Source organism: Cololabis saira, chromosome 4, assembly GCF_033807715.1.
Source record: "Cololabis saira isolate AMF1-May2022 chromosome 4, fColSai1.1, whole genome shotgun sequence".
Classification (NCBI taxonomy): Eukaryota; Metazoa; Chordata; class Actinopteri; order Beloniformes; family Belonidae; genus Cololabis; species Cololabis saira.
This window is the reverse complement of record NC_084590.1, coordinates 7,432,792-7,576,970: the sequence shown is the minus strand read 5'-3', so window position 1 is coordinate 7,576,970 and position 144,179 is coordinate 7,432,792. Positions and strand designations below refer to the sequence as shown.

Below are 144,179 nucleotides of genomic sequence, written 5' to 3'. Positions count from 1 at the left end.
AACGACCAAACATAACGTTCCTCAGTAAACAAACAAACACGCACACAGACGGGCGTCGGATCAAAACACAGGTTTATTAAACCACAAACAAACACTCACAGACCGGGGTCGGGTCATTCAAACGGGTTTTATTCCCCACTTCTCCAGCTAAACGCAGTTGCTTGCCAGCTCTCTGCGGTGCGATTAATTTTGTTGAGGAAAAAATATTAACTTTTTGATTTGTAGCTGCAGAGGAAAAAAATAATCTCACGAGGAAAACAAAAATATTGCTCACGCCTCGGAGCCTCTTCAGCATAGCAGTCAAAAAAAAGAAAAGAGAAGTAAGAGTGATACAAAACATGTACTGTATGTTGTACTATTATACAAATTTATTGAAACACATGGCGAGTCAAACATTTACCAAATCAGGTGCCAAACACTCCTAAACACTCTAGCCAGAGACGGTGGTTCTGCAGAACTGCGGCAGTAAATCCTCATCGGAGCTCCACTCTTTGATAGGGATTTCATATGGACCCAACCCGTTAATAATCATTATTTTCTCCATATACCGCTCCCTGGCTTCCTTGTTTAAGGTATCCCGCTAAATTCCAGTTCCTTTCCAGCAGTTTAACATCTTTTTTTTTTGCGTGCCGTCTGTTCACTTGGTGAAACAGAAAAGTAGTTTTGATAGTCCGTCCCGTCTTCTCTCATCAAAACAAATGCAGCGACGGGACAGGAGTTTTCCGGCAGTACGCGCTGGTGCTCATGGGAAATGTAGTTCTTTCTGGTAAAGCACTACCGCTTTTGTCCAAAGGAGCCACCAAACTCAACAAAAGCTGAAAGTTACATTGTGCTGCTTTAAACATATTAGTGTTAGCATTACTTGCAACTGGCTGCCGTAAGGACGGGCCGCGCCTTTGCAAGAAAAGACACTTAGAAAGACCACGACAGTAGAAGCGGCAGAGGGAGACTAGACTGGTCATGATTCCACCAGGTCGTCTGATGATGGTGAAGCCAGCGAGGTCAACCAACCGCGGTGCAGGAACCAGCGTCACTGCGGTGGGACCTACAGGAGGAGAAGAGAGAGACTGTGGGAGTTAGATAGGGCTGGGTGTTGTTAAGAACCTCACCATTCCATTCGATTTCGATTCGATATTGATTAAAATGCTTCGATATCGATTCAGTAAGACGTAGAAATACACAAATACCTGTTGGCCATTTTTTCATTTTTTTTATTTTCATGCCTATAACACGTGGGATGTTACTTCACATAGAAATTAACTTAGCAATTAAACTTTTGTACTATAATACTGACTCGGCGCAGAGCCTTCACCACCTACTCTCCTATTGGACGAGCCGAGATGTCGTCACAGCGCAGCATGTGGAATTTAAAAATGTTCAATTTGGGCAGCATTGCGTTAGCACCCACCTGAATGTTCCATCAGACTGACAGAACGTCTGCTGATACTGGACCTGCAACCGGCTGCAGACCTAGTGGAGGGGATAAGGGGGTACTTAGTTAGTTAGTTTAAATTTATTGGCCTTTCGGAAATTTTATTTGCATCTGTGGCAGTCTGTGGTCAAAAACAAAAAAAAAAAACAATATACAAGACAATTCGACATAGAACGATTAAGTGCAGTATAGTACAACACTAAACAATGTACTAAACTGTACATTGTATAGTGTACAATGTATGTATATTTCATAATCCACCATACCTAGTGGATTATGAAAATAATAATAATAAATAACTCGAGATTGCCCACCTGATTTTCTTTTTAATTTATTTTTTAGATAAGTAATCATGGTGGAAATCGCGATGGCTGCATGCAAAAGCAATGATTTCAGTAAACATTTGGAGAGTCCAGTGGACGCCAGAGCTAAACAAACCATCAGATAAAACAATCAGTTGTTAGTTTTAGTGTTCAGACTCTGGATATTTGGACCTCTCTTGAAACTGGGTCAGTGCCAGGCTGCTTCTCAGCCCGTTGGCATTCAAAGCTGTCTGGAGCTGCCGAGTCTGTGAAGAGCTCCGAGACTCAGACGCTGCTCTGCCTCCTGCTGTGCAGCGGAGCGACAAACAAGCAGCAGGGGGGACGGAAGAAGTTACGGAATAGAGCTGGGGATCGACTCAAATGTCAAGATTCGATTCCGATTCTTAACATTCAGAATTGATTATCAAGATTTGATTCAATCCGATTCGATTCCGATATCAATTTGGGTTAGTGTTATTAAAACTGTTTTCTGAGCTGTTGCATGAATGATATGACTGTAGTTCTGCAACATATTAATACTAGTATTATATTGAGATTCAACAGCAAGTATTGCAGCTAATGATGCTGTAAGGACCAATCAGCTCCCAGAATGCTGATAGAACTGCTTTCAGAAACATCGTGTGGGTCAGAATTATCAGACAGATCCAGGGAGGAAACAGAGACGGAGGAAATTGGTTTTATTTTTTCCCACATTCCGTTTTTTATTTTTTCCATTTTCTGTCTTTTTCGGTTTTTAATTTTGGAGAATTTGGTTTTTTGCATTTTATGCAAATTAACCTCAAAACGGTATATAAAGTAATGAAATATAGACAATTTGTGCAATTATACTGTAACTGAAAACTTTAATGTTTTCATACCTTTAAACATATTTAAAGGCTAAAACATGGCACCAGTTATTCTCGTGTCCAACAAAACATTCCTTTTTTGGGCATAAAAAAAATAAATACCAAAAGTGGTAATGTAATGATGAAAAAAAATAATTTAAAAAAATCGATGTTTAGATATATGAATTGATTTTTAGGAATTAATATGACAATCGATTTAGAATCGGAAAATCGATTTTTTTTTAACACAGGCCTAATGTGGAAAACCTTCCATGTCCCCCGGGCCCGTTTCAGCAGCCGGGCCCCAGACCTACACGACCCCTTCTGGCCCTAACGGGTCCTCAGGGGTCCTCACGGGGTGGACATTTGTGCTCATTTCTTTCTTTCTCATTCACAAACAGGAAAATAGACGTTATGTTTGGTCTCAAAGAGACAAGCTTGTGAAACTATTTATTTTTTTGTGATCAAATGTTTTTATTTATATTTCATTTTTTTGAATTATAAACTGTGGCATTTATGTCAAACAGACATTATACACATATTTTCACCCCCTTCCAAACCCAGCCCTCGGACCTCAGCAGTCGATGAAAATAATTAATAAGGAAAACAGAAAAAAAGATAAACAAAAAAAATAAAACAAAGGCAAAACATAATATCAAAAAACTGGACTGTAGCTGCAACAAGGTAGTCTATATCAATTTTAAATACATCTTTCAAGTTTGGCTTTAATTTGATCTGCTGCCATATGCCAAAATAAAATATTTAGTTGTTTTGCATCATGGATTGGGGCTGTAGATAATTCCAGGTAGATAATATCAAGAAAAGTCAAACACCAATGGGAGATGTTAAGCGTGTGGTGGTTTCCATCTGACTGCAATTATCTTTTTTTCTGCTGTTAGGCCAGCAAGCAAAATTCGTTTCTGACATAGTGAGGCATTAATTGTGGACAAATTATTTAAAATAAGTGTTTGAGGGTTTACTGGAATATTCTGTACTGTTATCGAGGATAATGCAGTTGCAACCTGTTGCCAGAAGTTTGCAACATTTTGGCATTCCCAGACCATATGAAACTATTTAAATGGAAGAGTGAGCTGTTTGTTTGGGAGAGGAGCGCTTGCCTTTGCTGCTGCGTTACTATGGCCACATGTTTCCACGTTTCAGACGTGCTCTGTGGTGTAAAAACCTACAGAGCCAGTGAAGTACGGTTGACATCCAAGCATGGTTGTGTAGTAGACGATGGAGATTGGAAGCAGATAAAAGCTCTGAAAAAGCCCCCCGGTCTGGTTAGCGGAGCAGCTGGGATGCTTGTGTGTGAGGACAGAAAAGCCATGACTCTGATAACGGCTTGTGTGGCTCTGGCAGGACGGCGAGGCGCTGGAAGCGGGAACTAAGAGGTTCGAGGACCAGGAGTTCCAGCAGCTGGAGAGAGAGAGCAGCCTGGAGGAGGAGAGGGAGACCATGAGCCAGCAGCTGCTGCAGGAGCGAGCAGAGTACCAGAGCAGCGTCGCCCGGAGAAAGGTGAGGCCCCACACCTGGCCACTACACTAAGCCCTCGCTGCACTGCTAAAACTCAAAATCTTTACAAGAATATTTGTCTTATTTCTAGTTAAAATGTCTCATTTTTAGTCAAAGAAAATCTCATTACACTTAAAACAAGACTCATCACTGGAAAAAACAACAATTTTCACCTACCGTATTTCACTTCAAAATCTGCCAGTGGAACAAGATTTTTTTGCTTGTAATGAGAAGATAAATCTTTTTCCACTTGCAGATTTTTCTACTTATTTCAATTGAAAATTTACTTGAAACAGGTGAAAATTGTCAATAATAAGTTATTTTTCTGGTGATCACTCTTGTGTAATGAGATTTTTTGACTAAAAATAAGACATTTCAACTAGAAATAAGACAAATATTCCTGGTAAGATTTTGAGTTTTTGCACTGTGTAACGTAGTTCACCTTTCACGTCTCGCTGCTTCACGGATTTGCATTGTGCATCGTGTTCTGCATTCTGATTGGCTAAACAGTCTCCCGGCTTCTTCACTTCCTGTGTCAATAACGTTAGTTGCTTAGCAACAATGCTGAGAACGGCCAATGAGCTTCAGCAGCAGCTCAAGAACGGGAGCCTTTGATGAATCGTTCATTACAGTCTCAGATATAATCCATGGTGGCATGTCGGTTTAGAAGAACCTTTTTTCCCAGAAGAAAAAAAAGTGACAACAACGATCCATAACTATGTTCTTCTCTGGAAAAAACACACCTGCACCGCGGCTTTAGAAGAAAAAGATGCTACAGAGTCAGGATGCAGCAGCATCAGAAGAGCAGTGAAATACACACCAGTCACAATTTTTTCCTACTGTACTTATTAGTGGTGGGGAAAAAAATCGATATTTCAATATATTGTTGCGCTCTCTGTCGCAATAAATAATCGATAAACTGGCGGCAAATATTGATATTTTATTAACACACATAATGGATTTACGCGGTTGTCAAAGCACTATTGTTCATGCACTTTAATTAGTCCAGCTGTACAGTGTTTACATTTACACGCCTAGCAGGCAGTGAGGCTCTACACAAATGCACTTTCTTTGTACATTGTGTGAAGTTTTGGCATTGAATAAATGCATAACTACAGACCTTTTCCTTTTTATGGATATTTTTTTCTTTTTCAGTCACATATATCGTGATACAGGACTGTCTCAGAAAATTAGAATATTGTGATAAAGTTCTTTATTTCTTGTAATGCAATAAAAAAACAAAAATGTCATACATTCTGGATTCATTACAAATCAACTGAAATATTGCAAGCCTTTTATTATTTTAATATTGCTGATTATGGCTTACACTTACAGTTTAAGATTCCCAGAATATTAAAATTTTTTGAGATAGGATATTTGAGTTTTCTTAAGCTGTAAGCAATGATCAGCAATATTAAAATAATAAAAGGCTTGCAATATTTCAGTTGATTTTTAATGAATCCAGAATGTATGACATTTTAGTTTTTGTAATTGCATTACAGAAAATCACAATATTCAAATTTTCTGAGACAGTCCTGTATATCGTTGATGAAATTTCTTACAATATATTGAATATCGTGATATTATGGTTATCGTGGGCCACATATCGCCACAGTATTGAATCGTGAGTTACCCGTATAGTCCCACCCCTAGTACTTATTGTATTTTTTTTCATAATCATTTTTCATTTTCTCCTGTTCAAATCCAGTTACTCGGTGGGGCGGGGCTGATCTCCGCAATTTGAAACCTTGTATAATAATTGTAAAAAAAAAAAAGGTTGCTACCTCGCAGATTTCACCTATCACGGGTTCTTTCTGGAAAGTAACCCCAGAAAAATGAGGGATTAGTGTTCAGGTGTTGCTGCTCATTAGACGTGAGGAGGAAGTGCTCAGGCCTGTGGTGACCGTTGGACTCGTATGTGTTTCAGGAGAAGGTCTCTGCTCTGGAGAACCAGGCCAACCAGCTGGGCCAGCAGGCGGCTCAGGAGTGCGAACGGCTGGCCAAAGACCGGACGCTCACGCTGCAGACGCTGCAAAAGGTCTGCAGGACTCCCGTCCAGCAAACACTGTGGAGAATGTGTAAGCCAACCTGGGAGAAGTCCAGCTCCAGAACCCTGCTCAGACCGGTTTCTGTTTCTGCTCTCCAGGAGAAGGAGAGACTGACGGCCCTGGAGAAGAGATACCACAGCCTGACTGGAGGGAAGAGCTTCCCCAAGTCTTCTACTGCCATGAGGGAGGTGAGTTCCTGAAACTGAGGCCACGTTTACACATAGCCGGTATTTATAAAAACTGATATTTCCCCCTCTACGTTTTGAAAAATACCATCATTTACACGAACCTGCTTAAATAGCTGTTAAGGTGCTATGAGTAGCCAAACCTACAGGGGGCAGTGTAACGAGAAGATAAAGTCATGCTAGCCAATCAGAATCCTGGAAAAAAACATCAACAAATGACACGAGTAACTTCCAGTTACTTCCAAGATGAACGAGAGTCTTTCGTTTGGAGTGACAGAGAAGTGGAGTTACTTTTAAGTGTGACTTTAGAATATAAAACAAGTAAAATACAAGAAAATATTGACGGGGACCAAACTAATTGTAAACACAGGTCGCACTGCAAAAACTCAAAATTTTACCAGGAATATTTGTCTTATTTCTAGTTAAAATGTCTCATTTTTAGTGTAATGAGATTTTTTTTGACTAAAAATGAAACATTTTAACTAGAAATAAGACAAATATTCTTGTTAAGATTTTGAGTTTTTGCAGTGTGGTGACGTTTCTGTGGCATAATGTGACGTTCTGAAGCCTAAATGTCCGTTTCTCTGTTTACAAGCAAACGTGAAGACGGAGTTTTTGCAAATCTCCACTTTGGCCGGAGTTTTCAGAAATGATCGTTTTTGGAGACTTTGAGCTTCGTTTTCCTCCCAACAGCAGGAAGTGCCGTGTGGCTCTGAGTAGTACGTCCGAATTAATGCATACTACTGATATTTACTCAAAAGTGTGCCGAATTTAAGTATACTTTTTGAGTATATACTGTTTAGTTTGTCCTTTCGGACGCACCGACTCATGTCCCAGAGAGTGAAGGGGGGAAAGAGCCCAGTGCATCATGGGAGGTCCCCAAGCAGTCTGGGCCCGTAGGAGCACGACCTAAGGAAGGGTTCAGGACACCTGATCCAGCTATAACCTTTAAGATTTTACAAGAAGTGAAGTTAATCCTCATCAAAACTCTGGCTGCAGCGTCTTTGGACCAGCTGAAGGCCGGTTGGTCATTTAAGGACATCCTTAGTAGCAGGCCTGGGGATCGTTCAAATGTCCAGAATCGATTTGATTCTTAAGATTCAGAATCGATTATCAAGATTTGGTTAAATTTGATTCCGATATCGATTTAGGTTAGTGTTATTAAAACAGTTTTTTGAGCTGTTGCATGAATTATATGACTGTAGTTCTGCAACATATTAATACTAGTGTTATATTGAGATTCAACAGCAAGTATTGCAGCTAATGATGCTGTAAGGACCAATCAGCTCCCAGAATGCTGATAGAGCTGCTTTCAGAAACATCGTGTGGATCAAATTACCAAACAGATCCAGGGAGGAAACAGAGACGGATGAAATCAGTTTTATTTTTTCCCAAATTCCGTTTTAATTTTTTCCATTTTCGGTCTATTTCGGTTTTTAATTTTTGATCATTTGGTTTTTAGCATTTTATGCAAATGTAACCCCAAGACAGTATATAAAGTAATGGAATATAGACAATTATGCAATTATAACTGAACATTTTAATGTTTTCATACCTTTAAACATATTTAAAGGCAAAAAAATGGTGTCCAACAAAACATCCTTTTTTGGGCATAAACACAAAAATTAAAAAAGTTGTAATGTAATGATGAAAAAAAAATTGATCTTTAGAAAAATGAATTGATTTTTTTTCAACACATCTTGAAGTTTGCATCATAACTTCTCCTCAGCTGCTGGTTAACCTGCCGATCTTCCACCCACTGGCCTGGGGACTTAAGTTCAGCTTTAAAGATATCTGGCTCATCTAGTGTTGTGAATGGGTATAATTTCTAGACCCCGAATGGAAGACGACCCCCACTTTTTCAGTCTGATTTCAATGCAAAAAACACTGTCTTATATTCAGGCCAATACGGTAGTCCAAGTGTGTGTAGAGAGAAAAGTAGGAACTCGAGTCCAGAACCCTGTGGAGCACCAAGAACAACTCTGTTGTATGACTGAGACTCCTGGTGATAAACATCTGGATGCAACTAGCGACCCGTGGTGCTTTTAGGTTCAGTCTTTGCTCATTAGTGTCAGACGCCACTAACCTGTTACTGATGCTCAGAAGCTCCGTCAGAGGAGGACGGCTGACTGGAGACTTGTTCAGGACATTCATTTAACTCTGTTCTTCTGGAAGTCCCGAGCTCTTCTGTCCCAGCAGTTCTCTGTCGACACTAACACTCCTCCCCGAACTGTTGAAACAGGAAGTTCTCCACATGGGAGAGGCGGAGCTGTTGTTGGACGTTCGCTCCCCTCAGCGCTCCCTCTGTGGAGCCTCCCCTTCCTTCTCACACGCCTCCCCTCCCTGCCAGCTGTACCCTGACAGTCCTGCAGAGGTAACCGCACTAACGAAGCACTACTGACGCCTGCATGACGCCTGCATGACGCTTGCATGACGCCTGCATGACGCCTGCATGACGCCTGCATGACGCCTGCATGACGCCTGCATGACGCCTGCATGACGCCTGCATGACGCCTGCATGACGCCTGCATGACGCTCCCAGCTGCTCCTCTGCTCCTGCATGAACCTGTCATGTCATGTACTGCTGCAGAACCAGCGTTTCTCACCTAGGCTCATCACTGATCCTCAGCCAGAGGCCTCAGTTGATTTGTTTCACAACCTCCTCTTTGGTGGCAGGGCTGTGTGGTAGAGGGCTGCATTGGGATTGGGTCCCGCCGGGTCCCACAGGACCCAACACAAACCTCGCGGGAGTGGGCGGTTTGAACTTTGCTGCGGGCGGGAACGGGTGGCTAAAAAAAAAACACTGTGGGATTGGGAGTTTGATGCCAGCGCAAATGCCAGGTCAGGGTTACTCTGTCATCCTCCCAGGGACCGTTGGAAATGCAAAGGAATGAACTGCCTGCACTTGTCCTCTTTTAGGCTTCACACCGTGTTTGATTTGTTATGCTGTAGAGAAGGTAACAGCAGCTCGTTAGACGCTGCGTTAGCATCACCTCAGGAGTCCATCACTTCCTGTCTCCTCCTCCTGTGTCTGCTCATTCTTCTATCTGCTGCGTCCCTGCGATGTTCCTCCTGTTCCTCCTGTTCCCTGCTCTGTCTGTCCTGTGTTGGTGTCATCAAGCCTGGTTTATGCTTCAGTGCCAGAGCAGCGCCGTAGCAAGTAACCCTGCGCCGCAGGCTACACCGTACCCTGACAAATACTCCAAATGTTGCTACGCAGCAGGTCGACACGCATAGACATATATGCGTAGACACCACATCGAGTGTTCTTGCCAGCTGCTGCGATACGTCAACGTCGCCGCCATATTGGATGTTGCAATCCCCCCACTCCAATTAGCAGAAATCCTGCTATCATAAATCCAATTATGAAGGCATCTTCAACGTCCTCGACAGACAGGATCGCCGACATAACGGCCTCCAATGTTTCCAGGAGTCCATCATGTATCTGGCAAAAAATGTCCCATCGGGGCAAGAGGGCTCCCTTGTCCGCTGACGTCTCGTCGCAAAGATTTGGTCAATTCAGTGCTGAGAGACCAGTTAATCAATTCCATGATTGTAGAATTTTGGAGGAGTGAAAAAGAGAGGCTCTGAAAGACAAGACAGGACAAAAGCAGCAGCAGGGCAGATAGGGAGGGAGAGGAGCAGAAAAGCGTCCGCCTTCGCCGAGAGCCGGAAGAACATAAACATATTAAAAAAAATTCAAGCAACAAAATAACATATTTGAACCATTTTTCATTTTCATTTCATTTTTCATCGTTATTGTCTGAAAAATGGTTCAAATGTTATTCTATTGTCTGAAAAATGGTTCAGATATGTTATTGTGTTATTTGAAAAATGTAAAATATATTTTGTTGATGAGAAAATATGTTATATTTGGTGCCTAACTGTTTCCCAAGTATATTAGTGCGTGTGTGAATGAATACTACCAACACTCAGACTTTAACGTTGGGAGAGCAAAACCGCAAGCTGGATGCGATTCTTGTCGCCGCCGGTGAACAGAATCGCAGGCTAGCGGCGGTCTTTGAGCTCATTGGCAAGATGGATAAGACCTTGGAGAAGTTGGAAGTTCGGCTTGGCGGGAATTGATCACAAATTCGTCTGTTTGGAGTCGCCATTGGGGAACCAGAGACTTAAGGCAGATGTAAATTTACTGGAGTCTGCCTGTTTCTTTTCAATACAATTGTTGATTCTATAATCTGACCTTGACAGGGCAGCTTGGCCCACTGCTCCAGTCACAATCTCCCTGGTGGAATGAAAACAAGGGACTCTGCCCCGACTAGCCCTCCCCTCTCCCAGGAACATCTGTGGACCTGTTTTCAGAACTGTACCAACCGTCTGATAACATCAAGGACAATGTATACATCATATTTGGTGTCTAACTGTTTCCCAAGTATATAAGTGCGTGTGTGAATGAATAAATGAGGCGTAAAGCGTACATTTCTTTGTAGAAAGGCGCTTCATGAAAATAAATCCATTTACCTGCATTAGTTTACAGCGCAGTCTTGAACATCCAATATGGCGGCGACGTTGACATATCCCAGCAGCGCCCGATGGGGCATCTACGTATATATGTCTATGTCAACACGGACCTCAGCAAACGTGACTGGTCCACTCAATAGCATTGGCCTTCCTACTAGTTTTTGTTCTTCATCGTTTTCACGTCAGATGGAACAATAAACTTCTGCGTTATTCAGTAGGAATAAAGGAGATGAAGGAAGCTCGGCACTGCTGGCTGCAGCGCTGCAGGGCGACATGCCAGGGAAGCATAAATCAGGCTTTGGGGTTGGATCTACATGTTTGCACTGGAAGAAGAGAAGAAGCGATCACATTCGTCTGTATTCAGCCTGTCAGGGGGGTGATCTGTACTGGGTTTACTGGTTCCATGTATGGGTCTGTCCTTGGTGCCGGTTCCCCCCCGTCCTTTCTCTGACCTCTGTTTCTTCCTCTCCCCACCTCAAACCTCCACCTGGGTCTCCTGCAGGAGTACGTGACGGTGGGACAGGTAAACCTGATGTTCGGGATGCCGAAGGTGGAGTCCTCCCCGACCTCCCCGCTCCGCCAGCCCCTGCAGCCTGGAGCGGGAGACCCCGCCTTCTCCTACCCCTACTTTCTGCATAGCTCCTCCCCCTCTCTGTCTATGGAGGTGTGTTCTTCCTCTTCTCCTTCTCCAGTCCTTTTCTTTGCTTTCATTTAACAACTTTAAGTATTGAGAAAGAAAACCTTTTGTTACATCTGCTGTGGGAAAAAAAAAACAAAAAAAAAACAGATAAAAACCTCAAGCAGTAAAAATGGTATTGTACAAAATTGGAAATTTAAAGGTGGTGTGTCCCAGTCCGGTTTTAGACCTGCTTATTTTACCCATTTTCCTACTACCGGTATTTAAAAAAATATATATGTATCAGGGTTGGGTGGCATGAGTTCCTGCCAACATGGCACAGAAAAGAGAAAAACATCCAACTGGTCGTCATGGAAGCGTGGAAGCTCAGTCAACATTGACCAATGACGGTGCTGAGAGTCGTCATGTGAGCTGCGGTGCAGTGTTCAAAATACTAGATCAATCCTTGAAGGGAAATTGATTAAAGGACCGGCATGAAAACAAGGTCTGAATATGAAGAAAACTAACTAAACAAAACAAAACTAAATTCCCCTGAGGAGGGAAGACACGCCAACATACACGACTGTCTCAGAAAATTAGAATATTGTGAGAAAGTTCTTTATTTTCTGTAATGCAATTAAAAAAATGAAAATGTCATACATTCTGGATTCATTTCAAATCAACTGAAATATTGCAAGCCTTTTATTATTTTAATATTGCTGATTATGGTTTACAGTTTAAGATTAAGATTCCCAGATGTTCTAATTTTTGAGGTAGGATATTTGAGTTTTCTTAAGCTGTAAACCATGATCAGCAATATTAAAATAATAAAAGGCTTGCAATATGTCAGTTGATTTGTAATGAATCCAGAATGTATGACATTTTTGTAATTGCATTACAGAAAATCACAATATTCTATATTATTATATTATTATCACAATATTCTATAATATATAATTTTCTGAGACAGTCCTGTACATGACGCCAGCAGCAAAATCACAACTTCATAATAATAGCACTTTTCTCTCGTAAGAATTAATTCTCATGCTACAGATCTTTTTATGCAGACAAAAGCACTGCTTTTGATAGCACTGCTGCATTCTGGTGCCCAGTTACCACCCTGAAGCTTTAGATGAATCAGAAAACACCGGGGGGTCCTCCCCACAATTTGAGTTTAATTAGATCCAAGTGTATGAGAAGGTTCTGTCCCGTCTCTCTCTGGCAGGGCTTTCTAATCTCTTCTTTTCTCCTTCCCCTTATCCTTCTCTGCTGGTGTTCTGTCCAGCACCAGTCTGAGTCCAGTAAGCCCCGGCTCCCCAGGTTAGATTTAGAGCACTGGTACCAGGAGCTGATGGCCGGTTCTGGCCCGCTCGGCCCTCCAGCCAGGTGTGTGTCGGGCCGCAGGCCTGGTCTGCAGGTACAGCCTCCTCTTCTGTCTGTCTGCATGTTTCCTCCCGTGATGCTCTGAAAATCCATGACTCCACCCGGCTCCTCTGCATCTCCTGTGTGTGTGTGTGTGTGTGTGTGTTTGTTTTGTTCCAGACTCTATTACATGCCGGGGACGTTTTTCCCTCCACACCAAGTTCAGCTAGAACGTTACGAGTTTATCTGTGTACACCGCCTCCATAGATTCTGAGTAAAACACTAAATAAAATCAAAGACGTTCAGCTTCACTTTCGGAGGTTATTTACTATTTAGTGATCACGCAATAGCTCTAGTAGCTGTAGCTATTCCCAATATTTGGACAAAATGACATAATTGTAAATCATAAACGTTGATACTTTGATGAAAATCTTTTCTAATAACCGTCTCTTTATTTGATGAGATAAAGAATTGATTGATCCGTGCTTGATTAACAGCATCATCGTCAGAACATCAGTCTGTTTTCCTGCAGGATCTGCAGCTCATTCATGCTGGATCAGTTTCTCACATCGTCCCAACCTGCTCCATCTGTCATCACATGGGTTTGTCTTCGTCTGCATCATCACCTCCTGTTTTCTTCCTCAGGTGTTCCGCTCTAAACTGGACAGCGACGGCGGCACGGTTCCTCATCAGTTTAGGTCTGGATCCACCGCGACGCTGGGACGCAACAGCCGCTCCAAGGTGAGAGCTGGTGGTGTTTTGCAGCAGGTGTGGTCCTCTGCAGCCCATCAGCAGCCGTGTCCTCAGCTGTGTCCTCAGCTGTGTCCTCAGCTGTGTCCTCAGCTGTGTCCTCTCTGACTCCACAGAGCCCCCAGCTGTTTGCCGGCAGCACTGGAAGTCTGCCCAGGAACCTGGCTGCAACCCTGCAGGACATCGAGACCAAGAGACAGCTGGCTCTGCAGCAGAAAGGTAACACACCTGGATTCACTGCAGAGGACCAGGAGCCTGGGAGGTCCAGGTGTTGATGAACCACACTGTTGGTCTCCGCGGTAACGGGAGCTCCGCGCGGTAACGGGAGCTCCGCGCGGTAACGGGAGCTCCGCGCGGTAACGGGAGCTCCGCGCGGTAACGGGAGCTCCGCGCGGTAACGGGAGCTCCGCGCGGTAACGGGAGCTCCGCACGGTAACGGGAGCTCCGCGCGGTAACGGGTCCTGCAAGTATCAAGACCAAAACAAGACTGATCAAGTCAAGACCGAGACCAAAAGCAAACCTAGTAATGTCCTGATCCTGCGTGATTGTAGAACATCATCCTGGTTCAGCTAGTTTCCATATGAGCTTGTTTTCAACTGCAGCACAATAACACAGAAGTGGATGATGATGTTGAACTCACTATAAATGTTTTCATCCATCAGCTGAGATCAGATCTGTGTGGCGGCTGCACTACCGCTATTTCTACACTATTGGAGGATTGACTCCAGTGCTTTTAAGGATTGACACGACTACTAACTAGTCCCAAAGTCCTCTAGCAGAATAACCAGCTCCAACACTCCCCTCCACCTCAGAAAAGTCATGAATAGTAAATGTTACTGATTTAAATTGGACTGAATTTGGAGATGAAACCGGAATTTTAAATATTAAAGATTGAAATTACATTATTTACCATTATAGTAATCAGCAGAGGTGGAAAAAGTACAAAAATATTGTACTTAAGTAAAAGTACAAATTTTCTGCTTGAAAATTACTTAAGTAAAAGTAAAAAGTACCCATTAAGAACATTACTTAAGTAAAAGTATAAAAGTACCTCAACTTAAATATAATAAAGTACCAAAAGTACATGGTGTAAAATGTACTTAAGTACAAAAGTAAAAAGTACAAAGTACAAAGTACAAAATTCAAAGTACAAAATTATTTTCAAAAGGATTGCAAATAAATGAAGAATCAAAGAATTTCCTTACAACTCTAAATAATGGTGATATTATTCTGACCCCCTTAGCGTTTGTTTCCATTACCCCATTTTAATTTCTCCCTTTGCTCATCACTGCTGCTGTACCCCAGTGGCCCCGCTGACAGGTCCACCCCCAGCCTGTAGTATGCAGTGACAACATTAAGCAACCCCAGCTGATAAAGGATGAGACTTTTGAACTTTTAAATGCCAAAACCACCTTAGAAGGGGTGGAATCAAAGAATGGTGCGCATGGACACCATGGATCTATTATAAAACGGCATGGACACGCGTCGGCTGCCGCTCAAGGCTGATTTATGGTTCCGCGTTACACCAACGTACCCTACGGCGAGGCTCTGCGTGGATTTAACGCGGAACCATAATTCAGGCTTCAGTCCTCATCGGTACTCGACGCGACGGCGGTTCCTCCGGCCTTCCGGCCCGCCTCTGCGGCGCAACTCTCCCGGGAGCTGCGGCTCCTTCTTGGTATATTCACGCGCCCCCCTTCCTTCCCGTCCGCCTTATGTTTCCGCGTTAAATCGCCGCGTACCCTACGCCGTAGCTCTGTGCCGGTGTAACGCGGAACCATAAATCAGCCTCCGCTGTGCTGTTCTTTAATTTGTAGCGAGTAACGACGTGTCCAATTTTAAATATAGCGGATTAAAAGTACGATTTTTTTCCTTGAAAATGTAACGAAGTAAAAGTAAAAGTACAGAAAAATGAAAGTATCAATAAAAGTACAAATTCTCAAAAATCTTACTTAAGTACAATAACGAAGTACTTGTACTTCGTTACTTTACACCACTGGTAATCAGATTACACCGAATATCAGCATCACTGAAATGGACCTGATGCTAATTAATCACAACGATATGTAAATATTATTCATATATATTTATTCAAACAAGAGTGTTATAAATACAAAACTGTAATGAAATACAGACATGCATGTGTGTCTGTAATGAAATACAGACACACATGCAGATGCACCAAAACATGGCTGTTGGTTTCAGTCTGTCTAGCTGACGACACCCACCGCCGATCATCTCACTATCAAAATGATTGTCCAGGTGCATGTTCACAGTCTAAATGTGAAAGGTACGGTAGGTTTGGTCCTTGCCAGGAAGGTCCCGCAGCTCGGGGGACACATCTGGTCTCATGTCTCTGTCTCTTCCTGTGCCTGATCACCACAGAGTCCCTGAGCTCCAGACAGACGTCGGCAGAGGGAGGTTCAGCAGGTAGCTGCTCCAGCGGGAAACAGCCGGACTCTGAAATCACGCAGCTGTCCTGTCTCAGCCTCAGCTGCAGCCGCAGAGAACCAGGCTGCTGCTGATTTCAGAGTCTCTCTCTCTCCCCGCCTTTCTTCTCCTCCGCTTCTCCATCCATCATTGAACGTTGCTGCTACTGCCGCTGCTTTATCAATGTTGCATGAATCAGACATGAGCTGCAGTGGTTCTGAGCTGGTTCTGAGCTGGTTCTCTGGGGGTCCTGGTGGGTTTTAGCCGGGTCTGGGGTAGAGATGCACCGATCAGGATTCTGAGGGCCGATCACCGATCTCCAAAACCAGTATCTGCCCATCACGATTTTGCCGATCACAGCGAGTAATCCATAAATTCGTCAATAGTGTTGTCTCATGTACACAACACTGACATTGTATTGTTAGGTATAAAAATTAGGAGATGAGAAAGTATCATGCATTGTCTGTTTTATTGCAGGCTGAGGCAATGAGCAATATTTCACCCTCTAGAGACTCTTAGAGATGACTGGGCTTACAAAGAGTAAGTGTAGCTTAGTAGCTTCAGCTTTCCTGTGGTAATAATTATGTACAACATGTCAACAACACAGACAACAGTAGACATGTCACTCTCTGTTGATACAAGTTGTAAACTATAAACCTTAGTTTTCCTGTGGAAAGAGGAATGAAATCTTAAAATAAAAATGAATTATGAATTATTAAGCTTTGTTAAAGCTTTAGCGGTAGCATCCGCCTCGTTGGAGGAAACTCTTGTGAGTGAAGCAAAACTCTTCACACTAGAACTCCATGTGTCACTCGTGAAGGGACTGACACGACTGTCATCCTGCATGAGGCTTTGGATGTGACTGTATATATTCTGGTAAAACTCCGGCAGACATTCATCAGTGAAATATTTACGACGCGGCAGCGCGAACCACAGACCCAGGCTGCTAACGACGTGTTTAAACCCGTTGTCTGCTACAACAGAAAGCAGCTGATGAGCAAAGCTTATGAATCCATTACCTTACGATGTAGTTTATTTTTCTTGCTGTCGTTTATAAATCTCTGTTACAGGTGAGTTAGCGGCGTTGCTCCTTTTCTGTCTCTGCCTTAGCGGCAGTCAACTTTGGACATTGTAAAACTCCCATACCGGCCACGCCCCCTTAGGACCGCTCGGTCTGAGATGCGGGAACACCCGCACGGGCGCCGTTTGTTGTTGTAAACGTCATCAGATCGGCCGCTTTGAACTATTATTTTCCGATCTCCGATCAAAACCGATCAGTTGTCAATCAATCGGTGCATCTCTAGTCTGGTGGGTTTTAGCTGGGTCTGGGGGTCACGTGCTACTATCAGCTGCTCAGCTGGTTTCTGTGGGGACTTTAGCGCCTGGCGTGTTGGTGGTGATGCTTGCAGGGTGGTGGTTGTCTCACTGAGGTCTAGCCCAGGTCTGACCTCTGACCTCTGCCCCCCCCCAGGTCAGCAGGTGATCGAGGAGCAGCGCCGCCGTCTGGCCGAGCTCAAGCAGCGGGCGGCGGCCGAGGCCCAGTACCAGTGGGAGGCTCTGCACGGCTCCCAGCTCCTGGCCCCGTCCTCCTCCTCGCCCTCCTACTCCCCCCTGACGGCCTACGGCCACGCCGGCCCGTCTCCCATGGTGCACCACTCCATCCTGCACCACCAGCCCCTGTCGGCCGGGGAGCAGCCCTACGACACGCTGAGCCTGGAGAGCTCCGACAGCATGGACACCAGCATCTCCACGGGGAACAACTCGGCCTGCTCGCCCGACAACATGTCCAGGTGAGTGGGACCCGGACCGGGACCAGGACCGGGACCCGGACCAGGACCGGGACCGGGTCGGTCTCTGCTTCCATCTTGGAGGTTGTTGACGAAAAATATTGGAAAGATCATGTCGACTCTGTGGCCAAAAAGGTGTCAAAGTCGATAGGAATCATTAGGAACACTGCAAAAACTCAAAATCTTAACAAGAATATTTGTCTTATTTCTAGTTAAAATGTCTTATTTTTAGTCAAACAAATATCATTACACTTAAAACAAGTGTCATCACCAGAAAAATAACTTATTTGAATAATTTAAAATAAGTAGAAAAATCTGCCAGTGGAACAAGATTTTTTTGCTTGTAATGAGAAGATAAATCTTGTCCCACTGGCAGATTTTTTTCTACTTATTTCAAGTGAAAATGTACTTGAAACGGGTGAAAATGGTCAAATAACAAGTTATTTTTCTGGTAATGACTTGTTTTAAGTGTAATGAGATTTTTTGACTAAAAATGAGACATTTTAACTAGAAATAAGACAAATATTCTTTGTAAGATTTTGAGTTTTTGCAGTGCAGAAAGGTGTCGAAGTCTATAGGAATCATTAGGAAAATGGGCCCTGTTCTCAACAGATCCTGCCTGCTAACTTTATATTCCAGTCTTGTTTATCCGTATCACGTATTGTAATGTTGTCTGGGCCAGCACCTGTCACACATATCTCCACAAACTTTATTTACTTCAAAAAAGATTTGTTAGAACAGTCACAAGGTCAGATTTCCAGGCCCCGTCTGTTCCCCTTTTTTCTAAACTCAAGATTATAAATATTTTTGATATCAATAAAATGCAAATCTCTATTTTAGTTTACAAAATTCTGCATTTAAGCCAATCACTACCACTCCACTTCCAACAATACTTTAGTATAAAATCCAATATTCACAGTTATCCAACTAGATCAGCATCTCCTCTCCATCCACCCCGATGTCGCACCATTAGAGAGCAATATAATATTAAATACTGTGGAGTAACATCTCCAACCTGGTACCTAGCACTCTGTCCCTCCTGGTTTTCAAAAAGAGATTAAAAAACAAACTCCTAGCTGAGATGTAACAGCTGCTGACCCAGTACCACTAACGTCTGCTGTAGCTTCTGTCTCTACATGTACATACAAGTACACGGTACACTGTATATACTATATATCCAGATGCTCTTTGTCTTGGTTTATGCTACATTCCGGGCAGGAGAAAAAATATTTGAGAGGGTGATTTTTTTTTTATTCTGCACTTCGAGAAAAAAGTGGAAATGTTGAGAAAAAAGTCAAAATGTCGAGATTAATGTTGAAGTACAATTTCGGGAATAAAGTCGAAATTTTGTGAATAAAGTTGAAATTTCGTGAATAAAGTCGACATTTCGAGAATAAAATTGAAACACGTTTCAACGTTTTTCTCGAAATTGTACTTCAACATTAATCTCGACTTTTCAACTTTTTTTTTTGAGATTTCGACTTTTTTTTCAACATTTCGACTTTTTTCTCGAAGTGCATAATAAAAAAAAATCTTCCTCCTCTAAAATATTATTTTTATTTTTCTCCTGCCTGGCCCTAATACTCTTCCGTAATTTTATCTATTAATTAATCATCTTGTGTTTTTTACTGTCTCAAGTGTATCATAGAGGGGAGGTCACTCGATAAGCCTCTCAGGTTTCTGACCTCTCCAGCACATTTTCTTTTATGTTGTTTTGTTTTTATTTTTTTATTTTCTCTAAACGCATTCCATTTTATTTATTTCTTTTCTTCTTTCAAAAGTGTGCATATAAATACATCAAATCCAATCAGGTGTAGGTGACTGAAGACTTGTGCTCGCTTCCTCTGATCCCATCAGTTCAGTGAGAGAAAAGGTTCAGTGATGAGGTCACTGATGAGTGTTTCTGTGTTTGACATCAGCATTGGGGGAGTGGAGGCGCTGAAGATCGAGGAGATGGAGAAAATGCTGAAGGAGGCACAACTGGAGAAAGCCAGACTGATCGAGTCGCGGGTGAGATCACCACTTCCATCGGTTATCCTGAATCCGTCAGCGGTGAGCGATGAGCCGGCCGAGCTCATCAGTCATGGGAGTGGGCGCCATTATGACTAATGAGGCTCGGTGACGAGCCCCGCTCGGACTCGTTAAGGTGCTCCGGCCGTCTGCGCCGTTGCCGTGGCAGCGCTGTAACGCAGACGCTTCTGGACCGAAACCTCCACAGAGCTTTGACAGAGGGGCGTCGCTGCATCCTCGCAGACGGGGCTGCAGTACCCAATACGGACGCACATCGCACATCATTCCTCGGTCTTGAAACTTTTTTTTTAAACTGGCAGTTGATCCAGCGCAATGATATTAAAGATATCAGGCAATTTGACTGAACTTGTTTTCTAGGTGTAGGTTATCACTTTTAACCTACACCTGCCAGTCAATCAGAATCCAGTATTCACACAGACTGTGGTATAAATTGTTATAATCATTTGTTTCAGATGTACTGTAATTATTTTCTGTATAAAAAACTTTTTTTCAAACTTGAGTCTTGAAAAAGAGGGGGTCGTCTTATAATCAGGGTCGTCTTATATTCGGGACAATACGGTAAATGTTTTCCCCTCCTTCTCTGTGGGTCGTACATAAAAGCGTGGGGTGGGGGGGTGAGAAGAACACGAGCACATTGATCAGAAAAGTCTGTAATGAAGGGCGTTTTCCCTCAGGAACGAGAGAGCCTGGCTCGCCGGCAGATGCTGGAGGACGAGAGGAGGAGGAGAGAGGAGGCGGAGAAGAGGCTGCAGGACGAGACTTTCCACCGGCAGCAGCTCGTCGACAAGGAGGTCAAGATGAGGGCCAAGAACTTCTCTCAGGTCTGTGGGGCCGGCCCCCGGCTAGACGTACAGGACTGTCTCAGAAAACTAGAATATTGTGATTTTCTGTAATGCAATTACAAAAACAAAAATGTCATACATTCTGGATTCATTACAAATCAACTGAAATATTACAAGCCTTTTATTATTTTAATATTGCTGATCATGGTTTACAGCTTAAGAAAACTCAAATATCCTATCTCAAAAAATTAGAATATTCTGGGAATCTTAATCTTAAACTGTAAACCATAATCAGCAATATTAAAATAATAAAAGGCTTGCAATATTTCAGTTGATGTGTAATGAATCCAGAATGTAGGACATTTTTGTTTTTGTAATTGCATTACAGAAAATAAAGAACTTTATCACAATATTCTAATTTTCTGAGACAGTCCTGTAGTTCTGTTCTGTTGTATTGCGTTGATTCTTCCATCAAAGCAGTCTTGACATCTTTTTATTTGTACAAGTTTTCAGTATTATGCAAAAATGTTTTTTTAATGGTCGCGCCACATGATATTTCATAAAATGGACGTCATCAGTCAAACTTTGTTTGTATATTATGATGGAAATATAAATACAAATGTGGTACAATCTTACACAGGACTACAAGATACTTCGGAAATCATGCCAGCTAGGGCAGAAGATTGATTTAAATAGAGAGATTTCAAAAAAAGAGTCATGGTCGGACGGTCACACCACATGACATTTAGACGCTTAAAACAACAACAAAATCCCAAATAACTAGTATTTTTTGCAAAATTCAAGTGAGTCCATATGTGGGACAGGTAGTACATATACTGTATATGGTATTTTTTATCAATTTAAACCTATTTTGAATTGAAAAAAAATCAGTTTTTCAGAAAATATAGGCGTCACGTCATTGGCCCATACAGGACTGTCTCAGAAAATTAGAATATTGTGATTTTCTGTAATGCAATAACAAAAACAAAAATGTCATACATTCTGGATTCATTACAAATCAACTGAAATATTGCAAGCCTTTTATTATTTTAATATTCATGGCTTACAGCTTAAGAAAACTCAAATATCATATCTCAAAAAATGTTAATATTCTGGGAATCTTAATCATCTTAAGATGTAAGCCATAATCAGCAATATTAAAATAATAAAAGGCTTGCAATATTTCAGAAAATAAAGAACTTTATCACAATATTCAAATTTTCTGAGACAGTCCTGTATGCAATTTGAACTGCCAATTTATATGCCCAAATAGATGGACTGTTCTTACAATAAATATTTTATTAAGGAACAACACAGTGTATTTTGGTTGTATTTTATAATATGAAAAACATAATGGTTAATCGATAATTGATCTCACTAGTCCAGTCCTCAGACCCGTCTCACGACACCAAGCATTCAGAATCAGAATCAGAATCAGAAGAAGAAGAAAAGCGGTGGTGTTAGGATTGAAATAACTGTGATGGCTTCACCGTATCAGTCCCAGCCTGAACCCGGCCCGTGTCTGTTCCAGGCCCGGCCCATGACCCGCTACCTGCCCATCCGGAAGGAGGAGTTCGACCTGCGCTCCCACGTGGAGTCGTCGGGCCACAGCGTGGAGACGTGCTACCAGGTCATCCTCACAGAGAAGATGTGCAAGGGCTACCTGGTGAAGATGGGGGGGAAGATCAAGTCGTGGAAGAAGCGCTGGTTCGTGTTCGACCGCCTCAAACGGACCTTCTCCTACTACACAGGTAAGATCCCGGTCCGGCTGGGCGTCAGAGCTTTTTACATCTCCCCGTTCTGGGAGCAGCACCTCCCAAACCGGGGCGTGTGGACCAGCGAGAGCTTCCAGACCAGGGGCCTCGTACATAGTCCAGGGGCCAGAGCCCAACATTTCACTGGTCAGTACCACTCAAGGTGACCAAACTTAATTTTTGAAAAGATCCATGTCTGTAGATGATATTATTGTATCATAACCTTCCTGAGTGGCAGCTGGATCATAGTTATCAGCTCATGAAGTTAAAACCCCCTTCAGAAAATTACATTTTAGATGCTGGTGCATATCCTGGTTTAGACTCATGTACAGGAAATCTGTCAATGTTTCACAATATTGTCTTTGGTATCATTTTAAAGGGAACTTTAAAGCATTCATTCAGGCTAAGATGTGAATCTTTCTGACCAACATAGAGGTCACTGCAGCTCTTTAAACTATGAATAACACACATTTTTACACAATTATCGCCTAAATGATGTACTATCTTTTATCCCTGTGTCATCTAGGAACAACAGAGACACAAAATACAAAAACTGGAATACTCTCAGGACCATAAGGATTCAGGAAATGTATAATACACCCAATTTAGAATCATCAATGAACCTGAAGGGGGTGGTAACTTCATGAGCTGATAACTCTGATCCAGCTGCCACTCAGGAAGGTTATCATACCAAAATATCATCTATAGACATAGATCTTTTCAAACATCATAAGTAAGTTTGGTCACCTTGAGTGGTGCTGATATCTGGTCTGGCCCATGGACCAACACAGAGGGGGGGGGGGGGGGGGGAATTCTCGCGTGGAATTCTCGCATACGTGAACGAAAATTCAGATGTTCAAAACTGCGTACGCCCAAATCCACGCAGGTTTCTCTGAACATCATAATCCATGTGGACGCGGGAGAACGACACTCCTCCCTTCCCATCCCCCGACTCCTCCCCGACTCCTCCCATTGTGATTGACAGGTCCCATGGTTGTGATTGACAGGTTCCATGGTTGTGATTGACAGGTTCCATGGTTGTGATTGACAGGTTCCACGGTTGTGATTGACAGGTTCATGGTTGTGATTGACAGGTTCATGGTTGTGATTGACAGGTTCATGGTTGTGATTGACAGGTTCATGGTTGTGATTGACAGGTTCATGGTTGTGATTGACAGGTTCCATGGTTGTGATTGACAGGTTCCATGGTTGTGATTGACAGGTTCCATGGTTGTGATTGACAGGTTCCATGGTTGTGATTGACAGGTTCCACGGTTGTGATTGACAGGTTCATGGTTGTGATTGACAGGTTCATGGTTGTGATTGACAGGTTCCACGGTTGTGATTGACAGGTTCATGGTTGTGATTGACAGGTTCATGGTTGTGATTGACAGGTTCATGGTTGTGATTGACAGGTTCCATGGTTGTGATTGACAGGTTCACGGTTGTGATTGACAGGTTCCACGGTTGTGATTGACAGGTTCATGGTTGTGATTGACAGGTTCATGGTTGTGATTGACAGGTTCCATGGTTGTGATTGACAGGTTCATGGTTGTGTAACTTATCTGGTGATGTGGGGACTGTCGTGTCCTTCGTGGTCATGAACTTATTGTTGAAGTTATGTTTCGTCATATTCTGTACTTCACTGCATCACCAGTGAGTGTCGCCACGGACAAAACCTCAGAAAAGTGCGTACGCTAGACATGATGTGTGCGTGAAAGACCGCAACTTTCCACGTTCAAATCACTTTTCGATCATCCGACCGTGAGTGTACAAAGTGGCGTACGCAGGTTTATTGTGCACTGCACGTTTCGTGCATGAGGCCCCTGGAGGTGTTTCTCCTGAGTGAGGGGGTGGACCCAGATGGATCAGTGTCTGCCGTCAGGCTGAGACGGTTCACCGGGGAACCCACGTCCCTCCCCTCACCTGTGGAACTGTGGGTAGTGACCAGAGAACCAGGAGGACCATCCCAGTTCTGGTTCTGCCTCATGTCTGGGTTCTGGTCTGGTCTAAGCTCGGGTTCTGGGTATGAGCGTGTTTTGGTTTACGTTCTGGGTCTGGATCTGGTTGGACGTGTCCCCCTGGATCTGAGTCTAGTTCTGGGTCTGGTTTACGAGGCTGTGGTGGTTAAGAGCGTTGCAGGGTTGCAGGGTTGCAGCTGCAGCTGCAGCTGGCGGTGCCTCACACTGCAAAAACTCAACATCTTACCAGGAATATCTGTCTTATTTCTAGTTAAAATGTCTCATTTTTAGTCCAAAAATATCATTACACTTAAAACAAGAGTCATTACCAGAAAAATAACTTATTTGACCATTTTCACCTGTTTCAAGTAAATTTTCACTTGAAATAAGTAGAAAAATCTGCCAGTGGAACAAGATTTATCTTCTCATTACAAGCAAAGAAATCTTGTTCCACTGGCAGATTTTTCTATTTATTTTAAGTGAAAATCTACTTGAAACAGGTGAAAATTGTTGTTTTTTCCAGTGATGAGTCTTTTTTTAAGTGGAATGAGATTTTTGGACTAAAAATGAGACATTTTAACCCTTGTGCTGTCTTTGGGTCAAGGGAGGGTGAAAGGAGAAAGGATGGAAGGAAGGGGGAAAGGGAAAGAAGGGAGTGAGGAAGGAATGAAGGAAAGAAAGAAGGGAGGGAAGAAGGAAGGAATGGAGAAAATAAGGAAAGAAGGAAGGAAGTAGGAAAGGGAGTAAGGAAGGGAGAAAAGATGGAAGGAAGGGAGAAAGGAAGGAAAGAAGGGAGAAAAGGAAAGAATGGATAAAATAAGGAAAGAAGGAAGGAAAAGCAAAGAAGGTAATAAAGGAACGGATGACGGAAGGGAGGTAGGAAGAAAAAGGAGTAAAGGAGGGTAAAAAAGGATGAAAAGAGGAAAGGAAGAAGGAAGGAGAGAGCATGGCAGGAGAAAAGAAGGATAGAAGAATCGGGTCATTTTGACCCAAAGACAGCACAAGGGTTAAGTAGAAATAAGACAAATATTCTTAAGATTTCTAGTTTTTGCAGTGCAGTGAGAGGTTGATGTGAGGGTGGAGCAGGTGGAGCAGGTGGAGCAGGTGGAGCGGGTGGAGCAGGTGGAGCAGGTGGAGCAGGTGGAGCAGGTGGAGCAGGTGGAGCAGGTGGAGCAGGTGGAGCAGGTGGAGCAGGTGGAGCAGGTGGAGCTGTGTGAGGACCTGGTGCAGCACCGAGTCCTGAGAGCCGGTGGCCGACTGTCACCTGCCCCCGGCTCGCCGCCGGGCCTCTGAAGTCCTGCGGTGGAGATGATCAGACACGGGTGGAGAGGTGGAGGTGGTGGAGGTTCCCGCCGCAGCGCAGCGCTCCGGCTTTGAGGAGGCTGATTGAGATGCAGCTCAGACTGGTCTCCTGACCTTGACGGGGATGAGCGGGAGCAGCAGGAGGAGCAGGAGCGCTGCTCCTGCTCCTCTCGTCGGCGTCAGACTCCTCCGCTCCGCTTCCACCAAACGCCGGCTGTTTGGATGCTAAAGAGCTCATTAGCAGATAATAGCTGCGTGTTCACAGGAAAGTGTTGTTCCTGGAAATGAGGCGCCGACGCTCTGCCTCCCCGTCTGAAGTGTTTGTGCCCGGAGGAGGAGAGCTGTCGAGTTCCCTGTCGAGTTCCCCACCGGTTCCTGATGCAGCTCTGCAGAGGCTGATGAAATACGCTGCAACGCTGAGAGGAGAGGAGCAACACGCCGCCGCGCTGCGCTGCTGCACAGAAACTGCTGCGCTCGCTGTTTCCCCGTCACACACCTCTCACACCAGCTCTAACCAGCTCTGCCCGTCCTGCTGTGTCCCTCACTGTGTCCCCCTTCCAGCTGTGTCCTCTTTCCAGCTGTGTCCTCCCCTGAGTCCTCATTCCAGCTGAGTCCTCGTTCCAGCTGTGTCCTCCCCTGGCGTCCCTCACCTCTGACCACCTGTGTGTCCTTGTCCTCCTCAGACAAACACGAGACCAAGCTGAAGGGCGTCATCTACTTCCAGGCCATAGAGGAGGTTTACTACGACCACCTGCGCAGCGCCCACAAGGTACAGCCCCGTTACCGTGGTTACTGCTTCATAATGTGGCCAGTCTCAGGCATAGACGTATATACGTAGACGCCTCATGACCTGCTGGAACGTAATCCAGTGTGGCCGCCATATTGGATGGGTCTCCTCACTCCAGACTAAATTAACTACACTGGAGTTACAGAGTTACAGAGTTACAGTTACAGCCAGCACACGCAAGAAGCTGCAAAACAGTTCTTTTTCAAGGGTTTTAGCTCCCCAGCCCCAGTTCAAGCCTAACAGGGTAGTATAAGACCCTGGAATGACCTGGATTTATTTTTATAGATATATTTATTGAGGGCAATAAGAGAAAAAAAAAAGATTTACAATAACAATAGAAATATCAATATTTTGCCCTTTTTTAAACTTTTCAAAACAATAATTAAATAAAAAAAAATAATAATATTAATAAGAATGAAAGAAAAAATAAATAAATAAATATAAATAAATAAATACAACAACACACCCCTCTCCCTTTCAAATAAATTCAAATGAACAATCAAACTGGTTTCTTTATTAAAATATAAAATTAATTAATTAATATATTTATCAATATGCCATACCATATGTCTTTGTTAAAGATGATAATACAAAGTCTTTCAGCATAAAAGTACGTATTTTTAATGTGTGACAGCGTCCTGTATCATAACTAAATCTCTGCCGTTTGTAACAAACCAAACCGTGTGAAGATCGGGTAAGAATTCGGGGAGTTATGGATGATTGTAGTCGGGGATAAAACCTTCCTCAGTAGAAATAAATGCACTGGGGGCCGTTGGAGACTCATCCAAGATGGCGGCCACGCTGAACGTCAGCTCCAATAGGCAGCGTCAGTCTAGGAGGCGTCTACGTATATATGTCTATGGTTTCAGGTAACCCCACCCCCTCACAGGGCTTAAGGGGGGGGGGTTCCAGCAGCAGGAGCAGCTGCCTAGGAACAGCTAAGTGTGTTAGCACAGCGCCAAGAGGGCAAGACATCGGCACTGGCCTTAGAGAAAAGAGCACGTTAGAAAAGCATGAACAAACTAGGGAGTTCTGGGAGTTCATCTTTTACAGTGAGAAATATTATTCACAAGCGGAGAACATTGAAGACACTTGTCAGTGTTCCCTGGAGAGGACGTCCTGGTAGAATCACCCCCGATCAGACCATGTACTGCCCAGAGACATATAGGCCTGTTGAGAAAATCAATTTTATCATTCTAAATCGATTCTGATATTAATTCCTAAAAATCGATTCGTATGTCTAAAGATCGATTATATTTAAAAAAAATAAATAAATAAATTTCAACATTACAACTTTTGATATTCTTTTGTTTATGCACAAAAAATGATTTTTTTGTTGGACATAAGAATAACTGGTGCCTTTTTTGCCTTTAAATATGTTTAAAAGTATGAAAACATTAAAGTTTTCAGTTATAATGTCATAAATTGTCTATATTTTATTGCTTTATATACTGTCTTGGGCTTAAATTTGCATAAAATACTAAAAACCAAATTCTCAAAAATTTAAAACTGAAAAACTTTAAAACGGAATTTGGGAAAAAATAAAACCGTTCAATATTCAATCAACATTCAATAAAAATAAATAAAATGAGTAGAATAACTATTTTAAACAAAAAATAATCTTTCTGTGTAAATAAAAAGTCTCCACACTGGCACAACATCTCCCCCTAGAGTCACTAACCAGTAACTACAACAACAATGAAGTATCAGTGCGTGGTATCTGAGAATTTTTGCGAGTATATGAGAGCAGTATCGGCTGATACTGGTATCGGTATCGGGGCATCCCTAATAAAATCAGAATTTCTAGAAAAGTGTGGTTGGTTCAGAGAGAAGTTCTGTAGAACCAGAGGTGTCTTCAGTATTCACATTCATTACTCAGGTAGAAGTATAGATACTAGAGTTTAAAATACTCCTGTTGAAGTATCAATTCAAGTTTTTTACTCAAGTAAAAGTATAAAAGTACTGGTTTCAAAACTACTTAAAGTATAAAAGTAAAAGTAATGTAAGGGGGAAAAAAGCCATTGAAAATGAATGCATCTTAGTATAATGCAAATATATTAAAGAAGCATATATGTGTACTATTGAGCATTAACATGTGTTTCAGAGAGCAGCAGATATGATGACTAGTTTCCTATAAGTATTGTAATGGTGCAAAAAGTCAAACTTCAGAGGCATGTTATCATTTATCCTAACCTTTATTGGAATGTACATCCAAGTTTAGTTGCAGGAATCTGAGGGAACGGATGTAAGAACAAAACTGGACAAGAACATCTGAAACAACCACAACCAAATTCTGTTTTTAAAATGTAAGGAGTAAAAAGTACAGATAATTGTGTGAAAATGTAAGGAGTAAAAGTAAAAAGTCGTCTGAAAAATAATTACCGTATTGGCCCGAATATAAGACGGTGTTTTTTTGCATTGAAATAAGACTGAAAAAGTGGGGGTCGTCTTACATTCGGGGTCTAGACGTTATACCCATTCACACCGCTAGATGGCGCCAGATATCTTTAAAGCGAATGCCGAACTTAACTCCCCAGGCCAAATCCAACCCCTGTCACGAAGAAGAAAAATAAAAATAGCGGTAAGAAAGAAAAGAGAAGAAAATAAAAGAAGAGATAACAGAAAATTGAGAAATGTAGCGACAATCTGGAGAAAAGTGGGTCGAAGAAGTTATGATGCAAACTTCAAGATGATGATTTGAATGAGGCAAAATAACATGCTTTTTCTCTCAAATATATTGTTATAATCATTTGTTTCAGATGTACTGTAATTATTTTCTGTATAAAAATTTTATTTAGTGTTAAAAAAAAGTCTTTTTTCAAATTTGAGTCTTGAAAAAGAGGATCGTCTTATAATCAGGGTCGTCTTATATTCGGGTCAATACGGTACTCCAGTGAAGAATAGATAACCAAAATTTCTACTTAAGTAAGGTAACAAAGTATTTGTACTTCGTTACTTGACACCTCTGAGTAGAACCACGTTCTATGTTTCATGTCCAGAGCTGCAGGGGTCTGGCCCATGTGGTCCTCATGGACATCCAGCAGGTGGTTGTTGTGTCCCGGTTGTCCCGGGTGAGTCTCACTCTGTTGTCGTGTCTCCTGCAGAGCCCCAACCCCTCCCTGACCTTCTGCGTGAAGACTCACGACCGCCTGTACTTCGTGGTGGCTCCGTCGGCCGAGGCCATGCGCATCTGGATGGACGTGATCGTGACGGGGGCGGAGGGCTACACCCAGTTCATGAACTGACCCTCCACCGGCCGGGGGAGTCACCACCCACGTCTGTCCCTGGTCCGGACCCATGAGGGACACTCACACACACCTGTACATAGACCCGGCCCTCACGGACTCATCAACGCCTTTCTGTTGCCAAAAAGAGATCTGGGACGTACTGGGGACATTTTCTATGTTTGTTTCCTTCATTTCTTTTTTTTACTTGGAGAGAAAAATTGCCAAATGACATGAAGCCAATGTTTTTGTTGTCCATCACGTGTCCTGGGTTTGGACAGAAGTAATTGACACGTCTCGAGTCGAAGGCTGGAATTGTTTCAGGAATGTGTTTGAAGACAAACTGTCCTGGACACTAGAAGCTCTCGGAGCCTCGGAGCCATCCCATCATCCTCTGGACACGCCCCTCTATGACCAGGCCACGCCCCCCTGTGACATGGCCACACCTCTCTGCAATCAGGCCACGCCTCTAAGTGACCTGACCACGCCTCTCTGCTGCCAGGCCACCCCTCCAGTTTCACCGTGCAGGGTTGCACACTGCAAAATCTTACCAGGAATATTTTAACAAGACTCATTTTCATCTTTTTAGATTTTCACTTAAAATAAGTAGAAAAATCTGCCAGTGGAACAAGATTTTTTTTGCTTGTAATGAGAAGATAAATCTTGTTCCACTGGCAGATTTTTCTACTGATTTCAAGTGAAAATTTACTTGAAACAGGTGAAAATTGTCAAATAAGTTATTCTTCTGGTAATGGCTATTGTTTTAAGTGTAATAAGATTTTTTTGACTACAAATGAGACATTTTAACTAGAAATAAGACAAATATTCCTGGTAAGATTTAGAGTTTTTGCAGTGCAGTCAACATTTCCGGTAAAACTTCCAGAAACGTTCCAGAAGGTTCCAGTGTGGACCGTTTCCATGGGAACTGACAGGAAGCTTTATTAAAGAATAAGTTCCGTGACGTTGATTTGTTTGTGAGCAGAACTGAAATGAATTCTGTCAAAAGGTATAATCACACAAAATGAACATATCTCCCTTGAAAAAAGGTAAAAAAAAAAAAAGGTAGAAAAAAAGTTCATCACCTGGGCCCAGCTCTGGCTTTTTGCCGTGCGTTGTATCAACCAGATGTGGCCCAGACTTCCCACACTAATGTCCCACACAAGGGCCAGACGTGGCCCAGAGAACCAAAGAACATGGAGAAGTGGCCAACTTCTGGTGGGGATGTGGCCCGGTGCAGGCAGCCCAGCTCACCGGGAGTCCCTGCCGTTAATCAAAGCCTGACCCGGGCCAGAAACCCTGCTGTGGTGCCGAGGGTCTGGGCCAGAAACCCTGCTGTGGTGCCGAGGGTCTGGGCCAGAAACCCTGCTGTGGTGCCGAGGGTCTGGGCCAGAAACCCCCGCTGTGGGGCCGAGGGTCTGGGACCCAAATCAGTCCCTTTTAGCTTCAAACGGAGCCGCATCCTCAACCTTTGCCGTCGGCCCCCAGTGATGGTCACGTGATCAGATCAGAGAACGTCTGCAACCGCGTCATTAACTATCAATGACGGTTGATGGCGTGGGCCCAAAAGAACCCTCCTGGGATCAACCCTGCACCCTGCACCACCCACTCCTGTGCCTTCACCACGTTCAGTCACGGATGCCTCAACACGTCTCGTCATGAGCGTGCAGGTTCCTAGGAGGTTTTCTACAGTACGTCACCCTGGAGACATTTGTCCACAACAACATTACAACCCCGTGTCAGAAAATGTTGGGACCACATGGAACAAAAAACTTTCAGTTTGAACACAAGATATTTAATGTTTCTCTGAACTGTTTCATTAAATTTATTAAGATGCATCTTATTATGTAATTCAGACCATTATAGAAGTTAGTGAGTGCTCGTCAGGGGAAAGAAGGTGACGTCATTTCAACCAGGTGATTTGATGGTTTCATTAAAAAGAACTACCGTATTGGCCCGAATATAAGACGACCCTGATTATAAGACGACCCCCTTTTTCAAGACTCAAGTTTGAAAAAATACTTTTTAAACACCAAATTACATTTTTATACAGAAAATTATTACAGTACATCTGAAACAAATGATTATAACAATAGATTTGATAGAAAAAGCATGTTATTTTGCCTCCATTCAAATCATGATCTTGAAGTTTGCATCATAACTTCTTCGACCCACTTTTCTCCAGATTGTCGCTACGTTTCTCCATTTTCTGTTATCTCTTCTGTTATTTTCGTCTCTTTTCTTTCTTACCGCTATTTTTATTTTATTCTTGGTGACAGGGGTTGGCTTTGGCCTGGGGAGTTAAGTTCAGCATTGGCTTTAAAGATATCTGGCGCCATCTAGCATGGTGAATGGGTATAACGTCTAGACCCCAAATGTAAGACGACTCCCACTTTTTCAGTCTTATTTCAAAGCAAAAAACACAGTCTTATATTCGGGCCAATACGGTATTGGTAACTATCTGATACGATCACACAAATAAAGATTGGTGTGGAAACCTGTCAACACAGAGCTACATTCACTATTGATACTTCATCTCTGGACTTGGAGGCATCTAGGATGAGCCATCACCATGGAAACATGAATTTTACAAACTGAGTACCACAAGGCTCTGTATTGGGGCCTCTGCTTCTTTAATTCTACATAACACTGCCATGTGGTGTTAATACAAACAGCATTCTATATGCAGATGATACTGGGATTTATGCTCCCAGCTTCATATTAACCCAGGGGTTAACCTCATTCATAGGCAACATCTCTGGGCTCGGAGGCATCAAGAGACAGGAAGAAGAGCGTGAAATACATTTGGTTCATAACGTCTTCTATGAGTAAAAGTAAATGTCCAAGTTGCTGAGTCAGCATCAGTTCACATCTGGTCCCAACATCCTGTGATTGTGGGGTTGTACACCTGCAGCTCTGAGTATTTGGGGGTCATGAGGGCAGCGACCAGGCGGTACTGTCTTTTATAACACAGTTTTTACTACAGAGGGCGGGGCATCGCCGCGCCGTTGGCTCTCAACTGTTAAAACGGGTCGTATCTTCAGGAGACCCGAGGACGTGAACTGCAGGAATACTGACTATTACAGCAGGACGGGGGCCGGCAATAGGTGCCTTTCCTTCCCCTGAGATGGGAGGTGCTGATCAGCTATTGATCACCCTGCTGAACCTCCATGTTATTTTCCTGTGTGTTGGAGCGGAGGATGGATGTGAACGCTGACACACTGCAAAAACTAAATCTTACCAGGAATATTTGTCTTATTTCTAGTTCAAATGTCTCATTTTTAGTCAAAAAATCTCATTACACTTAAAACAAGAGTCATTACCAGAAAAATAACTTATTTGACAATTTTCACCTGTTTCAAGTAGATTTTCACTTGAAATAAGTAGAAAAATCTGCCAGTGGAACAAGATTTATCTTCTCATTACAAGCAAAAAAATCTTGTTCCACTGGCAGATTTTTCTACTTATTTTAAATGAAAATCTACTTGAAACAGGTGAAAATTGTTGTTTTTTTCCAGTGATGAGTCTTGTTTTAAGTGTAATGAGATTTTTTGACTAAAAATTAGAAATTTTAACTAGAAATAAGACAAATATTCTTGGTAAGATTTGGAGTTTTTGCAGTGCATCTACTGTGGCGGCGCCTCGGGTGGCAAGGCAGTGACAAAACCTTAATATATTGTGTTAAATGTGTTTAGCGCTGGTTTTTTGTACATTATCTGTGTTGAGAGGGATGTGAACGCAGTGCTGAAACCAGACGGTGTGGTATGAAACACGCTTTTTAACTGATTGTTGTTTTAGAGCTTTTATTGTCGGATTCAAAACAGTACCTACACTTCACGGTACAACAAATGTCTGCAGGTACATAACCCACCACCACCCACACAACTCGTCTTTTTTTCTTTTTTTCTTTGTCAGACGCAAAAACAGACTCACAATCGGCGCTCGGACCATCCTGTAACTGGAACCGTCTGTCTCGTGTGTCACTGTCATGTATGAACATGTGGATTTTTGTCCCATCTATTAAACGACTATCACAGAGTTTGGGCTGGTTTCTTTGAGTCGGCCGGATCCTTCCAACCTCTGACGTGAGCTGGGGGGGTCGCTGATCCGGAGAAGACCAGGGGGATCAGGGGCCGGGGCCCGGGGAGTCGCACTGCAAAAACTCAACATCTTACCAGGAATATTTGTCTTATTTCTAGTTAAAATGTCTCATTTTTAATCAAATCTCATTACACTTAAAACAAGAGTCATTACCAGAAAAAAACTTATTTGACAATTTTCACCAGTTTCAAGTAAATTTTCACTTGAAATAAGTAGAAAAATCTGCCAGTGGAACAAGATTTATCTTCTTATTACAAGCAAAAAAATCTTGTTCCACTGGCAGATTTTTCTATTTATTTTAAGTGAAAATCTACTTGAAAAAGGTGAAAATTGTTGTTTTTTCCAGTGATGAGTCTTGTTTTAAGTGTAATGAGATTTTTTTTGACTAAAAATTAGACATTTTAACTAGAAATAAGACAAATATTCTTGTTAAAATGTAGAGTTGTTGCAGTGTGTGTGGGGGTGTGATGAGAGCTTATGAACGCCTCGTCCCGATCAGCTTGGCCCCCCCTCGCCGCCGCAGCGGAGCTGACCGACGGGACCGAAGCGGTTCTGGTCCTGAAGTCCAGCAGGACTGTTCCCTTCACAGACCAGCAGAGACAACGACGACACGTGACAGGAACTGATCCCAACGAGCATAAATTCACAATAAAAAGAATATAAAAAGTCCCTAAAACTACCAGGTGAGGGTCCCACCCTCGGTACGCTGGCTCAGAAACATCAATCACCGCAGATAAAATAGGTTTGAACAGAGTGAATCTCAACGAGAACTAAACTGGGCCCGGGTCCAGATGCATGAAGGGTTCTGCAGTGAAACCAGGAACTCACTACCGGGGAGGTGACTGTTCTCCTGCACCAGCGCCGTGAGGACGGCCTTCAGGTTTGGCTGGGTTTTCTGGGTGGTGGGCAACGATGGAGGACTTGGCTGGAGCCTGAAGGTCGGCAGGAGGATCCAGAGGGGGCTCGTCAGTTCACGGACCGTTGCAGGTACCTCGAGCCCGTTGAACTAACCGCTGTTAGAAACGGACCATCTGTAAAACCACTGACGGTGTCCTCCGTACATGATTGATCCCACCCATTGTCCGTCTTTGATGACCCACGTCGGATTAACCGTCGGGCAGCCGGGTTGTTCAGCTGCTGCTCCTCGTTTCACACGTTTCATTTGAACTAGGGCTGTGCGATTAATCGATTTTAAATCTAAATCGGATTTATTAATCAAGACTATGTTAAAAAAAGGAAAATCGGAAAATGGATTTTCCTTTTTTGCAGCTGGCTGCATTACAGACAGAGCTCGTCTAGTCGTCTTTGTTTGGTCAAGAAAATTGTAAATGTCACTTTACTAAACTCAAGGAGGATTTACAGTATCTTTCAATTGCACTTAATTCCCAATAGGGAAATTTGTTTGCTATTTTTCTTTAAAAAATAAAGATAAAATATTTGAAACAATTTATTCCATTGTCCTTTGTAGTTTTACCAAAAAAATCGAAATCGAAAATCAGAGGGTTTTCAGAGAAAAAAAATCGGGATTTTATTTTTGTCCAAAATCACCCAGCCCTAATTTGAACATTTAAAAACCAGCAAATCTGTGCAACATTTATTTATAAAGAGTTTTATCTTATAGGGAGAAGAAAATAAACAAAGCCGACAACCCGGCCATGAATCAGCTTCCCTGATCAAATCATACGTCACAGAAACATCTGGATCAATAAATCTCCAATATTTTACTGTTTTAACTGAAATTAATGTTAATTTTTTTCCTCTGGGCAGTCAGCTGTTTATAATCACATCTGCTTCGTCTTCCCTGTTGAAAAAGTCCTGATTGTACGATTATTATTTAGTCCCGATGGTTGTTTAGTCCTGATGGGGGTAGAACCGTGTTTGGATGTAGAAAAGACAGCGTTGGTTCATCACTCCTTTGCGGTAACTGAACACGGTGAGTTGGATAATCAGGTTATGACTGGTTTTGGTGATGAAGCTGCAGAGTTCCATGCATCTGGCTCCTGGATGTCGGTTTCTCCAGCAGCTTGTTCTCGTCGGAGCGGCACAGGAAGTGGAATCACAGTTCGTTGGCGCTGTCACCTGCAGAGAAAAAGGCCATTATCTTCCACTCAACCCATTACAGACACTGTTAACTTGGATCATGTGACCAGTTTAAAGGAAAAAGCCATCTGTGAGGATACTTTTCACGAGTCTTCACAGAACGAACACGTCTTTAAATGTTTTAAAATGTTTGTTTCTCTGCAGACCGAATTAAATTAATTTCTGTAAAACTACGAAGACAACTGGAAGATGCTAATTTAAAGAGTGCAGATTGTGCTTCACTTCCTTTGCCTTTTATTTCTTTGCAGACGTGAAGACAGTGCATTTTCCTCATCGGCTTCCTTTCATTTAATAAACATCCCTTTTTACGTTTCAGACCTGCAACACATCTCAGTAAAGATTTTACCGCTTGTCTTGTCATAGCACTTGTTCAGACATCAAGGATACGAGCGATGATGAGTTTCAGGTGTGATTAGGTGGTTTTACATCATCCTGTTGAAATTAAAACCAGGTGATGCTGAGAGTTATGTAGAATCAAAGAAGGAGAGCTCCTCATACAGAGCCTTGTGGTACTCCTCAGTTAGAAAAATCCATGTTTCTAAGGTGATGATCAATCCCAGATGCCTCCGAGTCCGGAGATGTTGATGTAACACTGATCTAACCCTCTAACACTAACCCTCTCTGCAGTAAAGGTTAGGTGTTATTAGTGCCACGGCTGCGCCAAGAGGCATTCCTCCTCCATAGCTCTGCAATGGAGGAGGAGTGCCTCTGTGTTTATTATTATTATTATTATATGAACCAATTTAGAAAGTTGTAGGCCCTGAATTTAACTACAGTACTGTGGATTTTCAGAGCGATGGCACAAATAGTTTTTGCACGAAGTGCAAAAATATTTCCAAATTTCCAAACTAATGGGGAGATTTTCCCATGTAAGTGAATGGGGCAGAATGTCACACTCTGGCTGGAAGGAGGTTGGAAAAACTCCAAATTCACCTTTTTTCTGAGTCACGTATCTTTCTCATACTTGCACGTAGAACTGTCATTCAAACTTCAAAACGGAGGAAAACTTCTCTTCTCTCTCCAAACCTGAAACTGTTTTTTCCTAAGATGTACACTTTTCAAGATATGAGCACTCAAGCGAGGACTGGAAATCACTTTTTTGTCAAATCTAGAGTGAAGTTCTAATTTTTTAGAGTGAGAGAAACATTCAAAAATGACCATAATTTTTATCTGTAACTCGAGCTCACGGCCGAACCGTGAAAGCTGGACAAATAATTTTTTGTCAAAATGTAGACATAGGTGTTGGGATTCATATAATGTGACTTTGACAGGCGGGGTATGCACAAAATTTAAACGGGGGGGCTAACAGCCACGCGAATTCCTGCCTCGGTCTCCATTGACTGCAATGTAATAAAAAAAATAAAAAAGTTTTCTTCAAAAAAATCTCACTTTGTTTTCGAACTGCCGTTACTAACACATTTTAAGGAATATCTGAATAAAATTAAGATTGTCAGAATCTGCTGGGTTCTGTGTCTCTCAGGATGTCTTTGTTTTTCTGCTAGGAGCTATGGTTTTCTCACAAATCTGAGTTATTTGAGAACTTTCACAAGACAAAAGCTGGGGTTTTCTCACAGCGAACCTTCCTCCCTTCTTGTTGCCGGGGCAACCAGAGCACAGCTGCTGAGTGATTAGACTGAGCCAGAACTGGTCACATGACTCAATCAGTACAGGCTTCATATACTTTAAAGGCTGAATTATGCTTCTGCGTCAAAATGGCGCCGTGCCTACGGCGTGTGGTTTGGATCGACGCAGAAGACACGCCGTCACCTGCGCCGTTACTGACGTGCACCTCCCGAAAATTGTAACTACGCGTCGAGCGACGCAGACCACACGCAGACGGAGAGCGCTGTGATTGGTTCGCTTGGAAGCGAAGCATTTCCGGTTTCCGGTTTGAATCAGTAGTGAACTTCCAGGGCTCTTTTCTTCGTTTATATGTGATTTTTTTTGTTTTTGTTTTTTGCACAATAGTTGTCCTTATTTCTTTGATTTACTGTGACCAGGAAAAAGTCGGATAAACCAGTCAGAAAAAGATCGCTAACTAGCGGTCGCGGGGGGTACTGCACCGCGACCAAATGGAGAGACGGAGAAGTCCGAAGGGTTCACGACGGCATCACGGCTGCGGCGTGTGCTCTGCGTTGGTGTGACGCAGAACCTTAATTCAGCCTTAACCTGGAAAATGGAGAAATCTGAACCCTGACCTTTTGACCTTAGATGATCAACAGTCCTGCTGGGAACCGGTTCATAGGATATATATAAATATATATACTATATATATAAATATATACATTTGTATATTATATATACAAATTAGCCCCGCCCCTTCTTCTGATTGGCGGATATGTTATATTCCAATATCTTCTGAATGGTTTGACATACAGAGTCATGGGTGGTGTCATATGACTCAGTATCGAGTCCTTGACCTTCATTGGTGCAAATTAGCCCCGCCCCTTCTTCTGATTGGCCGGTATGTTATAGTCCAATATCTTTTGAATGGTTTGACATACAGAGTCATGGGTGGTGTCATTGGACTCAGTATTGAGTCCTTGACCTTGATTGGTGCAAATTAGCCCCGCCCCTTCTTCTGATTGGTTGTCCCTATTTTCTGCTATAACTTTTGAATGGTTTGACATAGAGAATCATGTGTGGTGTCATCAGACTTAGTTTTGAGTCCTTCACCTTTATTGCTTGCAAAATGTACACAAATGTGCAGCAGCCCGCCGTGGCACTCTCGAAATTTCTGCGAGGAAATTGTCTAGTTTATGATGTAACTGTATTCTTGAAGCAGAAATATTCAAATTTCCTTTTGAGGGATGTTGTTTTTAACATTTCAGTGAATCTTTTCACATTTGTTGACAAAAGTGGACAAATTCTGTCCTCAAACACACCAAATCATCAAAATAACCTGCTAACTTCCTCATCTTTACCTCTTTTCAAGCACGCGGTTCACCTTTCACGTCTCGCTGCTTCACGGATTTGCATTGTGCATCGTGTTCTGCATTCTGATTGGCTAAACAGTCTCCCCGCTTCTTCACTTCCTGTGTCAATAACGTTGGTTGTTTAGCAACAAGCTGAGAACGACCAATGAGCTTCAGCAGCAGCTCAAGAACGGGACCTTTAATGAATCTTTCATTACAGTGTCAGATATAATCCATGGTGGCATTTCGGTTTATAAGAATCTTTTTGCCCAGAAGAAAAAAGAGCGACAAAAACTACCCATAACTATGTTCTTCTCTGGAAAAAACACACCTGCACCGCGGGCTTTAGAAGAAAAAGATGCTACAGAGCGAGTGAGGATGCAGCAGCATCAGAAGAGCAGGGAAATACACGCCAGTCACTATTTGTCCTACTGTACTTGTGCTGTACTGTACTTTTTGTCAATCATTTTTAATTTTCTCCCGTTCAAATCCAATTAATCGGGTCGCTGTGGAGCGGTGCGGATCTCTGCAATTTGAAGCCTTGTATAATAATTGTAAAAAAAATAAAATAAAAAGGTTGCTACTTTGTGGATTTCACCTATCACAGGTTCTTTTTGGAACGTAACCCCCGCCAAAAACCAGGGATTACTGTGTGGCAGGGTGGAGGAGCAGCCACTCAGTTGATTGGGCACAGGTGTGCCCAATCAACCTCTCCACCATGCCTGGCTACATAAGAAGTGGCTGCACGGCAGCAAGAGGTCTCTGCTGAAGGTGTTGGTGTACGTGTGTCTGCAGTGAACGAGAATAAAAACGTTTCCTGCACGAAATCCTGTGTCCTCTGTCCTGTCAGTCGGCCCCTGTAGCAACTAGCCTTGGTACATACTGTATCTTAAATTAAAGCCGGCTTCAAATGTCTTGATGTCCCGCCTGAAGTCGGTGAAATGTTCAAGTTGTAGCTTTTTATTAACGTTTTCCACTTTGTTCAACCTCCTTCTGACGTGGCTTCGACAGTTGAACAAGACCAGAACAAAGGTTTTGAAACATTCCTGAGAAGCTGGAGGTTACGTACTTTCTGCGCAGGGGGAGTTGTACTCGGCCACGGCTTCATCGCCTGAAACGAGCAGAAACATCATGAGTTTGGGGAGGTCCGACGGAGGAGGATGGGCGGAGCTGGACGGCCGAGGACACTTACCCGTCTGGTAGTAGTCGTACACTTTGACCACGGCGGCTTTCAGGTTCCGGACCTTCTGGTCCTCCTCCAGGGTCACGCTGAAGGTCTTGGTCTCGTCCTTCTTCAGCTGCAACCACAAACATTCTGGTTACTAAAGTACAGAGGCGCGGCACATCCTCCCGCCAGAAGCCCCGGCGCCGGTTCCTACCCCGTCCAAGTAGATGTCCATGAGTCCTTCTCCCGCGTCCACGCGCTTCACTGAGAGCTCACGCTGCAGCTGTAACCATAGAAACGCCTGGGTATCAGTACACGCCTGGCTTGCTGGGAACTACAGTAGCAAAGTTCCAAGAACTTTCAGGCTTTGACACTTTTCACACAAATTAAACTGGAATCAATGAGAATAAAATGTATTTATCACTATTTTAGTTTGGTCCATCAGACTTGACGGACATTGCCGTGACTACTCCCGCCTCCCTGTTTGGCTCCGCCCACTCGGGAGGTGATTGACAGCTTATTGACTCAACTGACCAGGTCGAGGGACTTCTTGTCCAGGACGTATCCGGACAGCAGCTTGACGTTGATCAGGACCATGTTGGTCTCATCTCTCCTTCCCTGGTACCTGCAGGAGACCAGAGCACCGTCAGGTGGAACCGCATCATCACCCCCAACACCATCAGCTCCAACTCTCCCATCAGCTCCAATACCCCCAACTCTCCCATCACCTCCAACTCCCCCATCACCTCCAACACTCCCATCAGCTCCAACTCTCCCATCACCTCCAACTCCCCCATCACCTCCAACTCTCCCATCACCTCCAACACTCCCATCAGCTCCAACTCTCCCATCACCTCCAACACTCCCATCACCTCCAACTCTCCCATCACCTCCAACACTCCCATCACCTCCAACTCTCCCATCACCTCCAACTCTCCCATCACCTCCAATACCCCCAACTCTCCCATCACCTCCAACTCTCCCATCACCCCCATCATCTCCAACACCCCATCGTCTCCAACACCCCCATCATCTCCAACACCCCATCATCTCCAACACCCCTATCATCTCCAACACCCCATCGTCTCCAACACCCCCATCATCTCCAACACCCCATCATCTCCAACACCCCCATCATCTCCAACACCCCATCGTCTCCAACACCCCCATCATCTCCAACGCCCCCATCGTCTCCAACACCCCCATCGTCTCCAACACCCCATCATCTCCAACACCCCAATCATCTCCAACACCCCATCATCTCCAACACCCCCATCATCTCCAACACTCCCAATCATCTCCAACACTCCCAATCATCTCCAACACCCCCCATCATCTCCAACACCCCCATCATCTCCAACACTCCCATCATCTGCAACACCCCATCATCTCCAACACCCCCCATCATGTCCAACACCCTCATCATCTCCAACACTCCCATCATCTGCAACACCCCATCATCTCCAACACTCCCATCATCTGCAACACCCCATCATCTCCAACACCTCCAACACACAAAACTGAACGTGCAGGTGGATGACGTACTTGACAGTGATGGAGAGCCTGAGCACTGGACGGGTGGCGTTACACTTCGCCTCGACGCTGGTGGAGATCAGGAAGGCGGAGAAGTCGGCAGGAGGTGGGATGTTGTAATGCATGGAGATCTGCAGAGACATCAGCACAACGTGAGACAAGACGAGTAAACAAGCGGAGGCATTTGTACGTTGACCTGTTTCTCTGCAGACACAGAAGCAATGACATTTGAAGTTGTTGTCCCATCAGAGACGGGGGAGTCTCTGTGCTTCAGACCTCCAGCGGTCCATGTGTCCGTTCCCTCCCGTGAAATCCACGTTTCAGCCACAGATGTGGTCATTGCACGGCCCTCTGACCTCAGAGCACCGCGCTGTTGTTATCTGTTACATAGAATAAGGGAAGTAACCTGGCCACGGCGCCGGCCGGCCCGCGTAGTGATCCTGCTGAAAAAACAATGTGTGGTCTTATAAGCGACGGAGGCGGCGGACGTACCTGCGCCACCACGCAGCTCTGTCCCTCGGCTCTGATGACGTACTCTCCAGGGATCTCGCTCAGCTTTTCCTCCTGATACAGCAGCCTGTTGTCCTCCCGCACCTCGAACCCTAAGTTCAAGCCCCCTGCAGACGTCACCTTCACCGTAGTGAGGCCGTCCGGACTGTAGGTGGCAGCGCCGTACTTGGCCAGTGCCTGGAGGGCCACAACCGTGTCCTGCAGAGGAGGGAGGTGCTGTAAGCTTCACCTCAGAGACGGAGTCCTCCGACAACCGTGATGGCAGTGTGGTACCTGTGTGGAGGAGAAGCCGCCGTACGGGTTCTGCTGCTGCGTGAGCCAGCGGACGATGCTGGTGGTGTAATCCAAACCGAAGCCCGGCAGCACCGGGCCGGACAGCAGCGCCAGCAGCACGTAGGACGTCATCTCCACCTCCAGAGAGTCCAGGCCCTTCTTGGACGCACCGTCCCTCTGCCAGTAACGGGTTCCTCCTGCCGAAGACAAGAGACACGTGGTTCTTGACCTTGGAACATGTGGCGTTCCCCACAGATCAGCACTCGGCCCCTTCTTATTCACCATTCAAAGGGGTAAGAACATAATAAAATGTACCCGATGAGGCCGGTTCTGATCTTGGAGACCCCAGAACAACATACAAAAACTAGTGCCCCCTTATTGCCCGCCGTACCCTCTGTGGTGGACTTCTGGTGCAGGTAGGTGATGAGCTTGCTCCTCATTTCTTCATCTCCGGCAAGGGTGAAGGTGTAGGAGAACAGGGCGGTGGTGTACAGGTTGTCCATCTGTTCGGTGACCGCCGCCTTCAGACACCCCAGGCCCTTCTGCACCCCCTCCACCTGAAGGGCATTGGTTCAGATTACAAGTGAGACTGGACCACATGCAGCTGACAGGTGGTAACGCTTGAGAAGCATCCATCAAGTCTTTCATGGGGAAAGGAACCAGAACCAGACCACAATGTGGTCAGCCCGTCTCAAAGGCCCGGTGACTGAGATTAGCTTCTGAAAGCCATAGTAGCTCGTCTAATGTATTTGGATTTGAGACCAACTTTCTTGCTTTCATGTTGAAAGACCCTCCTCCCAACCCTAACCCCAACCCCAACCCCAACCCCAACCCTAGCCCTAACCTCAACCCCAACCCTAGCCCTAACCTCAACCCCAACCCTAGCCCTAACCCCAACCCCAACCTCAACCCTAGCCCTAACCTCAACCCCAACCCTAGCCCTAACCTCAACCCCAACCCTAGCCCTAACCTCAACCCCAACCTCAACCCTAGCCCTAACCCCAACCCTAACCATAGCCCTAACCTCAACCCCAACCCTAACCTCAACCCCAACCCCAACCATAGCCCTAACCTCAACCCCAACCCTAACCCTAGCCCAACTTCAACCTCAACCCCAACCCTAACCTCAACCCCTAGCCCACCGGAGGTTAGAAGACGTCTTCAACCTCAGTAAATGGTCCGTACTGGATCTCTGAGCCCTTCTTGTCCCCAAACATCTACAAAAACGGCCCCACCCTTTTCACACTTTACATACTTCCCCTGGGTCGTGTCATCAGCCGGCATGGGATATCACTCCATTGCTACACTGATGACACACAACTGTATTTCATGACAATCCCACTTCCCTCAGCCCCCCCATCTCTTCCATCATTATCCACCTTAACCACTGTCACCTTTTCTGGCCAGAACCTCCCACTCTCATCTGTAATCACCAACCTAGGTGTCAAAGTGGACCCCCACATCAAAAAACCTCAGCAAAACCTAATTCTTCCACCTCTGAAATATAGCCAGACTCCGTCCCACACTCTCCCTCCCTGATGCCGGAAAACTTGTCCGCGCTTTTGTCTCCTCAAGGCTGGACTACTGCAACACACTTCTCATGGGGACCCTAGCAGGAGCATCCAGAAGCTCCAGCACATTCAGAACTGTGCTGCTAGGATCCTGATGACAGATTACACCCAGACTCCACACTTTACACTGGCTCCCCGTCTCCTCCAGGACTGAATACAAGGTCTGCCTTCTAACTCATCAGTGCATCCACAGCAACGCTCCATCATACTCGCACTCCCTCCACTCTGGAAATCAAAACCTGCTCAAAACCAGAAAGACCAACCTTCGGACCCTGAGCTTTCTGCTCCCCCCCACCCCCACCCACCTGAGAGTAAAAGGGGACTCAAGACTGTTTTGTTCACCAAGGCATTTGCCTAACCTCAGTAGGAACTATGTATTTTTAATCTCTTAGCTGTGCATAGGGAAACATATTCTGACTTTCTTTTTTTTCTTTGCAATTTTAGTCTATCTTATTTTTGCTGCTTTTTTTTCCCCCAACTGGTTTTTATTGTAGCACTTTGAGATTTGATTCAAATATAAAGTGTGTTATAAATACAATTCATTATGATTATTATTATTTATTTTTATAAAAACGACTGAATGCAGGAAGACTCACGGTGGTGTTCCCGTCCAGCTCCAGCAGGCCAGCAGTGACGTAGGCTGTCAGGGACACGTCGTCACTGATTCCACCCTGGTGGAGACACGGCGACATTTACAGAGGCAAGAGAACGTAACTGGGCCGATCCAGGACCCTGATCCAGGACCCTGGTCCAGGACCCTGATCCAGGACCCTGATCCAGGACCCTGATCCAGGACCCTGATCCAGGACCCTGGTCCAGGTCCCTGGTCCAGGTCCCTGGTCCAGGACCCTGATCCAGGACCCTGATCCAGGACCCTGGTCCAGGTCCCTGGTCCAGGTCCCTGGTCCAGGACCCTGATCCAGGACCCTGATCCAGGACCCTGGTCCAGGTCCCTGGTCCAGGACCCTGGTCCAGGTCCCTGATCCAGGACCCTGGTCCAGGTCCCTGATCCAGGTCCCTGGTCCAGGTCCCTGATCCAGGACCCTGATCCAGGACCCTGATCCAGGACCCTGATCCAGAACCCTGGTCCAGGTCCCTGATCCAGGACCCTGATCCAGGACCCTGATCCAGGACCCTGATCCAGGACCCTGATCCAGGACCCTGGTCCAGGTCCCTGGTCCAGGACCCTGATCCAGGACCCTGATCCAGGACCCTGATCCAGGTCCCTGATCCAGGACCCTGATCCAGGACCCTGGTCCAGGTCCCTGATCCAGGACCCTGGTCCAGGACCTGATCCAGGACCATGGTCCAGGGTCCTGGATCAGGTCCTGGTCCAGGACCCTGATCCAGGACCTGATCCAGGACCCTGGTCCAGGACCTGGTCCAGGACCCTGATCCAGGACCCTGGTCCAGGACCCTGATCCAGGACCTGATCCAGGACCCTGGTCCAGGACCCTGATCCAGGACCTGATCCAGGACCCTGGTCCAGGACCCTGATCCAGGACCTGATCCAGGACCCTGGTCCAGGACCCTGATCCAGGACCTGATCCAGGACCATGGTCCAGGACCCTGATCCAGGACCCTGGTCCAGGACCCTGATCCAGGACCTGATCCAGGACCATGGTCCAGGACCTGATCCAGGACCATGAAACATTAATGCTTGTGTTTTGTGACTGAAACTGAGGTTAAAAACGGGGATTAACCGAAGCTCCAAACCTTCATGCCGTTGTGGAAGAGCTTCCCCACGGACGCGACGCAGCCATCCTTTTTCTGGAGTCCAGTCAGCCAGTCCCTGGCAACATTGATGTGCTTGTCGTCCACAAAGATGTACGGTCTCGCCCCACCGAACGACTTCATCACAAAAGCTGTCAGCCTGACGAAAACGAGACAACGTGTGAGCTCTGAGTTCATATGCCAGTCCGTAGTCTGGACTCAACCCTGCCCTGCTCCTGGAGCTTCAGGGAGCCCGGAAACATGGACAAGCTGCACAACCACATTATTGCTGCTGTCTACATCTGTTTATATAGTCATCCCTGTATTGCACAAGTTATCCATTGTGTCTGTGTCTCTCCTTTCTCTGTTCTTCATTCTCTCTGTCTGTTTTCTCTTTGCCTGCTCTGTCCAGCTGGTCTTCAGCAGGAGGATCCCCCTTATGATCCAGGTCCTGGTCCAGGTTTCTTCCTCCTAAAGGGGAGTTTTTCTTGCCACTGTTTGGTTTAAGGTTTTTCTCCCACTAGGGGAGTTTTTACCTGCCATTGTTTATGTAATAATTGCTCGGGGGTTTATGTTCTGGTCTCTGGAAAGATTCTAGAGACAACTTCTGTTGCAATAGACCCTATATAAATAAAATTGAATTGAATTGAATTGAATTGAAATTATTGTGGTGATTGGAACGGTCTGGCCGACGTGGACATGTTCTTGCTGTTGGTCTCCAACGATGATTACGGGTTCCAGAAGCAACCAGGGATGTTTTTAAATGACTTCTCACATTAATTCCATCTTTAGATCAGTCCTCTGAACTCCTGTCACTCTGCTGTGGCAAGGCGAGGAGCTGGTAGGTGTCTGACCAATAACAGCAGAGTGAGTGGAGAGCAGGGTAGGGTCGGGGTCATCAGAGTAGGAACTCTGCAGGGTGGGGTGGGATCTAGCCAGGTGAACATTGGCCAGTAGCGGAACATATCAGGGCCGGGGGCCGGGGGACGGCATATGACTGGAGCCTCTTGTCATTCATCCCCGGGGATGAATCTCTGCTAACAACGGTTCATCTCCCACTGGAGGAGGATTAGGGCCAACAAAATATGCGTCTTGCTCGGGCAATTTGTTTTTTTCTTGCTCCCTTTTTTCTTTTTCTTTGTGTTTTATCGCTCCACTTTTGTGTTTTTAACTCCTGCTCATGTTTAGGCTGTAGGATTACTGCTCTGTTGACAAGTGATCCATGATGACGTTGATAGACGGCTATTGATGACCAACGATTTTACCCAAAATACATTTGGAGATTATACTTGCAATTTTTGTTTTAATGTTGACTGTGAGTGTGAAAATCTCAGCACAACATATTATACAATGCTTTATGCCTAATATGAACCAAGTGGTGCCACAAAAAAACCAAACAAAAATCTCGCGGGGGGGCCTGCTGCCTCAGGAGCCCCGTTGGGCCCCGGGCCGGGGGAGTACCACTCCCCCCCAGCCCTCCTGAAGCCCCGCCCCTGACGTTGGCGTGAGTTACTCACCAGGTGTTTCCAGAGCCGTCGCTTTTCCCGAAGGCGCTGTAGGAGCCGTCGTCGTGCTTGTACTTGAGCTCCCGCTGATACCCTGCAGAGACATGGAGACCCCCCCAGCTTAGCCCCCCAGACCTCCAACAGCTCCGACATCCACCCACAACCCTCCTCACCGCTCTCCAGGAAGTTCTTAGCCCTCGTCAGGATGGCGTCGGTCAGCTGGCCGGTGCTCTTCAGGTAGTTGAGGATGAAGATGTTGGGGGCGAACAGCACCATGTTCTGCTCCCCGCAGCCGTACGGCATGGCCAGGAGCTTGTCCAGGTTCTTCATGGCCCGGCCCATCAGGTCACCTGCAATGGCAAAAGGGGAGGATGGGACCCACTTAGCACGGCCTAGAGGCAGAATCCACCGGAACCCGAGGGCAGACTGGTGAGGAGGGCCGAGTGGTACCCACCCAGCACGGAAACGGAGGCCCGGGCAGATCCAGCGATGAACTCCTCAGGCAGCTGGAGGGAGATGCTCTTCTGCACGGGTCCATCTGGAGACAGGAGGACGGACATCTGCTCATATGGGAATGTCTTTAATAATAATAATAATAATAATAATAATAATAATAATAATAATAATAATAATAATAATAATAATAATAATAATAATAATAATAATAATAATAATAATAATGACAATTGCTGCAGTGGAAGCTTGTATGACTTGCATGTAGATTCTTCAGGCCTGAACATTTAGCAGATGAAACCACCCACCACTCTCTATATCAAACCATTCAAAAGTTATGGCAGAAAATAGGAACTATCAGATATCGACCAATCAGAAGAAGGGGCGGGGCTAATTTGCACCAATTTTGTTCAAGGACTCAAAACCAAGTCCGATGACACCACCCACGAGTCTTTATGTCAAACCATTCAAATGTTATGGCAGAAAGTAGGAACTATCAAATATGGACCAATCAGATGAAGGGGGGACGCGCTTTTTGGCGTCTATTGTCGCCACGGTAACGCTATTGACTGAGAAAAGTAATGCGCATCGTCGCAGGATGGAGACGTACATTTTGATGTATAACACACCTGGGTGCACGTTACGGTTCGGGCGAAGAAACGGCTGAAGAAATGGCATAAATTGCGGCAAAATTACACAATTAATTCAAAATGACCGACTTCCTGTTTGGTTTGGGCCATGGCGCCAAGAGACTTTTCTTTAAGTTGTGACATGATACAGGTGTGTACCGATTTTCGTGCATGTACGTCAAACCGTATTGTGGGGCTTGAGGCACAAACTAGGGGGCGCTGTTGAGCCATTAGGCCACGCCCATTAATGCAAACCATGAAATATCAAATTGTTCACCAGGCCTGGCTTGGTGCAAAATTTGGTGACTTTTGGGGCACGTTTAGGGGGGCAAAAAGGGCCTAATTTCGTCGAAAAAATAAAAATAAAAACGAGGATAAAAATTCCTACAGATACAATAGGGCCTTCCCACTGTCAGTGCTTGGGCCCTAATTAGCCCATTTCCTGTATAAGAACAGCAAAGTCACAAGAAAATAAACATCAATTAATTGTCATCTAATCTTTGTTCATGAGAATTGGCAGATTGTCCATAAAATGTAAAAAGGGTGACCACATGTCTTTAAATCCTTAAACTTTACCTCTTAGAATGTATGTTAGTTTTTCTAATACTAGGTGTGAACACATCTCTTTGAACCACTGAGTGGAATTAGGACTCACATCCGTCCACTTCAAGGCTATTACTCTTGACTTGTAACAAACAAAAATCTAGCTTTCTTTTCTTTGCATTTGCACCAAAGTCTTCAGGGTATATATGTAATAGACATAATCTAGGTTCAACAGGAATTGTACACTCTGTACACAATACGGTTTGACGTCCATGCACGAAAATCGGTACACACCTGTATCATGTCGCAACTTAAAGAAAAGTTTCTTGGCGCCATGGCCGAAACGAACAGGAAGTCGTCCATTTTGAATTAATCGTGTAATTTTGGCGCAATTTATTCCATTTTCACGTGTCGTACTTTAACGAGCTCCTCCTAGCAGGATCGTCCGTTCGACATAAAACTTGCTCAGGAGACACAAAAGATGTTATCCATGAAAGGTTATCAAAATCGTGAGTTTTCGTGAAATGGCGTGGCCGTGGCGCCGCGTCAAACTTCAACGTTAAACAGGAAGTAATACTTTTTGGGTATTGGGCTTGTTCTTATGGATGTTTTGTATGTTAGTCCATTCATCCATTATCTATACCCGCTTTATCCTTTGAAGGGTCACAGGGGTATGTTGGTTATTTGAGAGAAAATCAATATTTGAAAAAAAAAGAAGAAAAGCAGACCCGGGACCGCCGAGCAGCTCCGGTGGTGTATCGGACAGGACTGGGACAACATCCGTCTCCTAACTGAGACACTTCATCTCCTTTCTGCAGCGTGTTGTGAATAAACTGAGGCTGTAAACTTGGTTAACCGTTGACATGGCAGCTTTCTGCTCTGTGAATGTTATTATCAATGAAAACATCTAGTTGGTGGAATGAAAATAATGGATTTGTGGCACTTTGTGGGCGGTACGGTAGAGCCCCAGCCGTCCACGGTGAACCAGCGCGGAGGTCTGGCAGCACTCACCTTTAGGGCACAGCAGAGCGTTGTGACTGACCATCTGTGGCGTCCCCTCAGCCTGGAAGACAAAGACACACGACGCCGACGTCACTGGATGACACCCAACACAGCTGTTAGTCAGACTCCTGCTGATCAGAACACTCATGGCTCCGTCAGTGGATCCATCCACGGCAGAAAGTAGTCCCACCCATCTGTCATTTAGACGTCCCAGATCAGAGCATCAGTGAACCTTTCAGTCTAGAAGTCAGCGGCTGGTTCGTCTGACTGAGACATTATTTCCCTTTAACAAGTCATATGTCCAGTTTAAATGATATTAAGAGGGTGATCATTCTTAGCCTGCCGTGTATAAGTATTAAACTACAAACTGTGTTTATAAAATGGCCAGAAAACAACGTTTCGTCACGTTCATTGTCGATCATTTATAGTTTAAGAGGTTAGCTACAATGGTGCTAGCTAGTTTCCTTTTACCACACAGGAACGCGGTTATATGCTAATGTTAGCCAGTTAACGTAGTGCTACCTCCTCGTACCGCCAGTTTCCCGCCTTCTGCCGCCCAGTTTCCCGCCTTCTGCCGCCCAGTTTCCCGCCTTCTGCCGCCCAGTTTCCCGCCTTCTGCCGGCCAGTTTCCCGCCTTCACCGCCCAGTTTCCCGCCTTCACCGCCCAGTTTCCCGCCTTCACCGCCCAGTTTCCCGCCTTCACCGCTCAGTTTCCCGCCTGATGGATTTTAAAACATTCTGTATCTGCGTCCAATAATCAAATGTCCATATTTGTGTTTACGGAATTTCAGAAGGCATTTTCTTTAGATTTTAGTTAGTTTTCCTCACATACCATTGGAAGTATTTTAACCTGTTACAGAAGGTTTCTGGAAACTTTTCATCCGTTTTATTGACAGCTCGGCGTTGTCTGAGAAACTTACGTTTATTTATAAACGGCTATTTGTCCCTTTCTCTTTCATCTTGTTAGGATTTTATGAAATTGTTAAAAGTAAGAGGGGTTTTTCTATAAGATTGTACAGTGATGGTTGCTCTCAGTGCAGAACCACCTCCTGTTTTCATGATTAGACTGATTCGCTGAGCTCTTCTTTAGGTGAGGACGGTGAAGAGGACCGGATGTTTTTCTCTGGGTTTTGGTCGTTGTAGATCTTTGCTGGGTTGGCATGTCGCATTAGAGATAGACAACAGAAAATATATGGCTGAAAGTGTGACATGTTTAAGTTTCTTTCCCTGCAGTCGCCTCCCAGATAAGGTTCAACAGATAAGGTTCAACATCGGCTCCTATAACGTACAAAACACCTCCCTTTTTCAGTGTAAATATGACTGGATTGATGACCACAGTGTGCATTTCTCTCCTACCTATGTGGTTTCAGACCAGCGAACCTCCGTCTGGAAAACATTGTGCGTGATATAATAAAAGCTTGTATTAACTTTGATTCTGTTCCCTGGTTTTCTTAGGGTGCACCAGACAAACGAACACAAGGATCTTTCAATCTCTGCTGCAGCGACCGCCAGGACACTGACCTCCACCAGCAGCGTGCGGATCACCGTGTCGATCCGGCCCACGTCGGGGACGGTGACCACCTCGTTGCCACACAGCTGGACAGAGTCGAGGGCCTCGGCGCTGACCTTCAGACTGGCACTTCCTGCGAACACAGAGACGATCCACGGCGACTGTCAGACACTGATTGCTCAGAAGACGACTTCCCATCTGCTCCTCCACCCGCTCATTATCCCCTCTGTTCCTCCGTCCTTCCTCTGCGTCGTCCTTCCTCCTCCTGTTTACCATCTCATCCATCCCCATTCCTTTCCTTACGACTCCTTTCCCCTCCCGTACTCCCAAACCCCCCCACCCCAACTTCCTTCACAGCCCACAGTCGTTCACACGGAGGACAAGAACAGAAGACCCCCTGAGGAAGAGGTTTCTGGGAGTTTCATCAGAGATACTACCTGCCTCGTTAGTCTGCTAGTATCAAGTGATTGTCAGCATTCCTCTGAAGGGGAGCTACTTTGACATTCAGAGCCTCGTCTCCGTCCCGGTTGATGGAAAACGCTCTGAATTCAGGTCTGGCAGCGCTACGGCGACCGCTGTCAGCGGCTTTAATGAGGTTTACTTAGCTCTTTCTGCCTCATCCTTCAATAAAACCATGATGTAAAAAAAAAAAGAACCACCACGTGAAGAAAAAAGAAGAACCACTGCATGAAAAAAAATCATCCGCTGCGTGAAAAACAATAACCACCGCGTGAAGACAAATAAGAACCACCAAAAACAACAGGATTTCATCTCATTTATTCCAATAAAACTCACGTGGTGGTTCTTTTTTACGCCAGCGACTCATGCATGTGGAAATACTTTGATTTAACACATCAACCTGCAGCGTTTGGTCGTTATGGTTACGGGCAGCACATTACCGTAGTAATAGTACTATTTAATCCGACTACAAACACAACTTTAGTAATAATGTTACTGTACTTTTAGATCACTTTAAAGTGAAAAAGCAGACTTAACTTAAATATATACACGTTGAAATATTCTGAGCAACACTTTAAAAAGACAAAAGTATTAATATTACTTTAACAAGGATCTACTTTTATAAGAGAAAGGCCCTTACAAGAATAAAGTTATTTTATAGGTAAAACTGGTATAAAACTACAAAGGTCATAATTTTACAACTTTGGAGAAATACAAGAATGCAGAAAACCTTATAAGCCATGATTTTAAAAGGAATTTTCATGAAAAATAAGTTGTAAGTTCCAATATTTTCATTTTATAAGACAAAAGCTGTAAATTTAGAAAAATACTTTTTAGTTCTGGAACAGAAAAACAGCTTTATGACAGTAAAGTTGTAATTTACAATAACAAGGTTGTAATTTCAGTTATGACGAGAATAAAATGGCAATTTTTACAAGACAAATGTCGTAACACTACAAGAAAGTTTGTACTTTAGTATAAAATTAATTTTGTGACGTCACAAGGTGAAATAATTTTAACATTACAAGAAGTTGCTGTTTTGTGGAAGAGATACAACGTTGCAATATGTCGTTCTAACTCTACGAGAATTGTGTAATTTTATTTTAAAGCTAGCTCAGTGCACCGCCTCACCTGTTCTCCACCTGGACTCTCAACAGGAAGTTACGCGGCAGTATTGTTTCACTTCCTGTGCCTTTTTAGGCACCGTAGAAGAAGAAACACTTAACACGTTATTGGATCCATCCCAGACAGTAGTTCCGTTACTGGTACTGGAAATACTCCTCCTAATTCTGCCGATTGTGGTCAGAACTCGCAAATAACAAATTAAACTAGAACATTTCAGGAAATTTTTATATGGGCATGCCCTACCGCCCATTCGTCCCCTCTTGCTGCTTTGGTTTGGGGCTGTAGTGTTTGTGTTCGGGATGGTTCTATGTCAGTTTGAGGTGTTTATGGTTGTATTGCATTCATTCTTGTGCTCCCCGCAGGGGGTGTGGTTTAGGGTTGTTAATAAACCACAGCCCCTGCTTTGGGATTGTGTGGTTTAGGGTGATTAATAATGGCCAAGAAGTAATAAACCATTCAAGGTTGTTCATAAACCTTTGGAATTGGGCCATTAGGCAGGCATTTTGACTTGAAATTGATGTAAATCACAGCTGAATGAAATTTGAATATGTTGTAGTCCACAGCAAGGCGAGTTTTGAAACATTTGAATCATGTCCCTACGATAACCCGTTGCCTAGCAACAAGCGTCCAAAGTTAAATGGACTTTTTTTTTTTTATTGAAGTTTAATATCTCAAAAACTGTAATTATTGGCATAATGAGGTTGAAAGACATTTTGGTCCGAAGCGAACCGAGTCTGGGAACATTTGAATGATATCCCTACGATAAAGTTTGGCCGACCAATAAGCGTCTGAATTTTCACCTTTTTTTCCGCTTCTTGGCATCTAGCGTTGCCATGCTAACTCCTTTTGACTGAGAAAAGTATTGCCCTTTGAGGCACGATGGATCCACATGTGTTGATGTATGCTATGTGTGGGTGCACGTTCCGGTTCAGGCTACGTTAACGGATAGGTTTTTTTTTCACCATGGTAAAAAACCCCATCCGAATGAATGGGGCCATTTAGCATGGATTTTGCCATAAAATTTCCTTAAAGGAGCTTGAGGCCGGATTGAGGCAGAATTTATGAAAAAAATTTGTATATGTTTTAAGTTTTCTAGTAATAATGTAATAGTACTAGTACTAGTAATAGTAATGTCTACGATAAAGTATGGCCGAGTAAAAAGGTATGGAATATTTGCCATTTTTTTGCTTGCTAGCCGCTAGCGTTGCCACGGTAACACTTTTGTCAGAGAAAAGTAATGCCCATCGAGGCACGATGGAGACGCATCTAACGATGTATGCCATGCATGGGTGCACGTTGCGGTTCGGGCCGCATTAACGGACGAAAAAGCGTGTGGAATAAGAAGGAGAAGAAGAAAAGGGAAACCGTTTCTGGATACTAATAAATCGCCTGCATTTTTCAGGTTTTCTCGGGCGTGTTTTATTTTTCGGGGATTTTTTACTTCCATATCAGAACGGGGTCATGCTGTACACCCGCTGCTGCGCAGGAGGATTTTTGCGACTTTAGCTTGTTAGCAAAATGCTAGCAACATTGCCCTTTGGGCTGTTTTGGACAATTGCAATATGGTCATGCTACTACCTGTTGATGCCCATGGGACGTTTGTGGAAAGTTTCCACCGTCTGCAACCCTGTTCATGACTTTACCGATTTCAGTTGGAGTCACGACCCAGGAGAAGGTCCTGCTCTCGTCTCCGCACAGACACACTTCGTAGAGGCAGTCGTCGCAGCTTTTGACGGTGTACTGATCCGAGTCGGCCAGCGTCACCCTCACCTGCAAACACAGGGCAGCATCCAAGAATTCAACGAGCAACCTGCTGACAGCCGGTCCTGCCCTGGAGTTCCAACATTTATGTTATATCTAACATCAGAATTTACTAAAATAGTACTAAACAATATTGTTCTCTCACAGCTTGACTAGTGCCAAATAGTATGGGCGAATGCTACTAAAAAAGATTGAAATAAACTCCAGCTGGTTCAGAACAAGGCAGCACCTTGTTCTCCAGTGTCCATATAATAACAGTATCAACAGTAGGCACTTCTGTCTACGATGGTTAAAGGTTGAGGACAGAATGAACTTTCTGAAACATACAGTAGAATATAGATCAATGAAATCATGGAATTCTTTACCACTATATGTATAAATTAACACATAAATCAATATTCAAAAAGCAAATGAAGAAACACCTTGGAATCTCACATGTATAGGATACCAGACACACACACACACACACACACACACACACACACACACACACACACACACACAGGACTGTCTCAGAAAATTAGAATATTGTGATTTTCTGTAATGCAATTACAAAAACAAAAATGTCATACATTCTGGATTCATTACAAATCAACTGAAATATTGCAAGCCTTTTATTATTTTAATATTGCTGATCATGGTTTACAGCTTAAGAAAACTCAAATATCCTATCTCAAAAAATTAGAATATTCTGGGAATCTTAACTGTAAGCCATAATCAGCAATATTAATGTAATAAAAGGCTTGCAATATTTCAGTTGATTTGTAATGAATCCAGAATGTATGACATTTTTGTTTTTTTAATTGCATTACAGAAAATAAAGAACCTTACCACAATAATCTAATTTTCTGAGACCGTCCTGTACATACTGGTCAGGGTGAGGTGTATTTTTGATCTGATTTTCATGGCCTAGATGATGTTTTACTGTATATTGGAATGTTTCATGTATGTTTTTTTGCTTAAAGATAATGATTTACATGTACGGTAAAGTTTAATGTAGCTTTGTCGTGTTATTCCGTTTTTCTTTCTTTATGTCTTGTTTTGAACTTTATGTTTTAAATGTATTGTTTTTTTAATGTGGACCCCAGTAAGACTAGCTGTGTTTAAGGGCACAGCTAATGGGGATCCTTCCAAATACACATTTACCCGGACGCAGGAGGAGAGGTAGTTGAAGACGGTGGCCTTGAGCGTGAACACCTCCCCTCTGATGACGGAGTAGGGCAGCGTGAGCCGGACGAAGAACGGCTGGAAGGTGGTGAGGCCCACGTTGGGGGCCACGCCGAAGCCCGCGGGGGAGATGCAGAAGGCCCCGCCCGCCCACTTGGTGATGGTGTCTGGTACCGTCTTGTCCACGTTCGTTGACCCGGTGTCTCTGTGGACAGTGAAATTAAAACAAGTTTATTTGTAAAGCACAATACAACACAAGGTAATTCAAAGTGCTTTACATCAACATTAAAAGCAGCAAGACACAATTAAACAGTAAATAACAAAAGATGTTAAAAAGTAAGGGCAGTAGAGTACAGCAGGTTCATCTCATTCTTACAATGGCAAGAATGACTTTTTTATACAGTCAAAACGTACAAAGACCGGGTCAAATACAGTATTACAAAGTAATCTGTGCAGATTCGTGCAGTGAATCAGACCAATTTGACAATTCTACGTCACAATGCCTGCATTCAGGGCTTATCCATAACTTTGCACTGTTTTCAAAAATCACAAGTATTTAATTTAGGAGTAGCTTCAGTAAACAGTAATGTTTTTATCCTGATTTAAAGGATCTACAGTTGCAGCAGACCTCAGGTCTACAGGAAGTTTTTTCCACCGGTGAGGAGCAGAATAACTGAACTGCCTCACCTTGCTTGGTTCTGGTTCTGGAACCACAACAAACCAGATCCAGATGAAGCTCAGGGGTCTGGGAGCTTCATAGGAACTAACAGATCCAGCATGTATTTTGGTCCAAGACCATTCAGGTCTTTGTAGACCAGCAGGAAGATTTCCTGGTGTAATGTGGTCCAGTTTCCTGGTGTAATATGGTCCAGTTTCCTGGTGTAATGTGGTCCAGTTTCCTGGTGTAATATGGTCCAGTTTCCTGGTGTAATGTGGTCCAGTTTCCTGGTGTAATATGGTCCAGTTTCCTGGTGTAATGTGGTCCAGTTTCCTGGTGTAATATGGTCCAGTTTCCTGGTGTAATATGGTCCAGTTTCCTGGTGTAATATGGTCCAGTTTCCTGGTGTAATGTGCTCCAGTTTCCTGGTGTAATATGGTCCAGTTTCCTGGTGTAATATGGTCCAGTTTCCTGGTGTAATGTGTTCCAGTTTCCTGGTGTAATATGGTCCAGTTTCCTGGTGTAATATGGTCCAGTTTCCTGGTGTAATATGGTCCAGTTTCCTGGTGTAATGTGGTCCAGTTTCCTGGTGTAATATGGTCCAGTTTCCTGGTGTAATGTGGTCCAGTTTCCTGGTGTAATATGGTCCAGTTTCCTGGTGTAATATGGTCCAGTTTCCTGGTGTAATGTGGTCCAGTTTTCTGGTGTAATATGGTCCAGTTTCCTGGTGTAATGTGGTCCAGTTTCCTGGTGTAATGTGGTCCAGTTTCCTGGTGTAATATGGTCCAGTTTCCTGGTGTAATTTGGTCCAGTTTCCTGGTGTAATATGGTCCAGTTTCCTGGTGTAATATGGTCCAGTTTCCTGGTGTAATATGGTCCAGTTTCCTGGTGTAATATGGTCCAGTTTCCTGGTGTAATGTGGTCCAGTTTCCTTGTGTAATATGGTCCAGTTTCCTGGTGTAATATGGTCCAGTTTCCTGGTGTAATATGGTGCAGTTTCCTGGTGTAATATGGTCCAGTTTCCTGGTGTAATATGGTCCAGTTTCCTGGTGTAATATGGTCCAGTTTCCTGGTGTAATATGGTCCAGTTTCCTGGTGTAATATGGTGCAGTTTCCTGGTGTAATATGGTCCAGTTTCCTGGTGTAATATGGTCCAGTTTCCTGGTGTAATATGGTCCAGTTTCCTGGTGTAATATGGTCCAGTTTCCTGGTGTAATATGGTCCAGTTTCCTGGTGTAATATGGTCCAGTTTCCTGGTGTAATATGGTCCAGTTTCCTGGTGTAATATGGTCCAGTTTCCTGGTGTAATATGGTGCAGTTTCCTGGTGTAATATGGTCCAGTTTCCTGGTGTAATATGGTCCAGTTTCCTGGTGTAATATGGTCCAGTTTCCTGGTGTAATGTGGTCCAGTTTCCTGGTGTAATATGGTCCAGTTTCCTGGTGTAATATGGTCCAGTTTCCTGGTGTAATATGGTCCAGTTTCCTGGTGTAATGTGCTCCAGTTTCCTGGTGTAATATGGTCCAGTTTCCTGGTGTAATATGGTCCAGTTTCCTGGTGTAATGTGTTCCAGTTTCCTGGTGTAATATGGTCCAGTTTCCTGGTGTAATATGGTCCAGTTTCCTGGTGTAATATGGTCCAGTTTCCTGGTGTAATGTGGTCCAGTTTCCTGGTGTAATATGGTCCAGTTTCCTGGTGTAATGTGGTCCAGTTTCCTGGTGTAATATGGTCCAGTTTCCTGGTGTAATATGGTCCAGTTTCCTGGTGTAATGTGGTCCAGTTTTCTGGTGTAATATGGTCCAGTTTCCTGGTGTAATGTGGTCCAGTTTCCTGGTGTAATGTGGTCCAGTTTCCTGGTGTAATATGGTCCAGTTTCCTGGTGTAATTTGGTCCAGTTTCCTGGTGTAATATGGTCCAGTTTCCTGGTGTAATGTGGTCCAGTTTCCTGGTGTAATATGGTCCAGTTTCCTGGTGTAATATGGTCCAGTTTCCTGGTATAATATGGTCCAGTTTCCTGGTGTAATGTGGTCCAGTTTCCTGGTGTAATATGGTCCAGTTTCCTGGTGTAATGTGGTCCAGTTTCCTGGTATAATATGGTCCAGTTTCCTGGTGTAATGTGGTCCAGTTTCCTGGTGTAATATGGTCCAGTTTCCTGGTGTAATATGGTCCAGTTTCCTGGTGTAATGTGGTCCAGTTTCCTGGTGTAATGTGGTCCAGTTTCCTGGTGTAATATGGTCCAGTTTCCTGGTGTAATATGGTCCAGTTTCCTGGTGTAATATGGTCCAGTTTCCTGGTGTAATGTGCTCCAGTTTCCTGGTGTAATATGGTCCAGTTTCCTGGTGTAATATGGTCCAGTTTCCTGGTGTAATGTGTTCCAGTTTCCTGGTGTAATATGGTCCAGTTTCCTGGTGTAATATGGTCCAGTTTCCTGGTGTAATGTGGTCCAGTTTCCTGGTGTAATGTGGTCCAGTTTCCTGGTGTAATATGGTCCAGTTTCCTGGTGTAATATGGTCCAGTTTCCTGGTGTAATATGGTCCAGTTTCCTGGTGTAATATGGTCCAGTTTCCTGGTGTAATGTGGTCCAGTTTCCTGGTGTAATGTGGTCCAGTTTCCTGGTGTAATATGGTCCAGTTTCCTGGTGTAATATGGTCCAGTTTCCTGGTGTAATATGGTCCAGTTTCCTGGTGTAATGTGGTCCAGTTTCCTGGTGTAATGTGGTCCAGTTTCCTGGTGTAATATGGTCCAGTTTCCTGGTGTAATATGGTCCAGTTTCCTGGTGTAATATGGTCCAGTTTCCTGGTGTAATGTGTTCCAGTTTCCTGGTGTAATATGGTCCAGTTTCCTGGTGTAATGTGGTCCAGTTTCCTGGTGTAATATGGTCCAGTTTCCTGGTGTAATATGGTCCAGTTTCCTGGTGTAATATGGTCCAGTTTCCTGGTGTAATATGGTCCAGTTTCCTGGTGTAATGTGGTCCAGTTTCCTGGTGTAATGTGGTCCAGTTTCCTGGTGTAATATGGTCCAGTTTCCTGGTGTAATGTGTTCCAGTTTCCTGGTGTAATATGGTCCAGTTTCCTGGTGTAATGTGGTCCAGTTTCCTGGTGTAATGTGGTCCAGTTTCCTGGTGTAATGTGTTCCAGTTTCCTGGTGTAATATGGTCCAGTTTCCTGGTGTATTATGGTCCAGTTTCCTGGTGTAATATGGTCCAGTTTCCTGGTGTAATATGGTCCAGTTTCCTGGTGTAATGTGGTCCAGTTTCCTGGTGTAATATGGTCCAGTTTCCTGGTGTAATATGGTCCAGTTTCCTGGTGTAATATGGTCCAGTTTCCTGGTGTAATATGGTCCAGTTTCCTGGTGTAATATGGTCCAGTTTCCTAGTGTAATGTGGTCCAGTTTCCTGGTGTAATATGGTCCAGTTTCCTGGTGTAATATGGTTCAGTTTCCTGGTGTAATATGGTCCAGTTTCCTGGTGTAATATGGTCCAGTTTCCTGGTGTAATGTGTTCCAGTTTCCTGGTGTAATATGGTCCAGTTTCCTGGTGTAATATGGTCCAGTTTCCTGGTGTAATGTGGTCCAGTTTCCTGGTGTAATATGGTCCAGTTTCCTGGTGTAATGTGGTCCAGTTTCCTGGTGTAATATGGTCCAGTTTCCTGGTGTAATGTGGTCCAGTTTCCTGGTGTAATATGGTCCAGTTACCTGGTGTAATATGGTCCAGTTTCCTGGTGTAATGTGTTCCAGTTTCCTGGTGTAATATGGTCCAGTTTCCTGGTGTAATGTGGTCCAGTTTCCTGGTGTAATATGGTCCAGTTTCCTGGTGTAATATGGTCCAGTTTCCTGGTGTAATATGGTCCAGTTTCCTGGTGTAATGTGGTCCAGTTTCCTGGTGTAATGTGGTCCAGTTTCCTGGTGTAATATGGTCCAGTTTCCTGGTGTAATGTGTTCCAGTTTCCTGGTGTAATATGGTCCAGTTTCCTGGTGTAATATGGTCCAGTTTCCTGGTGTAATGTGGTCCAGTTTCCTGGTGTAATGTGGTCCAGTTTCCTGGTGTAATGTGGTCCAGTTTCCTGGTGTAATATGGTCCAGTTTCCTGGTGTAATGTGGTCCAGTTTCCTGGAGTTTGTAAGGACTCTGACTACAGCGTTCTGGATCAGCTGCAGATGCCTGATAGATTTCTTGTTAAGGCCTGTAAAGATGCCATTGAAATAATCCAACCTACTGAAAATAAATGCATGAATACGTTTTTCCATGTCTTGTTTAGACAGAAACCCCTTAATTTAACCAATGTTTTTCAGGTAGTAATAGGCAGATTTAGTGATAAGGTCATGTGGAAGACAAGCTCACCCTGCTGCCACCCTGAGGTTTCACGTACCAGGACACATCGCTCCTTATCGCCGTAAAATGAGATGAATTTAACACCTGGCATCTGCACTCCCCGTCATTATTTATTTGACAAGAACTAAGAAAGAAATGTAACAAGTTCAAGCGTGGCTGCTTCCTAGGCGACTCCAGTGATTCAAGGCGGTCCAGCGCTTGCAGAGATATAGTCACTCCAGCATGTCTTGGGTCGACCCCGTGATCTGCTCGCAGTTGGACACGCTTCAAACTGATCAGGTGTGGTGGAACAGATAAACATCTCCAAGATGCAGGGCAGCAGCTGGACTAAACTGCTAAGGCTTGATTTGACTTAGATGTGTACCTTTGGTCATTTGGCTGTAAAACAAGCTCAAATCATGAAGGTGGTCTGGCCGGAGACCTCCTCTGTGGGGTTCCTCAGGTCCCTTCAGTGGTCACGGTTACATGATGTTTATTCATTCGGAATTAATTATTCTGAATTAAATAATTCAGAATTAAACTATTTTCCTTCAAGTTTACATGGAAATAGTAATTCCGAATTAAGGTTTACGTGGAAAACACGTTTGATCGGCTTTATCCAATTCCTCTTCAGGTCTGGGGGTTGGGAAGGTTCTGATTGGATAGGGGGGCGGACCGGAAGTTACTCTACCGGAAGAAAAACAAACTTAGCCGCTACAACTTTGAAAAGCTCACAATTTTGATGTTTCCTGTTTCCATCTGTTCTTTTAATTATTTCCAGGTCCTCCAAGCTATTTATTAAATAAATGGTCTCTGCTCTTGACCAGCGTTTACTGCGTGCTGCATCTTGAAACTTTGTTTGGAAAACCAGCCCAGCGTGGAATATAAGGTCATGGAGACAGACGGGCGAGGGAACGAGCAGAAAGAAAGACCGGAATTAATTTAAAGAGGAATGAGTGTTTACATGATCGTGGAATTATTCCATTCGGATTTAAAATTGGAATAAACCAGTCACTTACTTCGGAATTAAGTTTAATTCAGAATGGCCATTTTCATTCAGAATTAGGTGTTTACATGGTAACTTTTAATAATTTTAATTCGTATTTAATTTTAATTCTGAATTAAAGAGGAATTAAACTTCCCATGTAAACGCACTGAATGTCAGACTTGGTAATGACCCGCGAACGAAAGTGCAGCACGTATCCAAAGGCTCCACATCTACGTAAAAATGCTTGGTTTTTCTAAGCCTTTCTGCAGTTTGGCTGGTTTTTGTTGAGTAAATACTGACGTTGTGCACAAGGTCGTGTTGTTGTATTTAGTCCATTTTAAGACCTGGTAATGCTCAGATACTTTTATCATGTCCTTAAACACGACACCTTAGAGTTGAGGAAAAGCTATTTTTTCTTTTTCACGACCGTACACTTGGACAATATCACAAATACGAGATCAAGATGATGGAGTCGTTTGTGCTTTTAGTTGCGGCAAATTTGGGAAAATCTCCATCTTCTGCTGAAGAAACGATTCTCTATGATTCAAATAAACACTGCTGCTTCTTATGAGTTTAAAATGCCCAAATGCATCATCATTTATCTGATTTGTTATTTTTACCCAACAGGAACCAGGTCCCAGATCCAGGTTTCAGGGAAGAACTTTCTGACTGTCTCCTTTGTGTCCTTCCTTAATAATTCCGGCATGCGCGCAGAAGGCCCCCCGAGACCAGGGGAATCAAAGAGTAGTACACCTAGGAACACATGGGAAAACAAATCAATTAAACTAAAATACTTACCCTATAGATACCAGGTCCCAAATCCAGGTCTCAGGGAAGTATTTTCTAATAGTCTCCTTAGTATTTCCACCCCGACCTCCTCCATCAGGCATAGATGCGTACTGAACATTGTCTGAACGAAAGTTTACTGCAGTTTTTAATGTAGCATTCATTTCTGTGGGTCGCTATTAATGGACAAAACAACTGACAAATAAAAAGAAGAAACTTACCCTGAGGAACCGCAAATCCATATGGAAAGCAATCAATAGGCCTTTTCACATCAGAGTTTGTGATCATTTTTATTCCGATTTCCTAGAAGTTGACAGACATGTGAAAACCGAATTAGTGTGACACCGTCTGCTGTACATGATTAAATAAATACTGATGATACAGAATGAAAACCACTAGACAATTCCAGTACAGTAGAGGGAAAAAAAGTCATCAAGTGTTACTCAAATGTAATAACTAACGTGGATTAGACGAGGTAAAGATGGAGAATTGAGAACAAACAAATGGAAGTAAAGGAGAGAACGATAAAGAAGAAACAGCACCCAGCAAACTGAGAAAAAGCAGCCAACTTGAACTAGATTAACGTCACGAGATAGAGCTAGAACAAACTTTAACTTGTTAAAATTACAACTTTAGTGAGCTAAAATTAGTTGGACAAATTTAACGTTAATCAAGTTAAAGTTAGCTGGACCAAGTTATGTTTAATCAAGTTTAGTTACCTATAGTTTGCTGGACCAAGTAAACGTTAATCAAGTTCAAGTTAGCTATATATATATATATATATATATATATATATATATATATATATATATATATATATATATATATATATATATATATAGCTGGACAGAGGAAGTTAGCTGGACCATGTTAAAGTTAATGAAGGTAAAGTTAGCTCAAAATAAACTGGACCATGGAAACATTAAACAAGTTAAAGTAAGCTAAAGTTAGCTGGACCAAGAAAACGTTAATCAAGTTAAAGTAAGGTAAAGTTAGCTGGACCAAAGAAACGTTAATCAAGTTAAAGTTAGCTGGACCAAGTTAAAGTTAGCTAAAATTAGCTGGACCAATGAAACATTAATCAAGTTAAAGTTAGCTAAAATTAGCTGGACCAATGAAACATTAATTAAGTTAAAGTTGGCTAAAGTTAGCTGGACCAAGTTAACGTTAGCTATAGTTAGCCGGACCAAGTTAACTTTAATCAAGTTTAGTTATATATGGTTAGCTGGACCAAGTTAACATTAATCAACTTAAAGTTAGCTAAAGTTAGCTGGACCAACTTAAAGTTAGCTAAAGTTAGCTGGACCAAGTTAAAGTGAGCTAAAGTTAGCTGGACCAACTTAAAGTTAGCTAAAGTTAGCTGGACCAAGTTAAAGTGAGCTAAAGTTAGCTGGACCAAGTTAACATTAATCAAGTTAAAATTAGCTGGACATAGTTAAAGTTAGCTAAATATAGCTGGACCATGGAAATGTTAATATGGTTAAAGATAGCTAAAGTTAGCTGGACCAAGTTAAAGTTAGCTAAAATAAACTGGACCAAGGAAACGTTAACCAAGTTAAAGTTAGATAAAAGTTAGCTAGACCAAGTTAAAGTTAGCTAAAATAAACTGGACCAAGGAAACGTTAATCAAGTTAAAGTTAGATAAAATTAGCTGGCACATTTTACAAAGCATTAGGCCTACTTAGCCTAAGAATGTAAAATATATATATATACATATATATATATATATATATATATATATATATATATATATATATATATATATATATATATATATATATATATATATATATATATATGTATATATATACGTAAATACACACACACACGCATACATATATATTTTTTTAATCTAAATTCATGATTGGTTAGTGTCTGTACATGTATGGAAAATGAACAGTGCTTTACTTTGAAGACGCTGTAGACATCATCCTTCTTATCGTTCATGGGAAAGTAGAAGGAACGCTTTGCCCGGGGTTTGTCTGCTGGTGGGACGTCTAGTTCAAGTACCACTTCAGTCACTGGTTTAAGTTCAACTTCTGGCAGAAGTTCAAGTTCCGGCGCAGGTTCAAGTTCCGGCACAGGCTCAGGAACAAATGGAAATCGGTTCGGCAAGCAGGGATACCTGTCAGAGTCTTCGATCATGTATCTGTATCCCGACATCTTCTGGACAGGCAGCTGGTTGAACACCTAAAAAAATATTACATAAACATATTTGTAGTAGTAATCATAATAATATTTAAAGCTGCAAGCAGCGATGAACGGGCCCTCGCGGTTGTTTTTTCACCAATAAAAGTCAAGGACCCAAAGTCCGATGACACCACCCACGAGTCTTTATGTCAAACCATTCAAAAGTTATGGCAGAAAGTAGGAACTATCAAATATGGACCAAATGAAGGGTGGGTGCAATTTTTGGCGTCTATCGTCGCCATGGTAACGCTTTTGACTGAGAAAAGTAATGCGTAATCTCGACATTTCGACTTTTTGTTTTTTTCTCGAAGTGCACAATAAAAAAGAAAATCTTCCCCTCTCAAATATTTTTTCTCCTGCATGGCCCTAATACTCTTCCGTATCATGCAGTGTGAAACTCCCAAGTTTACTTTATTACATTTTTGATTAAATTTCAGATTTTTTAATTTTCTTTCAGTCTGAATTTCCATCCCCTTTGCCAGGTAGCGGTCCAGGCCTGGGCCTCGGGTGAGCGGCAGCGTACGTGTTCGACGGTGAGCTCCTTCTCCGGCTGCAGCAGCAGGACGCTCTGGTCGATGGCTCGGACGGAGCACAGGGACCTCGGCTGCGCCTCCAGGGTCAGCTTGACCGAGCTTCCTGGAAGCGTCTGGACGGAGGAGAACTTCATGGACACCTGGCCCGGACACAAAGTGGAGAGTCAGCCACTCGTCCAGAACCACGCGGGCTCTGGCTCTGAAGCCGGTGTCTCGGCGTCTCCTACCTTGTTGCTCAAGCACTGCTGGATGGGGAAGTCCTTGCTGTCGGCCACCGCCTCTCCGCCGGGCATCACCGTGTAAACCACCACCTGGGCGAACGGTGCCAGCTTGGTCACCTGGCCCAGGGATATGGTCAGCTCTCCTTGGTTGACTGGAGCAGAAAGCAGACACAGGTGAGGGAATGGACCCTGGCAGAACTTTCACTGGCTCCAAACACACAGGAGAACCATGAATGGTTACGTATGAAAATCACGCTTTGTACACAAAAGTCCCTCTTTTGTGCCTCCTCTTTTAGTTCCAGGGTTTTTCTGCGTAAAAATATGAAAAAGATCCTTCTGAGCGTCGTGGCTTTATTGTTTATTATTGTTCCTCATTATTTACAAAGTTTGGTAACAACCAGACCACACCCTAACAACCACATCCTAGAACCCGGTGGTGGACACACCGCAAGTAAAGGATGCCGTCAGACTGAAGAAGGAGTCCTACCGAGCTATGTTGGCCTGTGGGACTCCTGACGCAGTAGATGGGTACCGACATGCCAAGCAAGCCGCAGCTCGGGCAGTCTTGGAGGCAAAAACTCGGGTCTGGGAGGAGTTCGGGGAGGCCATGGAGGAAGACTTTCGGTCGGCCCCGAGGAAATTCTGGCAAACCGTTCAGCACCTCAGAAGGGGGAAGCAGTACTCTGCTGGCACCGTTTATGGTGCAGGTGGGGAGCTGTTGACCTCGACTGGGGACATTGTCGGACGGTTGAAGGAATACTTCGAGGATCTCCTCAACCCGACTGACATGCCTTACATTGAGGAAGCAGAGAGTGGGCACTCTGGGGCGTGCTCGTCCATCACCCCAGTCGAGGTCACTGAGGTAGTTCGTAAGCTCCTCGGTGGCACCGGGGGGGATGAGATTCGCTCTGAGTACCTCAAGGCTCTGGATGTCGTAGGGCTGTCTTGGTTGACACGCCTCTGCAACATCGCATGGAGGAAGGGGACAGTACCGCTGGAGTGGCAAACCGGGGTGGTGGTCCCTCTGTTTAAAAAGGGGGACCAGAGAGTGTGTTCCAACTATAGGGGGATCACACTTCTCAGCCTCCCCGGGAAAGTCTACTCCAAGGTACTGGAGAGGAGAATACGGCCGATAGTTGAATTGAATTGATCATACAGAGTCCTGCCTCAGGTGGAGGAGTTCAAGTATTTCGGGGTCTTGTTCACGAGTGAGGGAACGATGGAGCGTGAGATTGACAGACGGTTCGGTGCAGCGTCCGCAGTTATGCGGTCAATGTACCGGACCGTCGCGGTGAAGAGGGAGCTGAGTCGAAAGGCGAAGCTCTCGATTTACCTGTCAATCTACGCACCTACCCTCACCTATGGTCATGAACTTTGGGTAATGACCGAAAGGACGAGATCGCGGATACAAGCGGCCGAGATGAGTTCCCTCCGCAGGGTGATTGTTTTTGCTAAATAAATTAGAAATTCAGCCTCTGAGCCATGTCTTTATCTTCCCATTCTCTAACCTCATTATCTATGAGGGATTCTGAGTGGGCGGGGCTATGATAATGAGGCTCTGTGCTGATTGGCTGCCTGAATGACGCGATACACCGCTACGGAAAAATGGTGGAAGCTCCGGCCGGTGGAGTTAGTTTTGGGTGTGGTTTCACGCATCGCTCCCGTCGTTACGTAACGACAGGAGCAGAATCTGAACGGCTCGTGGATCCACATCACACTGGATGGCTCATCCGGGCGGCTGTACAGACACTGCAGAATTTGGTTGCTTTCCTCCTTCTCTGAGTTGGCAGGCTGAGGGGAGACCACTTTATACAGTATATGTTAAGGCAAGAGAAAACGTGTTTCTTCATAATAGGTCCCCTTTAAACAAAGTTTGTACCTTTTCCTGCTTTGACGTCAGCTGGGATACTGCCGTGCTGCACGATCGCACCTCTGGACACAACCTTGGGAAAAGACAAAGACATGCAGGGAAAATTGGTACACAGGAGCAGGGGAAGATCAAGGGAAGAATGTAGAAACACACAATGCGAGTTTGTTAAGTTTTCCTGGTCTTTTCTGGTCTGCATCAAGTCACTTCAGAGACTGGGTCTGGGGATCGATTCAAATGTCAAGAATAGATTCGATTCCGATTCTTAAGATTCAGAATCGATTATCAAGATTTGCTCCGATCCCGATATTGATTGGGGTTAGTGTTATTAAAACGTTTTTTGAGCTGTTGCATGAATTATACAGGACTGTCTCAGAAAATTTGAATATTGTGATTTTCTGTAATGCAATTACAAAAACAAAAATGTCATACATTCTGGATTCATTACAAATCAACTGAAATATTGCAAGCCTTTTATTATTTTAATATTGCTGATCATGGCTTACAGCTTAAGAAAACTCAAATATCCTATCTCAAAAAATTTGAATATTCTGGGAATCTTAATCTTAAACTGTAAGCCATAATCTTTTTCTGAGACAGTCCTGTATGACTGTGTATAAGCAACATATTAATACTAGTATTATATTGAGATTCAACAGCAAGTATTGGCAGCTAATGATGCTGTAAGGACCAATCAGCTCCCAGAATGCTGATAGAATTGCTTTCAGAAACATCTTGGTGCAGAATTACCAAACAGATCCAGGGAGGAAACAGAGACGGATGAAATCGCTTTTATTTTTTCCAACATTCCGTTTGCATTTTATCCTTTTCGGTTTTTAATTTTTGGCATTTTATGCAAATGTATCCCCAAGACAGTATGAATATGAGAATCGATTTAGAACCGAAAAAAAAAAAGATTTTTCCAACACAGGCCTAGTCAACGGAGGACGCCAAGGTGGCAATTGGTGTTAAAATAGTAAAAGGACCCTGCAACACATACCAGGAAGAAGAAGTCAAGGGTCTCCTGTCCGTCCTTCAGCTCCTCCCCCTGGATGATGTACTGAGCCTGCAGCGCTGCGTCTCTGTCGCAGGCCAACGCCTCGCCCACCTGCAGGAGCTTCAGGAAACTCCTGCTCTTGGAGTAAAACTGTGTGATGGAATGGAAGGCCCGGTCATAATCCGGTTTCCGCACTTCGTAGTCGTACGGCCCGTGATCCAACGTGCTTTTAGAGTGCGCCTGCGGAAGGGATCAAAGGTCAAACTGCACCTCCGGGTCTCAAACATAAACCAACTGGTTCAGTTTCCCCTGAAAGCAACTGGTCCCTGGAGACTACAACCAGATCCACCCACCGTCAAAGATATGCGATCTGTCCACAGGGAGGTGTCCAGAGAAAACAGAGCCATGCCTCGCAGGTCTGTGGTGAACGTCAACTCAGTGGTTCCGTTGTTTTCAACGAACAGGTGGATCGTCTCATTGAAAACAGGTTTGCTGTCTGGACCGACCATTTTCACCTGGAACACAGTGGAAGCAGGATTTCAGATCTCATCCACATTCTCACTAAATGTCGACGGAGGTTTAACGTCATATATTTTATGCAAAAGTGATAAAAGTAGAGCATATGAGGTATAATTAACTATTGAATTCAGGTGTTTTTCAGTCAGACTCGTAAATGAATTCCAGCAGAATTCCAGGGTCTGGCTCCAGACCCTAGCGGTAGGTGGAGGAACCGCGGGTCTGGCTCCAGACCATAGTGCAGGGGTGGCCAACCCGCGGCTCGCGAGTCGCATGCAGCTCTTTACTTGGTTTCATGCGGCTCTTGCGACTTTATTTGACAGGTGCAGTGAAAGACAGACACATACTGTAGGAAGTGGGGGCAAAATATGCCGCGACTGGAATCGATCCCGCGTCGCTGTACAGGGGAAGGTGTACATAAATCGCCTGCTCAACCCGTTGAGCTATACGGGTGCGCTCGCGTTCGTGACGGAAATAACTTGGAGGGAAAAAAATACACTCTCAGAATGGCAGGGAAAAAATGCACGGCCAAACGAAAAGATGAAGATAAACACAAGGCGTTTTTAACAGAGTGGGAGAGTTTATTAATATTTAAGCCATACATAGCGAGAGACCATGGTATACGTTCATTATATCACAGCTGAGGGGTGTCTCCGGCCCGATGCGAAGTGATGTATTGCTTTTATAAAACGGTTACCAATAATGTAAATATGAAAGAGGAATACACAATCTATTTAATGTAGTTTTTAATTAATCAGAAATACATATTATCCAGTAAAAATAGCCCCACTGTGGAAAAAATAGTCCCCTCTCTCCAGATGTAGCTCCACATGTCGTCTTTTGCTCGTCTGACTGGCACTCGTCAGTCCATTCATCCATCGTTAGCCCTCCTCGGAGATAATTCATTGTTAACAAAAATAAGAAATAAACTTTAACACCAGCTACTTTTTGCTACCTGCTGTAACCGTCAAAAAATATGTAACAGTTGGTTGTTGTCATGGATACATTGTTGCTTCCCTGAGGCGGGATGATATGCTGGGATAAGGCTTTAGAATAGAAGCCGTGGTATATGCTCATTATACCACGGTTAACAACCAATCCGATTGCAGGATTTCACCATTCCGTTTTCTAATGGTATTTTTATGTCTCAGAGAGAGCAGGGAGTGAGGGATGGGGCAGTTGATGTGTGCATGTGGCTCTTTGCAGTAACACAGTAACCAATTGTGGCTCTTAGCCTCTGACTGGTTGGCCTCCCCTGGCCTAGCGGTCGGTGGAGGAACCGCGAGTCTGGATCCAGACCCTAGTGGTCGGGGGGGGGGCTGCAATGCTCATGACTCCCACAGTGAGTTCAAGTTGAACCCCCTGAGATGCTGAGGAAAGAGGATGAATGAAATAAGTGAAACAAGATTAACGGCTCCCGTGACGCTCTACTTTGGCAAAGTGGCACTTTGACTGACTTCTGGCGCCCAGCTAGCATGCTAATAGCATTGTTGGGTGTCTGAGAGCGTTTTGCTAAAGACAGTGTTAAAGCTAGCATGCTCCTCGCATGATGCTAGAAAGGAAGTGCTGGTGCTGCCGCTAACAAAGTGATCAACTCAGACTTCATAGGCTCCAAACTTCACAGTAGAGGCTTCAGTTTCATTACTCGACGGTTACCTTTCCGTCAAACGGGAGGCCGGGCTTGTACGCTTCAGGTACATCCTGGAAGGTGACAGTTCTCATCTGACTGGTGAAGGTGGTCTTCCCAGAGCCTTTAAGAATGACCCCTAGATGGTAGAAAGACAAACAGATCAGAGCTCGCCAGGAACCACTGCCGGCAGTTTCTTTTAATCTGAGGTAGCAGCAGTGATTGTATTTGTCCAGTTTTCTTTATTTCCTCTGGTTTCCAGTGAAATGTCAGACCTCCGGATGTACCGGCTATAGAGTAAATCCCCTCATGCTCAGAACAGTGCAGTAATAGAAGCCACTTTGCATGATTTGTTGTTTTAAGACTAATATCTGGGATATACTTGCAGTTCAGACCGGGTCCGCGTACGCATCATGGCCGCCACTCGTATCCTGCGTTCATTTGACGTGTCAACATGCACGTTCTCAAAAAGACACTGAACGCGTACGCGACCTGCAGTTCTCGCTGTGGCCGTGAGTGGCGCTGGTCCCGGTCAGATACCAGCTGGTCACAAGTGACAACGCGGAGGTTGCTGGCGCCGTTTCCTTTGCCGAGATCGCAACCAAAGCAATGTTATAATCTCCTCTTCATCCTATGGTGTCATGTAAACTTGTTTGTTGTTTTAATCTGCTACTGCTACTACCACTGCTACTAAATATTTAATCACTTTTCCAACTGTTGCTCTGCTTACTGCCCCCTATCGGTCTCCGCCGGTACGACGCGCTCTCCTCGTGTACTACGTGAGCGATTTTGCGGTTGGTGGTGCACGCGAACAGACACGAACAGACACGAACAGACGCGAACGCAAGCACCAACAGCAAGTATATCCCAGGCTTAAAGCAGCGCCCACAGCACTGTATGATCAGTGTGGTGTCGTCTGCGTATTCATCAGCTCGGTTTGAAGTGGACAACAAGCTTTGGGAGCTTCTAGTGGTCCACGTGATGACAGCAGTGTCCAGTGTCTTTGACTCAGGACTTTGAGGTCACAACCGTGACGTCCCATCCAGCAATGGGGCACCGGTTGGAGATCTATATGGACAGATTCCTCTGCCATCTGCCATCTGGGTTTACTGGGTCGGTCCAGTAAAATGACTGTCCCGCGAGGAGTAACTGATATCGCCTAGATGGAGGTTTTCTTACCCTGGACCAGTGGACTAGATGGAGACTAGGGGGGTTTCAAGGTGACCTGGAACAGAGACTAGCAGTGTCACTATAGTTGTGTTGGTAAATATAACCAGAGTAAGCGCAGATGTTTAGTTGCATGACCTTGGACTATGTGATAACCTGTTAAAGTCACCTTGAGGTGACCTTTGGTTGTCAACCTACCAGTGCCGTCCTCCACCAGTTCAGCAGACACGTGAAAATTGTCGTCGTACCGCCTCTTGTGGAGGTGGAAGTCGGCCAGGTCCACCACCTGTTTGGCACATCCACTCGTATCCGTCTGGAAGAGATCTCAGACTCTTGAAAATAAGCTCTTTCAGGAAGCGGCATCTTGACCACGGGAAACACTCACCTTCAGCAGGAACGTCTTGCAGACGTCTCCCTCATCAGATGGTGATATCCAGTAATACCGGAAGGTACGTCTACAAAACTCTGCTCTCACTGAACCCAGAACTGGTTTCCCATATGTGTATCTGTAAGAAACAGCGCAGAAACACGTTGACCTAACGAGTCAAGGAGGAAGGGGTTGTGTCTGGACCTGCCCTCAGGGGTGCGGGGAGGAGCTCCATCACCCATGAGACACTTGTACTAGGGTCACTGCTCTTCCTCATGGAGAGGCGGGTTGTCCCCTCTTAGGGAGGAGTTCACGAAACCACATATTTCAAATAAGCGCGGTTTGATTGTTTCTGTTGATTCCTCTGCTGTAAATACAGGCGATCAGACTAAAGCAAACACTCACTTTCCACAGATCCTCATCGTGGCGTCCTTATCCAGGATGGTTATCACTTCAGGCAGGTGCACGTTTACTTCAAACGTTGGCAGAACTACAGCAAGAGAAACAGATTAGCACGTTAAAGACTGTATTTGAAGTTCTGACTGGCTCCAGTTTCTGCTCCGTCACCCGGCTGCAGCTCACCATATTCCTTGATGTCAAATTGGTGATAGATCATCTCTCCTTTGTCGGTCATGGCAGTGATCTGGTAGCTCCCTTGGTCAGCTTCGGGGATTGTGGGATGTGCGAGGTCGAGGATGCCGTTGACGATGGCCTTATCCAGCCACTGGGCGATGCGGTTGGAACTGGGATCCTGCAGTAAAGAGATGAGGTTACCATGTCGTCCCCACCGCAACCACAACAGGAAGTAACTTCTTCCAGGATTGGTTAGGCCAGACTGAATTATCGGCAAGCCCCGCCGCCTTAGTGACTATTGCTACGACATGTTTTAGGCTCATTTTAGACAGTAAAGGATTGCAGTAGATAATCGCAGTAGCCTAGTTTTGATTTTTTTTTTTTTTTTTTAGTTTTGTTTTGGTCATTTACATTTTAAGATGTTTGCATATGCACACTGTATATGTATACTCACAGGTATAAATATATATATTATATATATGTACACATTTCCTTTTTTTTTTTTTCTTTTTGACCAAAAAGGTATAGGCTGAAGCTTCATGGCTTATTTTGCCTATCCTTTTCAACAAAAGGCACACTTTAGAAACAAAAAGATACTAATAAGAAGAAAACGAAACGAACGAACAAAACAAAGAAAATGAACAAAGAAAATGAACAAAGAAGAGAAGAAAATAAATTTGGTCACTCACGATTGAGGACAGCTGCAGGAGGAAAGTTGCATAATTTAGACAGTTAAATATGAAGATAATTTATATTATTGTTCTATATTTATCTATTATTTTAGATTTATAATTTTTTTTTAATTTGTAAATTGAGCTACTTTCTTTTAGTTCCTCATCCAGGCGGTTCCATAGTGATTCAGTCTCAGGGACCTGACATGGTTGCTGTTTATGTCTCTGCCTGTTCTCATGTCTGTTTGTGAGTTTTTCTCTCTTACAGATCTCAAAGGTTTGTGTGCCCGTTGTGCTTTTCCCTGTGTTTTTCTCGTTTCAGACTGATGTCTTTTCATCTCTGGACCAATCTGTGTTTGATCTCTGACCTCCAGCTCTGGTTCTGAGGGAGATGGGTTCTGCAGCGTTGTTTTAGGAAGGACTTTCAGTCTAGGCATTAACTGAATTACAATACTTCATACAGTGGCGCAAAAAGTGGGTATGTACTATATGCGGCGCATAGGGGCGCCAAAGGAAAATTATTTGGAGTGTGCATTTTCTGTATTTAACAGCGTTTATGTGTAATGTATATGATTAATAACAGCAGTACGTCACTGATTAGAGGCCCCTCTGCTCCATAACCTCCTCTCCTCTTGTCCCAACCCCCCACCTCTCCTCCCACACACACACTAGTATGAGCGCTGCAACAACGTTATGGAGAGGCAGAAAAAAAAGCTGTCGGGGACACAAATCCGAAAATGGAAGAGGAGAAGGAGAACAATTTTATGGGGATGAAACAAAGCATTTCAAAGTGGTTGAAAGACAGTAGGTGAGTTATGTCCCTGTATCAAGAGGAAGCTTGTAAATAGGCTATTTCGGTTAGCTGAAGCTAGATTACTACTGGTAAAACGGCAGGTTACTGTTGTCTTGTTAATCAGTATTTACAACAGATCATGGGAAGAAAAATAAAGGAACTTGTTTGTGGTCGTGTGTATGTATGTGTGTGTGTGATACAGACAATTATCAATAAACTAAATGGTGAATCATAAAACAGATAAATCAGAGAACTTGGGAGTGATACACTTGAGTTTAATTGTCTTCACTGGGTTATAACATACAGTACTGCTGTGATGTATCTCAGTCTGAGGAGTTGATAAGATGCAGTGTCTAATCAGTAACTGATATCCTACAGGGATATCTTTTTTTTTTTTTTTACCTTGTCTGCACACATATTAATGATTGATACCATATAGGTAGAAACCAAAAGTATATATAAGTGCATTATTACTATATTTAATATATATACATATATATACACATACATATGCGTACACATACATAAATATACACATACAAACCCAGTGATTTTTTTTTTTTTTTTTTTTTTTTGGGGGGGGGGGGATGTGACGACATCCACTGCCAATCCAGGAAGCAGGAACACACGGAAACACATGTCAAGCACTGGAAATCTGCCACAAAAAACCACAAACAAAACACGAAACCGGCACGGAGCCAACCAAAACAACAACAGCAATCGACCTAAATCTTGAGATCTGATCGCAGTCTGAGCTAAGATACCGCTACCGCTACCTAACCCCAAAAACTAGAGAGCCAGCATGCAGGTGAACAAGCCAGTGTGTATGTCTATGTGTGTGCGTGTGTGTGTGTATGTATATGATCATGCGTGTGTGTGTGTGTGTGTGTGTGTGTGTGTGTGTGTGTGTGTGTGTGTGTGTGTGTGTGTGTGTGTGTGTGTGTGTGTGTGTGTGTGTGTGTGTGTGTGTGTAATAAACCAAACAAAGCTCCACCTGAAGTGTATCTATAGTGGGGGAGGGGGGGAGCAACCCCGCCACCCGCGAGACCAGAGGCCGACACGGAAGAGCACGGAACCAAGGCCACCGGCAACCCCACAGATGGGAGAAGCAGGAGGGAGGCAACCCACCGCCTGCGAGGCCCCCCCTCCCCCCGGCGGCGGCCGAGGGGGCCCGCGGGCGGGGCCCCCACGGCGCGGGAAGAAGCAGCCAGGGATCCCGCGGCGGCGGACCGCGACCCAGGCAATCCCCGGCCAGCCGGTCCGGGCCGGACACGCGGCCAGGAGGCCCTCACCCTTCAGGCCAACGACCCCCACCCGGCAGGGGGCCAGCCTGCCCGGAGAGACAGAGCCGCCCCGGACGCCGACGCTGGCAGGCGCACCCGCCCCCCACGAAAGTGGCCCTCCAAGACCAGAGGGGCACCCCGCCGCAGAGGCAGCGGGGGGGACCGGAGACGGGCCCGGAGAGAGGGAACCCCCCAACAGGGCGACACCCGTGCAGGCCTGACAACGGAGGGCCCCAGACCCATGCATCCCATTCATTCATCCATTCAACTATCCGATATCTATACTAATAATAATATGATATACTATACATAATAATAATAATAATAATACTAATACTAATAATAATAATAATAATAATAATAATAATAACCATCTTTGTATAATATAATATTGATAAATTATTAAGTTTTGATGTCCTGCCAATGGAGGCTCAAATCCTCCATGGCAGGACCCTTCCATACTGCATTCTCACCGACACAGACACACAATCACGCACCGTTTCCCCCTCCCCGGGGGGGTCCAGCACCGCCAGAAGGCGCCCCAGGCTGCACGGCGAGCCCCGCCAGGCCCGGGTATCCCCACCCTCCTATCCCAGGCCGGTGAGGGAACGCGGGTGATGTGGGACCCCCTCCCGCCCCTGGTGTTGAGTGCATGTGATTAATGCCATAATCCCCACATCCGCAGGGGCACTCGGCCCCCCCCCAGCGCAGACAGCCACCCCCCACCCAGGCAGGGCCGGGCCCTCCGAGTGGGACCCCCACGTCCACGGCCCAGCCCCCCCCGGGAGACCCGGAGACGCCCAAGCCACAGCCCTCCGCCCGAGCCCCCCCCAGCCCCCCCCCACCGCCATGAGGCAACCCCCCCCATAGGCCCCCAAGGCCCCCACCGGCCAGGGACAGGGCCCCACGGCCCCCCCCACCGCCCCCCAGGGGCCACCAGAGGCCCGCGCCCCAGACCCCCCAAGCCGACCCCCAACCCCAAGGGCTACGAGATCACCACCCCCCCGCCCCCACTAGGTAACGAAGCCAATAATCGGGGACCACAGAGAGTGCAATTCAGCCGAATGTTGTTCAGTGGAGGCAGACATTATCTCACTACTAATATGATCTGGTAAAAGATTCCTAAAATGATTGATACATAAACTGGATTTTTGTTTCCAATTTACTAGAATGGTTTTCTTTGCGATACATAAGGCAGTGAGGACCCGGTGTGTCCAATTAGGTTCTATTTCAATGTCTCCCAGGTGACCTAATATACATACCGTGGGGCACACTGGGATTCTGTAGTTGATCCATGTGGATAAATCCTCACAAATCTCCTTCCAGAACCTCTGTACCGGTGTGCAGAACCATAAAGCATGCATATAATTATCAGGAGTGTTCTCTGTGCACTGTGAACAGATATTAGAGGTGAACATCCTTTGTCCTACAGGGATATCAATTAAAATTAAAATGTAATGTTTTTTATGTGGTTTGACTGCTGTATTTTGAAACCTCCTTAACACAAAGTTCATGTCATTCAGGTGTGAGGATGTAAAGAAAGAAGAGAGGAAGAGAGAGAAAGAATCAGGACAGACAGGGGAAGCCAACAGGTTGGTCTAATATTAGTTGGAAGTGTAGGAACAGCCACGTGATACTAAATTAGTGATTCATATCTAAATATGATTTCTATTGAAAAATTGCATAAGCAAGATGTGCAATTTATTAAAAGCTATTAAAAATGCTTGTTGCACAAAAACCTAGATGCCCAGTATGGTTTGAATTTCTGCTGACCAACCTGTGTCCTTTATCATGAAAAGGAACCCGAGAGGCACTTTAGGTGCATGGTTTTTAATATCATTGTCGAGAGGTTTTCCAATCTTCAGCTTGTGTCTGAGAAATTTAAATTCATCACTAAAATGGAGCACATGACAAAAGCTGAGCTGGAGGAATCAGTTACCAGATATGCCCTGACTACCTGTGATGTTTCCAGAGATAGTATTCAAGAGATATACCCAGCAAGCCGTCTAGGGTTACAGGGTTCTTGAGAAGTTCAATTTCCTCATACAGGAGGGGGGGCTGTAACGTCTTTGCATACCCTTCAAAAAGTAGGTAGTTGCACCCCTGACTTCATACATGAATATAACTGACTGGAATGTGAAATAAGATGGCCTTGGTTGGAAACCGCTGCTAAACGCATAAAAGTGAAGTGAAGCACTTCAGTGGTTTCTTACCGTTCTTACTAACATTTCTTACCGTGAGAGTCACCTCTTTGTACTGAAAGAAACACAACAGAAACAGTATAAGTGACATACGCAAACATTTTCATGCACATTTTAAAACAGATCAATATATACAGTCAGATATAATACAGTACAGAGTTCCTGCTGAAGGAACCATCAGCTGAGTTAGTGCTGCTGGAAGTTAAATAAATAATGACACATTGATAAATATCTGGTTGGTTTACTGAGGTTGTTTGTCTAATGCTATGACCTACTTTGATAAGAAAAACTTTGATAAGAAAAAAATGCTCTATAGCATTTTTTCCTTTTTTTCTTCTTTTTTTCTTCTGTTTTTCTCTTTTTTTCCTTTTTTTCTCTTTTTTTTCTTCTTTTTTCTTCCTTTTTCCTTTTTTTTCTCTTTTTTTTTCCTTTTTCCTTTCCTTTTTAATCTCGACATTTCGACTTTTTTCTCGAAATTTTGACTTTTTTCTCGACATTTCGACTTTTTTCTGAATATTTCGACTTTTTTCACGAAATTTTGACTATTTCTTCGACATTTCGACTTTTTTCTCAAAAATTCGACTTTTTTCTTGACATTTGGACTTTTTTCTCGACACTTCGACTTTTATCTCGAAGTGCATAATGAAAAAAAAAAATATTCCCCCAGTTATAACTAATATAGATACATGCAGCATGTGTTGCAAAAACAGGTGACTAATGTTATTAGAAAACCCAATGAAGAAGAGAGTTTTGGCGGAGATGTTGTTGTTGTCCAGCGCTGGAACGAGTGGCAGTCTGACGGTGAGGAACACAGGATGTCTAAATTACATCTGACGGGATTCACACTCTCCAGAAAGCCGCGGATTAGACGGAGACATGGCTTCCACGCTTCCACGTGTCGGTGCACACGTAACAGGCCTGTCCTGGTATTGATTCAGATGTTTGGGTCAGATGCAGTGTGTGCCAAATGAACTCTGACAGCATGGTTATCACACTGGTCCACACAGCGCTCCACACCCACGCTGTCTTCAAACATCAACAAACAGCCCTGCTTTCACCTCCCACTCTCCTCAACCAAAATAGACCTCGCTCTTCACATTCACCGCCTGCTCGCTAGAAATCACAGCCCGTCATCAATTCCGTCAACCCGCCGTCCAGGAAAACTGATAATTGAGCAGAAGACGTACCACGCGGTCCACAGGGATGAAGCTGGTATCCATGGAGACAATCCGGAACTGGACTTTAAAGAGAAGAAAAGACTCAATTACCGTGTGTGCGATTGTCCTGGGTAACAGAGGTGGAGAATGCACAACAACCCGAGGGGAGAGAGGCAAGCTAAGGCCATCAACCGTTAAAATCACAGAGCAAAGCAGCCGCTTGTGTTCCTTAGAAACCCAAATTAGAAAAGGCTGGGGTTTCAGCATATGAAGGACAAGGAACAAGGTCTAATCTGGACACCTGTGATCTTGGATCCCCCAGACGACTGGATCAACAACTAGTGATGCACCGAAATGAAAATTTGTGGCCGAAACCGAAACCGAAAATAATAGTAAACACTTGGCCGAATACCGAACAATACCGAACATGGTTCTTCGCAGTTTTTCATTTATTTTGCCAATTTTTTCACCATTGCATAAATCAAATAAATTTGATTTAGGCATGCTTTTAAAAGAAAAAAATATTTTACAAAATTACAAGGTAGAAAACATTTGTTGAACATAAAAAACTGAACATTTTTTAATTTCCCAGCATTTCTTAAATATTCCAGCAGACATTATACCAGCAAAGAACAATAACTTAAAATAAATAAATTAGCAAAATACATTTTTTGGCCATCTTTGAGCTTACGTTAGGCTTAACTGACTGAACATTGTAACATTCATTGCAAACAGCCATTCTTGTATTATTCTTTGCCACTCTAAAATACTTCCACACTGCTGACATGTTTGCACCGCACCACTTCACTCCACGCTCTTCGCTGTTTGATTTCGTCATCTAAACGCACCTGTAATAGATTGATTTATGTTGTTTTGGTTCCACCTGCTGAATGTTAGGTAAAATTCTTATGTGGTTAGTTTTTGGTTGGCCAACGATTTTTGTGGTACGCAACAGTTACGGAGCGGCCAGTCTATTTCCTTATCCTATTACAACGCCGTTATTAATTGTTCGGTTTTTTTTCCCACTTATTCCACCGAACACCGAAAGTGTTTTTTTGCCATTTTCGGCCGAACAATTTCGGTTACCGAACAATCGGTGCATCACTATCAACAACCATCACTCATTAACAGCAGACAGGACCACATGGACAATTCTTACCATGGATAACTTTGCTGTGGAAAAAAGACGCCTGATGTTAACTTTTTCCAGAGGAGACGCCTCTGGACTCAGACATCTGTGACAGACCATCACCATGGAAACACAGAATTTACTAACTGAGGAGTGCCACAAGGCTCTGTATGATGACTTATGTTTCTTTAATTCTATATAACTAATAATTTCGATAACTAATTAATAAAAATGTTAGTTTATATGCAGATGACGCTCTGATTTATGTCCCCACTCGCACTCCTCATGATTATTTGTCTTTGGTGGGTTATTTTTCTCCCTTTTAAGAAATGGGCACTTAAAGATCATCATGTTCTGGGTGTCTAAAATAGCACCCATGGACAAGTTGCGTTGTAATAGACGCTGTATGAATAAAATTGTGTTGAATTGCTGAAAGGCTAATTATGACTCCAGTGGTATCCGTTGGTGATTTACTGTTTTACCCTTTAAAAGCAACTTTAAATAGTTTTAAAATATTAACGGATGCTTCCAAACGCGTGGTATGCTCTGAGACATCTTCTACCCGCATCGGATGAAGAACCACCATCTTTCTGTGCAGTTTATAAATAATATCTTGTGATGGCTCAGTGTTATGCAGATGTACCAAAGTCACCCAGAAGCCGCTGAGCCGGTACTGAACAGAGCTCTGCCAGAGGCCACTGGACACACTTACCAGTTTGTCCCGGTTTGTAGATGGGTTTGTCGGTCTGGACGATGTGGATAAAAGACGGAGGTGTAATCAGGACTTTGCTCTTCTTGTTCAGAATGCCGCTCTCACCCCGAATGTTGACATTCACGGTTGCCACGGTTTCCCTGACCACGGTAGGAACCTGAAACACAAGCAGAGCCACCTGTCAGGAGGAACAGACCCTGTTGTTTCTATTAGGCCTGTGTTGAAAAATCGATTTTCCAATTCTAAATCGATTCTCATATTAATTCCTAAAAATCGATTCTTATGCCTAAAGATCGATTTTTTTTATTTTTTTTCCCATCATTTTCGCCAGGGGAACTTTAATCCCAGTAGTCGGACACACAGTTTGTCATGACACTTCTGAAAAATGCCAGGTGCTTCATGGCAATATGTGTGCGTGGTGCGCGGTGACAGAATAAATTAGATAAGCTAAAATGATTTGTTTACTGCATGAACTGTTGCAATTTCTTTCTTTTTTGCACTTTAAATGGATATTGAAAGGCCTGTTTGAGTTATTTATTTCTTAGTTATTTCACAATAATTATTGTGAAATTATTATTTCACTAGTTATTTTACAGTCATATAATTCAGGCAACAGCTCAAAAAACATTTTAAATAACACTAACCCAAATCAATATCTAATCGGATCGAATCAAATCGAATCTTGATAATCGATTCTGAATATTAAGAATCGGAATCGAATCGATTCTTAACATTTGAATCGATACCTAGCCCTAGTTTCTACCCCACGATTACACACCAATATGTTGTTCTGTTCCCTTACTGAGATCCGCTGCATAAAGCAGGGAATCATGGGTAGAAAAAAAAAAAAGTTGCAATATTTAAAAGCAATCCAGACCAAACCAATCTACAGACCTACAGGTCCGAATCCAGACCCTAGTGGTCTGTAGAGGACCTGCAGGTCTGGATCCAGACCCTAGCCTAGCAAACAATAAACTAAACTAAAAAAATGTCACATACAAAGCTGCTAATTTCGTGTAAAGAAGTAAAACGACCTGTGAAGGACAATGACTGGCAGGTTTTCCGTGTGAATGCTGCAGCAACTTCACGTTGTGTTTGGATGTTTTTGTGCAGAGCCCTCAACTTGGGAAATCATCTTCTCAATCTCAGCTCCAGAAACGTTGAAAAACAACACAGGTCTTTCAGAGAGTTCATGAAGAGATGTCGTCATCCTGGTATAGCATGTGTTTTCACTTTCTGTTGGGGGGGCCGTTACATAACGGGGGCTGAAACCGCTTCCAAACATCCCACAGGGAGCTTTTTCACATGTGACCTCAGGCAATGAGCGTAAGGGAGGGGGGTGTCGTCCAGAGGACTGCAGGTAAACATCTAACCTCTGGCAGAAAGCTCTCTTTGTTTAGTTGCAGGGAAACAAATGCCAGACGGGTCCTGAAACAGAGCCAAGCGCCAGGGGAACGGATCCAAAGCCAGAGCTTTTGTCAGAGAAGTGATTAGAGCGGGCGCATCGTTTCCCGTCGACATGGAGCGAGGCCTGCGAGTTGCGTAACAGCGAGCAGAGGTGCAGCAGAAACCAGAGCAGTAATTTACAGAGACCCCGCGGAACTGGCAGCCCCTAACGAGGCCCATTATGATGCCAAGATTTGTAGCATTACTGCACAAGGAGGGCAAGTGTGGCGCAATATCTGCACCGCACTCCTGGGAGAGCAGTGTGACCTTCCAGTACAGAGAAACACCTTCCACAAGCACAAAAACACAAGATACTGGAAACGTTTATCAAGTCAAGAATACTCCCATCCCAGCAAGTGAAAGAAGAAATAGATTACACACCTACAAACGCTAGTTCTTAAGGGCTGTGACTGCTGGTGTATATATGAGATATAGTAGGTCTAAAGGGCTTCAGGGTAGGTCTAAAGGGGTTCAGGGTAGGTCTAGAGGGGTTCAGGGTAGGTCTAAAGGGGTTCAGGGTAGGTCTAAAGGGGTTCAGGGTAGGTCTAGAGGGGTTCAGGGTAGGTCTAAAGGGGTTCAGGGTAGGTCTAAAGGGGTTCAGGGTAGGTCTAGAGGGGTTCAGGGTAGGTCTAAAGGGGTTCAGGGTAGGTCTAAAGGGGTTCAGGGTAGGTCTAGAGGGGTTCAGGGTAGGTCTAAAGGGGTTCAGGGTAGGTCTAAAGGGGTTCAGGGTAGGTCTAGAGGGGTTCAGGACTGGTCTGGAAGGGTTCAGGGTAGGTCTAGAGGGGTTCAGGTTAGGTCTAAAGGGGTTAAGGGTAGGTCTAGAGGGGTTCAAGACTGGTCTAAAGGGGTTCAGGACTGGTCTAGAGGGGTTCGGGACTGGTCTAGAGGGGTCCAGGATTGCACCGCACTCCTGGGAGAGGTCTAGAGGGGTTCAGGGTAGGTCTAGAGGGGTTCAGGGTAGGTCTAAAGGGGTTCAGGACTGGTCTGGAAGGGTTCAGGGTGGGTCTAGAGGGGTTCAGGACTGGTCTGGAAGGTTTCAGGGTGGGTCTAGAGGGGTTCAGAGTAGGTCTAGAGGGGTTCAGGGTAGGTCTAGAGGGGTTCAGGGTAGGTCTAAAGGGGTTCAGGGTAGGTCTAAAGGGGTTCAGGGTAGGTCTAAAGGGGTTCAGGTTAGGTCTAAAGGGGTTCAGGGTAGGTCTAGAGGGGTTCAGGGTAGGTCTAAAGGGGTTCAGGGTAGGTCTAGAGGGGTTCAGGACTGGTCTGGAAGGGTTCAGGGTAGGTCTAGAGGAGTTCAGGTTAGGTCTAAAGGGGTTCAGGGTAGGTCTAAAGGGGTTCAGGGTAGGTCTAGAGGGGTTCAGGGTAGGTCTAGAGGGGTTCAGGGTAGGTCTAAAGGGGTTCAGGGTAGGTCTAGAGGGGTTCAGGGTAGGTCTAGAGGGGTTCAGGGTAGGTCTAAAGGGGTTCAGGGTAGGTCTAAAGGGGTTCAGGGTAGGTCTAGAGGGGTTCAGGGTAGGTCTAAAGGGGTTCAGGGTAGGTCTAAAGGGGTTCAGGGTAGGTCTAGAGGGGTTCAGGGTAGGTCTAAAGGGGTTCAGGGTAGGTCTAAAGGGGTTCAGGGTAGGTCTAGAGGGGTTCAGGACTGGTCTGGAAGGGTTCAGGGTAGGTCTAGAGGGGTTCAGGTTAGGTCTAAAGGGGTTAAGGGTAGGTCTAGAGGGGTTCAAGACTGGTCTAAAGGGGTTCAGGACTGGTCTAGAGGGGTTCGGGACTGGTCTAGAGGGGTCCAGGATTGCACCGCACTCCTGGGAGAGGTCTAGAGGGGTTCAGGGTAGGTCTAGAGGGGTTCAGGGTAGGTCTAAAGGGGTTCAGGACTGGTCTGGAAGGGTTCAGGGTGGGTCTAGAGGGGTTCAGGACTGGTCTGGAAGGTTTCAGGGTGGGTCTAGAGGGGTTCAGAGTAGGTCTAGAGGGGTTCAGGGTAGGTCTAGAGGGGTTCAGGGTAGGTCTAAAGGGGTTCAGGGTAGGTCTAAAGGGGTTCAGGGTAGGTCTAAAGGGGTTCAGGTTAGGTCTAAAGGGGTTCAGGGTAGGTCTAGAGGGGTTCAGGGTAGGTCTAAAGGGGTTCAGGGTAGGTCTAGAGGGGTTCAGGACTGGTCTGGAAGGGTTCAGGGTAGGTCTAGAGGAGTTCAGGTTAGGTCTAAAGGGGTTCAGGGTAGGTCTAAAGGGGTTCAGGGTAGGTCTAGAGGGGTTCAGGGTAGGTCTAGAGGGGTTCAGGGTAGGTCTAAAGGGGTTCAGGGTAGGTCTAGAGGGGTTCAAGACTGGTCTAAAGGGGTTCAGGACTGGTCAAGAGGGGTTCAGGACTGGTCTAGAGGGGTTCAGGGTAGGTCTAGAGGGGTTCAGGGTAGGTCTAAAAGGGTTCAGGGTGGGTATAAAGGGGTTCAGGACTGGTCTAGAGGGGTTCAGGGTAGGTCTAGAGGGGTTCAGGGTAGGTCTAGAGGGGTTCAGGACTGGTCTAGAGGGGTTCAGGACTGGTCTAGAGGGGTTCAGGGTAGGTCTAGAGGGGTCCAGGACTGGTCTAGAGGGGTCCAGGACTGGTCTGGGAGGGTTTGGGGTGGGTCTAAAGGGGTTCAGGACTGGTCTGGAAGGTTTCAGGGTGGGTCTAGAGGGGTTCAGGGTAGGTCTAGAGGAGTTCAGGGTGGGTCTAAAGGGGTTCAGGGTAGGTCTAAAGGGGTTCAGGGTAGGTCTAGAGGGTTTCAGGGTAGGTCTAAAGGGGTTCAGGGTAGGTCTAGAGGGGTTCAGGACTGGTCTGGAAGGGTTCAGGGTAGGTCTAGAGGAGTTCAGGTTAGGTCTAAAGGGGTTCAGGGTAGGTCTAAAGGGGTTCAGGGTAGGTCTAGAGGGGTTCAGGGTAGGTCTAGAGGGGTTCAGGGTAGGTCTAAAGGGGTTCAGGGTAGGTCTAGAGGGGTTCAAGACTGGTCTAAAGGGGTTCAGGACTGGTCTAGAGGGGTTCAGGACTGGTCTAGAGGGGTTCAGGGTAGGTCTAGAGGGGTTCAGGGTAGGTCTAAAAGGGTTCAGGGTGGGTATAAAGGGGTTCAGGACTGGTCTAGAGGGGTTCAGGGTAGGTCTAGAGGGGTTCAGGGTAGGTCTAGAGGGGTTCAGGACTGGTCTAGAGGGGTTCAGGACTGGTCTAGAGGGGTTCAGGGTAGGTCTAGAGGGGTCCAGGACTGGTCTAGAGGGGTTCAGTACTGGTCTGGAAGGGTTCAGGGTAGGTCTAGAGGGGTCCAGGACTGGTCTGGGAGGGTTTGGGGTGGGTCTAAAGGGGTTCAGGACTGGTCTGGAAGGTTTCAGGGTGGGTCTAGAGGGGTTCAGGGTAGGTCTAGAGGAGTTCAGGGTGGGTCTAAAGGGGTTCAGGGTAGGTCTAAAGGGGTTCAGGGTAGGTCTAGAGGGTTTCAGGGTAGGTCTAAAGGGGTTCAGGGTAGGTCTAGAGGGGTTCAGGACTGGTCTGGAAGGGTTCAGGGTAGGTCTAGAGGAGTTCAGGTTAGGTCTAAAGGGGTTCAGGGTAGGTCTAAAGGGGTTCAGGGTAGGTCTAGAGGGGTTCAGGGTAGGTCTAGAGGGGTTCAGGGTAGGTCTAAAGGGGTTCAGGGTAGGTCTAGAGGGGTTCAAGACTGGTCTAAAGGGGTTCAGGACTGGTCTAGAGGGGTTCAGGACTGGTCTAGAGGGGTTCAGGGTAGGTCTAGAGGGGTTCAGGGTAGGTCTAAAAGGGTTCAGGGTGGGTATAAAGGGGTTCAGGACTGGTCTGGAAGGGTTCAGGGTAGGTCTAGAGGGGTTCAGGACTGATCTAAAGGGGTTCAGGACTGGTCTAGAGGGGTTCAGGGTAGGTCTAGAGGGGTTCAGGGTAGGTCTAGAGGGGTTCAGGACTGGTCTAGAGGGGTTCAGGGTAGGTCTAGAGGGGTTCAGGGTAGGTCTAGAGGGGTTCAGGACTGGTCTAGAGGGGTTCAGGACTGGTCTAGAGGGGTTCAGGGTAGGTCTAGAGGGGTTCAGGACTGGTCTGGAAGGGTTCAGGGTGGGTCTAGAGGGGTTCAGGACTGGTCTGGAAGGTTTCAGGGTGGGTCTAGAGGGGTTCAGAGTAGGTCTAGAGGGGTTCAGGGTAGGTCTAGAGGGGTTCAGGGTAGGTCTAAAGGGGTTCAGGGTAGGTCTAAAGGGGTTCAGGGTAGGTCTAAAGGGGTTCAGGGTAGGTCTAAAGGGGTTCAGGGTAGGTCTAGAGGGGTTCAGGGTAGGTCTAAAGGGGTTCAGGGTAGGTCTAGAGGGGTTCAGGACTGGTCTGGAAGGGTTCAGGGTAGGTCTAGAGGAGTTCAGGTTAGGTCTAAAGGGGTTCAGGGTAGGTCTAAAGGGGTTCAGGGTAGGTCTAGAGGGGTTCAGGGTAGGTCTAGAGGGGTTCAGGGTAGGTCTAAAGGGGTTCAGGGTAGGTCTAGAGGGGTTCAAGACTGGTCTAAAGGGGTTCAGGACTGGTCTAGAGGGGTTCAGGGTAGGTCTAGAGGGGTTCAGGGTAGGTCTAAAAGGGTTCAGGGTGGGTATAAAGGGGTTCAGGACTGGTCTAGAGGGGTTCAGGGTAGGTCTAGAGGGGTTCAGGGTAGGTCTAGAGGGGTTCAGGACTGGTCTAGAGGGGTTCAGGGTAGGTCTAGAGGGGTCCAGGACTGGTCTAGAGGGGTTCAGTACTGGTCTGGAAGGGTTCAGGGTAGGTCTAGAGGGGTCCAGGACTGGTCTGGGAGGGTTTGGGGTGGGTCTAAAGGGGTTCAGGACTGGTCTGGAAGGTTTCAGGGTGGGTCTAGAGGGGTTCAGGGTAGGTCTAGAGGAGTTCAGGGTGGGTCTAAAGGGGTTCAGGGTAGGTCTAAAGGGGTTCAGGGTAGGTCTAGAGGGTTTCAGGGTAGGTCTAAAGGGGTTCAGGGTAGGTCTAGAGGGGTTCAGGACTGGTCTGGAAGGGTTCAGGGTAGGTCTAGAGGAGTTCAGGTTAGGTCTAAAGGGGTTCAGGGTAGGTCTAAAGGGGTTCAGGGTAGGTCTAGAGGGGTTCAGGGTAGGTCTAGAGGGGTTCAGGGTAGGTCTAAAGGGGTTCAGGGTAGGTCTAGAGGGGTTCAAGACTGGTCTAAAGGGGTTCAGGACTGGTCTAGAGGGGTTCAGGACTGGTCTAGAGGGGTTCAGGGTAGGTCTAGAGGGGTTCAGGGTAGGTCTAAAAGGGTTCAGGGTGGGTATAAAGGGGTTCAGGACTGGTCTGGAAGGGTTCAGGGTAGGTCTAGAGGGGTTCAGGACTGATCTAAAGGGGTTCAGGACTGGTCTAGAGGGGTTCAGGACTGGTCTAGAGGGGTTCAGGGTAGGTCTAGAGGGGTTCAGGGTAGGTCTAGAGGGGTTCAGGACTGGTCTAGAGGGGTTCAGGACTGGTCTAGAGGGGTTCAGGGTAGGTCTAGAGGGGTTCAGGACTGGTCTGGAAGGGTTCAGGGTGGGTCTAGAGGGGTTCAGGACTGGTCTGGAAGGTTTCAGGGTGGGTCTAGAGGGGTTCAGAGTAGGTCTAGAGGGGTTCAGGGTAGGTCTAGAGGGGTTCAGGGTAGGTCTAAAGGGGTTCAGGGTAGGTCTAAAGGGGTTCAGGGTAGGTCTAAAGGGGTTCAGGGTAGGTCTAAAGGGGTTCAGGGTAGGTCTAGAGGAGTTCAGGTTAGGTCTAAAGGGGTTCAGGGTAGGTCTAAAGGGGTTCAGGGTAGGTCTAGAGGGGTTCAGGGTAGGTCTAGAGGGGTTCAGGGTAGGTCTAAAGGGGTTCAGGGTAGGTCTAGAGGGGTTCAAGACTGGTCTAAAGGGGTTCAGGACTGGTCTAGAGGGGTTCAGGACTGGTCTAGAGGGGTTCAGGGTAGGTCTAGAGGGGTTCAGGGTAGGTCTAAAAGGGTTCAGGGTGGGTATAAAGGGGTTCAGGACTGGTCTAGAGGGGTTCAGGGTAGGTCTAGAGGGGTTCAGGGTAGGTCTAGAGGGGTTCAGGACTGGTCTAGAGGGGTTCAGGACTGGTCTAGAGGGGTTCAGGGTAGGTCTAGAGGGGTCCAGGACTGGTCTAGAGGGGTTCAGTACTGGTCTGGAAGGGTTCAGGGTAGGTCTAGAGGGGTCCAGGACTGGTCTGGGAGGGTTTGGGGTGGGTCTAAAGGGGTTCAGGACTGGTCTGGAAGGTTTCAGGGTGGGTCTAGAGGGGTTCAGGGTAGGTCTAGAGGAGTTCAGGGTGGGTCTAAAGGGGTTCAGGGTAGGTCTAAAGGGGTTCAGGGTAGGTCTAGAGGGTTTCAGGGTAGGTCTAAAGGGGTTCAGGGTAGGTCTAGAGGGGTTCAGGACTGGTCTGGAAGGGTTCAGGGTAGGTCTAGAGGAGTTCAGGTTAGGTCTAAAGGGGTTCAGGGTAGGTCTAAAGGGGTTCAGGGTAGGTCTAAAGGGGTTCAGGGTAGGTCTAGAGGGGTTCAGGGTAGGTCTAGAGGGGTTCAGGGTAGGTCTAAAGGGGTTCAGGGTAGGTCTAGAGGGGTTCAAGACTGGTCTAAAGGGGTTCAGGACTGGTCTAGAGGGGTTCAGGACTGGTCTAGAGGGGTTCAGGGTAGGTCTAGAGGGGTTCAGGGTAGGTCTAAAAGGGTTCAGGGTGGGTATAAAGGGGTTCAGGACTGGTCTGGAAGGGTTCAGGGTAGGTCTAGAGGGGTTCAGGACTGATCTAAAGGGGTTCAGGACTGGTCTAGAGGGGTTCAGGGTAGGTCTAGAGGGGTTCAGGGTAGGTCTAGAGGGGTTCAGGACTGGTCTAGAGGGGTTCAGGACTGGTCTAGAGGGGTTCAGGGTAGGTCTAGAGGGGTCCAGGACTGGTCTGGGAGGGTTTGGGGTGGGTCTAAAGGGGTTCAGGACTGGTCTGGAAGGTTTCAGGGTGGGTCTAGAGGGGTTCAGGGTAGGTCTAGAGGAGTTCAGGGTGGGTCTAAAGGGGTTCATGGTAGGTCTAGAGGGGTTCAGGGTAGGTCTAGAGGGTTTCAGGGTAGGTCTAGAGGGGTTCAGGGTAGGTCTAGAGGGGTTCAGGACTGGTCTAAAGGGGTCCAGGGCTGGTCTAGAGGGGTTCAGGTTAGGTCTAAAGGGGTTCAGGGTAGGTCTTAAGGGGTTCAGGGTAGGTCTAGAGGGGTTCAGGGTAGGTCTAAAGGGGTTCAGGGTAGGTCTAGAGGGGTTCAGGACTGGTCTGGAAGGGTTCAGGGTAGGTCTAGAGGAGTTCAGGTTAGGTCTAAAGGGGTTCAGGGTAGGTCTAAAATGGTTCAGGGTAGGTCTAGAGGGGTTCAGGGTAGGTCTAGAGGGGTTCAGGGTAGGTCTAAAGGGGTTCAGGGTAGGTCTAGAGGGGTTCAGGACTGGTCTAAAGGGGTTCAGGACTGGTCTAGAGGGGTTTGGGACTGGTCTAGAGGGTTTCAGGTTAGGTCTAGAGGGGTTCAGGGTAGGTCTAAAAGGGTTCAGGGTGGGTATAAAGGGGTTCAGGACTGGTCTGGAAGGGTTCAGGGTAGGTCTAGAGGGGTTCAGGACTGATCTAAAGGGGTTCAGGACTGGTCTAGAGGGGTTCAGGACTGGTCTAGAGGGGTTCAGGGTAGGTCTAGAGGGGTTCCGGGTAGGTCTAGAGGGGTTCAGGACTGGTCTAAAGGGGTTCAGGACTGGACTAGAGGGGTCCAGGACTGGTCTAGAGGGGTTCAGGGTAGGTCTAGAGGGGTTCAGGACTGGTCTAGAGGGGTTCAGGGTAGGTCTAGAGGGGTTCAGGGTAGGTCTAGAGGGGTTCAGGGTAGGTCTAAAGGGGTTCAGGGTAGGTCTAAAGGGGTTCAGGGTAGGTCTAGAGGGGTCCAGGACTGGTCTAGAGGGGTTCCGGACTGGTCTGGGAGGGTTTGGGGTGGGTCTAAAGGGGTTCAGGACTGGTCTGGAAGGTTTCAGGGTGGGTCTAGAGGGGTTCAGGGTAGGTCTAGAGGGGTTCAGGGTAGGTCTAGAGGAGTTCAGGGTGGGTCTAAAGGGGTTCAGGGTAGGTCTAAAGGGGTTCAGGGTAGGTCTAGAGGGGTTCAGGGTAGGTCTAAAGGGGTTCAGGGTAGGTCTAGAGGGGTTCAGGACTGGTCTGGAAGGGTTCAGGGTAGGTCTAGAGGAGTTCAGGTTAGGTCTAAAGGGGTTCAGGGTAGGTCTAAAGGGGTTCAGGGTAGGTCTAGAGGGGTTCAGGGTAGGTCTAGAGGGGTTCAGGGTAGGTCTAAAGGGGTTCAGGGTAGGTCTAGAGGGGTTCAGGACTGGTCTAAAGGGGTTCAGGACTGGTCTAGAGGGGTTTGGGACTGGTCTAGAGGGTTTCAAGTTAGGTCTAGAGGGGTTCAGGGTAGGTCTAAAAGGGTTCAGGGTGGGTATAAAGGGGTTCAGGACTGGTCTGGAAGGGTTCAGGGTAGGTCTAGAGGGGTTCAGGACTGATCTAAAGGGGTTCAGGACTGGTCTAGAGGGGTTCAGGACTGGTCTAGAGGGGTTCAGGGTAGGTCTAGAGGGGTTCCGGGTAGGTCTAGAGGGGTTCAGGACTGGTCTAAAGGGGTTCAGGACTGGTCTAGAGGGGTCCAGGACTGGTCTAGAGGGGTTCAGGGTAGGTCTAGAGGGGTTCAGGGTAGGTCTAGAGGGGTTCAGGACTGGTCTAGAGGGGTTCAGGGTAGGTCTAGAGGGGTTCAGGGTAGGTCTAGAGGGGTTCAGGGTAGGTCTAAAGGGGTTCAGGACTGGTCTAGAGGGGTTCAGGGTAGGTCTAGAGGGGTCCAGGACTGGTCTAGAGGGGTTCCGGACTGGTCTGGGAGGGTTTGGGGTGGGTCTAAAGGGGTTCAGGACTGGTCTGGAAGGTTTCAGGGTGGGTCTAGAGGGGTTCAGGGTAGGTCTAGAGGGGTTCAGGGTAGGTCTAGAGGAGTTCAGGGTGGGTCTAAAGGGGTTCAGGGTAGGTCTAAAGGGGTTCAGGGTAGGTCTAGAGGGTTTCAGGGTAGGTCTAGAGGGGTTCAGGGTAGGTCTAGAGGGGTTCAGGGTGGGTCTAAAGGGGTTCATGGTAGGTCTAGAGGGGTTCAGGGTAGGTCTAGAGGGTTTCAGGGTAGGTCTAGAGGGGTTCAGGGTAGGTCTAGAGGGGTTCAGGACTGGTCTAAAGGGGTCCAGGGCTGGTCTAGAGGGGTTCAGGGTAGGTCTAGAGGGGTTCAGGTGGGTCTAAAGGGGTTCAGGGTGGGTCTAAAGGGGTTCATGGTTGGTCTAGAGGGGTTCAGGGTAGGTCTAGAGGGGTTCAGGTGGGTCTAAAGGGGTTCAGGGTGGGTCTAAAGGGGTTCATGGTTGGTCTAGAGGGGTTCATGGTTGGTCTAGAGGGGTTCAGGGTGGGTCTAAAGGGGTTCAGGGTAGGTCTAAAGGGGTTCATGGTAGGTCTAGAGGGGTTCAGGGTAGGTCTAGAGGGGTTCAGGGTAGGTCTAGAGGGTTTCAGGGTAGGTCTAGAGGGGTTCAGGGTAGGTCTAGAGGGGTTCAGGACTGGTCTAAAGGGGTTCAGGACTGGTCTAGAGGGGATCAGGACTGGTCTAGAGGGGTTCAGGGTGGGTCTAAAGGGGTTCATGGTAGGTCTAAAGGGGTTCAGGGTAGGTCTAAAGGGGTTCAGGGTAGGTCTAGAGGGGTTCAGGGTAGGTCTAGAGGGGTTCAGGGTAGGTCTAGAGGGGTTCAGGGTGGGTCTATAGGGGTTCAGGGTAGGTCTAGAGCAGGGGTGGCCAACCCTGGTCATTAATGGTCCTAATTAGCTTGTCATCAAAGTCTGCACAATTCTGTTGATGACACAGGTACTTGTATCATGGTGTGTTGAAGCAGGGTAACATCTAAAACATGCAGGAGTGTGGCTCTCGAGGACCAGGGTTGGCCACCCCTGGTCTAGAGGGGTTCAGAGTGGGTCTAATGGCCCTTTCGCACTAGTCCCGCCTCAGCTCGGTTCTACCCGCCACGGCCCCGTCTTGCGCTTTTGCACTAGGGCTGAGACGGGTAGAGCCGCTCCAAGCCGATACTTTTTCTGTAACCATTCTGGCGAGGTTCTATCCGGGCTGAGCCGGGACTATTTCTGACGTCACCACCCTCCGCGCCACTGATTGGTCGGGGGGCGGGGCCGTCATCACCCTCCGTGCCACTGATTGGTCGGGGGGCGGGGCCGTCAAACGTTTGAATCAGGAAGCGGGAGTCAGCGCGAGAGCGACTCGCGGCTCGCAGCGATTTTATTATAAAGCGCAAAACGTCTGTTTGGTGATCCAACTCTGAGGTGCAGATGTTCATAAACCTGGTGACTGACGAGAGAATTAAAAAAGGGATGTAGACGGGCTGTTTAACTCTCAGCCGCTCGCGGCTCCAGCTGATTTCTGATCAGCCACGACATGAACAAAGCGGTTGCGTAATCGAGTACGTCACAGCAGCTTCACCCCAACCTGCCCACTTCTCACCTGGCTGTGGAAAACGGGGAAAAAACGGGTAGAGGTGGGTAGAGGCGTGACGAGCCGAGTCGGGCCGAGTAAGGACTAGTGCAAAAGGGCCATAAAGGGGTTCAGGGTAGGTCTAGAGGGGTTCAGGACTGGTCTTTAAGGGTTCAGGGTAGGTCTAGAGGAGTTCAGGACTGGTTTAGAGGGGTTCAGGACTGGTCTGGAAGGGTTCAGGGTGGGTCTAAAGGGGTTCAGGGTAGGTCTAAAGGGGTTCAGGGTAGATCTAGAGGGGTTCAGGGTAGGTCTAGAGGGGTTCAGGGTAGGTCTAGAGGAGTTCAGGGTGGGTCTAAAGGGGTTCAGGACTGGTCTAAAGGGGTTCATGGTAGGTCTAGAGGGGTTCAGGGTGGGTCTAAAGGGGTTCATGGTAGGTCTAGAGGGGTTCAGGGTAGGTCTAGAGGGTTTCAGGGTAGGTCTAGAGGGGTTCAGGGTAGGTCTAGAGGGGTTCAGGACTGGTCTAAAGGGGTCCAGGGCTGGTCTAGAGGGGTTCAGGACTGGTCTAAAGGGGTTCAGGACTGGTCTGGAAGGGTTCAGGGTAGGTGTAAAGGGGTCCAGGGCTGGTCTAGAGGGGTCCATGACTGGTCTGGGAGGGTTTGGGGTAGGTCTAGAGGGGTTCAGGGTGGGTCTAAAGGGGTTCAGGACTGGTCTGGAAGGGTTCAGGGTGGGTCTAGAGGGGTTCAGGGTGGGTCTAAAGGGGTTCAGGACTGGTCTGGAAGGGTTCAGGGTAGGTCTAGAGGGGTTCAGGGTGGGTCTAAAGGGGTTCAGGGTGGGTCTAAAGGGGTTCAGGGTGGGTCTAAAGGGGTTCAGGGTAGGTCTAGAGCAGGGGTGGCCAACCCTGGTCCTCGAGAGCCACACTCCTGCATGATTTAGATGTTACCCTGCTTCAGGACACCTGATTCTGATTAATGGTCCTAATTAGCTTGTCATCAAAGTCTGCACAATTTTGTTGATGACACAGGTACTTGTATCATGGTGTGTTGAAGCAGGGTAACATCTAAAACATGCAGGAGTGTGGCTCTCGAGGACCAGGGTTGGCCACCCCTGGTCTAGAGGGGTTCAGGACTGGTCTGGAAGGGTTCAGGGTGGGTCTAGAGTTTAGATCTGAGAGTTGAGAGCCACGTTCACAGTGAATCTTCGCCGTCAACCAAAGACAACAAAAGCTAAAAATGTGCCTAGCATTAAGCTAACTGGCACCGTTTGGCCCACAGGTTTACAGGCTAGCATGCTGCCGGCCAGCTGGCGCTGGATCGTATGGGCGTCCTCAAGAGAGTTTGTTGAAATAAAAATACCTCCCAGCTTCACTCCCCAGGGAGAGTTTCTGGGAGGTTCTTGGAACACCGTTCACCTCCTCTTCATGCCCTGCTGAAGGTCAGTTCTGTTTCAGAAAACAAACACACCAACCTGGAACTTGAAGCAGCGGTAGAAGTCCTGCTTGACCGACTGGTCCACGATCTCGCCGCTGGTCGGCTCCATCTCCAGGGCGATGTTCAGAGTTACGGGCTCCGTAAGGTTCTGGACCAGGGCACACAACGTCTCCTGGCTCCCTCCAATCAGGGAGGAGCTGATAGTCACTGCAAAAGTCCTGCACACAGAAGAGAAGACGGCAGACTGAGTCCTGCAGGACTGATCGGTTCAAATAGTCTCAGTTGTCAGCACTCAGTGACGGAGGACTGGGGAAGACGTCAGGACACGAGACCAGGAGCTGGTGGAAGATCGGAGGATGACCAACGGGGAAAACCCCCGTTTGTGAAGGCGAGGAGGTCCCGGAACCGGCCCTGTACAAGTTCGGCTCTAAACAAGTCCCGCGGGTCAAAATGAAGCTCTTTAGAACCAAGCCGACGCTGGTGGTTGGTCTATATCGTCATGACGATGACTGAATGAAACCTGACCTACCTACCCCTGCCGGCTGGTTACAGAATGTCAGGTAGGGAAAGATATCAGCAATGGTCAAAGAGAAGCCACTACGGAGGGAATGCGCATGACGTAACAGATGCGACTTCCCAGCGGGTTTCGCCCACTGAGTGTTAGAAAGACTGAGTGTCAGAAAAACTGAGTGGCAGAAAGACTGAGTGGCAGCTTAAACTTTCAGTTTGAGCAACTGGAAAACATCTAAAATGGGAAGGAGCTGTTGTGCGATCGACTGTACTCATAGATTTAGCAAGAAATCCGAGTTATCATTTTACAGACTGCCGAAAAATAAGTTTAAGAGAGACAAATGGATCGCTGAAATTCGCAGACACAACTGGATTCCAGGCACCGAAACGTGGATTTGAGGTTCCCATTTTGAACCAGGTAATGTTAGATTTTTGGGTAGCTAACGTTAAACGGTCAAATCATAAAGTTCGGTGTCCTCATCATTTTAATTTCTACAACAAATCCTGCCTTGAAGTCGGACCAAGCGTCAAGACTTTTGTAAGCCTTCAAGCTTTGCTTCGTGTATTTCCCCGGCGTAGAAATTAAGTACTTATAAATATCAGGAAACTGGATTCGTGGCAAAATATTAATGTCCATGGACCACTGGTTCTTGGTAACTGTACCAAATATTAATGTCCATGGACCACTGGTTCTTGGGGTAACTGTACCAAATATTAATTTCCATGGACCACTGGTTCTTGGTAACTGTACCAAATATTAATGTCCATGGACCACTGGTTCTTGGTAACTGTACCAAATATTAATGTCCATGGACCACTGGTTCTTGGTAACTGTACCAAATATTAATGTCCATGGACCACTGGTTCTTGGGGTAACTGTACGGGTCACTGTCAAGTCCAACTGCCTTTAATTTAAGCTGATAATCAGCTGTTATCCCGTCTTCTCCACTAGTTGCAGCCATTTTTGCAGTAAGAGGGCTAGTTTGTTTGGAAGAGAATCTTGGAAGCAGGACTGAGGTCCACAAACCAACATCTGAACTACCAGCAGACTTCTGGACCCATGTCCTCTGGACACATGAGACCAACGTGGACATGTTTGGTCTTCATGTCCAGAACCATGTTTGGAGGAAACCAGCAGAACCACCTCAGATCCACTGATGCACGGAGGTGGAGGGATGCTGGTCTGGACCTGGACACCTGTCAGTCCCTGAGGGACCAGGACCTGGACCTGGACACCTGTCAGTCCCTGGGGGGACCAGGACCTCCTCTGGAGACCAGAGTCTTCTAGAGACACATGTGAGGACACCTGACACCTGAAACTGGGTCACTCCCGGATGGTTCCCGGTCTGCTGGTCAAACACATGCAAGCTGTAGCGGAACCAGAGGGGGGGTGAGGGGGGCGGTCGCCCCGTGGCCCACAAGCTCATAGGGCCAAATGATAGGGCCCTGTTTGTGTGATACGTTCATATATAATCGTAAATTGTAGGCTATAATAACAATAAAATGTGCAATGTGTGGCCAGTGTAGGCTAATTCTTACTTTACAACTGTCCTGAACGCATCAGGGCTGTGAGCCAACGCTGATTGGCTGTAAAGCCTGAATTATGGTTCCGCGTTAAATCAACGCAGAGCCTACACCGTAGCCTACGCCGTAGGGTACGCGGCGACTCGCAATGTACGTGCGCATCGCTGCGTATCCTATGCCGTATCTCTGCGTTGGTGTAACGCGGAACCATAAATCAGCCTTAACAGTTACAGCCAATTTGCCGACTCTGTAAATTTGCTGCCATGAAGGAGATGAGCGCTAGACTTTAAAAGAGGACTAAGCATGTACAAAGTTTTATGGAAGAGTCAACTGCCATTGGTGAGCGAGTGTAACCTTCATAAATAATGTCTTTATCAGAATGTTGTGGTAGCTTTGACCAGCTGCTTATTTGAATGAGCTTTGTGTTGTCAACTAGACCGCCGAGTCTATTCTCTGTTATAGAGCTCAGAAATGATGTTATAGACCGCTGTGTCTATATCTATCTAGACAGATTGAGTAATTTTAGACCAGTTATGTTTTTTTTTTTTATTTCAGCTGTATCAAAGATGGAACTGAGTCAGTCCGTGACTATCTGAGTTTTCAGCGCCATGTGATTGACAGCTGTCAGGCCTGTGTGTGTGTGTGTGTGTGTGTGTGTGTGTGTGTGTGTGTGTGTGTGTGTGTGTGTGTGTGTGTGTTCTTCTGAACAAGTTTGTGACTTTACTCTGCTTTCTGCAGCATAGGCCTATAGGCTTGGCTCAATAAAAGTGAGAATAAATGTTGTTTGATGGGCAGGATGAGGTGTTGTTGAACGTTAAAATGACTATCATAAGGGCCCATGGAGAATGCTCCGCCCCCTCTGTACTGAGACCCGCGCTCCGCCAGTGCATGCAAGTAAGTGGTGACAGGGGGAACACATGCGCTCGCTGGCTGTTGTTGCGTAACGCTGTCCCCGGGCTGAGCCGGCCCCAGCAGTCCACCCCTCTGCTGTCCTCTGATACCCACACCGGCAGCAGCACAGCGCGGACTTTGCTCGTCCTGTTCGCCCACGTGCCACAGTCTCCTGACCCGCACTGACGTTCGACCGACACTCAGATCAATGTCTCCTGAGTGGTTTTCCAATCGCGACCCGAGCCTGTGACCCAGGGCCTCGCAGCTCAGACTACGGGGCTTCGGTCCGCCAGGAGTTCTACTCACGCGAAGATCACTCAACACAAAATAGAAAGAAAAGTTCCAGCTCCAACGTAAAACGTACGGAGGTCTTATTTTTCTGGAGGATCAGAGTCAGCGGGACTCCTGACAGTTGATTAGGAAGTAGAACAGCTGCGTCTCGCCCAGAACATTCAACTTATCATGGAATCGATCAGAAACACACTCTGGCTTACTAAAGCATGTTGGAGCTCCGTTCTGAGGTCTGAGGTCATGTGGTTCAGGAGGCCAGACGAAAATACATCAGAGCCTCACAAAAATATTGACTTTAAAGGATAATGTGGAATATGAAGGAGGCGTTGGATCACCTGACGGTCGTACCTGCAGCTGGGCTGGTATAAACCTGAAAACGCCCCAAACTGGGTGAGGATCGCTCTTATTTACGTCTGTCACTGAAGCTACTGAAGACACTGTTAGGATTTTATGACATTTTTTAAAAGTTTGAAGGTTTTTCTATAAGATTCTCCACTGTTGTTTTTTCTCTATTTGCAGGGTCATCTCCTGTTTTATGACTAGGCTGTTAAATAGTGTTTCTTTAGGTGAAGACAATGAAGAGAATCATATGGGTCTCATCCGCTATCTGGGTTGACATCTTAAGTAGGAAGCAATAAACAGGGATATACAGCTGAAGGTCTGATATGTTTGGCAGATGGGGTTCACGTACAAAGAAACCCTTCCTTTTTAGTATAAATACGACTGAATCCATGACCACCGTGTGCATTTTCTCTTCTACCTTTGTGTTTTGAGAAAAGTGTACCTCCGGCTGGAAAACATTGTGCATGATATAATAAAAGCTTGTATTAACTTTGATTCTGTTCCCTGGTTTTCTTATGGTGCACCAATATTAATTATAAAGCACAGAAAACTGAGGAAACAGGAAAAATATTGGTCTAAATAGAGAAAGCACTGAAAAGACACGAAAATAAAATACATGAAACTTAGTGAAAGGAAGTAATTGTTGATAAAAAGCCCTAGAATCCCACATGGATGCTTGTGTCTTGTACGTCTCTTGTCTTACAGCTCCTGGGTCGGGGAGACGGATGGGAGTTTTAAAAACTTTGACAGGAGGTCAACTCCGGTGTGATGTCATTCTGACTTCCAACCTCTGAGATAACAGCAGCCGCTGGGTCACGTGATGTGAAAGCTTTTCATAGAAAACCCACGCACATGCAAAAACGTCTTCTTTTTTAAATAACCCCCCCCCCTATCTTTTCATCGTGTCACCTGACAGACCCGCCAGGGTCCGAGCCACCACCACGTATCCACACACTCCCATCAACTCGTTGCTAGGAACTATAAAACACACTGGGATCCAACTAGGGTTGCCAACTCCCTGAAAAATAAATAAGGGACCCCTCATCTGCAGGGCCGGCTGACCCGATTGCCTCCACCCTTCCTGGCGTGGTGAATTTTTTTTGCCCCTTTTTTTGTGAGTGAAAAGATTTTTTAACTATTTGACTCGAACCTGAATTGAATTAGATGCATATTTTTTAATGCCATGAACACATGGAAAACACATTATTATCCAGCAATTCACTTTAATACAAAATTACAAAATGAACTGAATAAAACAAGTATCTTTCTTAAACAGAAACCTGTCCAGCTTAACTTAAAATTGTATAAATTCATATAAAACAATAGAAAGAAAGCAGAACATCCATTCTGTAATAGTGCACATTTTTAGTGGAATAACAAAAGTGCAAACAGAAAACATATTTGTGCCTCAAAGGCCATGACGGTAGGCTACAGTTGTAGTAAAACAGAAAAAATAACTTATGAACTCAACAGCTCAATGCCATTTTCCATTGGCATTTTATGATAATAATAATAATAATAATAATAATAATAATAATAATAATAATAATAATAATAATAATAATAATAATAATAATAATCCATTTTATTTATAGAGCGCTTTTAAAAGATCTCAAAGACGCTTACAGGACTGTCTCAGAAAATTTGAAAATTGTGATAAAATCCTTTTATTTTCTGTAATGTAAACATGTCATACATTCTGGATTCATTACAAATCAACTGAAATATTGCAAGCCTTTTATTATTTTAATATTGCTGATCATGGTTTACAGCTTAAGAAAACTCAAATATCCTATCTCAAAAAATTAGAATATTCTGGGAATCTTAATCTTAAACTGTAAACCATAATCAGCAATATTAAAATAATAAAAGGCTTGCAATATTTCAGTTGATTTGTAATGAATCCAGAATGTATGACATTTTTGTTTTTTTAATTGCATTACAGAAAAAAAATAACTTTATCACAATATTCTAATTTTCTGAGACAGTCCTGTAAATGACTTAAATGACGCTTTTATGACTATTTTTTGACTCTCTCAGTAAAACGGGACAAAGTGCGTCCCTTTTCAGCTCCAAACAGGACTTTAGTTTATATATATAGTTTATATACGGGACGGTTCCGTGTTTCACGGCGACCCTGGATCAGACAGAAGCGGCTCGGGTTCGAGGTCACCGGGTCACGTGGGTCAGAGATAAACCCCCGCAGGGGCCGCGATCGTGCGTGAGAGCGGAGTGACTCACGTGTCGTTGAGGCTCGCGGCCGCCGCCGCGTGCACGAGCACCGAGAGCAGGAGCGCGCCCCCGCGCAGGACTGGAGCCATCATCATCATCATCTCCAGGACACGGATGATGCTGCTGCTGCGGCCGCCGCGGCGCTTATAAGGCCGGAGCCCACCCCCTCATCCCCGGCTCCAGGGTCACTCCCCCCGCCGCTCGTTGGACGCCGGCAGCCTCCTCCCCATTCCCGGACTTCCAAAAGTTGAGTCACGGTGCAGCCTGCGGCCAGCAGCGGTCCGCTCCCGCAGCAGCAGGGCCGGCAGCACACACCTTGGCTTCAGGGGAAATGTAAATGTTTGTTTTTTAAATCCATTTATGGTACTGGTTCCGGATTAATAAATTAACTCTCAATATAAAAAAATGTAACTTCATGATCTTCTGCAACAAAAACAAACCTCATACAAAAGAAGAAACCAAAATATTAATTAACGGAACTGAAATCCAACAGGTACCTCACACCACATTTTTGAGTGTTGTTCTGGATGAAGGCCTTAACTGGAAAAAACATATTGATCAAGTAGGCAAAAGATCTATGAAGATGCTTGGTATACTGAGGAAAGTCTGTCCCCGGATCCATCGCTCCGCTCACTTAACTTTGTATTATAGTTTTCTGTTTCCGTATATGAATTACTGTAATATTGTCTGGTCTGCAATTTATCCATCCTTCCTTAACAAACTACTGATAATCCAGAAGAGGTTCCTGAGATCAATCTCTATGTCCAATAGACATAATCCATCCGCACCTCTGTTCAAAAAATACTCTATATTACCCATTCATAAACTCAATGTTTTTCACTCATGTTTATTTGTGCACAAGTTTATCAACAATAAGCAAGATCTTCACCTTTCATAATTTCTTTAGTTTTTCTTTTTTTTTGTCATTTACTTTTTATTGGTTTTGATTTTACATGTACATAAACAAAAAACAAACAATCAACATGAAGACCTATAAATCCGAACAAATATCAAGGGGAAAGTAAAAGCATACATAAGGGGACTGGTAAACACCTCCAGAAAAAGGAAAAAAGTACGTACTTAAAAAAAAAAAAAAAAAATTCTGATAATCCAGTCTGGAATTACCTGAAGTCCGGTCTTGTGGTAGTGACATATGTAATCCACTTTTGCCAATTATCATTAAATGCCTCTTTTTGTGTTCTTAAATTAAAAGTAATTCTTTCCATTACATAGATGCTGTACACAATATCAATCCATTCATCGACACTAGGTGTCTCCCTCTTCAGCCATTTCTTTGTTATCGATTTCTTACAAGCCACCAGTAATATTCTCAATAAATATTTATCTTTATTCCTCCATTCCAGTTCCTCTATATCCATCAAGTAAAACAAACTAAAGCCGAAAGTTATTTCTGTTGAAAACACAGTCTCAAGAATTTGATGTACTTGCAACCAAAATGGCGTTACAACAGGGCAACACCAGAATATGTGGTAGTGATTCGCCTCTTTGCTTCCACAACATCTCCAACAATCTGTCTGAGTAGAATATGATTTCTTCTGATATGGAGTGCAAAAGTAGCGGATCACATTTTTCCATGCATATTCTCTCCATAGTGGAGAATTTGTTGTTTTCCATTGTTGTTTAAAAATTTCCTTCCATTTCTCCTGAGAAATTGTGATATTGCTTTCAGATTCCCATCTTGATTTAACCTTAGCTGTATTTTCTTTGTTAGATGATTGGAGACTTGTGTATAATTTTGAAATTATCTTCTTATAAGGTTCATCTTTATAAGCATTAATAAACACCTGTAGAATATCATTTCTAGGTTCATAATTTTTTATAATTTTTTTCTCAACATAATCTCTTATTTGCAAGTACCTGAAGAGGTCCTGGTTCTGCAGGCCAAATTTATCCTTTAGATCTTGGAAACTTCTAACCGTACCTTTACTTATTAAAGAATAGTACGTTGTAAGTCCTAAGGAGGTCCAATCCTTGAATCTATGGTCGTGTTGACTAGGTGTAAATTGCGGGTCATAAGCAAACCATTTCAAGATTTCAAATGACTTTTTTAAGTCGGGCTGTTTTAATACATCACTCAAAAGCTTTAGTGAATTAGTGATCCATGGATTATCTTGGTCAGTAAGGTGTTTGCGTAATGACGGATCCCCAATCAGAGCAGTGACTGGAAATCCTTTCCCCATTGTTTGTTCAATATTTTTCCATCCAGCCTTGTAACTAGGAGTACACCAAGCGATCAAAGGTCTAAGTTGAGCTGCCTTGTAGTAGTCTTTTAGAATAGGAAGAGCAAGTCCTCCTTTTTCTTTTGAAAGCTGGAGTATCTTATATCGTATCCTGGGTTTTTTCCCAGCCCATATGTACCTAGAGATTAATCTGTCCCATTCTTGAAATTGTTTTTCTGGTGCTTCTAAGGGTAATGACTGAAAAAGGTATAAAACCCTCGGCAGGATGTTCATCTTGATGGATTCAATACGTGAGCTGAGGCTTAGGTATGGTATCAGACTCCATCTATGAATATCTTCCTTGATTTCCTTAATAATTGCTTATCTTACGACAGTGCGAAATAGTGATGTAGTCGAGGCCAGTGACCTGGGTTCTACCTCTGCAGATGTTGATTTCCTTGCTAGTAACACTGCTGATTTGTTGCATTCAGCTTTAGATGAAGTTGCTCCTTTGAAAAGGAGGGTTTCTAGCCACAGGAGCTTAACTCCCTGGTATAATTCAGATATCCGCATGTTGAAACAAAACGTGCGTAAAATGGAAAGGAAGTGGTACTCTTGTAGGTCTGTAGACTCTCATCGTGAATGGAAAGATATTCTAACAGTATATAAAAAAGCCATTCGCAAAGCCAGAACAGCTTATTATTCAACGTTGATAGAGGATAACAAAAGTAACCCACGTTTTCTGTTCAGCACTGTAGCCAGGCTGACAAAGAGTCACAACTCTGTTGAGCCGTGCATTCCTGCAGCTCTCAGTAGTGAGGACTTTATGGGCTTCTTCAACAGTAAAATCGCGAGAATTAGAGAAGAAATCAACCAGCCGGTTGTAGGTGTTTCTTCAGCTTTAGCGACTTCCCTAGGCTCTGACTTGTCTCTAGACTGTTTTGATCCTATAGACCTCCCTGAGCTGACTTCACTCGTTAATAGAGCTAAGTCAACCACATGTATGTTAGACCCCATCCCGACTCGTCTATTCAAACATATTTTTTCTCTTATTGGTACGACAATACTGGACCAAATTAACTTATCCCTAAGTTTAGGATATGTACCACAGGTTTTCAAAGTCGCAGTAATTAAACCTTTACTTAAAAAACCTTCTCTTGACCCAGACACCTTAGCTAATTATAGACCAATTTCCAACCTTCCATTTGTGTCTAAAATTCTGGAAAAGGCAGTTTCAAGCCAGTTATGTGACTATTTGTATAGAAATGATCTGTTTGAAGTCTTTCAGTCAGGGTTCAGAATGCATCATAGCACAGAGACAGCACTGGTTCGAGTCACGAATGACCTCCTTATGGCCTCAGATAAGGGATTAGTGTCCATACTGGTTCTACTGGACCTCAGTGCTGCTTTTGACACTATAGATCATGGCATTTTACTGCACAGGTTAGAGCATGTTGTTGGGATTAAAGGGACAGCTCTATGTTGGTTTAAATCATACCTATCTGACAGGTTCCAGTTTGTTCATGTACATGAGGTTTCTTCAGAACAGTCAAGGGTCTGTTATGGTGTTCCGCAGGGTTCAGTGCTAGGGCCAATCTTGTTCAGTTTATACATGCAGCCGTTGGGAAGTATAATCCAGAATCACGGCATACACTTTCATTGTTATGCTGATGATACGCAGCTCTATTTGTCTATGAAGCCGGATGAAACAGAACCGTTAGTTAAACTTCAGGCATGTCTTAGGGACATCAAGGACTGGATGTCCAGAAATTTCCTGCTTCTAAATTCAGATAAAACAGAGGTTATCATTCTTGGTCCAGAGCATCTTAGGAAGGGATTAGATGGTGTTGCGATGGCTTCCAGTGCAACTGTGAGAAATCTTGGTGTTATTTTCGATCAGGATTTGTCGTTTAAACCATATGTCAATCAGGTTTGTAAAATAGCCTTTTTCCATCTCCGTAATATTGCAAAGATTAGGAAAATCCTCTCACAGAGTGATGCAGAAAAACTAGTTCATGCGTTTGTATCTTCTAGACTAGATTACTGTAATGTGTTGTTAGCAGGATGTCCAAGTAATTTGCTGAATAGGCTCCAGCTGATCCAAAATGCAGCAGCACGAGTACTGACAGGAATTAGCAGGAGAGACCACGTCTCTCCAGTGTTAGCGTCGCTCCATTGGTTACCCGTAAAATTCAGAATCCAATTTAAAATTGTATTACTTGCGTATAAAGCCCAAAACGGCTTAGCTCCGCATTATTTGCAAGACCTGATAGTGCCTTATGTTCCTGTCAGAGCTCTCCGTTCTCAGAGTGCAGGTTTACTTGTAGTTCCTAGAGTATCTAAATGTAGATTTGGAGGGCAGGCGTTCTGCTATCAGGCGCCACTACTATGGATCCAACTTCCAATCTGGGTTAAGGAGGCTGACACCACCTCCACCTTTAAAACTAAACTTAAAACCTTTCTGTTTAGTAAAGCCTATAGTTAGTGTTTAGTAAACCTCTAGCTGGTGTTGGTAAATCTCTAGGTAGTGTAAACTTTAGTGTGTCAGAGTCGCTCCTGTGGTTTCTTGTGCTGGCCCCCCCCTTCTCCTCCCTTTTCTCTCTTTTGTCCATGTTGCAGCATCCTTTGCCGGACACCGGAACCTGCAGGTGGTCGTGGGTGGCTTGTAGCTTGCATTACGGAGCACAAGTCTTTCCCCGACCCTGCACCCCAACCTGGGACTTGCTGATTGGGCCGGAGCTTCGGGAGCTGCGTGCTGGCCTGCGGTCCCCACCCCTGGTCATCCCGTTGCTGCCCCCCCCTTCTCCTCCCTTTTCTCTCTTTTGTCCTGCAGGTGGCCATGGGTGGCTTGTAGCTTGCATTATGGAGCACAAGTCTTTTCCTGACCCTGCACCCCAACCTGGGACTTGCTGATTGGGCCGGAGCTTCGGGAGCTGTGTGCTGGCCTGCGGTCCCCACCCCCGGTCATCCCGTTGCTGCTTCCACCTGCCTGCTGTGCTGTTGCCGTCCCTGACCCACCAGTCTGGCCCTCGGCAGGAGGGTCCCCCCTGATGAGCCTGGTCCTGCTCAAGGTTTCTTCCCTCCTAAAGGGGAGTTTTTCCTTGCCACTGTTTGGCTTAAGGTTTTTCTCCCACTAGGGGAGTTTTTACCTGCAATTGTTTATGTAATAACTGCTCGGGGGTCATGTTCTGGGTATGGGTCTCTGTAAAGCGTCTAGAGACAACTCTGTTGTATTAGACGCTATATAAATAAAATTGAATTGAATTGAATTAATAAGAGGTTTATAATTGATTTCTGCTATTTTTGACAAGTCCTTAGGGATATGAATTCCTAGATATTTTATAGATTTTTCATCCCAGTTTAACTGAAGTTTCTGACGGAGATCAGGAGGAGGATTGTAATCAAAACTAAGGATCTGTGTTTTTTGAACATTTAACTTATAACCTGAGAAAGAGCCATATTCATTTAAGCATGTCATTAATGCTGGCAAGGATCTTGTTGGATTACTTAGATATATTAATACATCGTCAGCAAATAATGCCAGTTTCTGGTCATCTACTATTTTTATCCCCTTGACTGCTTTATTTTGTCTTATTCCTTGAGCTAAAGGCTCGATAAAAATAGCAAAAAGAAGAGGGCTCAATGGGCATCCTTGTCTCGTTGATCGTTCAAGTATAAAAGATTTTGAGAGTTCTCCATTAATCTTCAGCCGAGCTGATGGGTTTTTGTATAACGTTTCTATTGTTTGTATTATTGTCTCATTAAAGCCAAATTTTTCCATTACTTTAAATAAGAAGCTCCATCTTACACAATCAAAAGCTTTCTGAGCGTCCAGGCTAACGATCATTGCCTGAAGATTGTTTTTGGTAGTATGTCTAATAATTTGTAGTGTACGTCTTATATTATCTTGGGTTTGTCGACTTTGAATAAACCCTGTTTGATCCAAATGTATAATCTGTGGCAGAATCTTGTCAAATCTTTTAGCAAGGATAGAAGTGAATAATTTATAGTCTAAGTTTAGTACACTAATTGGCCTGTAATTGGTGCATTCTGATTTATCCTTTCCTGGTTTTGGAATAACTGATATTGTTGCTTCCTTCCAGGAAATTGGAGTCTCTTTTGTCTGCAAAACCCAATTAAATGTTTTCACTAAAATAGGTGTCAATACATCTCTTAGAGTTTTGTACCATTGTGCTGTATATCCATCAGGACCTGGGGATTTATTCGTTTTCAATCTTGTTATGGCATTTTTGACTTCTTCCGTTATCGCTGACTTTAATGTATTATTTTGAGTTTCAGAAAGGACTGGCAAATTCACAGACTTCAAAAAATCCTCCATTTTGCTGTCGTTATCTACTTGTGGTTGGGCATATAATTTTTCATAAAAATTTTTAAAACAACTTTTAATATTATCGATGTCATGATATGCTTGTTTAGTCACCGGGTCCTTTATGGAATATACTGTATTGTCTGCTTGTTGTTTTCGCAGTTTAAAGGCAAGGAGTCGAGCATGCTTACTGCCTCCTTCATAGTATCTTTGTTTGGTGTACATTAATCTTTTTTGAATTTCCTGTGCATATATTTCGTCAATTTCATTTTTCTTCATTTTCATCTCTAATTTTATATTTGAATTTAAAGTTTTTTTATGCCGTTGTTCTAGTATTTCTAGTTCGTTATAGAGTTTATTCAGTTTTTCCTTCCTACGTTTCTTAAGCAAGGATGTCATAGCAATTAATTTGCCTCTCATTACTGCCTTGCATGCGTCCCAAAGCACAGTCGGTGACACCTCTCCATTATCGTTAAATTTTAAATATTCCTCTATGTCGTTTGTTAAATTTTCTGCCGTGTCTTTATTTAAGATACTGGAGTTCAGTTTCCAGAGTGTTTCTTTACGTCTAGTTCCTATGTTCACTGACATATAAACGGGGCAGTGGTCAGATATATCTATGCATCCTATGTGACATTCTTCAACCCACTGCTTGTCCTTCTTAAACATGAAGAAATAGTCTATTCTTGAATATACCGAATGTGGGGAAGAGAAATAAGTATAATCCTTAGTTGTCAAGTTACTTTCTCGCCATACATCAACTATATCTAATTCTGCCATTAAAGTGCGTGTTTTTTTAGCAGTGTTATTGGGTTTGCGCATTCTCGTACCAGAGGAGTCCATGTTTGGGTTTAAAGTCAGATTGAAGTCACCTCCACAAATTGTTATTCCCTCTGATTCCATTATTATTTTGTCAAAGATTTGTTGATAGAATTCCCACCCTGATCCCGGTGGTACATATACATTATACAGAGTCATTAAAACACCATCAATCTTGCCCTTAATCAGAATAAATGTACCCTCCTTGTTTGTTATTTGTGTTAGATGTTCATAAACAATATTACCTGAAATCAAAATGGCCACACCCCTATTGTGTTTTGATCTATTCGAGGATGAGAACACATGCTTAAAACCTTTCCTTTTAAGTTCCTTGTGTTCTATTTCTGTGAGATGCGTCTCTTGCAGGAAAGCTATATCTATTTTTTCTCTCTGTAATTTAGTTAAAATTTTGGTCCTCTTAGCCGGTTTTAAAATCCCGTTAACATTCAGAGTAATTATTTTCACCATTTATCCGATGGAGTGGAGTAACTTAAAACCTCCCCTTGTATTGCACTTCCTTCAATTGTCATTACAGATGAATGTAGGTCTTCAGAACTGAAACAAAAGGGACAGAACAATGTCCCAACAAAAATACGAACAAGAACAGTCCCTTCCGTGAGTAGGGAAAACTTTATTCCCTTTGCGTCCCTGTTGGTGGGTAGGGGGATATTCCTTCCCCAACGGTCGGGGCCCCCCCTAGGGGTGGAGTGATTTCTTCCATTCCTCCTAGACATGTCCAACAATAGTAATCCAGCCAGTCGGATGCTTTTCCCCGTGCATGTAGTAGTGACCAAGCAGTTTTTTTAAGGTTAGAGGAAGCTATATTTCAGGGGTGTTTGTATGAAGAAGGCAGAAGATAAATAAGGAAAAACTGCAAACCTTGCATCTTAAAACTATGCAATATGGATTTTAAAAATAAATAATAAATACAATAAAATTAAATTAAATATTATTTCGCCCATATGTAAATCAAAACTGAGAATGTCTCTTTCCTGAGTGATGTCCTTGTGTGTCTTTCACCCCCAAAGCTTCCTCCACCTCAACCCATAGCTCTTTTAGATTCAGTGCTGCATGGTCACTTATCTGTCTCGTCAGCGCTGTGTTTCTCTCCTGAACTCCTGCAGCCTCTCCCTCGTGCGTGTTGTCATCTGGTCCCCGTCACCTCTGGAAGCTACGCGTTGCCATGGAAACGCTTTCCGGATACATTCCTCCATGTTCATGTCCGATGTGACTTTCGGAGTCTCCACGTCTATTCCTTGCGCCCTCAGGGCGAGAGCCGCCTCCCGGGCACTCTCGTAGGTCCGGGTCCCGCTGCTCCAGTGGATTCGGATTCTTGAGAGTGGAGTCTGGAATCGTATTCCTTTTTCCTTTAAAGCCTTCTTAATTTCTTTATAGGCTCGTCGCTTAATCATGACGTCGTTTGAGTAGTCGTGGTCAAAAAAAATCTGTTTTTCACCCACACATACTTTTTTTTTCCATGCTGATTTTAGCACCATCTCTTTGATGTCGAAACGTAGAAAGTTCACAATAACAGACCTGGGTGGTGAGTTTGAGTCGGGTTTAGCGACCAGTGCTCTGTGCGCTCTCTGGATCTCTAATTTAACTCCATCAGGCAGGGCGAGTTCGGTAGAGAGCAGGTTGTTGACAAAATCCACCATTGAAGTGCCTTCTGTATTTTCTGGTAACCCGTAGAGCCGTATGTTGTTTCTTCTGGATCTATTCTCTAAGTCAGTCAGTTTTTCTTGCATCTTACTGTGCTGATTAAGAAGCAACAGGAGCGCGTCTTTAACCACCGGGCCGCTTGCTTCCAGGTCTGATATGCGCGTCTCAGCTGCGCTGATAGCCTCGCCTTGTGCTTGTAGAGTAGAGGCAGTTTCGGTTAGCTTCTGGCTAATATCCTGTTTGAAAGTAGTTAGCTCTTCTCTTACGTCCCGTCTGAGGTCGGCCTGGAAATCTTTAAGAGTATTTTGCATCTCGCGCTTGAATTCCTGCAGGTTTCGAGTAACAGAAGTTAATTCTTGCAGTATGTCGCCAGCTTGAGTTTTCTCAGTTTGCTTCATCCTGTCGCCATTTTCTTCCTCCTCGGAATCCTCGGAGTCAGGCAAGGGTTGTAACGCCGTTTGCGTTATATTCCGTGTTTTCTGCGCACTTTTTTGTCCTCTGCTTGTCTTCGCTCCTTTCATGGTGACGAAACACAGCCTCTGGAGTGTTAATATCTCGAGTATTATTTAGTTTTGCAACCGACTGGCGTGGAGCTCCTGTCTACTGCTGCATTCCACTACGCCGCCATAACCGGAAGTTCAATTTCTTTAGTTTTTCATCTGACTTGCATTCATACTCAACTAGACACAGTGTCAATCTACATTTACCCTTCTGTCGAACATCTTTTCATCAGTTTAATATTTCATTTAGAGGTCCTAAACTCTGTAACAATTTAGATATGTCTCTGAGGTCCACATTGTCATTTATATCCTTCAAAAAATTGCTGAAAAAACATCTCATGTCCTAATTTTTCAATGTATTCTCTATTATGTATCCTTGTTTTCTTTTCATGTTTATAATTAGAGTTTTCCCATGTTTGTACATTTAATTTTCTGTTTACAGTAGATGACGGGGGTGGAACTCTGTATAAGCCCTCTGGGCTTCGTTCCCTCCTTGCACTATTTTTTTAAATTGTGCTAAATAAATAAATACAAAAATACAAATACAAATTACTCTGTGTATATTTGTATTGATTATCCTATTATTTGATATAAAGTTACTACAAATGCAAATCAGAACAACATGATCAATTTCACTATCTTTCCCAACACACCTTTCAGAAATAGAAATAAGGGACGCCCCGATTTCAGCAGTGCAGGTGTTGTGCCAAAAAGTGATTGCCTGCCAGAATCTGATTTCTTCTGATTTCTGGCCGCGGGAGCGCGCACAGCAGCCCGTTGAACAATAGCGCTAAAACGTCAGATTTTCATATTATGAAGCTCAAGAATGAGATCAAGTCTTATTTAGGCAGAAACAACTTTTCATTAACTTTATTTGGCCTTCAATCAATTTTTGGCAGGTGAAAATGCCTATTTTGTGTTGTAATGGTCCTTTAAAAGAGTTAAAAGCAATCATGTGAGCTCTAGTGTTTATATTATGAAGCTCAAGAATGAGATCAAATCATATTTAGGTAGAAACAACCTTTCATTAATTGTATTTGGCCTTCAATCAATTTTTGGCAGGTAAAAAGACCAATTTTCAGGGGAGAAATCAGATTCTGGCAGGCAATCACTTTTTGCCAGACACAGGCACCAAAAAAAGGGACATCCCCAAAACTACCAAAATGTATTTATTTTATATGAAAAAACAAAATGCTTTGATTTAAAGTTTAAAGTGCTTTAAAAGCATTGAACTTGCGTGACTGTATAAACAGCCAACCATACTGAAATAGCCTCCTATAATATGTACAGGACTGTCTCAGAAAATTAGAATATTGTGATTTTCTGTAATGCAATTACAAAAACAAAAATGTCATACATTCTGGATTCATTACAAATCAACTGAAATATTGCAAGCTTTTTATTATTTTAATATTGCTGATCATGGCTTACAACTTAAGAAAACTCAAATCTCAAAAAATTTGAATATTCTGGGAATCTTAATCATAAACTGTAAACCATAATCAGCAATATCAAAATATTAAATATTAAAAGGCTTGCAATATTTCAGTTGATTTGTAACGAATCCAGAATGAATTACATGTTTGTTTTTTTTAATTGAATTACAGAAAATAAAGAACTTTATCACAATATTCTAATTTTCTGAGACAGTCCTTTATGTCCACATCAGCCAAGGTGTATAATATAGCTACAGGCGAAGGTCGGAAAATTAGAATATGGTGTAAAAGTTAATTTATTTCAATAATTCAACTTAAAAGGTGAAACTAATATATTACATGATATATTAGATATATGATATACTGCTAAATGACTAGTAGTATTACATAGTCTCATTACATGCAAAGCAATATGTGTTAAACCTTTATTTGATATAATTTTGATGATGGAATTGTTTATTGATTTCATAAAATATTCTAATTTATTTTTTATTTGGGGTTTTCATAAACTGTGAGCCATAATTACCAACATTATAACAAATAAAGGCTTGAAATATCTCACTTTGAATTTAGTGGGAAATAATATATTTGTTTAACCTTTAGGTGAATTTACTACGATTGTTTTGCAATATATTCAAATTTTCCGACCTTCACCTGTATATTATGACATCAATAAATAATCTCCCCCCATATTTTTAAATGTAATATGTCCCAGCATCCCTGACGACAGTGGTCGCTAGGTCAATCTCATTTTTAGCGCGCTTTGCAGTGTTACTAACTTACAAAAATGAAAGGGAAGCAGGCAACCCTGCAATTTAAAAAAAAAAAAAAGAAGGCAAATGATGGGTCCAATGTTGCCCCAGCAGCGGAGAGAGAAGGAGCAGGTAGCAAAAGCGGGAGTCAGGCTATTAACGAGGCTGTTAGCCACTGATGGATTAATTATGCAAGTTCATTTTAAGGTAAGATATCAAATCACCCTACCTTCATATAAATCTGTTTAAGGGAAATATTTGACTTTTTTTACTCTCTCTCTTTCTCTCTTCTGCTCCCTCCCTCTCCTTTTTGGATTTGGACATTAACTGTTTTGAGTTAAACTGGGATGTCCACGTGATATTGTTGCACTGACATAGTGAATGAAGTGAACAGAATGAGTTAAATTGTGTTTGTCAGATACGAGATACGAAATTTCTGCTCTCTAACTCTGCCGCTTGCTGTCCATGGTGCCAAAAACGGATGCGTATTTGCGTAATCAACACGTTGTTAAAGTGTAGTGTTCATAGTTACGTTAGGAGGATGTGAGTGAGACTGCATTTGAAAAAGTTCTAATTTTCTTGACCACGCAGATAAGCTACATAGCAGACCTCTGTGATGAGTATTTGCTGGTCATGTTGATTGATACTGTAGTTAAGTTCTGAGACTCGTAACCTTGGCATACCTTAGCTTTGACTGAATTGACGCCACTGCAGCAGAGCTTCCCGTAACGGGGCCACAGAGACACCCACCTGGAATGTGGACACAACAGGTCTGGCTGCAGGAGGGGCCTAAAGGTGATCAGATACTCTCACCCACCACCCCACCCTCCAACTGCACCACTCTATTGTTCTGTCCTCCACTAGACTTGTCTACCAGACCTGTCAATCATCCCCAACAACAAGCTTTACAGAGCAACAACCCAAGAGAAACACCAATAACCGGCGCCAACCAGAGTCCAGACCAGCACCAAGACCCACCCAAGAGAGTCCAGAAAAGCACTAAAGGCTGGTTCTGCGTTAAACCAACGCAGAGCCTACACCGTAGGGTATGCGGCTACGCGGGAGTCTCTCCGTAGCCTACGCCGTAGCCTGATGTGCACCTCCCAAAAAATTTAACTACGCGTTGAGGCGACGCAGACCGAACGCAGACCGAGAGGGCTGTGATTGGTTTGCTTGGTAGCAACGCATTTCCGGTTCCGGTTCATGAAGCAGTCGTGAACTTTCAGCGCTCTATGTTTGAAACTATTATAGTCTTGTTCTATAGCTGCAGCTATGACTACTGGCTCTAACACACTAGAGTTTACACTAACTAGAGATTTACTAACACCAGCTAGAGGTTTACTAAACACTAACTAGAGGTTTACTGACACTAACTAGAGATTTACAAACACCAGCTAGAAGTTTACTAACACTAGCTATAGGCTTTACTAAACAGAAAGGTTTAAAGTTTGGTTTTAAAGGTGGAGGTGGTGTCAGCCTCCTTAACAGATTGGAAGTTGGTTCCATAGTAACGGTTCCTGATAGCAGAATGCCCGCCCTCCAAATCTACATTTGGATATTCTAGGAAGTACGAGTAAACCTGCACTCTGAGAGCGGGGAGCTCTGCCAGGAACATAAGGCACTATCAGGTCTTGCAAATAATGTGGAGCTAAGCCGTTTTGGGCTTTATAAAATTTTAAATTGGATTCTAAATTTTACGGGTAGCCGATGGAGCTACGCTAACACTTGATCTGAGTGAGTCTCTTGCTGATTCCTGTCAGCACTTGCGCTGCTGCATTTTGGATCAGCTGGAAGATATTTAGAGAATTACTTGGACATCCTGCTAATAAAACATTTCGGTAATCTAGTCTAGAAGATACAAACACATGAACCAGTTTTTCAGTATCACTCTGCGAGAGGATTTTCCTAATCTTTGTGACATTACGGAGATGGAACAATGCTATTTTACAAACTTGATTAATATATGGTTTAAAACAAAAATCCTGGTAAAAAACAACACCAAGGTTTCTCACAGTTGCACTGGAAGCCATCGCAATACCATCTAATCCCTTCCTAAAATGCTCTGTACCAAGATTGATAAACTCTGTTTTATCTGAATTTAGAAGCAAAAAATTTCCGGACATCCAGTCCTTGATGTCCCTAAGACATGCCTGAAGTTTAACTAATGGTTCTGTTTCATCCGGCTTCATAGACAAATAGAGCTGCGTATCATCAGCATATCAATGATAGTGTATGCCGTGATTCTGGATTATATTTCCCAATGGCTGCATGTATAAATTGAACAAGATTGGCCCTAGCACTGAACCCTGTGGAACACCATAACAGACCCTTGACTGTTCTGAAGAAACTTCATGTACATGAACAAACTGGAACATGTCAGATAAATATGATTTGAACCAACCTAGAACTGTCCCTTTAATCCCAACAACATGCTCTAACCTGTGCAGTAAAATGCCATGATCTATAGTGTCAAAAGCAGCACTGTGGTCCAGTAGAACCAGTATGGACACTAGTCCCTTATCTGAGGTCCAGTAGAACCAGTATGGACACTAATCCCTTATCTGAGGTCCAGTAGAACCAGTATGGACACTAATCCCTTATCTGAGGCCATAAGAAGGTCATTTGTGATTGAACCAGTGCTGTCTCTGTGCTATGATGCATTCTGAACCCTGACTGAAAAACTTCAAACAGATAATTTCTATACAAATAGTCACAACACTGGCTTGAAACTAACTTTTCCAGAATTTCAGATATAATTGGAAGATTGGAAATTGGTCTATAATTAGCTAAGATGTCTGGGTCAAGAGAAGGCTTTTTTAAGTAAAGGTTTAATTACTGCAAATTTAAAAACCTGTGGTACACATCCCAAGTTTAGGGATAAGTTGATCTGGTCCAGTATTGTTGTGCCAATAAGAGAAAAAACATTTTTGAATAGTTGAGTCAGGATGGGGTCTAGCATACATGTGGTTGACTTAGCTCTATTGACGAGTGAGGTCATCTCATGGAGGTCTGTAGGATCAAAATAGTCTAGAGTCAAGTCAGAGCCCAGGGAAGTCGCTAAAGCTGAAGAAACGCCCACAACCGGCTGGTTGATTTCTTCTCTAATTCTGATGATTTTACTGTTAAAGAAGCTCATAAAGTCCTCACTACTGAGAGCTGCAGGAATGCACGGCTAGACAGAGTTGTGACTCTTTGTCAGCCTGGCTACAGTGCTGAACAGAAAACATGGGTTACTTTTGTTATCCTCTATCAATGATGAATAATAGGCTGTTCTGGCTTTGCGAATGGCTTTTTTATATACTATTAGACTATCTTTCAATTCACGATAGGAGTCTACAGACTTACAAGAGTACCACTTCCTTTCCATTTTACACACTCTTTGTTTCAACATGCAGATATCTGAATTATACCAGGGAGTTAAGCTCCTATGGTTGGAAACCCTCCTTTTCAAAGGAGCAACTGCATCTAAAGCTGAGTGCAACAGATCAGCAGAGTTACTAACAAGGAAATCAACATCTGCAGAGGTAGAACCCAGGTCACTGGCCTCGACTACTTCACTATTTTCCACTATCGTAAGATGAGCAATGGCCTCCCTAAATTTAGCAATAGCTTAATCAGACAAACATCTGCTAAAATAATACTTCCTATTTTGCCCTTCCACATCGACAATATTAAAATCAAATGTTATTCAATAGTGATCGGATAAAAGGGAGTTTACAGGAAACGCCAACAGATTATCGGGTTCAACACCGTAGGTGAGAACGAGATCCAGCGTATGATTAAAACAGTGCGTCGGTTTGTCCACTTTCTGTGAGATACCCATCGATTCTAGAAGAGAATGGAGAGCTAATTTAAGATTATCGCTGTCAACATCCATATGAATGTTAAAGTCACCCACTATGATGACTTTATCTGTACTGATCAATAAACCAGATAGGAAATCTGAAAATTCAGACAGAAACTCTAGATAAGCAGAAGCAGGGGGCCGATACACTACCACTAACAAAACTGGCTTCTCTGATTTCCAGCTCGGGAGTTTTATACTAAGTGTGAGGCTTTCAAATGTATTATAATCACATTTAGATTCAAATTTAGTTTGAAGACTGGAGTTATAAATTGCTGCGACTCCTCCGCCTCGGCCCGTGCTTGGAGGAATATGATGATTAAAGTAGACATCATTCTGATAATAATGACGCTTGTAGCCTCCTCCCCATTCCACGGACGGACACTTCCCAAAAGTTGAGTCACGGTGGAGCCTGCGGCCAGCAGCAGTCCACTCCCCCAGCAGAGCTTCCTGTAAAGGGATGTGGCCACAGAGACACCCACCTGGAATGTGGACACGACAGGTCTGGCTGCAGGAGGGGCCTTAAGGTGATCAGATACTCTCACCCACCACCCCACCCTCCAACACTGCACCACTGTAGCTTTCCGTCCTCCACAGACCTGTCAATCAGACCTGCCAACCAGACCTGTCAATCATCCCCAACAATAAGCTTTACAGAACAACCCAAGAGAAGCACCAATAACCGGCGCCAACCAGAGTCCAGACCAGCACAAAGACCCATCCCAGAGTCCAGACCAGCACCAAGATCCATCCCAGAGTCCAGACCAGCACCAAGACCCATCCCAGAGTCCAGACCAGTACCAAGATCCATCCCAGAGTCCAGACCAGCACCAAGACCCATCCCAGAGTCCAGACCAGCACCATGACCCATCCCAGAGTCCAGACCAGCACCAAGACCCATCCCAGAGTCCAGACCAGCACCAAGATCCATCCCAGAGGATCCAGACCAGCACATAGACCCATCCCAGAGTCCAGACCAGCACATAGACCCATCCCAGAGTCCAGACCAGCACCATGACCCATCCCAGAGTCCAGACCAGCACCATGATCCATCCCAGAGTCCAGACCAGCACCAAGACCCATCCCTAAGACCGTCCTCCAAATCTACATTTGGATCTTCTAGGAACTATGAGTAAACCTGCACTCTGAGAACGTACAGCTCTGTTAGGAACATAAGGTACTATCAGGTCTTATAAATATCGCGGAGCTAAGCTGTTTTGGGCTTTATATGCAAGTAATAACATTTTAAATTGGATTCTGAAATATACGGGTAGCCAATGGTTTGAGGCTAACACTGGAGAGACGTGGTCTCTCCTGCTGATTCCTGTCAGCACTTGCACTGCTGCATTTTGGATCATCTGGAGGATATTTAAAGAGTTACTTGGACATCCTGCTAATAACACATTACAGTAATCTAATCTAGAAGATACAAACGCATGAACTAGTTTTTCTGCCAATAAGAGAAAGAACATTTTTGAATAGTCGAGTCAGGATGGGGTCTAACATACACGTGGTTGATTTAGCTTTATTGACGAGTGAGGTCATCTCATGGAGGTCTGTAGGATCAAAACAGTCTAGAGTCAAGTCAGAGCCTAGGGAAGTCGCTAAAGCTGAAGAGACACCTACAACCGGCTGGTTGATTTCTTCTCTAATTCTCGTGATTTTACTGTTAAAGAAGCTCATAAAGTCCTCACTACTGAGAGCTGCAGGAATGCACGGCTCAACAGAGTTGTGACTCTTTGTCAGCCTGGCTACAGTGCTGAACAGAAAACGTGGGTTACTTTGTTATCCTCTATCAATGATGAATAATAGGCTGTTCTGGCTTTGTGAATAGCTTTTTTATATACTATTAGAATATCTTTCAATTCACGATAGGTATCTACTGACTTACAAGAGTACCACTTCCTTTCCATTTTACACACTCTTTGTTTCAACATCTGAATTATACCAGGGAGTTAAGCTCCTATGGCTAGAAACCCTCCTTTTCAAAGGAGCAACTGCATCTAAGTTAGAGTGCAACAGATCAGCAGTGTTACTAGCAAGGAAATCAACATCTCAACATCGGAGTCCAGACCAGTACCAAGACCCATCCCAGAGTCCAGACCAGCACCAAGACCCATCCCAGAGTCCAGACCAGCACCAAGACCCATCCCAGAGTCCAGACCAGCACCAAGACCCATCCCAGAGTCCAGACCAGCACCATGACCCACCCCAGAGTCCAGACCAGCACCAAGACCCATCCCAGAGTCCAGTCCAGCACCAAGACCCATCCCAGAGTCCAGACCAGCACCAAGACCCATCCCAGAGTCCAGACCAGCACCATGATCCATCCCAGAGGATCCAGACCAGCACCAAGACCCATCCCAGAGTCCAGACCAGTACCAAGACCCATCCCTAAGACCGTCCTCCAAATCTACATTTGGATCTTCTAGGAACTATGAGTAAACCTGCACTCTGAGAACGTACAGCTCTGTTAGGAACATAAGGTACAATCAGGTCTAAATATCGCGGAGTTAAGCTGTTTTGGGCTTTTTATGCAAGTAATAACATTTTAAATTGGATTCTGAAATATACGGGTAGCCAATGGTTTGAAGCTAACACGGGAGAGACGTGGTCTCTCCTGCTGATTCCTGTCAGCACTTGCACTGCTGCATTTTGGATCATCTGGAGGATATTTAAAGAGTTACTTGGACATCCTGCTAATAACACATTACAGTAATCTAATCTAGAAGATACAAACGCATGAACTAGTTTTTCTTCATCACTCTGCGAGAGAATTTTCCTAATCTTTGTGATATTACGGAGATGGAACAATGCTATTTTACAAACCTGATTAAAAGACGTTTAAACAACAAACCCTGATTGAAAACAACACCAAGGTTTCTCACAGTTGCACTGGAAGCCATCGCAACACCATCTAATCCCTTCCTAAAATGCTCTGAACCAAGATTGATAAACTCTGTTTTATCTGAATTTAGAAGCAAAAGATTTCCGGACGTCCAGTCCTTGATGTCCCTAAGACATGCCTGAAGTTTAATTAACGGTTCTGTTTCATCCGGCTTCATAGACAAATAGAGCTGTGTATCATCAGCATAGCAATGAAAGTGTATGCCGTGATTCTGGATCATACTTCCCAATGGCTGCATGTATAAACTAGGGATGTCCCGATCAGGTTTTTTTGCCCCCGAGTCCGAGTCCGAGTCCTTTGATTTTGAGGACTTGCCGATACCGAGTCCCGATCCGATACTTTTATAAAACAATAAAAAAATGAAGAAGAGAAAAGAAAATTATGCAGGATGACCCTTTTATTATATTTTAACATGTGTACTGTAAACTGAGCGCATAGGAGGTAGGCAGCTTGAACATTCTTAAGTCAGTATAAAAAAATCCTTGTTCACTCTGAAGTAATTCCACACAACAGACATGATAGCATAGGGCTGCTTCAGCTTCAAAACAAACAGGCGTGCTCTGCGCTCCGAGCCCACTACTCCACGTGTGCGTTGATTTATGGTCCCGCGTCACACCAACGCAGAGCCTTCAACGTAGGGTCTGGCGTAGGGTGCGCGTCGCCGCGACCCTACGCTGTAGACTCTGCGTCGGTGCGACGCGGAACCATAAATCAACGCACACGTGGATGTCGGCGCCGCAGCTCCGCTTCCTCCCGGCTCCCGGCACCGGGGCTCGGCGTGTCCCTCCGCGGTGCTCCCGGGGACTCTAGTCCCTAGTCCCGCAGCCCCAGTGAGTATTTTCACCGGACATTTTGACCGGAGAGATTATAAAATACCGGATTTTGGCATATTTTACCGGACAACGGAAACCCTGATATATATCCGATTCCTGATCGGCTCATAACGCCCGAGTCCGGATCGAGTCTGCAATCACGTGATCGGCCCAGATTTCCGATCACGTGATCGGATCGGGACAACTCTAGTATAAACTGAACAAGATTGGCCCTAGCACTGAACCCTGCGGAACACCATAACAGACCCTCGACTGTTCTGAAGAAACCTCATGTACATGAACAAACTGGAACCTGTCAGATAGATATGATTTAAACCAACATAGAGCTGTCCCTTTAATCTCAACAACATGCTCTAACCTGTGCAGTAAAATGCTGATCTACAGTGTCAAAAGCAGCACTGAGGTGCAGTAGAACCAGTATGGACACTAATCCCTTATCTGAGGTCCAGTAGAACCAGTATGGACACTAGTCCCTTATCTGTGGTCCAGTAGAACCAGTATGGACACTAGTCCCTTATCTGAGGTCCAGTAGAACCAGTATGGACACTAATCCCTTATCTGAGGTCCAGTAGAACCAGTATGGACACTAATCCCTTATCTGAGGTCCAGTCGAACCAGTATGGACACTAGTCCCTTATCTGTGGTCCAGTAGAACCAGTATGGACACTAGTCCCTTATCTGAGGTCCAGTAGAACCAGTATGGAACCTAATCCCTTATCTGAGGTCCAGTAGAACCAGTATGGACACTAGTCCCTTATCTGAGGTCCAGTAGAACCAGTATGGAACCTAATCCCTTATCTGAGGTCCAGTAGAACCAGTATGGACACTAGTCCCTTATCTGAGGTCCAGTAGAGCCAGTATGGACACCAGTCCCTTATCTGAGGTCCAGTAGAACCAGTATGGACACTAATCCCTTATCTGAGGTCCAGTAGAACCAGTATGATCACTAATCCTTATCTGAGGTCCAGTAGAACCAGTATGGACACTAATCCCTTATCTGAGGTCCAGTAGAACCAGTATGGAAACTAATCCCTTATCTGAGGTCCAGTAGAACCAGTATGGAAACTAATCCCTTATCTGAGGTCCAGTAGAACCAGTATGGACACTAGTCCCTTATCTGAGGTCCAGTAGAACCAGTATGGACACCAGTCCCTTATCTGAGGTCCAGTAGAACCAGTATGGACACTAGTCCCTTATCTGAGGTCCAGTAGAACCAGTATGGACACCAGTCCCTTATCTGAGGTCCAGTAGAACCCGTATGGAAACTAATCCCTTATCTGAGGTCCAGTAGAACCAGTATGGAAACTAATCCCTTATCTGAGGTCCAGTAGAACCAGTATGGACACTAGTCCCTTATCTGAGGTCCAGTAGAACCAGTATGGAAACTAATCCCTTATCTGAGGTCCAGTAGAACCAGTATGGACACTAGTCCCTTATCTGAGGTCCAGTAGAACCAGTATGGACACTAATCCCTTATCTGAGGTCCAGTAGAACCAGTATGGAAACTAATCCCTTATCTGAGGTCCAGTAGAACCAGTATGGACACTAGTCCCTTATCTGAGGTCCAGTAGAGCCAGTATGGACACCAGTCCCTTATCTGAGGTCCAGTAGAACCAGTATGGAAACTAATCCCTTATCTGAGGTCCAGTAGAACCAGTATGATCACTAATCCTTATCTGAGGTCCAGTAGAACCAGTATGGACACTAATCCCTTATCTGAGGTCCAGTAGAACCAGTATGATCACTAATCCTTATCTGAGGTCCAGTAGAACCAGTATGGACACTAATCCCTTATCTGAGGTCCAGTAGAACCAGTATGGAAACTAATCCCTTATCTGAGGTCCAGTAGAACCAGTATGGAAACTAATCCCTTATCTGAGGTCCAGTAGAACCAGTATGGACACTAGTCCCTTATCTGAGGTCCAGTAGAACCAGTATGGACACTAATCCCTTATCTGAGGTCCAGTAGAACCAGTATGATCACTAATCCTTATCTGAGGTCCAGTAGAACCAGTATGGACACTAATCCCTTATCTGAGGTCCAGTAGAACCAGTATGGAAACTAATCCCTTATCTGAGGTCCAGTAGAACCAGTATGGAAACTAATCCCTTATCTGAGGTCCAGTAGAACCAGTATGGACACTAGTCCCTTATCTGAGGTCCAGTAGAACCAGTATGGAAACTAATCCCTTATCTGAGGTCCAGTAGAACCAGTATGGAAACTAATCCCTTATCTGAGGCCATAAGAAGGTCATTCCTGACTGGAACCAGTGCTGTCTCTGTGCTATGATGCATTCTGAACCCTGACTGAAAGACTTCAAACAGATCATTTCTATACAAATAGTCACATAACTGACTTGCAACTACTTTTTCCAGAATTTTAGAAATAAATGGAAGGTTGGAAATTGGTCTATAATTAGCTAAAATATCTGGGTCAAGAGAAGGTTTTTTTAAGTAAGGGTTTAATTACTGCAACTTTAAAAACCTGTGATACACATCCTACGTTTAGGGATAAGTTGATCTGGTCCAGTGTTGTCGTGCCAATAAGAGAAAGAACTTTTTTTTTTGGGCTCTATTGGCCCTTTATTCATGTTGCAGACAGGAAGGGCGTAGAGAGAGTTAATGGGGATGACATGCAGCAAAGGTGCGCAGGCCGGGACTCGAACCTGCGACTGTAGCCTCAGTATATTAGCTGCTTCCTTAACCCACTGCGCCACTGAGCGGCTCAGAAATTTTTTTTTTAGTAGTCGAGTCTGGATGGGGTCTAACATACACGTGGTTGATTTAGCTTTATTGACGACTGAGGTCATCTCAGGGAGGTCTGTAGGATCAAAATAGTCTAGAGTCAAGTCAGAGCCTAGGGAAGTCGCTAAAGCTGAAGAAACGCCTACAACCCGGCTGGTTGATTTCTTCTCTAATTCTGATGATTTTACTGTTAAAGAAGCTCATAAATTCTTCACTACTGAGAGCTGCAGGAATGCACGGCTCAACAGAGCTGTGACTCTTTGTCAGTCTGGCTACAGTGCTGAACAGAAAACGTGGGTTACTTTTGTTATCCTCTATCAACGATGAATAATAGGCTGTTCTGGCTTTTTTTTTCGAATGGCTTTTTTATATTCTATTAGAATATCTTTCCATTCACGATAGGAGTCTACAGACTTACAAGAGTACCACTTCCTTTCCATTTTACACACGTTTTGTTTCAAAATGCGGATATCTGAATTATACCAGGGAGTTAAGTTCCTATTGTTGGAAACCCTCCTTTTCAAAGGAACAACTTCATCTAAAGCTGAATGCAACAAATCAGCAGAGTTACTAACAAGGAAATCAACATATGCAGAGGTAGAACCCAGGTCACTGGCCTCGACTACTTCACTATTTTCCACTATCGTAAGATGAGCAATGGCCTCCCTAAATTTAGCAATAACTTCATCAGACAAATATCTGCTCAAATAATACCTCCTATTTTGCGCTTCAACATCGACAATGTTAAATACAAACGTTATTAAATAATGGTTGGATAAAAAGGAGTTTACAGGTGACACCAACAGATCATCGGGTTCACCACCGTAGGTGAGAACAAGATCCAGGGTATGATTAAAACAGTGTGTCGGTTTGTCCACTTTCTGTGAGATATCCATCGATTCTAGAAGAGAATGGAGAGCTAATTAAAGATTATCGCTGTCAACATCCATATGAATGTTAAAGTCACCCACTATGATGACTTTATCTGTACTGATCAATAAACCAGATAGGAAATCAGAAAATTCAGACGGAAACTCTAGATAAGCACCAGCAGGGGGCCGGTACACTACCACTAACAAAACTGGCTTCTCTGATTTCCAGCTCGGGACTTTCAGGCTAAGTGTGAGGCTTTCGAATGTATTATAATCACATTTAGGTTCAGTTTTTGATGACGACTGGAGTTATAAATTGCTGCAACTACTCCGCCTCGGCCCGTGCATCGAGAAATATGATGATCAAAGTGGCCATCATTCTGATAATACTGACGCTTGTAGCCTCCTCCCCATTCCACGGACGGACACTTCCCAAAAGTTGAGTCACGGTGGAGCCTGCGGCCAGCAGCAGTCCACCCCCCCAGCAGAGCTTCCCGTAACGGGAGGTGGCCACAGAGACACCCACCTGGAATGTGGACACGACAGGTCTGGCTGCAGGAGGGGCCTTAAGGTGATCAGATACTCTCACCCACCACCCCACCCTCCAACACTGCACCACTGTAGCTTTCCGCCCTCCACAGACCTGTCAATCAGACCTGCGAATTAGACCTGTCAATCATCCCCAACAATAAGCTTTACAGAACAACCCAAGAGAAGCACCAATAACCGGCACCAATCAGAGTCCAGACCAGCACCAAGACCCATCCCAGAGTCCAGACCAGCACCAAGATCCATCCCAGAGTCCAGACCAGCACCAAGACCCACATCCACATCCTGTACATTTCCACGTCCTGTCCACGTTGTTCCACCTTCTTCCATGTCCTTTCAACGTCTTATCCACGTTCTTTCTCGCCTTGTCCACGTTCTATGTTCTGATCTTTTTATTCTCGACCCGATCCTGATCCTGATCCTGGTTCTCATTCTGTTCCTTGTCATTGTCCTGGTCCTGATAGCCCAACTCATTCTAACTTCTAGGTTGAAGCCAATACAGATCTAAGAAAACCTGCAGTCACTCTACTGACCACCAGGGTCCGGATCCACACCTGCAGTCCCTCTATTGACCACTCGGGGAATAACTGAGGACCTGTCTTGAATGTTTTCCACTTGTAAGTAACCTTTCCAATTGATATAACGTTGATCTCCAAACGGTTCGGAAATGGTTCTATAAACCTAATAAAGGTTGATAGCCTGCAACAACTGTTTCTCTACAGGCTGAATTATGGTTCTGCGTTAAATCTACACCGTAGGGTACGCGGCTACGCGGGAGTCTCTCCGTAGCCTACCCCGTAGCCTGACGTTCACCTTCCAAAAAATGTAACTACGCATCGAGGCGACGCAGACCCAACGCAGACCCAACGCAGACCCAACGCAGACTCAACGCAGACCCAACGCAGACCGAGAGGGCTGTGATTGGTTTGCTTGGTAGCAACGCATTTCCGGTTCCGGTTCGTGAAGCAGTAGCTAACTTTCAGCTCTCTTTTCTTTGTGTGTGTGTGTGATTTTTTTTGTTGTTTTTGTTTTTTTGCACAATAGTTGTTCTTATCTCTTTGATTCACTGTGACCTGAAAAGCTGGAAGCTAAACAAAAGTATCAACTAGCGCTCTGGGGGGTATTGCACCGTGGCGAAATGGAGTGACGGAGAAGTCCGAAGGGTTCATGACGGCGTCACGGCAACAGCGTAGGCTCTGCGTTGGTTTAACCCAGAACCTTAAATCAGGCTTAAGACCATTACTGATGTCTTTCCTTATAAGCATTGTGTTAACACACACCTGAATGTTGCAGACCATCAAACTGACAGCAACATCTGCATTCCTAGAGGTCCCCACACCTGCTGATGATTGGTCCGCTTGTAAATTCTAAGCAAACAGTTAGAAGGGGGTACTTAGGATTTCCCTGATGGTTTTTCTTCTCTTTGGTTTCATTTGTATTAAATATTTTTCTAATATTAGATCCACTATGATCAGATGATTTCTGTTGTGTTTACACAAGCATGCACACATGTGCAAGGGGGGTGCTATCTTGCACATGAAGGTAAATAGACAACTGTACTGCAACACTGGAGCCTCTGAAAATAGAGAAAAGTACGGTCCTTTGTGGACAACCAGGACTGAAACCTGGGTTTGGATATTTTACAGATCCGTTGGTCCTCTCGGGCCAAAACCATCCCTCGTAGCGCTCATGAATGAGGTTTTCCATCAGCATGTGGTTCCCTTTAAACCAGCAAACACTGAAACTGTTTGGAGCGGTAATGAAAACCAGGACTGGGGAACAACTTCTAACTGACTTCCTGAAGACCTTCGTGAGGGGCATTATCCAGCCCCCGGGACCACATACACCCCCCCTCCCCGTGCTGCACTGGCAGGAGGCAGAGCGAGTTTGCTCGTAGCACAAGGCAGGTTTCCATTAGTGGGGGTCCAGGGTAGTTTTTAGGGGGCCTCAACTGTTGGCGAGCCTCCATGACCACGAACCGCCCCCCGCATTTTCAAGAATTGTATGGAGCTCAGACGAGTCCCTTCAGACCAGCCCTAAATACCTACCGTTGGGGGGGTAGAGGGCTAGTTTCCACTAGTGGGGGTCCAGGGTGAAAGCTAGGAGGGGGATCTGACCAGGGCCCCTTTCTCGTCGGTCCTACCAGCCATTGCGCCTTGTGTCTAATCTAGTGTCGGACCTGGCAAGGCAAGTTTATTTGTATAGCACAATTCAACATAAGGCAGCACGGTGGCTTGGTGGTTAGCACTGTTGCCTCACAGCAAGAAGGTTCCCTGTTCGACTCCCAGGCCCGGCAGGGTCTTTCTGTGTGGAGTTTGCATGTTCTCCCTGTGCTTGCGTGGGTTCCCTCCGGGTAGTTCTGCTTCCTCCCACAGTCCAAAAACATGCATAGTAGGTTAATTGATGATTGTGAGTGTGAGTGTGTCTGGTTGTCTGTCTGTATATGTGGCCCTGTGATGGACTGGCGACCTGTCCAGGGTGGACCTCTGCATCTCGCCTGAAATTAGCTGAGATAGGCTCCAGCAGACCCGCGTGACCCTGCAAAGGATAAAGCGGGTATAGATAATGGATGGATGGATGGAATTCAACACAAGCTAATTCCAAGTGCTTTACATCAACATTAAAAGCGGCAAGACACAATTAAACAGTATATGTATTAGTGGTGGGCAAAAAAAATCGATATTGCAATATATTATTGCCCTCTCTGTCACAAAAAAAAACCTGATAAACTGATGGCAAATATCGATATTGTATTACAACACACATAATGGATTTACGCGGTTGTCACTGCGTCAAGAAGGATTCGGTACAGATGCCCAAGCCACCTCAGCTGACTCCTCTCAATGTGAAGGAGCAGCGGCTCGACTCCGAGCTCCTCCCGGGTGACCGAACTCCTCACCCTATCTCTAAGGGAGTGTCCAGCCGCCCTGCGGAGGAAACTCATCTCGGCCCCTTGTATCCGTGATCTTGTCCTTTCGGTCACTACCCAAAGTTCATGACCATAGGGGAGAGTAGGTGCGTAGATTAATCGGTAAATTGAGAGCTTCGCCTTTCGACTCAGCTCCTTCTTCACCACGACGGTCCAGTACATCGACCGCATAAGTGCAGACGCTGCACCGATCCGTCTGTCAATCTCACGCTCCATCTTTCCCTCAATCGTGAACAAGACCCCGAGATACTTGAACTCCTCCACCTGAGGCAGGACTTCTCCACCCACCCGGAGAAGGCACGCCACCCTTTCCCGGTGGAGAACCATGGCCTCGGTCTTGGAGGTGCTGATTCTCATCCCTGCCGCGTCGCACTCAGTCTCAAACCGCCCCAGCACATGCTGAAGGTCCCGGTCCGATGAAGCCAACAGGACAACATCATCTGCAAAAAGCAGAGATGAAATCCTGAGGTCCCCAAACCGGATCCCCTCCGGCCCCTGGCTACGCCTAGAAATCCTGTCCATAAAAATTATGAACAGGACCGGTGACAAAGGGCAGCCCTGCCGGAGTCCAACATGCACCGGGAACAAGTCTGACCTACTGCCGGCAATGCGAACCAGACTCCTGCTCCGATCATACAGAGACCGGACAGCCCTTAATAGAGGGCCCCGGACTCCATACTCACTGAGCACCCCCCACAGAATGGCACGAGGGACACGGTCAAATGCCTTCTCCAGATCCACAAAACACATGTAGACTGGTTGGGCAGATTCCCATGAACCCTCAAGCACCCTGCGGAGGGTATAGAGCTGATCCAGTGTCCCACGACCGGGACGAAAACCGCATTGTTCCTCCTGAATCCGACGTTCAACTATCGGCCGTAATCTCCTCTCCAGTACCCTGGCGTAGACTTTCCCAGGGAGGCTGAGAAGTGTGATCCCCCTATAGTTGGAACACACTCTCCGGTCCCCCTTTTTAAAAAGAGGGACCACCACCCCTGTTCGCCACCCCAGCGGCACTGTCCCCTGTCTCCATGCAATGTCGCAGAGGCGTGTCAACCAAGACAGCCCTACGACATCCAGAGACGAGAGGTTCTCAGGGTGAAACTCTTTTTTTTTCTTCTTTTTTTTTACCTTGTCTGCACACATATTAATGATTGATACCATGACGGTAGAAACCAAAGGCATATATATGTGCATTATTACTATATTTAATATATATACGCATACATATGCATACACATACATAAATATATCATACAAACCCAGTGACTTTATTTATTTATTTATTTTTTTTTGGGGGGGGGGGGGGTGGGGGGGGTGACATCCACTGCCAATCCAGGAAGCAGGAACACACGGAGGCACACGTCAAGCACTGGAAATCTACAACAAAAACCACAAACAAAACACAAAACCGACAAAAAACGACACAGAGCCGACCAAAACACGAGCAGCAATCGACCCAAATCTCGAGATGTGTGTGTGTGTGTGTATGTGTGTGTGTGTGTGTGTGTGTGTATGCGTGCGTGTGTGTGTACATGTCTTTGTGGCTATGTGTGTGTGTGTGTGTATATGTTTGTGTGGCTGTGTATGTGTGTGTATATGTATGTGACTGAGTGGCTATGTAAGCATATGTGTGGCTATATGTGTGTATGTGTTGATGAGGCCCCCTGCAGACCCCTGCGGGGACACGACGCCGCCCTGCGGACGGCTCCTGAACTCCCCCTCAGCTCATTGACATGCAATTCCAGTTGCTAAGGACCCCTGCCCCTGCAGACCCCCTGCGGGGACACGACGCCGCCCTGCGGACGGCTCCTGAACTCCCCCTCAGCTCATTGACATGCAATTCCAGTTGCTAAGGACCCCTGCCGGTACGACACCTTGCCGGCAACGCATTGTCTCCCTGCTGGGACAGGCACCAGCTTCCAGCCCCCCGCAAGGCCACGCCTCTGACTTGTTTAATTCTGTTGTTTGTTCTTGTATATAAAAAAGCTTGTTACGAACCATTTCGAGGTCAGCCCACCGAACTAGACACTGTCTGTATCTGTCTGCTGAACGCCGGCTAGAATAAAATCTCTCATACCACAGCGGACTCTTGAACTGGACTTTGTAATATTCTTCAACAAATTGGTGCCGTTGACCCGGATGACAATAGACCTTCGATGGAAACTCCTGTTCCAGAACAACGGCGCAATCAGCGACTCTATCTAAAATTTTAGAGGTTAAGGGATCCACTTACAAAATCCCAAATTATTGTTGCTGAGTTGTTGTCGAAAGTCTGTGAATTGGAGTGCCGGAGAATGGTTGACGTCATCCTGAGATTTTAGGTAAGTCCGCTGTGTGGTTGTGAAGGTTATTTTTATTATTTTGTGTTATTGGGAACGTTATTGTAGAGATGTTTTTAGGAACGCTGGCAATTTCATAACACTTGAATTTGATTGTGTTGTGAGAATGTTCTGCTTCTCCTGCCTTAAGAATCTGACTCGCTCTTCTAAAAAAAGGTTTAATATCTCGGGTAACATTAAAGAGAGAAATGGCCAAGAGCGCCATGGTTGGTCTGGTACCAATAAAAAGATAGTCCAGGGGGACTATTCTTATGCATATGCAGGACGTGGGGTCCGTAAGTGTTGGAACACTGATATATTTGTGAGAAATAGACATACTGTATGTAGAGAAACTGTTTTATTTTATAAGTCGGGATGACACGCTCTCCCAAAATGAGGTATATTTCATTTCTGCAAGAATCGACTTGCTCTTCTTGCACCAACAGGAATGATTTGTATGCTCTGTCAAGTGAAGTTTTTCAGTTCTTTAAATACATGTATGGTAATCACGGTACCGATAGTTTTATTTGTTAGTTTTGTTTGTTACTCAGTTAGTATTAAATATTGTTAAAATAACTAAAAAGCACTTCAAACTCCCTCAGATTTTTGGAGGGATGAAGGTAGACGCCGTAATGCAGAATCTCAAATAGCTTCGCTTACTGATCAAAATAAAAAGCTGATGGCTAGAAGGATTTAAAAACACAACGCAGACAAAAATGAAATTAGAGAACCAGTTAAATGATAAAATCAAAACCTTTATCCGATGAAACAGATTAAAGAATCAAGTGACGATGACACTTCTGATGACGACTAGATTTTACAAAAATCTGTTGCCTACAAAATTTGGAGCCAAATAATGGTAAGAGATTTTAAATTAATAAACAAAATGGCTAGAGGAAACAGCGGTTAAACTAACTTTGCCACATGATTTGAAAAGTAAAGTACTTGATGCGCAAAGTACTTGATGCTTGTAGAATTCCCTTTTAATCCCACAGCTGTTGCCAAAATCACACCAGAGCAAGCTCAGACTTTTTTTCACAGTATTTATTGCCTTAACAGTTCAAAGGGAAAATTGATAATCCCAGGGAACTTTATGCTAAAACAATTTTGACAGCAAAAGAGAATTGTGGTCTGTCACGAGATCAGATTGATGGATTCCCTCCAGGGTACATGCAAAATATATATTTGCTAATTGCCCTCCACAAAGGGTAGGCCTGGATAACGCAAAAAAAAAAAAAAAAAAAAAAAAAAAAAAGAATCTGAAATGTATGAAAATACTAATGTCTTTTTTTCAAAAGTGTTTCCTACACAGGTTGAGCGCTGAGAGGAGGCGCAGAGGAAACAGCCAATGATCGGCTCCCATTGTGGTGAGCCAAATCAGAGCATCCCAATTTACATAATCTTATCCTGCCTATGGTACCTTCATAATTTAATTGCATGGAAATCTGTCTGTGGCCTACTATAACGTCTCTGAATGCATGTATAACTAATCTCTAACTAGAGGTGTCAAGTAACGAAGTACAAATACCTCATTACCTTACTTAAGTAGAACTTTTGGTTGTGTATGCTTCACTGGAGTAATTATTTTTCAGACGGTTTTTACTTTTACTCCTTACATTTTCACGCAATTATCTTTACTTTTTACTCCTTACGTTTTAAAAAACAGCCTTACTCTATTTCATTTCGGCCTTTAAAAAACTATCCAGTTAAATTGTGCCATCTGGATAGAGTGAATTTGGTTGTGGTTGGATGAGAAGTATAAACATATTTGGTTTGTACGTGTCTGCTCTCTGAAACACATGTTAATGCTCAATAGTACACATATATGGTTCTTTAATATATTTGCATTATACTAAGATGCATTCATTTTCAATGGCTTTTAGCCTTAATGGTTTTTCCCCGCTTATATTACTTTTACTTTTATACTTTAAGTACTTTTGAAACCAGTACTTTATACTTTTACTAGAAAAAAAAATGTATATATAATAAATTTTGAGTTGATACTTCAACTTCTACAGGAGTATTTTTGAACTCTAATATCTATACTTCTACCTGAGTAATGAATGTGAATACTTTTGACACCTCTGTCTTTAACACTCGTCCTGACCTTTCCTGTTTTCCTCACTGACGGCTCTGCTTATAAAAATGGAATACCATACGCAGGTTATACAATTTGTGATAATTCTTAATTGTTGAAAGCGCCCTCCTCCTCCAGCTCCACCCAAGTAGATGAAACTATATACTGATCAAAAGGTAAAACTGTTACAATCTATACAGATTCCAGATATGCTTTTGGTTGTGTATATTGTATTTTATAGATTTTATATATTGTGGGCGAACCAAGGATTTATTTCATCCTCGGAGATAAATGTGGTTAATTGATTGGTGAACTGTTACAAGCCTGTCAACTACCTTCATCTATTGCTTTGTTAAATGTGAAGCCCACACCCAGTCCAACCCTGTTTTCACTAGGCAATGCTTCAGCTGACCATGCAGCAAAAGAAACTGCCAAATTTGGCTTACCTGTCTATGTAAAACTTTGCCCTTCTATACCCGCTAACGACCTGGTTTCTCCTAATGATGTAGCTCTCCTACAAGAAGACTACTGAGGTGAAAAAAAAAAAAAACGGATTGTAGCATTCCCATGGTTGTAAAAATGTAAATAATGTGTGGGTCAGCAACGACGGCCGCGTTGTGAAACCCACATCCTTGTACGCGTAAATAGCTGATCACAGTTAGCAATCACAGATGAGAAAAAGGGGGAATGTGTCAGATAGTGTTGAAAGACTGATAAGCTCCAAGATTTGCATCCTATAAAAATATTGCAAACATTATCAACACTTCCCCCCACCGTGATTTTTTTTTTTGAAGCTCTGCAAATAGACATTATGTGAGGGATATGAAATTATTCTTGTATGAAAATGTTCATGTATGAAAATGTTTTTGTATGTGCAGAGAATTTTAAACTGGACTTAAATGGACAATGTTGACACCTGTTAACACCCATTAGGAAGCACAAAACTCACGCCTCATGAAAGGATTATGGGTAGACCTATGACCATACAAAGCAATTCAGTTCTGTATATATGAAGAAGATGGACTTCCATGCCATGGATGAATCCATGATATCATTCTGTTGTACTCTAAACTTCTGCTGTTCAGTCAATCCACAGAAAAGTAAAAGCTGTCCAGTCTCTTCTTAGTGGCAAACCATGCCACAACCCGGAGACTGGGTTTGTGTCGGAGAGGGCCTCGGTGGTCCAGGGCTCAGCACGTCCTGCACCACCGACACTCAAGGGTGGGGGGCGCTGGCCTGGTTCCACGCGTCCCACTGCGGGAGCACAGCTCCTCGACCATGCACCGGAGACCGGCCGATTCCTTCTTCTTTCTGTGGTAAAGGGAAAGCCCAGCTCCAACACCCAGGACCTCCACGACTGGTGGAGGAGCGGAGGAGCGGAGGAGCAGAGGAGCAGCACAGGCCCCGCAGACCCCCACAAGCGAGACAATTATGGTGTAGCATCGAGATGTGACTCCACATACTCTCCTTCTGAAGAACCGCTTGTTAAGCCTAAAACAAGCCAAAAAACCACTGCCCGATTCCATTGAGGATTCGGCAAGGACCGCAACAGGGGGCATGCCGATGCTCTCACGGGAGATGGCTGCTCTAGGGATGATGGCCTTGCGGAATCGTGCTACATTGGACTACTTACTAGCTTCTCAAGGGGAACTTGTACTGTCATTAAAACTGAATGCTGTACCTTTATACCTAACCACAATGCCACCATCCAAGAAATAACAGATCACTTGAAAAACATTGCTAACACATTACATACACCTGTCACGACTAGTTTGTTTGGTTGGTTTAGAGAACAGTTAGGACACGTTGGTTACTTGATATTTGAATTTGCTTTATTGGGGCTTGTACTCCTAATTGTTATTTGGCTTCTGATTACATGTCTAAGGTTCACTTGCAAAATATGTATGGCTCAAACTACTACTAAAATCATGTACTCCACTGTAATTCCACCTCTACCGCCAGTGGAGGAGGAAAATTCAGACTTTCTGTTCAAAATTGAGATTGACTGTACTTAAAAAAAAAAAAAATTGTGAATTGATGAGGCCCCCTGCAGACCCCTGCGGGGACACGACGCCGCCCTGCGGACGGCTCCTGAACTCCCCCTCAGCTCATTGACATGCAATTCCAGTTGCTAAGGACCCCTGCCCCTGCAGACCCCCTGCGGGGACACGACGCCGCCCTGCGGACGGCTCCTGAACTCCCCCTCAGCTCATTGACATGCAATTCCAGTTGCTAAGGACCCCTGCCGGTACGACACCTTGCCGGCAACGCATTGTCTCCCTGCTGGGACAGGCACCAGCTTCCAGCCCCCCGCAAGGCCACGCCTCTGACTTGTTTAATTCTGTTGTTTGTTCTTGTATATAAAAAAGCTTGTTACGAACCATTTCGAGGTCAGCCCACCGAACTAGACACTGTCTGTATCTGTCTGCTGAACGCCGGCTAGAATAAAATCTCTCATACCACAGCGGACTCTTGAACTGGACTTTGTAATATTCTTCAACAGTGTGCATGCATGAATGTATGAATATGTATATATGTGTATGTGTGCGTGAGTGTGTATATGTCTATGTGGCTATGTGTATGTATGTGGGTATGAGTGTGTGTGTGTGTGTGTGTGTGTGTGTGTGTGTGTGTGTGTGTGTGTGTGTGTGTGTGTGTGTGTGTGGGTGTGTGTGCGCGTGCGTGCGTGCGTGCGTGCGTGCATGCGTGTGTGTGTGTGTGTGAAATAGCCCTATCAAAGCTCCACCTGAAGTGTATCTATAGTCGGGGAGGGGGGTAGGCAACCCCGCCACCCGCGAGACCAGGGGCCGACAAGGAAGAACCCGGAACCCAGGCCACCAGCAACCCCATAGAGGGGAGAAGTAGGAGGGAGGCAACCCACCACCGGCGAGTTGCAGAAAACCCGTGGGCGGGGCCCCCACGACGCGGGAAGAAGCAGCCAGGGATCCCGCGGCAGCGGACCACGACCCAGGCAATCCCCGGCCACCCGGGCCGGACACATGGCCAGGATGCCCTCACTCTCCAGGCCAACGACCCCCACCCGGCGAGGGGCCAGCCTGCCCAGAGAGACAGAGCCGCCCCGGCCGCCGACTTGGGCAGGAGCACCCGCCCCCACGAAAGTGGCCCTCCAAGACCAGAGGGGCGCCCCGCCGCGGAGGCAGTGGGAGGGACCGGAGACGGGCCCGGAGAGGGGGAACCCCCCAGGGCGACACCCGCACGGGCCCGACAACGGATGGCCCCAGACCCAGGCATCCCATTCATTCATCCATTCACCTATCCAATAGCTATACTAATAATAATATGATATACTATACACAATAATAATAATAATAATAATAATAATAATAATAATAATAATAATAATAATAATAATAATAACCATCTTTGTATAATATAATATTGATAAATTATTAAATTTTGTTGTCCTGCCAATGGAGACCCAAATCCTCCGTGGCAGGACCCTTCCACACCGCATTCTCACCGACACAGACGCACAATCACGCACCGTTTCCCCCTCCCCGGGGGGGTGAAGCACCGCCAGGAGACACCCCCGCCCCTTCGCCTATGTGCGTATGAATCGTGTAGGGGGGAAGGAGGGGGAGCAGAGGCCGAAGCCAGGAGGCAGGACCAGCAGAGCCGGCCCTGGAAGGACACCCACGCTCCCCCACCGGCCATCCAGTAGACTGGGGCCGGCCCCCACCATACCTCCACGGGCGCCCCCGGCGCCGCCGGAGCCCCCAGATGGAGGGGGAAACGGTCCAACATCCCCCCATTCATACTGACAACATAAGATATAGACACCTGGGAATGGTGCCACCCCGCCGCCGCGCCCGCCCGCGGACCCGGCCCCACCCCCCCGGAGCCACCCTGGCAGACACCCCAAAGGTCATGGAGCCCCGCCCAGTGACGGAGCACTAAGGCAGCAAGGCCCCCCCAGCGCAGACAGCCACCCCCCACCTAGCGGGACCCCCACGCCCACGGCCCAGCCCCCCCCAGGAAAACCGGAGACGCCCTAGCCACAGCCCCCCGCCCGAGCCCCCCCCAGCCCCAGCCCCCCCCAGAAAATAGGGATGCCCCGATACCATTTATTCCACAACGAGTACGAGTCCACAACGTACTTGCCGATACCGAGTACAGATACGATACTTCTACCACAAAAATAACTAGGCTAAAAATGCAATGAAAAATGCAATTTATTGGAAGACAGGTTTTATTGGCAACAGATAAATTCAATAGAAATAAATAAAACGAGTAGAATAACTACTTTACACAAAAAATAATCTTTCTGTGTAAATAAAAAGTCTCCACACTGGCACTGTCTTCACATTTAAGAAAATATCAAACATATATCAATGAAACATCATATCGCAGCTCGAGTGAGTCGAGAAGACGGTGAAATCCTTCGTCTTCTCCAGCTGACCGTGGCTGCTCATCCAGCACTAGATAACGGCTTAGAGCCTCCGTTATTTTAACTTGTCTCTTGCCGTTGTCTGTCTCTTTTGCAGAACCTGAGCTAATGTTGCTGTTGTGTTCTTGCAGTAACATTAGCAAACTTCGTATACTCAGCTTTATGATGCGTCTTGAGATGTTTTATCAAGTTGCTGGTATTAAATGACGTATTCTCCTTTCCTCCTCTTGACACCTTACTAAGTTTGAGCTTGCGTCCGCTTCCGTTCGCATCCGTTCACGTCTGTTCGCGTGCACCACCAACTGCAACGTCGCTCGCGTAGTACGCGAGGAGAGCGCGTCGTACCGGCGGTGACCGATTGGGGGCAGTAAGCAGAGCAACAGTTGGAAAAGTGATTAAATATTTGGTAGTAGCAGTAGTAGCAGCAGTAGCAGATTAAGACAACAAACAAGTTAACATGACACCATTGGATGAAGAGGAGATTATAACATTGCTTTGGTTGTGATCTCGGCAAAGGAAACGGCGCCAGCGACGAGATGGTATGTTAGACCTTTGAATCATCACTGCGCCTCAACATCTCCCCCTAGAGTCATTAATCAGTAACTACAACAACAATGAAGTGGTATCGGTGGGTGGTATCTGAGAATTTTTGAGAGTATATGAGAGCAGTATCGGCCCCGATACCATTATCGGTATCGCGGCATCCCTAGTGGAAAATGTTTGTACATTTGGCATAAGTTTTGATATACATGTTGAACTTCAATAAAAAATATTGTTAAAAAAGAAAAAAAAAGAGGTCACACATCCTTTAATTCATCTGAACTGCAGGAGAGCAGAGGACAGGCAGGCAGTTGGTACGATCACAAGGCCTGCAGCTGGACCTGGACTCTGACTCGTGCACGTCTCTGCTTCTCACGTGCTTCCAGAGCACCGAGGTCAGCTGCAGATGAGGCTGTCCTCCTGTGGGACACAGAGACGGGTAAACACGGGGAGAATTCCTCTCAGGATATTAAAAATCTCCGACATACCACCACGCCCTCCCCGCTCCTGCAGAATACAGATCAGCAGGCATTTCCAGGACACAGGACCACTTGGTCTTACCAGAAACTTCCAGCGCTGCCCGACAGCCCACAGATGCATCTATGGAGGTTGCTCCTCCAGGCCCGGAGGCCCGGAGCCCGTCTGACTGACAGAGATCGGAGCTGGACTCTGATTAGGGCTGAACGATTAATTGCATTTGCGATAATATTTGCGATGTGATCAAACGAGATTTTCAAAACCGCAAAGGCTGCGATTTGACCAGTCACGTGATCTGGTCACGAAATATGCGAGTGAGCAGAGCGGGAAGAGCAGAGCCGGCAGGGAAAAAAGGTCAACAGTGCCGCGTAACCTAAATCTACCATGGCCTTAGTGTTAGGGCTCGGCCGGGCGGGGCTTTCCTCCGCAGCGAGGAGGAAACATATGAGCGCTGAGTCGGCGTGGGGAGGAGCTGCGCACGGCGACGGACAGTGGAGTCACTGTGAGCCTGAACCTGCAGCTCGTCAGCTCATCAGGACGAGAGGTTAAAGAGCTGCCAGTTGTTCATTGCTGGTTCGTTTTGTTAACTCTGAGCTTTGTTGGTTTGTTTGTTAGGTTGCTGGTGTTTTTTTCTCTCTGTGATTTTTGAGTTATTTGTGAAGAAGTTCTGACTTCCCTGTGAGGAAGGTTTTTTTGTTCCATGTGGGAGTTTTTTTGTGTTTTTCTATTAAACTACACCTCGTTTTGGCTAAAGTTTAACCCGGTTTGGTGTCGTGTGATTGGGTTCAAAGAACGACCCATAACACTCGTGTGTACAGACGTGTGTAGACGTGTTAAAGCCACAGATTTGTTTTCTTTATTGTTGTAATCTGTGCTTTAATTAAATCTGACATTGTTTATTATAAAACAAACTGATTTATTGCTTGTGTAGTTGAAAAATACATGAGAACAGGACCTTGAAAAAATAATCGCATATTAAATCGCAATCGCAATATTGAGGAAAAAAATCGCAATTATTATATTATTTTCAAAAATACTTCAGCCCTAACTCTGATCCACAAATCAACCTCATGGATTTTTGTTTGTTACAAGTCAAAAGAGTAATAGCCTCGAAGTGGAAAGATGTTCAGAGTCCTAATTCCACTCAGTGGTTCAAAGAGATGTGTTCACACCTAGTATTAGAAAAACTAACATACATTCCTAGAGGTAAAGTTGAAGAATTTAATGACATCTGGTCACCCTTTTTACATTTTATGGACAATTTGCCCAATGTCTCCATGAACAAAGATGATTAGATGACAGTTAATTGCTGTTTATTTTCGATGACCCTTTTCTCGTGACTTTGCTGTTCTTATACAGGAAATGGGCTGATTGTAATTGCAATTAACAAATGTATTGTATTGCATGTATATATGTATTTATACCTGCATCTTTTTTTTCCCCCTTGCGTTAAGTCCTTATTTTATTTTCTTTATTTTATTTTATTCTCTACTTTTAATTATTTGTATTATTTATTTTATGTATTCACTCCGTACCTGCCTCAGCTCTGCCTCCTCATGTCACTATGGTTTGTCCCGCCTTCCCCACCTGCTCCACATCTGCATCAGCCCTGGGCTTCTAAACCAGCACTCCACTCCCAACCAGTCACTGCCAGATTGTTCTTGTGTCATTCCTAGGGATGGGAATTGATAAGATTTTTCCGATTCCGATTCCATTTTCGATTCTGTTTAACGATTCGATTCTTTATCGATTCTCTTATCGATTCTCATTTGGAAAAAAGGAGAACAAACAGGTCGATTAGCATCAACTTTCTTTTATATCTTTGAACAAAAAAATGAGGTCTTAAGACGCCCCCAGCCTCGGGCTCCTCGATGGTGCCAGGGGGTCCCCACAAAATTATTTGTAATAGAAAATATGTATTTAATATAAAATAATAATAATAATAATAATAATAATAATAATAATAATAATAATAATAAAATAAATATTCTTCTGTAGAAATTAACTAATGCAACAAATTATTCTGTGGCAATTGCACAAGAATGTCCAGTGACATGTTCAACACCACAAACTTAGTCACTGCTGGTGACATTCATCTATTCTGGCCTGGGTCATACTCCTCCCTGCCTTGATGAAAGGAGAAGCTAGCGGTAGAAACTAGTGGTAGATGCTCTTTAACTTCTCCATAGATGAGCTGACGAGCTGCAACTGTCCGCCGGAGCGGCCCGGCTCGTCCTCGTGGCCGAGCCGGCTCTTCCTGCCTTACACCGGCCAACTCCGCTCTCCCAGCGCGACCGGGTTGCGAAGGAAAGCCCGGCCGGCCGAGCCCGAACAGTTTTCTCCCTTTGTTGAAATGTCCACATTGCAAGTATTGCAAGTCGCCCTTTTGTCATCCTTTTTGGTAAAATGTAACCAAACTTTCGAGCGTTTATGCCGCTTTGTCGCCATGTTTTCCTGCTGGGCGCGAATGCGCACGTTGCGTAACAACGCAACATGCGTGGTGACGTCACTCTCGCCCACTGGAATCGATAAGGGAATCGTTTGCGAAAAAGGCAATCGATTCCAAGGAATTGAAACACTGGGAACCGGTTCTCGATTCCCATCCCTAGACTTTCCAACGTATTTCCCCGGACTGATCAACTGTTGCTGACCCTGACTGTCCCCGACCTGTTGGCCTGTCTCCAACCTGTCTCCGTCCTGGTAAACACCTCAGCTTTATGTCCCCGACCACGAGTTCTGCCTGAGCGTCTATGGTTTCTGTTTGCCTCCCTGGGCTGCCTGGCGATTCCTCCGACTGACCGGTGTTTCAGTTCCTGCGTTCCAGCTCCGATTCTCCCATCGGTCACATGCAGTGCGTTTACATGGAAAGTTTAATTCCTCTTTAATTCAGAATTAAAATTAAATCCGATTTAAAATGAGTAAAAATGACCATGTAAACACCTAATTCCAAATGAAAATGGCCATTCCGAATTAAACGTAATTCCGAAGTAAGTGGCTGGTTTATTCCGATTTTAAATCCAAATAGAATAATTCCACGATCATGTAAACACTCATTCCACTTTAAATTAATTCCGGTCTTTCTTTCTGCTTGTTCCCTCGCCCGTCTGTCTCCATGACGCTTATATTCCACTGGGCTGGTTTTCCAAACAAAGTTTCAAGATGGCAGCACGCAGTAAACGCTGGTCAAGAGCAGAGACCATTTATTTAATAAATAGCTTGGATGACCTGGAAATCATTAAAAGAACAGATGGCAGGAAACAAAAATTGTGAGCTTTTCAAAGCTGTAGCGGCTAAGTTTGTTTTTCTTCCGGTAGACGTAACTTCCGGTCCGCCCCCCTATCCAATCAGAACCTTCCCAACCCCCAGACCTTAAGCGGAATTGGATAAAGCTGATCAAACGTGTTTTCCATGTAAACCTCAATTCGGAATTACTATTTCCATGTAAATTTGAAGGAAAATAGTTTAATTCGGAATTATTTAATTTGGAATAATTAATTCCGAATTAAAAAACATCATGTAACCGTGGCCATGGTCTCTCTATAGCCTTCAGAGCAAAGATGGCAGCTGGAGTTGTGCAGTTTAGTATATTTACTCAGTCATATACGTATACACACACATAGCCACACACACACACACACACACACACACACACATAGCCAAACAGACATGTACATACACACGCACGTATACACACACACACACACACACACACACACACACACACACACACACACACACACACACACACACACACACACACACACACACACACACACACACACACACACACACACACAGCCACACAAACATATACACACACACACACACACACACACACACACACACACACACACACACACACACATAGCCAAACAGACATGTACATACACACACACGTATACACACACACACACACACACACACACACACACACACACACACACACACACACACATGATCATATACACACACGCACACACACACACACACACACACATAGACATACACATTGGCTTGTTCACCTGCATGCATGCTCTGTAGTTTTTGGGGTTAGTTAGCGGTAGCTTAGCTCAGACTGTGATCAGATCTGGAGATTTGGGTCGATTGCTGTTCGTGTTTTGGTCGGCTCCGTGCCGGTTTTGTGTTTTGTTTGTGTTTTTTTTTGCAGATTTCCAGTGCTTGACGTGTGCCTCTGTGTGTTCCTGCTTCCTGGATTGGCAGTGGATGATCGGTCAGTTCATCAGGGACAATGACCGGCAGCACCTGGGTGTAACATACACTCTTAAATCCTGTGGAGGCAGTGAGGGGGTACTTGGGATTGACCATGTTTATTTTTCTATTTTTGGTGATAAAAGTTCAATTTTATCGTTTATGTGAGCTTGTTTATGTGAGGCAGCGTTCAGTTATTCTGCTCCTCACCAGTGGAACAAACTTCCTGTAGATCTGAGGTCTGCTGCAACTGTAGATCCTTTAAATCAGGATAAAAACATTACTGTTTACTGAAGCTACTCTTAAATTAAATACTTACCTGCTGTACTGTACTGCCCTTACTTTTTAACAACTTGTGCTTTTTATTATTTTATCTCTTTTCTTATCATTTTATTTGTTATTTAAGCGTACTCTTAAATTAAATACTTATGATTTTTGAAAACCGAAGCCCAAAGTTATGGATAAGCCCTGAATGCAGGCATTGTGACGTAGAATTGTCAAATTGGTTTGATTCACTGCACGAATCGACACAGATTACTTTTGTAATACTGTATTTGACCCGGTCTTTGTACGTTTTTTGTTTTGTTTGTTTTTTTCTGTCTGCATATATACATATATATATATATATATATATATATATATATATATATATATATATATATATATATATATATATGCATTTTTGATATAAAATAAAATATATATGATATATTTTTAAATATATCACATATATTTATTTTATTAATATATATATATATATATATATATATATATATATATATATATATATATATATATACATACATACATACATACCCAATATTGCTAGTCCAAGATTCGAAAAACACATGGAAATGCACAACGAGCACACGAGCCATAGAAATCTGCAAGAGAAAGATTCAAGATTCAAGATTCAAGACAACTTTATTAATCCCTTGAAGGGCAAGAGAGAAAAAAGAGAAAAAACAGAAAGACCCAATCACAGCTAGGCTACTGCGACTATCTGACCCCCAAAACTGCGGAGCAAGCATGCAGGTGAACGAGCAGATGTGTATGTCTGTGTGTGTGTGTGTGTGTGTGTGTGTGTGTGTGTGTGTGTGTGTGTGTATGTGTGTATATGTGTGTGTGTGTGTGTGTGTGTGTGTGTGTGTGTGTGTGTGTGTGTGTGTGTGTGTGTGTGTGTGTGTAATAATCCTGTCAAAGCTCCACCTGAAGTGTATCTATAGTGGGGGGGGGGGGTCCGGACACGCGGCCAGGAGGCCCTCACCCTCCAGGCCAACGACCCCCACCCGGCAGGGGGCCAGCCTGCCCGGAGAGACAGAGCCGCCCCGGCCACCGAGGCGGGCAGGAGCACCCGCCCCCACGAAAGCGGCCCTCCAAGACCAGATGGGCGCGAGAGAGGGAACCCCTCAACAAGGAGGCCCCCGCTCCACGGGCAGGAATTAATATGAGTCTTTGTACGTTTTGACCGTATAGAAACGTAATTCTTGCCATTGTAAGAATGAGATGTACCTGCTGGATCTACTGCCCTTACTTTTTAACAACTTGTGCTTCTTATTATTTTACCTCTTTTCGTATCATTTTATTTCATTTGTTATTTATTGTTTAATTGTGTCTTGTCGCTTTTTTAATGTTGATGTAAAGCACTTTGAATTACCTTGTGTTGAATTGTGCTGTACAAATAAACTTGCCTTGCCTTGTACCCCACTGAGAGTCGCTATGATCAGGTTTTACACTTCTGTAGGACGCGGGGGGGCTAGCCTGTCCCTCAGCGGGACGTTCACAGCTCGAGTGGTGACATTAGACCGTCCGGCTCACTGCAAGCCTCATTGTGGCTTTAAAGGGGCTGCGGAGCGTGGTGCGTTCGGGGCAGCAGAGGGCAGCAGATGTGCAGCTGAAACTGCCGGCCTCTCCTCTCCTCTCCTCTCAGCCCAGGGACTCATTAACTCTGCCGGATACAGTCCTCATTCAAACACCATGCCCCCCCCAAACACTCCTGCAGTAAGACTGTGTATTAGTTCAATTAACAGGGGCTTCGTGATCTCACTGAGATGCTCTTTTACAGCTAAACCCTGAACACGCCCCTCTGGAGAGGAAGCCAGTACACCAGTGGATAACAAAGGGAAGTGAGACGCTGCGTGGAGATTTAGATGTTCAAAGGGACGGCTTACACCTCTGGGCCTCGTGGGGCCCTCCCGAGCTTCGGGAGGAGATCTGTTGTCGAACCGGCCTCCGCTGGAGACACTCACCACACTGTGGAAGATCAGGGACCAGCAGGAGCCCACAGAGGCGTCGGGTGGAGGAGGACCCCGACGAATAGTCCCTGGTTCCCGGGTCCCACCCTGCTCCAACACACCGCCGCGCCGGTTAGCACGAGCTCAGGGTGTCCTGGTGGCGGAGGCCCCGTGCAAGGAAATGGGGGGTACTCTGAACTGCGGTTTAGTGCATAAGCGACTGTCAGGACCCGTCCCCCCCACCCGCAGGTGGAGGGAGGCGACCCTCTCATCCACCAATGCGAATCCCGATGTGCAGGCGCTGAGCTGGGGGGCGATTCCCACCACTGTGCAACGCCTATCCCCGTGCACAACTGCCAGCTGGACCAGAGTCCAACCCCCCTTAACAAGAAATCTATCAGGCAGCTGCAGCTGATCCAGAACGCTGCCGCCAGAGTCCTTACAAACACCAGGAAACTGGACCATATTACACCAGGAAACTGGACCATATTACACCAGGAAACTGGACCACATTACACCAGGAAACTGGACCACATTACACCAGGAAACTGGACCATATTACACTAGGAAACTGGACCATATTACACCAGGAAACTGGACCATATTACACCAGGAAACTGGACCACATTACACCAGGAAACTGGACCATATTACACCAGGAAACTGGACCATATTACACCAGGAAACTGGACCATATTACACCAGGAAACTGGACCATATTACACCAGGAAACTGGACCATATTACACCAGGAAACTGGACCATATTACACCAGGAAACTGGACCATATTACACCAGGAAACTGGACCACATTACACCAGGAAACTGGACCACATTACACCAGGAAACTGGACCATATTACACCAGGAAACTGGACCACATTACACCAGGAAACTGGACCATATTACACCAGGAAACTGGACCACATTACACCAGGAAACTGGACCACATTACACCAGGAAACTGGACCATATTACACCAGGAAACTGGACCATATTACACCAGGAAACTGGACCATATTACACCAGGAAACTGGACCATATTACACCAGGAAACTGGACCATATTACACCAGGAAACTGGACCATATTACACCAGGAAACTGGACCATATTACACCAGGAAACTGGACCACATTACACCAGGAAACTGGACCATATTACACCAGGAAACTGGACTATATTACACCAGGAAACTGGACCATATTACACCAGGAAACTGGACCACATTACACCAGGAAACTGGACCACATTACACCAGGAAACTGGACCACATTACACCAGGAAACTGGACCATATCACACCGGTCATGAAATCACTACACTGGCTTCCAGTGAGTCAAAGGATAGAGTTTAAAATCTTACTGCTGGTCTACAAAGACCTGAATGGTCTTGGACCAATATCCATGCTGGATCTGTTAGTTCCTATGAAGCTCCCAGACCCCTGAGGTTCATCTGGATCTGTTAGTTCCTATGAAGCTCCCAGACCCCTGAGCTTCATCTGGATCTGGTTTGTTGTGGTTCCAGAACCAGAACCAAGCAAGGTTTCTGCAGTGTTCAGTTATTCTGCTCCTCACCGGTGGAACAAACTTCCTGTAGACCTGAGGTCTGCTCCAACTGTAGATCCTTTAAATCAGGATAAAAACATTACTGTTTACTGAAGCGTACTCCTAAATTAAATACTTACCTGTAATTAAATACTTAAATACTTGTGCTTTTTATTATTTTAGCTCTTCATATCATTTTATTTCACTTTATTTGTTATTTACTGTTTAATTGTGTCTTGCTGCTTTTAATGTTGATGTAAAGTACTTTGAATTACCTTTTGTTGAATTGTGCTGTACAAATAAACTTGCCTTGCCCTCTGGTGGAGACTGGTTCTGGAGCCCGGGTCATACGTCCAGCTGAGTCCACGCCTGCGGCCTCCACCCAACCCCAACGGCCCTCCCATGCTCCTCCCAAGCTCATGCTGAAGGGGGACCCAGGTTGACTTTTCAAGCGTTGCCCGGCCAGACCCCATGGGTGCCGGCCCGGCCACCTGGGTGCTCCCTGTTAGGACTCTGTAAAGTCTGCTGCCTGCACTCTGCCTAGCTCCACCCCTGGATCAGTGTTGCCAAC

General features: G+C 44.9%; 2 protein-coding genes across 16 annotated transcripts in view; one reads left to right on the top strand and one right to left on the bottom strand.

Annotated features, from left to right (window-relative positions):
- The window catches only part of phldb1b (pleckstrin homology-like domain, family B, member 1b), a 139,230-nt gene extending 105,602 nt beyond the window's left edge, over nucleotides 1-33,628 (top strand). For 8 of the 13 annotated variants that reach the window (XM_061718721.1, XM_061718726.1, XM_061718725.1 and 5 more), the window contains 15 exons: nucleotides 3,942-4,097; nucleotides 6,022-6,132; nucleotides 6,241-6,330; nucleotides 8,570-8,701; nucleotides 11,309-11,470; nucleotides 12,708-12,839; nucleotides 13,430-13,525; nucleotides 13,651-13,753; nucleotides 15,920-15,964; nucleotides 17,436-17,754; nucleotides 19,671-19,761; nucleotides 20,457-20,603; nucleotides 22,096-22,315; nucleotides 26,265-26,350; nucleotides 29,473-33,628. In XM_061718721.1, coding sequence (XP_061574705.1) covers nucleotides 3,942-4,097; nucleotides 6,022-6,132; nucleotides 6,241-6,330; nucleotides 8,570-8,701; nucleotides 11,309-11,470; nucleotides 12,708-12,839; nucleotides 13,430-13,525; nucleotides 13,651-13,753; nucleotides 15,920-15,964; nucleotides 17,436-17,754; nucleotides 19,671-19,761; nucleotides 20,457-20,603; nucleotides 22,096-22,315; nucleotides 26,265-26,350; nucleotides 29,473-29,613 — 2,031 coding nt within the window. In that variant the 3' untranslated portion in view covers nucleotides 29,614-33,628. The remainder of the gene's footprint in view (nucleotides 1-3,941; nucleotides 4,098-6,021; nucleotides 6,133-6,240; nucleotides 6,331-8,569; nucleotides 8,702-11,308; nucleotides 11,471-12,707; nucleotides 12,840-13,429; nucleotides 13,526-13,650; nucleotides 13,754-15,919; nucleotides 15,965-17,435; nucleotides 17,755-19,670; nucleotides 19,762-20,456; nucleotides 20,604-22,095; nucleotides 22,316-26,264; nucleotides 26,351-29,472) is intronic. The other 5 variants (XM_061718728.1, XM_061718722.1, XM_061718729.1 and 2 more) reach the window with 5 other exon arrangements.
- Nucleotides 33,629-35,192: 1,564 nt separating this feature from the next.
- Nucleotides 35,193-99,575, bottom strand: LOC133441435 (alpha-2-macroglobulin-like protein 1). Of its 3 annotated transcripts, none has more exons than XM_061718718.1 (36): nucleotides 99,454-99,575; nucleotides 93,692-93,872; nucleotides 80,367-80,523; nucleotides 78,556-78,608; nucleotides 77,403-77,423; nucleotides 72,430-72,598; nucleotides 72,253-72,337; nucleotides 71,866-71,986; nucleotides 71,679-71,793; nucleotides 70,343-70,452; nucleotides 68,524-68,685; nucleotides 68,174-68,410; nucleotides 67,186-67,249; nucleotides 65,313-65,458; nucleotides 65,076-65,225; nucleotides 64,271-64,552; nucleotides 62,584-62,665; nucleotides 62,375-62,501; nucleotides 55,604-55,829; nucleotides 54,340-54,466; nucleotides 51,124-51,245; nucleotides 49,612-49,663; nucleotides 47,430-47,513; nucleotides 47,149-47,325; nucleotides 46,988-47,069; nucleotides 45,474-45,630; nucleotides 44,354-44,428; nucleotides 42,578-42,743; nucleotides 42,187-42,383; nucleotides 41,896-42,111; nucleotides 41,416-41,534; nucleotides 40,405-40,495; nucleotides 40,085-40,153; nucleotides 39,898-40,003; nucleotides 39,775-39,816; nucleotides 35,193-35,769 (listed from the first exon to the last, which is right to left on the bottom strand). In XM_061718718.1, the coding sequence occupies exons 1-36, from the start codon at nucleotides 99,543-99,545 to the stop codon at nucleotides 35,747-35,749; spliced, it is 4,485 nt and encodes a 1,494-aa protein (XP_061574702.1). In that variant the 5' UTR covers nucleotides 99,546-99,575; the 3' UTR covers nucleotides 35,193-35,746. The 3 variants fall into 3 exon arrangements, with proteins under 3 accessions (XP_061574702.1, XP_061574703.1, XP_061574701.1); XM_061718719.1 differs by having other exon boundaries at nucleotides 62,375-62,486; XM_061718717.1 differs by lacking the exon at nucleotides 62,375-62,501 and adding an exon at nucleotides 62,197-62,329.
- Nucleotides 99,576-144,179: the final 44,604 nt, after the last annotated feature.

What these genes read in the sequence shown, in the direction of transcription:
- LOC133441435 (XM_061718717.1), bottom strand. Translation starts at nt 99,545, where the DNA reads ATGATGATGATGATGGCTCCAGTCCTGCGCGGGGGCGCGCTCCTGCTC. An exon ending in AGCAGTGCTTGAGCAACAAG is followed by an intron (nt 65,226 to 65,312) that starts GTAGGAGACGCC and finishes TGTCCGGGCCAG; the next exon opens with GTGTCCATGAAGTTCTCCTC. An exon ending in TGGACATCTACTTGGACGGG is followed by an intron (nt 40,004 to 40,084) that starts GTAGGAACCGGC and finishes TTGTGGTTGCAG; the next exon opens with CTGAAGAAGGACGAGACCAA.